This window comes from Engystomops pustulosus, chromosome 3 (assembly GCF_040894005.1).
Source record: "Engystomops pustulosus chromosome 3, aEngPut4.maternal, whole genome shotgun sequence".
Classification (NCBI taxonomy): domain Eukaryota; kingdom Metazoa; phylum Chordata; class Amphibia; order Anura; family Leptodactylidae; genus Engystomops; species Engystomops pustulosus.
The window spans coordinates 16,881,405-17,025,583 of NC_092413.1; the positions used below are offsets into that span (position 1 = coordinate 16,881,405).

Consider the following 144,179-nt stretch of genomic DNA (forward strand, 5'->3'; position numbering starts at 1 on the left):
AGGATTGTGGTACAAGGAAAGTAAGGGGGGAGGGGATTCTAACAAAAAAAACAAAATTTCTGAGTATATAAAACCAGAAAATGTATATAATACAATGCATGTATAAAATGTAGAATAATGCAAATCATACAAATATTGTGGGAGGGGTGTGTTTCATATGCCGGTGCATCCCGACACTCATCGGATCTATTAGGTGGCTCCATCCGTCGGCATGGACACAATGGGGCTCATTTGCTAAGCGTCTGAATCGCGCATTTTCATCGGGTTTCCCGAATATTTCCGATTGGCGCACGGACCTTAGTGAATCGCAGCAAGCTCCGAATCAACGTCGGACAACGTGCTGCGGGATCGCGAATAGACCGGATAAGTAAATGACCCCCAATTTCTGGTGAATCGTGTTTCCGGCTCCGTTCTATGCCAGGTCCAGCCTGGTGTACAAGTGGGCTATAGCCTGCACTCGAATCTAGCACAGGCTGTAGTGAGTGTTCAACACCACCCTCAAGTGATGATGGCATAGAAGCCATGATAACCTCCGCCCCCCCCCCCCAAAAAAAAATCTATCTTTTATCTCATCAACCAGACATTCCTGCCCATAAAATGGCCATAGATAGAGGGTCACGTGATATCGCCCTGCCAGGACCTTATTCTGATATTTATGAATACAATCATAAAGTCCTGGAAAGGTGATATGTCCAACTATATTCTCCATCTGACATGCCACCTTCAACTCATTACTGTGTATGCGCAGCACACTGCACCATTTTCCTATGCATAAGGAGATGCCGGTACTCCCTACTTCCGCCCATCCGCATTACCTTGAGCGTCTGTGTCCTATATGCTGGGTTGGCTATATATTCCTGTCAGTCGGCGAGCAGCTGTTACACATGGGATGCGGCCGACTCAAGGATCAGCTACAGTCAGTACTACTGGGCAACAGCTTCCTGGATGTTACCGGAGTGCCGAATGCTAGTATTACTGGTGTGCCGATCACAGATATTACCGGTGTGCCAATCATAGGTGTTACCGGTGTGCCGATCACAGATATTACCTGTGTGCCAATCATAGGTGTTACCGGTGTGCCGATCGCAGGTGTCATTAGTGTGCTGATCGCAGGTGTCATTAGTGTGCTGATCGCAGGTGTCATTAGTGTGCTGATCGCAGGTGTTATTAGTGTGCTGATCGCAGGTGTTCCCGTTGTCCTGATTGCAGGTGTTACCAGTGTGCCGATTGCTGGTGTTACCGATGTGTGCTGATTGCAGGTATTACCGGTGTACCAATCGCAGGTGTTATTAGTGTGCCCATTGCTGGTGTTACCGATGTGCTGATTGCAGGTATTACCGGTGTACCAATCGCAGGTGTTATTAGTGTGCCGATTGCTGGTGTTACCTGTGCCCTGATTACAGGTGTTATTAGTGTGCCGATTGCTGGTGTTACCTGTGCCCTGATTGCTGGTGTTACCACTGTGCCGATCACAGGTATTACTAGTGTGCCGATCACTGGTGTTACCGGTGTGCCGATTGCAGGTATTACTGGTGTGCCAACTGAAGGTGTTACCAGTGTGCCGACTGCAGATATTACCGGCAGGGGTGAGCCCGAACTTTAGTCTGAAGTTCAGGTTCTGGAACCCAAACCTAAGCCTAACCTATTTCTAACTCCTTCCTAGGGCACATTTGCCTTAGTCACCTGGCACCATTCCAAACCACTGGGGTCCTCTGGTAATGAACTCTATCTCCAAAGGTCTCTATACACAAACAGTCCTGTCTGACTTTCACTATTCATCCCCAAACCTCTAACCTCCCCCCCCCCCCCCTACATACAGATTTCAGAAGTAGTCAATTCCGGAGAAAGAAAGGAGCTTGGTTAGTACCGAAAGTAGCACTTTCCTATGATAAGATCTATTACAAAGTATCTTGTAGCCACTTGTATTATTGATTTTGACTAAATTTGTTGGAAAGTTTATGACCATTTAAAGATTATTTGGGTTTAAAATGTGTTCCAATAATAATAGTCTCTTCCATCAATAGGTTTCCATAAAGCTTGAAGACTCGTTATAGTCCAAACCTTCGCCATTGCTTCGAGATCATTGGGATAGACGAAGCTTCTAGAAAAAAAAGCTAGGAGAGCCCTACCGAATCCTAATCCCATTGACCTTCACCCATTAACAAGTGAGAAGTTGGTGTTGACTGGACAGGAGACCTCTCTGAGTAGCAGGTGATTTGGAGGTCCTTGGAGGGCGCCCCGCTCCTGGTTGTGTAATTGTATATCACCTACAGCCCTGGATCTGACAGCACCACATGTGACGGTCATCTGTGTTTGCAAATAACTTCACATTGCAGTTGTTTCAGTTTTAACAAACTAAATGCAGACAGATGGCGCGGAGCGTCCATTATTATCTGGCAGAAATACGCTCCCTACTTAACCGGCCTCATGGAGGCAGCGGGATGAGGCACGAGGCTCTGCGAGGTCACCGCCAGGAAGGTGAAAGCTTATTATCTGCTGAAAAAGTCACAGAAAGATGTCAAATATTAGAAATCTGACAAGATAAGAGCAGTAACTGGGAAGACACCTGCTCTATCTATCTATCTATCTCATATCTATCTATCTATCTCATATCTATCTCATATCTATCTATCTATCTATCTATCTCATATCTATCTCCTATCTATCTATCTATCTATCTATCTATCTATCTATCTATCTCATATCTATCTATCTATCTCATATCTATCTATCTATCTCATATCTATCTATCTATCTATCTATCTCATATCTATCTATCTCATATCTATCTATCTATCTATCTATCTATCTATCTCATATCTATCTCATATCTATCTATCTATCTATCTCATATCTATCTATCTATCTCATATCTATCTATCTATCTATCTATCTATCTATCTATCTCATATCTATCTATCTATCTATCTATCTCATATCTATCTATCTCATATCTATCTATCTATCTATCTATCTCATATCTATCTATCTATCTCCTATCTATCTCCTATCTATCTATCTCATATCTATCTATCTATCTATCTATCTATCTATCTATCTCATATCTATCTATCTATCTCATATCTATCTATCTCATATCTATCTATCTATCTATCTATCTATCTATCTATCCCATATCTATCTATCTATCCCATATCTATCTATCTATCTATCTATCTATCTATCTATCTATCTATCTATCTCATATCTATCTATCTCATATCTATCTATCTATCTATCTATCTCATATCTATCTCATATCTATCTATCTATCTATCTCATATCTATCTATCCCATATCTATCTATCTCATATCTATCTATCTATCTATCTATCTATCTATCTATCTATCTATCTCATATCTATCTCATATCTTTCTATCCCATATCTATCTATCTCATATCTATCTATCTATCTATCATCTATCTATCTCATATCTATCTATCTCATATCTATCTATCTCATATCTATCTATCTATCTATCTATCTCATATATGTCTATTATGATTTGTAAAGCGCTACGGAATTTGATGGCGCTATATAAATAAAGATTATTATTATAATTATTATTATTATCTATCATGTCACAAAAATGACCCCCATGGTCTGGTGTGAGCCTCCTTAGATTGGCCCACTAAATATACCGGGGGGGATTTATCATGGTGCTTTGTGCACAAGCGTATAATGCTATTCCCGTCTCCCAGCACTCGCCACTTGAAGGTGGCATAAGGGTGGATATAGGCGCAATTTCTGGCCATAAGCAATTTCTGGCCAAAGCTTGTACACCAGATTTCCGGTGCACAAGCTCTGATAAATCCTCCACACCATTACAACCTCCCTAACCAGGGGTTATTGATAAATGATTACAAAATGGGGAGCAGGAGGAGGACGAGCGTTCCCTTAGGTGAGGCGGTGACTGTAAGGAACCCCCCTGCTGCAACTGCTGGTAGGAACGTGGTGGGGACCCCGGCAGGAACCTATAGCACCAATCCCGACCCAACATAGAACCAGACCCGACATAGAACCTGCCCAGCAGTGCAAACCCTGCCAGATATATCAGGCTGGAGCCACCTGTCTCTGTCTACTTCCTTCCTTCCACCATCTTTGTTTGGGAAAACCAGCTGCACCACTCTCAGGCCATACAAGTTCAAACTTTGTATCATTCAAGAAACTTTTACCTCTAGGAATTACGCTTCTATAAAATAACTCCACATCCCCAGTCCCTTTGGGTCAAATAATGACTTTTCTCTACCACTATCATAGTCAACGAGATAAAACATTGTATGTCTCAAAATTCCATCAAATTCCGTATTCTCAGCACAGTCATTGTTAGACATTCTTTCCATATGCTCTTAATTATATTTGTTATTGACCCATCACTTACTTTGGCCTTCATCCTTAATGAGGCCGCTTGAGGATAGTGGATGGATATCAAGGAGACCTACAAGTAGATGCTTAATATACAATGCCATGCAGATGCATTCACACCATTGACATACTCACATTTTACTAAATTATTTTTTATTAGAATACAATAGTGTATAACAAAAGCTAAAAATTCCATACCGGAATGTTTTATTGAGTAGAATGTGGACAGATGGGGGGGGGGGGGGTCAAGGGTATAAATACTTCTGCAAGGCAATGCAATTATCGCCCAACCCTGAAATATAAGATACTTATAGAGGGAGACGCGCTAGACGCTTCTGGGCACTCGTAGAGACTATTTAGTTCACTCCAAGAAAAGGTGGCATCAAAATATCATGGCAAAGCAATTGTTATATACAATAAATTTACACATATAGGGGGTCATTTACTAAGGGCCCGATTCGCGTTTTCCCGACGTGTTACCCGAATATTTCCGATTTGCGCCAATTGTACCTGAATTGCCCCGGGTTTTTGCCGCACGAGATCGGAATCTGGCGCATCGGCGACGGAAATCGGGGGGCGTGGCGAAACGAAAACCCGACGTATTCGGAAAAACCGCCGCATTTAAAAAAAAATTGTGTCGCGAAAATTTCACTCACCTTCATCCTGGATAGGCCGGTGTATTTCGAGGCATTCCAGCGGACTTCAGTGCAGCAGCGCCACCTGGTGGACGGCGGAGGAACTGCTTTGATGAATCCCAGCCGGACCCGAATCCAGCGCAGAGAACGCGCCGCTGGATCGCGAACGGACCGGGTAAGTAAATCTGCCCCATATTGTTTTATTTTGATGTTTACGTTTATTTTTGGGGGGTTATAGGGGAGGCTTGTCCCCAGATCCCCTCTATGAGTTAGAACAGAAAGTTGTTCTGTAAAATTGGACACATAAGTCTTCTCATCCATGACCTCAGCCGGGTCTACGGCTTGTGGACGGAGGTGGTGTTGATACATTAGTTCTACTCACGGCCCATAGGTTGACTTTGGAGACCAAAACATCATGAATATCTGCTCTTCTTGATGTCTTCTGTGTTACGTGGAAGCGTGAAATAAGATGATATCAAGCCACGGTATCTGCAAACCCTTCCAAACCACAAGCTTTCCGAACAGTGCACCAGCCTATCTTTCTGGTGTGAGCAGTTGCTGCTGTCTCTAAGCCATTGATTTGTCGTGATCACCGATGAGTAGACACATGGGAGGAGAAGAAGCCTCCCAAAGAGACCAAAGAGGGGTTTTGTCCAAAGAGTTTAGAGGGAACGTTATAGAAGAGTTGTATGTGCCATATGTGCAATCCCTATCTGCCACTTTTTTTGGACGCAGTTTGGAGAAGTTGTCAATACCAGCTACCAAGGGAGTGGAACTCAATGGGGCTCATTTACTAAGGGTCTGAACGCCGCACTTTCGTCGGGTTTCCTGAATATTTCCGTTTTGCGCCGAATTGCCCCGGGATTTTGGCGCACGTGATCGGATTTTGCCGCATCGGCGCCGGCTTGCACGCGACAGAAATCGAGTGGCCTGGCCGACAGATTCGAACAACCCGCGGAATTTAAAAAATGTTTTGTGTCGCAAGATCAAGCACTCACATGCACCAGGAAGAAGGTGAACTCCGGCGGGCCTCGGCGCAGCAGCGACACAGGAAGGAACTCGACGCACGGTCTAAGTGAATCATGCCGGTAAGTAAATCTGCCCCAATGTGTTAGACACCATAGATCACAAGAGTCCCATATCAATTGTCCCTGCATTAAGGGATTGTGAAAATTGGCCATGATCGACCCTGGCCATAGAGCCTTGAAACAAATCAAGGCATGGGTCAGTGATTGTCTTACATTATATCTACCCATAGGTGACACTGTAAAGAAAGTTTTCTTCTTTTTGAGGGAGAAAACATTTTAGAGCATACATTACCATACCATACAGAACCACCCGATAAGGTCATGGAATGAGAAGTTAAGTCACTGGAGTGCTTTAGTTGGCTCGTAACCTGAAAAAAATAAAGTGCATATAAATAAAAATCTGTTTGACCAAGAATGTCTGAAAAGGGAAGTAAATAAAGGAACTTCCTTAAAGTCCCCCAGTTCTCCTTTTACAACATAATCACTTTATTGTCCTATGTCAAGTGTCACAACAGCCTGTTCTCTTATAGAAGACAAGTTTTCACAATGGATACCTTTCTTGGCATGAAAGCATCTCACTTCTGGATCACTTCTGTCTTATATTGGCCACATTACAACCAATCATCTAGACATAGGGTTTGGCTACTTATGTTTAGCTTAGTAAAATGCAACATATTTAATCATTCACGTATATAATGGTCTTTAAACTTACAGTAAGTATTTTGGTAAAATAAGAAAAGCAGCTTTGCTGACCTACTCGATCCACTACTGATTACAACACCAGGACTCTGGTCCACCAACCTGGCTTCATCTACTCTACCACAATGAACATGTGTCCATCACATGCCACGAACCTGTGACGTGGTATATATTATACTAAGTAAACAGAGCCTATTGGGGAGGACCAGAGCAAAGGTCCTGAAACGGATGAGAAGTTTGAAGAGTTGAAATTTATCTTATTTTCTGGCAACGGGAAATTTAAGAATGTATATTATTCTCTCCTACAGGTTAAAACCTAATAGTGAAGATAAGACTGGATAAAGATCTAAAGGTCAAGATCAGATTGGGTCGCGGGCTCACCCGTGCTCCTCCGTGTGCCCACACGCCCCGCAGTTCCAACTCACCTGTGACTCAGTCGGTGGCTGTGCGCGTGTGTCCCCCTCTCTTAGGCCGGCTTTAGAAAATTTAAAGGGCAAGCACACCGCTGATTGCTCTGACCCCAGACCTGTTCCTGTTTATGCTCCTCCACTGCCAGCCCAGACCTTCTGCTCTGCCTCTGACCCTGAACCTTTGCCACCTGTCTTGTCCTCCTGTCCCCGACCACGAACCTGCATTCCGTTTCTGTACCTCACCTTGGTTGCCACCGCAGACAAAGTCGTACCTGTGGAACGACCTGGTGGTACCACACTGCAGCAAGTCCAACCAACTTTGCGGCAGGCTCTGGTAAAAACTGTGCCCCAATTAGACTCCGGTCCCAGGTGTCGGCTTACGTCATCGTCCGCGGTGGTCCAGTGGGTCCATTACCTCTGGAGCCTGACACTGGGCTAAGATCCAGTAGTCAAGATCCAATAACCAAGATCCATAATAAGCCAAGATCATAAATCCAAGATCAGACTGAGTCTTTGAGTTCAAAGTTTCAATAGCCAAGATCAGACTTGACCATCCATTCTTTGTCTTTCTTGGGCTAATTTCCAGTTCCTCTAGAGATGGGAGTCCTTTGTAGGTTTTTGCCATTTAACAGACCAACAAATGCTGGACCCCAAATATCTAAGGGACCCCCAGTAACCTTGGTATGTGTCTACACTGCCTGACTTCTCTCATTTGGAAATTCATTCTATACATTCAGTAAAATTTTGACTAAGGATCCAACATTCTTGCCCATAAGTTGACTCTGATCCAGATTACTCCATCCATCTCCATTACCCACACGCTGAATAGAGATCAATTCATTTTTAATTGAATTAAATTGCTCACAAAGCACAGGTAAGATATCTTCATCAAAGATTCATTGCTTCATGTGGTAAGCAAAGTCGACCTTGCAGCCTCCTTATCTCTGAGCTTCCAGTTAACATGACAGCGCCGCTACCTTCTCCGGCTTTTTACTCTTCTCTAATGCTATCTAGAAAGGGAAGCTGTTTGTTCTCCATTATCTTTGTCTGCCTGGAGAACAGAGGCCAGGGATCTAGAATTACCAATAAGTGAGATTTTGGCTTTGATTTACAAATCCCACAATCTTATTATGTTTAAAGTGGCTTGAAACACCAACATTTATGTAAAAACCTTGGCTCAAAGTGAACTACCCATGCAGAAAGGTAATGGATACCAACAAGGATAGAAAATAGACATGGACAATTGCTCTCCAATACAGCCTCTTACCATGCCAAGGGCCATTGGGGCCCTGTATCACAACTTATAATGGGGCCCGATTCCACTATCCATATAGATCATGCTTATGATTATTTTATTATACTCTGTACTATGTTCTCTCAAGGGACTTACACCTCTAAAAATGTATATGTCTTATTTTTTTGAAGAACCTATAGCATCTCCATCCATCTGCTACCATTGCAACATAGCCTATATGTATCTACAGTATGTGCTGCTTGTTGGGTTCACCCAAACCATCATCCTTAAACCAATTCCCTGATTTTATTTGACCACATTTTTCAAATAGGTCCCGTGAAGTATAAAATCAAGGGTTTAAATATAAATTTTATTGGGCTTATTCTGGGACAATATTCCTCACATTTTGGCCAGTTTCAACCAACCCAGATCATAACTGAGTTGACCTATTCCAGATCATGGCAAGTCTTACCCCCCCCCCCCCAGATCATAACCAGATGGATCCCCCCTCCCATATTTTGGACAGTCTTAACCACCCCAGATCATACACTCTCAAGCAACCTCCCCCCGAGATTATGGCAAATCTCAACCACCCCAGATCATAACCAATCTTAAAAATCTCAACCACCTTCGATCACAATTGGTCTAAGCCCGCCAAATCATGGCCATTCTTAAACCCCAAAGATTATGGCTATCCTCAACCACCTCAAATCATAACCAGTTTGAAACTTTCCCAGATCATGGCCAGTCTCAACCATCTCAATTACGCCCAATCTCAAGAATGAACTGGATGGAAGAGTGTCAGTAGCATTAAATTGTAGGTTGTCCGAGATCTATTTGTAGACTTATGATAAGTTTTGAGTAGATCTCCAATGCCTTCAGGCCACAGGCTAATAATGTTGATCAAAACCACCATAAATGACTCAGATGGAACCCACAAAAGCTTTGATCATGCTACTATGGATATGGTAAAAGAGAGTCCTTTCCCTTGACCAAGCAAGATCATAGTGGCCAGGACCACAGTTTCCCCCAATCTCAAACACAAAACCAAGTAATGGCCAACGATCCTGAGTATAGGGACCTTCTACCAGCCCTGAACAATGACTACTAGAAGACATATAGAAAACCCGAAAGTTACACTTACAGTAATAAGAGTCCTGTGCTCCCATGCCATCACATGACCAGAACATTTTATTCACATTGATTGACAGCAAGCAGAGATCCTTAGGAAAACCAAAACAATTGATACAGCAAGTATATTGCAAAGGTATATTTTTTTGTACTATTTAAAGGATAACTTTCACTTGTTGAAACTTGAACACCCCTTTAAGACCATAACTAATGTATTGTGGTTCCCTTTGGGTATAAAGGGATATCGTATGTCCAAGAATGGCCCTGAGTGACAGGCGACTAACAAGCAGAACATGCCGGAGACATAAATCTTGTGTCTTTTACGGCTTGGTATTCTCTCTTTATATTACGAGGCTGGATCTCATCTGACGGAGGCGATTCTTTTTTTTTTTTTTCCTCCTACCGCAGACAACTTGAAACAAATGTGACCTTTGAGCGAAAGCCTTCTATTCATGAACTTATCAACACAGATATATTTAAGGTACAATAGATCAGGCATCCATTGTAGTCTAAAGACTCATTAAGAATAAGATCTTGTAGACACAGTTGTCGTAGGAGAGCGAGCCAATGAATGGTGGATGGAATGCTAAGAGATTTGTCATCATACCAGGAATTCCCAGTGTGCCCCGTCCACCACTCGTAGGAAGGAATGGTCAGCCCCGTGGGGAATAGTACTTGTGCCATGCATATGCTTCTCGTTAAGACAGAAGGATAGTACAAGATATTACAAGTATGTCATCGAGAAGTGGCTCTTTGTGCTAACAATGGACTCATTTGCGAGGAACGAGGGGGCAAAAGGTCTATCTCCCCATTGTTCCATGACCTCTCGTAGACATATGAGCTGCTAAAATAACACACAGCTCAATGACCCATCTAACGCCTGCCATTATTGGCTCAGTAACCTTTCACTTACACTTCACCCTTTACTGGGAGGTTTTACAATGCCATGGGTTTTGGAATTTATAAAAAAAAAAAAATTTAATTCAACTTTCTCAATTAAAAGGAATACAGGCGGTCCCCTACTTAAGGACACCCGACTTACAGACGACCCCTAGTTACAGACAGACCCCTCTGACCTCTGGTGAAGCTCTCTGGATGTTACTATAGTCCCAGGCTGCAATGATCAGCTGTAAGGTGTCTGTAATGAAGCTTTATTGATAATCCTTGGTCCCATTACAGCAAAAAAATTTGAAATTCCAATTGTCACTGGGGCAAAAAAAAAAATTGTCTAGAACTTCAATTATAAAATATACAGTTCCGACTTACATACAAATTCAACTAAAGAACAAACCTCCGGACCCTATCTTGTACGTAACCTGGGGACCCCCTGTACAGCGAATCCCCAAGAACACTAAAGTAAAAGTATTATATCAATATCTTGGCAATCTGAAAAATTAATTTCCATCTTTATGCAAATGAGCTTCTAAGTGTAATGGAGGCGGAGCCGTGCATGCCACCCGACTTGCTTTTGTCTGCCTGCCCGTTCCCTCTGTCGGCCGAACAGCCGAGCTGAAACTGTACACCCGACACCCAACTTATAGACGACCCCTAGTTACAGACGGACCCCTCTGCTCCCTGTGACCTCTGGTGACCTCTCTGGATGTTACTATAGTCCCAGGCTGCAATGATCAGCTGTAAGGTGTCTGTAATGAAGCTTTATTGGTAATCCTTCTTCCCATTACAGCAAAAAATTTTGATACTCCAATTGTCACCGGCTTTGATTTGCTTACATTTCTTATGGGCTTTTCTGTGATCTGATCCCAACAAAGTGGTAGATTTCTCCAGCTCTTGCAGCTGGTGACAGAGCTGCTGTGCTGCCTCAATGGATCTGAAGACTTCACTAGAATTAACAAAATTTCCTAGTGATAGAAATATAACTTTTCCTTTCTTAACTACCAGAACATGTCTACCTATTAGAAAACATCCAGTTAGGTCTGGACTTAAAGGGAACCTGTCAGCAGAAATTAACCACATAAACCACTACCAGTATGTTGTCAAGCAGCTGAGCAGCTTCTAGATGATGTTTCTTTCATGGCCTAGTGTGGTGGCATCATCCAGAAAATCATCTTTGAAGTGAGATGTAAATTGGTTGTATAAAGTCACGGAGGCAGAGATTTTAACATTGAAGTCAAGCTCTTCCTGCCTCACAACACCCCTTTCCCTGTAATTGATAGTCCTGCATCCAGAGACATCACTAACCAGATCTCCTGAAGTCAGAAGCATGATGTCAATCACAGAGGAGGAGGCGTTCTGAGATGGAGAGATCTTGACTTCAGTACTAAACTCTCCGCCTCCATGACTTCAATCAAAAATGATTTTCTGGATGATGCCACCACACTGAGCCGTGAAAGGAACATCATCTGGAAGGTATTGAGCTGCTTCCCAACAAACTGGTATTGGTTTCTTAGACCAATTTCTGATGACAGGTTCCCTTTAAAGAGATTGTGAATCACAACTACCAATAGCAAATATAGAAGTCAAAAAACCATTACCTCGCGGTGCCGCTAGTAGATTAATCCACAGATAGGGGTAAAACAGCTTATTTTCCAAGAAGTATATGTGTTTCGGGCATACAGCCCTTCTTCAAGTGAAAATGGAAAGGAAGGCTCCTTTGCAGTGTTCTGAGAAAGACAATGGGGCAGATTTACTTACCCGGTCCAGTCACGATCCAGCGGCGGGTTCTCTGACGCTGATTCGGGTCCGGCTGGGATTCACTAAGGTAGTGCGCTTGATGTCCACCAGGTGTCGCTGCTGCGCTGAGGTCTGCTGGAGTTCACTGGGGTTCACCATCCTATGCTGGATGCAGGTAAGAGCGTGTCAAGCGACACGTTTTTAAAAAAAATTCCACGTTTTTTTCCGAATCCATTGGGTTTTCCGACGGCCACGCCCCCCCATTTCCGTTGCATGCATGCCGGCGCCGATGCACCACAATCCGATCGCGTGCGCCAAAAACCCGGGGCAATTCAGGGAAAAACGGTGCAAAACGGTAATATTCGGGAAACCCTACGAAAAATAGCGATTCAGGCCCTTGGTAAATGACTCCCAATGCTTCAGCGTGGATTATTCTACTAGCAGCACCGTGCAAGTTATTTTATGGTTTTCTTAACCTTTATATTTGCTGTATATACCGAGTCTTCACCTTCCCCTGAGGGATCACGCCGGCCAGCTGATTCCATTTGATTACCATCCTTATACACTCATATTGAGTTATTCAAGGTGAGCGTGTTTCTTGGGGGGGGCAACATTTTTTTCCCCCTATACATATCTCCTTGGTATCACCTCTCTTTTGCATTTGCATAATAAACATACGTATGCATAAAATCTTACACTTCAGTAAGACCTATTATCTTACCTACACTTAGTATGTTGGTAAGAGCTGATCTATGCTCTGTCTGATCCTGTACCACCATACTATAGGTAACAACTCCTTCTTCAGGAGTATCTGTTGTCCAATAAAAGTCCAATAACAGCCGTCATGGCCTCTCATACACTCAATTTAGGAGATTTATCATACACCGGCGCTTCGTGCAATGGTGTATGATGAAAGCCCCGCCCCTTCCAGCACCGGTTACACCCCCTCCAGAATCAGTGCCGGATACATCAGGAGGCTCCGACCTCTTGATATATATGTGGCCTTGCACTGTGCTAGCTTACAAGTCTATGCCTTGAGAGACTTCCTGCGCTATTGCCAACAACCGATCGGGGTTGAACGGTCACAGGCTACGCCCCGTTCCAGCCCACTGCACCGAGGCCACACCCCTTCCACGCCCACTTGGTGTCGAGGTGACGTTAATGGCAAAATAATCACTAGGCATTATTTCAGGGCTCGTACGCCACAAAACTAGTGCAAAAGCCCCGATAAATCTCCAACAATGTATCAACGAGAGTCAAATTTTCTATCCATATTCATATGTTACATTCATTTTACATTGCTGAACGTTCCACTTCTTGTGAAAGACAATCACTGACCCCCCCCCTCCTCCTCCTCCCGAAAAAAAAAAATCCCTGGAAACAATGGCCTGTGTTCCAATTAACGCTATGAGGTAAATGAGTCCCGGATAATTATATGTGCATAATGTTTCATAATGACTCGGAGAAAACACACAATACTCAGCGACCTTTCAGTGCAATGTAAAGATTGACCCTTTGTTACTCCCGAGCCTGAGATTGGGGGGTCGACGAGGCCCCTGCTTCATCATGCACCCTCTTCATCATCCGAGTTTTATACCTTTTTGACCTCGGCGGCACCGAAGAGGTTAATACCGTTTTTTTTTGTTTTTTTTAATAGGCCTTTAATGAAATTTTTTTCCTAATTGGGGACAATTTATTATGACCAATAATCGTGCGGCTGAACTTTGGGAAGTTAAGTGAGTAGTTTAAATTAATGGTAGAGGTAAGTGTCACCGCATCCACAGTTCAATAATCATAGACGTTCTGATTAGGATGTGCTTAATTATGATAACTAACGGGCCTAGTGATGAGGGCAAAACTGCTGCTGCCTCCATATAATGTGCTAGTTATTTTATAATTAACTTCTACCAGGGAGATCCTGGCTCAAGCAATCTTACAATCAAATTGCTCAGTAGGCAGTTTCTCCGGCTGTAATTTTCCATAAACCTCTTTTTTTTTTTCTCCGCAATGTTTTTGTCTGCGATACAATTGGTTCTAAATCGGCCATAGAGAAAATACCTAAGTATAGCCATAAACTAGCTGTCCACGTAGCGGTCAGTGGCATTTAGACTCTAATATTTATCTCAATGAGCCTAAATGATAGAGAACGAAACGCAAATTGCACATTCCGATTGCTCCATCACGATAACAAGTAATAATATTATTGCCTAAAAAGTACGGAAAAGGCTCAGTAATTATCAATATCATTTTTTCTTATTGCGGATGGGAAATATTCCGTTTTGGGGAAAATGTTCATTTGCAAGAATTCTCCTTTTGTATAGTGATGGAAATTGAGTTTTTAAAAAAAGCCTCAAAAAATTAAATAACGTAATGAAATAACGTAAATATTAAAAGTTTCGGAGAAATAATCGAATTGAAAAAATTATCGTGAAGATGAAAAAACATGATGATAATATCATAAAATATGATGATAATATACCGTAATAATAAAAAGAAATATAGATTTAGGGGGAAAATTGGAAAATAATAAAATAATACAGTGAAACCTCTCTGAGCAGATGGACCAATTTTGCACAGAAAATTGGTATTTTAATGGGGTGGTCTGCTCATAGGGGGCAGCTTCCATAGAGAATAGTAGGGGTAAAAAAATCACTGAAAAGAAGACGATATTTTAGGGAGGGGTCTTTTCTCAAAGGGGCGGTCTTTGGTGAGGTTACATTGTATACATTTAAAATAATCTTGATTTTTGGAAAGCACTTTTTTAAAAGTTTTTTTTTCTTTATTTTTTGTGACTTTTTTCCCCCTTTTTATGCCATAAAGCTAAGCACCTATAATAAACGCCTCCCCCTTGGTTATAACATTCAAGGTGTGTAATAGAAAATGTATGAATGTAATACTATAATGTAAAGTGTAGAAAAGTAAGTGATGCAACGGCGCTGGGTGAATAGGATTCCCGACCTCCAAAGAACCAAAGCATGAAGCAAATAATAATAATAATAATTCTTTATTTATATAGCGCACACAGGTTACGCAGCGCTGCACAAAGCTTCCCAAATCAGTCCCTGTCCCCAATGGGGCTCACAATCTAATCACCCTACCAGTATGTTTTGGAGTGTGGGAGGAAACCGGAGGAGCCGGAGGAAACCCACGCAAACACAGAGAGAACATACAAAATCTTTGCAGATGTTGACCCTAGGACACAAAGTCAATGGAAGTAGCAGTCCTTGAAAAAGTGAAGTTTTCTTTATTCACCCATAGTCAATGTACAAAAACACTGTGTAATGTAATGTAAAGTGTAAAAGTAATAAAATATAAAAATATTGTAGTTTAAAAAAAGTAAAGAATGAAAATAATAAAATAATGCAAAGGAGCAAATAATCATATAAGTATTAAAATAATAGAACGTCATACAAAGAATAAAATAGCGTACATCATAAAAAGTATAAGGAAGAGATATAGGCAGTCTGCGGGTTACGTACACGATAGGGTCCATAGGTTTCTTCCTAAGTTGAATTCGTATGTAAGTCAAAACTGTATATTTTATCATTGTAGATCCAGACAAAAAATTTTTTTGCCCCAGTGACAATTGGAGATTCAAAATGTTTTGCTGTAATGGAACCAGGGATTATCAATAAAGCTTCATTACAGACACCTTACAGCTGATTATTGCAATCTGGGAATATAGTAACATCCAGAGTGGTCACCAGAGGTCACAGTGGGTCCGTCTGTAACTAGGGGTCATCTGTAAGTCGGGTGTCCTTAAGTAGGGGACCGCCTGTAGTTTAAAAAAATAAAGCATGAAAATAATACAAATAGTAAAGTAAAGTAATAAAAAGGAATAAAATAAGTATAGTAGAAAAATATAAATAATCATAGTATCATAGTTTATACGGTTGAAAAAAAGACACATGTCCATCAAGTTCAACCAAGGAAGGGAAGGGATTAATAAAAATGATAAAATAATATAACGCATAAAAATAGTAAAATAATGTAACGCATAAAAATAGTAAAATAATGTAACGCATAAAAATAGTAAAATAAACAAAAAATGTGTAAAATATGTAAAATAATATAAAGTATAAAAAAGGGTGTAAATAATAAAATAAGCATAAAAGTACTAAAACAATAAAACATTTATAAAATTCATAAAAAAATGTTGTGTTGAAAAATGTAAAAAAGTTATGTAAAGTGTAAAAATAATACATATTGCCAATCCTTTACACATTGCACTTCTTATTTGCTGCCAGATGTTAGATCTCTATCCCTAGACCCTTTGATATCACCCCCGTTTCTCACTGCTCTATTAAAAAAAAACAAAAACCAACAATGTCTCGACTGATCAAAATACACATAAAACAGTTGAGTTGAACGGCGAGAGTCCCAACAAGTAAATATGCTGATGTATAAATGCCGGTATTACATATCTGCTCCGCTCCTTTTGATATGGTTCTCGGGCATAAAGAGACAGTAACGCGATGATGTCACTTTGATCTGCCAAACCGTGATCAATACAAATAAAGTTGGTTGTCTATTGGATGTTGACCCTATTTTATGTGAACATGAATGAAGCCTTCAAAGAATAGAAACATCAATGGCTTTAATAACAAACACACATTTTAACGGACATCAAATAACTCGCGAGAATAAAGGCGACTCAAACTAGTGCTGAACTCAGAAACCGGGAGAGAGAGAGAAAAAAAAACGAGAGGGAAAAAAACGAGAGAGAAAAAAAAACAACAAAGAATTAAAATGAAAAAAAAAAAAATTGTAATCTAAGCTCTGCTGGAAAATGTAAAAGTTATCGCCGTACAAAGAACCTCTGGAACGGCCTCCCTTCCAAAATTTCTATTGCGCTCTCTCTGCTGTTACTTGTGCATGGCAGTGGCAGCATCTTTGTATTATACGAACAGTCTGCTTCATAATCAAATACCATCTGTCGCTACATCTGAACTTGTTTTCAACATCTGTGCGTTCTGGTCTTAACAAAGCTTTAAAAACCAATTCAAAAACTTTCACAGATCACTGACTAAATATGTACGTTTACCATTTTTCATGTTAGCTTCAAAATATTCCTTCGGTAGGAACATATCGCCCAACCACCCGAGTACGACCAACGCCAAACGACCCCCCCCCCTCCGTTCCTCTTCTTGACTGGGGACTCCGAAAGATATGTGTGCACTAGTTGCTTTAATAAAGCTTATTTCCTAATGGCCTTAGGCAGCCAAGTGTGAAAGAGGGACACTTGCTTCCGACACCAAAAGGACCAATCACACTATTTTCTTCGGTGCCAACAGAGTCCCTATTCGCCAATGAGGATGCTGAAAGTTGATAAGCAACCCTACCCCAATTACTCAAAATGACACAATGGATAAAAAAAAACTACAACCAAGGGGAGAATCATCTCTACAGCTTGTCCGCTGCTTAAGTGTGTTTGAGCAAATGGTGAAGTAAAATTATAAAAAGCCCCTCCCTCCCTCGGGAGAGAACTGGCGTCGTAGTCACGTTGAACTGGCTTCGGTGCGTCTTTTGTTAAAAAAAAAAAAAACTTGTAACCAGCCTACCGGCAGATGTTGTTGACTGGTTCTACTTATGCGTAGACGTCGGAATAAAGAACGATAAAAAAAAAAATTTAAATTAAAAAACGAGAGAACAACATTTTTTTTTAATTTAGTCAAGGCAGTTGGGCTAAAACGATCGCTTTTTTCGCTAAAAACCATTAAACCGGCCTGCCTAATGAAGTAGACGACTGGAACACTGGATGCTGATGAGATGTCGACGGTTCCAAGTTTACAGGACGGCGGGTGAAGGCAAGCATGGCATCGAAACCCTCCCTCCGTAGTTGTATAATGGATCCAGGATGGCAGAGAGAGGGGAAAGTCATATTCTACAAATACTTCTCCGTACAGGAGCCCAGGCGCCTGGAATTCATTCTCCCTCTCTCCAATCTCGATTTTGGAATGCAAATTTTTCAGTTGCCTATGTTTTTGAAATGTAGTTTTTTGCACCGAAAAAAGCCTCATACTGATAACAAATGTCTCCCGTAAGGGTTACAACGTTCAAGGCGTGAACAGGGGGGGGGGGGGGGGGCGTAATCGCTAATTGAATCTACTGATAGATTCTAGTACAAACATTGTTCTATTTATACGATTGCTCAAGGTACGGCGGCTCTTAAAGGTGCACAGCCTATCATTTCCCCTTCCTTAAGGTCACTGCCTAGCAGAGGGAAAATCACCTAGAGGTCAATGTAATAATACCCTTCGGGTTACTTAATGGATGACTTGTTAGAGGCGCCGCCCTACGGGAGAATAATTACTTTTTTTTTTGCTATACAAGGGACAGAAATGCAAAAATAATTTCTTTCTAATAACAGATTAAAACCCGACTGTGGAAAATGTCAATAAGTGCCATTAATAAGTAAGGAAGGAAAGATCAAGGGAAAAAAGGCAAAGGCAAACGACTTTATGTGGACTGGAATGTAATACCGGATAAATGCATTACAGAATAAGATTTGCTTAGAATTTTAAAAAATGTCCAACTTTATTATATAACTTCAGACCAACAGGTAGGTACACTTTGGATATTAGAAAGAGGACACCAATAACCCTTACCCTACTTCTTTCATCTTGGCCCTATACCCAATGGCGGATCCTCATACAGGCGGCATGGGCGGGCGCCCGGGGCCTTTGGCTTGAGCACATACCCTATATGAAGACCCGCCATCTCATGTGCACATGTCATTAAACGGGAGCATCTGCTGTGGACATTTCATTAAAGGGGGCATCTGCTGTGGACATTTCTGTAAAGGGGGCATCTGCTGTGGACATTTCTGTAAAGGGGGCATCTGCTGTGGACATTTCTGTAGAGGGGGCATCTGCTGTGGACATTTCTGTAAAGGGGGCATCTGCTGTGGACATTTCATTAAAGGGGGCATCTGCTGTGGACATTTCTGTAAAGGGGGCATCTGCTGTGGACATTTCTGTAAAGGGGGCATCTGCTGTGGACATTTCTGTAAAGGGGGCATCTGCTGTGGACATTTCTGTAAAGGGGGCATCTGCCATAGACATTTAATTGTAGACATTACATTAAACGGGGTATCTGATGTGTACATTACATTAAAGGGGGCACTGCTGTGGACATTACATTATAGGGGGGCACTGCTGTGGACATTTCATTAATGAGGTGTGGCTGCAGCTAGCATTTAATTAGAGTAGCGTCTGCATTATCCTCCCTAGGGCATATTCTCCGGTCAATAACTTTTCCCACTTTTTGGGCTGTTTTTTTTTGTGGTGAAATTAGGAGCCTTGGCTTATACATGAGTATTTACAGTATTAGGAAGGGTTCAGTTGCAGAGAGCTCAGAGGCCCACATCTCCTATATAGTTATTCCATGGGGAGTGAGGGGGGCCTAGGCTTCATATAGGGATGGAGGGGGTGCGTATAATCCATGGGAGAGGGGGAGTGGATATAATTAATCCATGGGGGCTGCAGGTAATCCATTGGGGTAGGCCCTAATATAATCAATGGGGGCAGGGCTGTATATAATTATTCCATGGGGGTCAAGGGGGCTGTATATAATGAATCCATGTTGCTACGTGAGTTTACTGCAAAAGGGGTCCACTGAGCCTCTGTCGCCCAAGGGCCTACTGAAACCTGGAGCCGGCTCTACCAACAGGGTCACTTGGATCAATGCTGCAACCATAATCACCTGTGCAATAAAAAGCCAGAATTAGTTTCTTGTCAAACCTGTCAATAAAGAGAAAAAAAAATTATATTGTCAGAACCTGCTGAATGCTGCAGTGTTCTGATGGCTGTGGAAAGCTGGGTGGTTTAATCTTGTCTCTGTGCTGGGAGTTTGTGTGAGGAGTAGTTTCAGTGATGGACGGCCGAAGCAATCAGTGGCCGTGGGGACGGTCAGAAACTCCACAAATACCTGCTTCTCACCACACTCAGCTGCTGGTTATATTACTATGCTGCTACTTGTGTTAGTTCATTCTCTATTGTGCTATTGCTTTGTAATCTGACCCTTTTTATGTTCTTGACTATTCTTTGCCTCACAATTCAGTACCTCGCTGTCTTTTTGGATTTGAACTGGTTATACTGACTAGGCTTGTGTCTGCCTGACTCTCTGTTTTCTTTGTCATCTGTTCTGAGCACATACATAGGGAATGTCGATGATTTGTCACCCGTAAGTTAGTACAGGGCCTGGCAAGTATAAAGAAAAACGCATTTGCTAGCATATGGTAGGTATTGAGCCTACACTATCTTTCCTTAGTCAAGAGTGGGCAGAGGTTATGGGTTAGTTGAGGGATTGCAGCTATTTCGTGACATATATTGTACAAGTAAAAAAACTAAAAAACAATATAATTTTGGTGTAATTTTTTTGGTTCTGATTACAGAATAAAGGGTTCAGCAGGTCCTGTGGCCTGCAACACTTCCGTGCTGGTTGGAACACACAGGCATCGCAACACTAATCGGGAGACAGAGCCGGGTAAGTAATCATTGTTGTCAGGATTCAGGGGTGGTGGACCCATTGTACCACCGCAGACAATGGCGTAATCTGTCACCTGGGAGCGGAGTCTAAGTGGTACCCGGTTTTCACCAGAGCCCATTGCAAAGCAGGATGGACTTGTTGCGGCGGGGTGCCACCAGGTTGCTCCACAGGGTCCACTTTGTCCGCTGGCAACCAATGCGAGGTACAGAGTCGTGGCCCAGAATCGTGGTCGGGGACCAGCAGGAGGTCGAGACAGGCAGCACAGGTTCAAGGTCAGAGGCAGAGCAGAAGGTCAGTGCAGGCAGCAGAGAAGCGAGGAACATAACGCAGCTTTCTCAATGGCATGGAAGCACAAAGATCCAGCGGGGCATGAGGGAAGAGGCTGGCTATTTTTTAGATTGCCAGTTGGTCAACACCAATTAGTGGCGTGCTGGCCCTTTAAATCTCAAGAAGCCGGCTCGGGGGCCCTAGGAGGCGGGGGCACGTGACGGTCTCTCGGGAGACATCACTGACAGGTAAGTGAGCTTGCCGCAAAGCTGAGGATGCATCTGCCACCCGAGAGGAGGGTCGTAGGAGCACCTGTGTCAATTGTGCTTTGTGTTACCTCTGCCTCCGAGAGGTTTTTTCGAGGTTCTGCCAAGAACATATTATTTATACCGGAAGAATTAATACTGTAAAACCAGTCATAAATAATCTTTTATTTCCCATTATACTTCAGTATGAACCTTGAAATGGTGGATTTAGAAAGAAAAATATGGTTTTTGGAATGCGGAGATAAAAAATTAAACTGAGCTCTGGCTCCTTAAGACCCAAACTAGGCTGCGCCCTTAAGTGGTTAATGCTTTGGTAAAGGAATAAAGACCTTTTAATCCTACAAGTTGCTATGGTTATAAAGTGGCTGTTTTCTAAGGCTGGATGCATCTCAAATGTGTTCTTATTCATTGGATAGAAATATTACCTGAGAGAATGTGAAAATGGACATTTAAATGGAGCTGAATTACTTGGGGTCATTCCGACAATAGGTTTTTATGGCCTACTTAGTCATGGCTCCCTTGCCCATCAAATATTTTCGTAAATACTATTTCATATCCCTTTCAAGCATTAGGTTTTGTTTTTTTTCCCCATAAAACATGGTAAAGTATTAACTATTCTTTGTGCCTAGCTGAGAGCTTAGTGTTAGGCAAGAGAGGGGGCACCAGATAGGGGTCAAACACGGTCATTGCAGATTGTGTGGATGCAGTTACTTGACATTGCGCCATGTAGGAAATAATTAAAAGGGATTTCCAGACATATAAAATCCTATATATAAGTCATCAGTAGTTGATTGGTGGGAGTGTGACTACCAACACCCCCTCCAATCACCTCTGTGCAGTGGTGCCCTCTTACTGCTACACTAGGGATGGAGCTGTCTTCTTCCTGTTTCACCTCTATTGAAGCACCTGAGAGACCGCTACATGGAGGTCATTGAGGATGGCGGCTGTCGCACCTCAACTATCATTCCATGGATTGGTCAACTGATCGATTATGATCGGTTGGAGTGGGACACCTGGCATCATGTAGTGGTCCCCTTCGACCACTACACTAGAGATTGAGTTGTCTTCTTCGTGCACCACGCCTATTGTATTGACTGGACGAAACCACTGCATGGAAGTGATTATTGGGGTTGCCGGCAGTTGCATCTCAATCATCATTCTATGGATTAGTCAACTGATCGATTATGATCGGTTGGAGTGGGACACCTGGCATCATGTAGTGGTCCCCTTCGACCACTACACTAGAGATTGAGTTGTCTTCTTCCTGCACCACGCCTATTGTATCGACTGGACAAAACCACTGCATGGAAGTGATCATCGGGGTTGCCGGCAGTTGCATCTCAATCATCATTCTATGGGTAGGCCATAAGTAGTTGGTTGGACCGTGACAGTTCACATCTTCTCTGATCACCTCAAATTTATTGTTTACATAATTATAACAAAGTCATTAGTACTGCAGGATAAAGCAGACAATATCATGCTGTTCTAAATATTTTAGTCCACTTGCCATATCCACGTTTCCATTATTAAGTATTTTAACCAATATGAATTGTCTCGACAACTACTAGTTGTAACTGACACATTAGACCTTCTGTCTGTTTATGGCTCCACACACCACGCTGCCACCAACTGGGGTGGACCTTCTCCAGTCATAGTTCTGATTTGCACCAATTGACTGTCCAAATCGAAAATAACGGATAGGACCTGTCCACAGTTGGCAAGTGCAGAATTGCATACTAGTGATGGGTCTTTCCGTGAGCCGTTTAATTCTGATTATTCTAAAGAAGGGAGGACCAGGCAGAGGGACGGTACAGGTGACCTTTACTTTGGACTTTCCTCCTGACCTGTCCCTCTGTTGATTTCTTACATGATCATCCTACGCTAGCTATCTCCAGGCAGTCAGCTGATTAAACCCCGTCCCTTTACGGCTGACTCCACCTCCTGAACAGAGACTCCCTATAATATCTAATAGCAATTCAGGGGCCAAAAGAGACGGCTCTTTTTAGTGAGCGGAGCCTATTGAGCCAGCTCAATAAAAAGAGCCGGACTTCCCATCACTACCACTTACTGTGTGGATCTCCCAGACTCGTAGAACAGTACTTTTTGGTGACTATAATTACAGTCAGTACAGGGGGTACATCTCTGTTTGAGGAGACATCCTTTGCAGGTGTCACAGTCTGAGGCCCTTTGACCTATATATATATATATTGCAAGCTTGTTTGATTTGACTAATGGGTGAGAATGAATGGGGTTTTAGATTCTGGAATACCAATAAACCGAGCAATGGAATCCGGTATGACTGGTTGGAAAGCGCTTGAGTCAACCACTCATAATTCAATTGCCATTTGATGTAATAGAATACGCGAAGAGGCTCAGACATAGTCATGCTTCATGCTCTCCATTTAAGTTTTAGTAAAGACTAATTACTTCTACTGGCTCTTGCCCATGGCCATGGATTCCACAAGTTGGTCCAGTTTGCTGTGCCACAGTATTGAGTTTTCTGGCACATGGGTTATTTCCTGTGAGTCTACGAAGACTACAGTATTCTGGTGTAGACAATTAGATACAACTCAGTCTGTTTTTAGCTGGTCTCTTCTACTAGGCCTATTATGGCCTAGTCCTGTGGCACAGTTATAGTTATGTCCAGTTATGGCCCACTTACTATGGCCCAGTTATAGTAAGAAGAACAAAACCCATGCAGGGTACTACATGAGTGCTACAAAAAGTAGTACCATAGAGGAAGACTGCACACAGCAAAGGCAGAGTTGTGACTAAACCAATCTGAAGGTGATACATACAAGGCATTGAGGGCTTGTAGTAAACTGCCATCAGATGTGAATCCATTAGACCCTCCCACTTCCTCTACTGTTAGTCCCTGCATAGTAAAAAGGAAATAGCTTAGTATCTGTAAAAAAAGAGGTACAGTGACCCAATAATGTTCATTGTTAATCCTTCCCATGAACATTACCAACATTTAGGGAGATTTTAGGAGGAAAGGTGGTTCACCTACTCTTACTCATAGGTGATGTGTGGTATTGCTGTTTTGTCCCATTTACCTACTGATTGAAAGTGAACTACTATACCAGAGGTGGCGAACCTATGGCACGGGTGCCAGAGGTGGTACTCGGAGCACTCTCTGTGGGCACCCAGGCCATCACACCAGCAGAGTTTCCAGCCAGGACTAAAAACCTCGTCCTGCAGTCCCTGGCCACCCAGGATGTGCTGTGATCAGTGCAATTTTAAAGCTACACATCCTTAGCAGTCTGGGTCTGCAGGAGGAGCAAGGAAGTGCAGACAAGGCTGCGTTATTATTGGAGCGCCTGCTATGGGCCCCACAGTTCTTTCAGTTCAGGGGACCCTGTAGGGAAGCTACAATGATAATCTGAATTTCTCCTCTTTCTTTCAACTGTATTGGCGTCCTCAAGCTGTGACAAAAACAGGTAGCGACATGTTACCGCTTAAAATGCTACGTTGGCACTTTGCATTTAAATAAGTGGGGTTTGGTTGAAGTTTGGGCACTCAGTCTCTGAAAGGTTCGCCATCACTGTACTATACCATATACATTTCGCTAGTGTAACTCGTTACTCAGTTGCCGATTCCTCAATCGGTCTCGGAATACAAAGAAGAAAAACAACATTTTTCCATATTGTTATATTTGTTTTTCTTCTGTTACAGATGAGAGTCATGTGGCTGCCATGTTTTCATCAATGTCTTTATAGCAGCGAGTGAACAGCGTCTCCTTCAATAGGCCACCTGTACGGTCCATTAATCCCGGCCTGTCCCCGTCCATTACAGACACACAAAAAAAAGTACATAAAACCAGAAATAAATCTAAAGAACGGCGATGAGCTTGTAATTTATATTTTATTTTGCACAAGCTTGCATATATACTGCACATACATTCAGTTCAGAGAAGATGGAAGGCACACAAGGCAATTGAACTACTGAATTTTTTTTTTTAAAGTGGTACAAAGCGAAAAGGTTAAAGTCTGGAGAGTATACAAAAAAAGCTTAAAACACACTCAATAAAATACCCTGCCCCCTCCCACCCGCATCATCACCACCATCATATCACATCCTCGTCTGCATCTCATTTCAATAATTTCATAGCTGCCAAGTACGAAACTTGGAAATCAATTGTCTACCACAACATATTTTTTTTTAATTATTTTTTTTAATTTTTTTTTACTTTTTTTTTTTGTATATCTTCCTTGAAATGGAATGGGCATTTTTTATTTCGTCATAGCGTCATCGGAAAATATCATTACAGTACATCCTTGGCAATACAAAAAATGTACACCCTTCATCAAAATAAATTAGGATAAATTAAACCAATAAATTATGCAAAGTTTTCAGAACATTTGAACAAAAAAAAAAAATTCCACAAAATTGCCTCTAACTAGTAAAGAGCGAAAACGAAAAAAAAAAAATCGTTCATTTTTTTTTAAACCTTCTTAAATTTATATGATCTTCGTTACAAAAAAGAGCATAATAATGCTATATACAACATATTGCTAAATAATATAAAGGCAGTGTTTCATCACAATTTTATCATTATTTACACACACAAAGACTCAGATTTTTTTTTTTTTCCATGTAATAACCTTTCACACGTCCGAGTCGTTCCGGTCATTTCGTAAATTTTTTTGTTTTTCAATATCAAAACAGCAAGAGCAAGCGATTGATATCAAGAATCGGTGTAAAATACACAGTACTTATAAACAATTAATAGAATTTTTTTTTTTAAGTTTTGGCTGAAATATAAGGGACTAGTGAAATGACCTTAAAGCCCCTCCCCCCCCCAAAATAAATCCTCATTAGTATAACAATTAAGGGTTAAATTCAAAAAGTTCTAATTTTTACACCCCCTATACAGTCAAAGTTTATATTCCTAAGATATCATATAAAAGAGATTGTGCTAAGTGCAATAAAACCAATTTATTCACATAATGCAGTTTTATTTATATTTTTCCAAGGGGGGGGGGGGGAAATCCTACATCATCTCGAAGTTAAATACACAGAAATAAAAAAGAGCAATAGATACACCATGAATTTTATATACTGTCATGTAATATATTATACAATTAGCAAAAAAAAAAAAAAAAGTTTTTTTCTCTTTTACTGGACTTTTTTCAGAAATAATAATGTCATCTGAGGTTTTTTCCATTTTTTTTTTGCTTTTTCTTTTAAACTCATTTTTATTTTACAACGCTGCTGGTGAAAATCGATTTTTTTTTTGTTATTTATTTTTTCAGAATTTTTCTAGAAACAAATGACTACTTTCTGAAACCTTTCTGATATATACACCGTGCTTTAGGCATACTGAAAGATAGTGCTGCTTTTAAAATGTAAACTTTTTTTTTTTTTTACATTTCTTACCTTTTTTTCTATAGAAATTGAATGTTGAATTTTTAATTTTTTCTAATTATTCAAATATATACAAGGTCTTAAAATCTATAAAAGCCCCCCTCCCCCCTCGCTACGCTATAGAGTATGCGCACCCACAAGGTAAAACAGTAAAATATTCCACAAAACAGAATCAGAGGCACCAATTTTGGGAGGGTTATAATTTATGAGACTGGAAAATATCAGGAATTTTAGATTCACAGAGCAGAAGGGGGGAAAGGGTTAAGACTAGAATCATAAAATATACATTTATAGACCTTCTCATTAGAGTGTCTTACACTTTTGAAGGTCCTGTGCACTATACTAACAGTCCACTGATTTCAATGGAGACCTGTAATGCTTCATTTTACCAGTGGGGGCACTGCAGGGAATTGAAACACTCACTACCAGGTTTCTGTCACCAACACAACCTATAGGTATCAAACAAAGATTGTCAAAAAATACCCAGGACATAAAACTTATTTTGAAAAGGATCCAAAAAAACGCTTGAGAAATTCATACTTCTCCGATCCCCCCACTCATGTTCCAAAATTACGCTCAGTCGATCACCGCCTGAGGCAGATGAGTGCTGTGACCAATGAGAAGATGAAAGTTTAGTGTTTTTCCTGTTCTGTGTCTTGAGAGGGACCAGAAAGTAGAGAAGAAAGAAATGGTCAACTGGTAGGAATTAGTATAAGAACCACGGGGGATCGGTAAGAAGTTAGATTTTTAATTTTTTTTTTTTTTAAGCATTTTGAAATCAGTTTACCACTAGATTCTAGAATATTTTCATAATTACAGATCTAATTTCGGAATAGATTTACTTTTGGCGAGATCTGGGATTCAACAAAAGCAGATGTGACTTAGAAGCCCTTGAAGGACCAATGAGGCTTCTGCAACACGATGGAACGTGGTAGCTCTAACGTCCTACTATGGGCAAGGCGTATAGATCAACAATTATTGGAATTGCAGTTATAATGAACTCAACACAAAACACACAAGCCCGTAGTAGCCATTTGAAGCGTCCATCGAGAAAGTCACATGACCCGGACTCTCCTGTTGTATTTCGAGAGTCCTCCGTTGCCCATAAGGGTCATATAAGCAAAAAAAAAATTAAGTACAGAGGAACAAAGATGAATCTCATTGCAAGTTGTGAAAACTATAACTTTTTAGAGCTAAAAGTCACAAAAAAATTCTAAATTTGTCAATAAATGGGCAAAAAATAATTACCATACAATTTTTTTCCTAAAATTGTTTTCGTCCAAAATTCAACTACCCCTCCCATCCCCTTTATACAACACATAAAATATGCATAGGTAATAAACAGACGTAAGATATAGAACTTATTGCAGCCGTGGACACGTTTAGCAGGTTATGAAAATTACAAAAACTCCAGTGATTGTGGGGACTGTTAGTCCCTGAATGCCCCGCCCCCTAGTTGTGGGATTGGAACCTCCTCCAAATGACGGGAAGGGCTCTATCTCCACTAAGCCAATGGTATTCAAGTCGCGACTCTAGTTGTAAAACTAGAACTTCCACCATGCCGGATGTCAGGACTTGCTGGGGGCTGTAGCTTTGCCCCCGGCTCGGGGACCACTGTTAAGCTGTGCAAGGCACAAGATTAGTTGCAGTAGGAAGGGACACGGGTGTTCAGTAAAATCTATATTTGCTGGTGAGTTCAAGTTTTATAGGCACATCACTATATTATCACTCATGAAGGAATATATACTGTAATGAACAATGCAAGGACTGGAATCATCCGCCATGACCTTGAGAATCGTGTTTTATCTCTCGTGTTTAACCCTTGTGCCCGGAGTCTTAATATCTCATATCCATTCAGCGCCTGATAAGTACACACACAGGCAAAACAGCCATAATTCAGTCGTAAATCACCTTAGTTACTGAAAGACCTAAATTATCTGAATAGAGATTTATGACACATCAGCCTTCAAATATTCATCTATTCTTAGGCAGCGAGATGAGCGCCAATAGAGAATCTTCACAAGAGAAGGATTCGCTGTAAAGGGAATGTGTGTAACCGGGAAAAAAGGGAATCACGTGCTAAAAACAAGTTGTAACTTTTTTTGTAACATTTTTGGAAAAAAAATTTTTCCTATTTGAAAATCTAGAAATCCTGCATCTTACAAATAGTCTTAGACACTTTTTTTTTTAGTCTCATCCCTTTTTTCCATAAGATTTTAATGATAGTTAATACTATTCTGTATGTAGATAACACAGGATCATCTATTTCCAATAGGCTTGCAACTTCCCTCTCCCTGCACAACGACCTCTGCAAAGGTCACAGAGCAAGGTCGTAGATCCTTCACAGAAGTCATCCCTTTATCATAAGATTATAATGATAGCGAATACCTATACGGTTTATAGATAACACAGGATCCTCCATTTCCAATAGGTTAGATTCACTACTTGTCTACTCACCCACCCTGCACAATGAGCTCTGCAGAGGCCCCATAGATCCTTCACAGAAGTCATCCCTTTATCATAAGAGTATAATGATAGCGGATACCTATACTGTTTATAGATAACACAGGATCCTCCATTTCAAATAGGTTAGATTCACTATTTTATCTACTCACCCTCCCTGCACAATGAGCTCTGCAAAGGCCCCATAGATCCTTCACAGAAGTCATCCCTTTATCATAAGAGTATAATGATAGCGAATACCTATACTGTTTATAGATAACACAGAATCATCCATTTCCAATAGGTTAGATTCGCGGCTTGTCTACTCACCCCCCCTGCACAATGAGCTCTGCAAAGGCCCCATAGATCCTTCACAGAAGTCAATCTGTAGACATCATGTTTCCATAACCCATGTGGTTGCTGTAAAGCAAACCTCTGAATGCTGTTAATGGCAGCTTAGACAAGACGGCCACTCCCATAGTCAGGTACAGAAAATAGAATGAAATAATCAACCACTAAAAGATAAAAAAAATTCTGAAAAAAAGATTGAGATGATGTATTCCCTTTAAAGATCAAAATAGTAAATCAGAAACCTATGTTTTGGATATAAATCTATCCTAGTGGAGCTTAAGGGAAGCCCAAAAAGTCTGTATAGCCTATAACCGGTACAGTAATGTCTTATAAAATATTCTGCATTAGGGTGACTTAGGTATCTGGCTGTCTAGCCATAAGTTGGGGAACCCAACCCAAAAAAATGGTGCTCATCGTGTTTCTATTGACTTATAAGTAGACCCCATTACTTTGAGGTTTAGCACCTACACTCATCTACCTTTATATCACCAGGTAGAGTAATAATCAGGAGACGGGATGTACCGACCCAGAGCTATGCAAACAAAACTTGTCTAAAAATGCCACAGATAGGCGCAATGGCTGCCTGTGCTGTAGTGTTTTGTGCCAATAATGACAAGGCGTTGTACAATTGTCCTCCCGGATCTGAAGTCAGCTGAATTTTTTTTGTTATGGTTTTTTTTTTTTTGTGCTGACAATAATTACTTTGATGCATTTCAATCTCTCAGCAGATTTTGCTGTGAATGAAGTGAAATTGCAGATATCAGGTTCGCCATGTAATCAAACGGATATATTTTCACGCCTCAAAGTCAAAACGGGAAAACTGAAAAGATTCTGGTAAGTAAGCGGCTATTTTTTGGGTTGGGCCAATCGTTTATTAATTTAGTCCCTGAGGGGACAATAAACTGTCGCTTCCCCAGTCTGCAAACAGACAACAAGATACAAATTGCTAACAACAATAATGTTAAAGTGCTCAAATTCCGGAATCTCACAATTTACCGATATTCTATCCTATAAAACGTTTAAAAACGTTACAACCTGTATCAACATTTCTCAATTTTGTGACTAATTTTTGCCCAGTAACGTTTGTCGATAGATGGCCTTCCCTCCATAAAGCCCCTACACTTGGCTTGACCAATGAGGTTGTATGTTCTGAATGGGGAAAGGGCATCAGGTATCAAATTCAACAACCTAACATAGTAGAGAATCGGGAGACCATCTCCAAAATTGCTGCATTCAGCCAACATTAGAACCTAAGTTCTATGGGAAGCTTAAGGAAGATACTACAGGGAAGGTCTGTGCTGATTTGAGTCAGTCTTATAATACAGGCTCCAGATTTCCATCATCGAAATCTGCAAAAAGATGAAAAATTTTAGTTGCATCCCTGAATCCAGACGGAAGGGTCCAAAAAGTTCCATATGAGACTAGTACTATACATTATATTTACTCATTGGGGGTCCATGGCAAGATTTTCCATTGTGCCTTAGGAGATTTTTTATTCTAAAACCAAATTTGGACAAATGAAAGGGATGTTTTTTGTTTTTTTTTTTACATTACATGTACTTTTTTTATTACAATTATTGTCCAACCAATATAATATTTAGAAATGTACAATATAAAAAAAGGAATATATCAAGTGCCATGGTGTGTGGATTCGATAACACAGTCTTTGTGATCTGCAGTGGGAGACTTGAGTGCAGGCCTTGCAGAATAGGTTAATTATTACACCAAAGTCCAAAGTGTTTAAGGACGTGACCTAATAAGTGCCGAAAACAGGGGCCCCTGGAGGACAGTCTTGTGCAAGGACATCTTCTACAGTCCCAAGCAGATAAGCAGCTTGACACATACTGACTAAACCAATAGAGGTTCATGTAATCCTTCGGTTTTTGCTTTCTGTCCAAAAAACTTTCCTGGGACAGAAATTTTGTCTGACGATATATTACATTTCCATTTCCAAAATATTGAACAGTGAGATGATCCGTCAGAACGGTGTCCTGTCATCTAAGCTAAAATATCAAATTAAAAGATCTAAATGGAAGTTTTACCCCTGCTCTACTTACAAAACCCTCCGTAGACTATATTAAGACTTAAAGGGGTTACCTGATGTATTTTGTAATGCGGGGTGACTGCCTATTGGATTACAGATCCAGAATAAGCAGTCTCAAAAAAAAAATTCTTATATAATGATTTTTTCCTAACACAAAAAATCTGTGCAACCCCTTTAAAGTCATCATTGCACCAGTCATGTGAAATAACCGAGTCGCGGTACAGCTACCTACCTCACAAAATTAACCCTACACTCAATAACACTCAAAGACAGTCACTGCAAATGAGGTCAGTCATCCCGTCCCTTAGGCTTACTAAAAATTACTAAACCTATTAAAGAATGTGCAGCTTTTTGCTTTTTTATTCCTAAAAAGAAAATCAGGTAAAATACTTATGACTTATTTTTATGAAAAATTTGTTTTTAAGCCCCCGAAATCCTACACGGGGGATAGCAGCATCATCTTTGAAGTTTCCAGTGATGACCACAATTTTTTTTTCACATAGTTCACAGTGCTATGACTTTCCACGGGCCCTGAAAGGGTTTCGGGTTGGTTTTTGTGCAGTAGTCATTAACATGCCCGACCCTTACATGAGATGAGGGTGATGCAAAAAGACACGGCTGTACAGGCACTAAATATTCAGAGAGAGATGATTAGGTATAGGAGACGGGGCCCAAAACAATCGGTGCCCCTCTAATAGGCCTGTGCAGAGCCCAAGCCTTGTGTAGATTTACATCACCCATAAGAACCACGTCAACCCAAGCAGGACCCCTCTCCGCACCAGCATTCTCCATCCACTGTGTAGCTATAACTTCCAATATCACAACTATTCAACCCGTGAACTGAAGAATGAGTCCCGCATTGTGCTGAGATGAGGACAATTGTGCCACAAGGTGAATTCCCTGCCAACAGGTGGTAGGCCCTTTAAACTATACAAGACAAAGGCACCCACCTTCCAGTAGACAAGATGGCAGCTTCCCTGCCAACGTAGTAGCTCAAGTATCAGAAGAACAGTAACCATTCTTATATGTGCCATGTTATTTCTTTGAAATCTACTCCGACATCGCATGAGTAATATTCCCTCGGGAGATGAAACGGTTAAACTTCCAGCGGGAAAGTTACTCGGCAATGTTTTAGAATTAAATTTAAAGGCATCACTTTTGTATAGTAGTTGCAGTCATGTTATATATCCAGGGCTGGCACCTCCGGAGATACAAGATGGCTACACCGACTAACGCAGAGATGACCGATACAGTTTACCGCGAACGTATACATAAATACAGTTTACTAACTAGTGGATTTTTTCATGAAATTAACAAAAAAAAAAAGCAGATTATAAATCAACAGAATGACAAAAGTAACAGTAAGTACATAGACTTCTCTTAAATGCCCTAATAAACTATTTACACGTCAGACTCGTCGTCCTTATTGTGCTCGGTAATAATTACAGGGAGCGCAATAAAACGTTTAGTCGAGAAGGATCGGTCGTAACTACTCACTTGTTATAAAGGGGAGGGGGATATAAATAAAATATGTTACAGAATTTATAAGCCTGTGTATGTCAAGTACACACGGCTGTACGGATGCAATCACACTCACACACACAAACTTGAAGAGGGGAGCAGAGGGGAGGGTAGAGGGGGGCAGGCGGCAAAAATAAAAAGTCAATTTTGTACATTCAGAACTAGAAGGGAATCATCACTCGTGAAGAAGTTCTTGTAGGCAGTTTGGGGAACGAAAGATGTCAGGGACTTCGCTGTCCAACTTGCAGATAACCTTGTATATGGCCTTCTTCCAGGAAGGATCAACGTCTTTGCCGGCTATAATGGCATTGAAAAACTCTCGTAACGTGATCTGCGCCACTTCCAGGAATCTCTCCGGAACCTGCTGATACAAGGAGACAATGGTATTAATAAAGTTTTTAGTTTCGAGCCCCCTGATTCTTCAAAGGGGATTGAGACAGTTCTTCCTAGCGAGGAGAGGGCTTACCAGGCACCTGCACATTCTAATTATGGCAGACATCTATTGTCATCTGCATTTAAAGGCGGCTATTTATAGAAGGACTTTAATGACAAATGTTCATCTTTGGAAAAAGAATAGGGAAGAAAGTTAAGCTTGTGAAGGCCGGAGATCTTTATAAGATTTCTCTTGGAGTGTGTCATGCCAAGATGGCTGCAGGAGGTCGTCTGACATGTACAAAGGACAGGATAATACAATACAGTAAGACAATATCTGACAGAGATCCATAGCCAGGAAGATTTATAGAGGAGGACTGAGACGGTCTAAACTAAATAAAAATGTCATTGTTCTTCACACCAGATTGTAGAAATGTTTTGTATAATCCATGCTAGCTAGGATGGTCCTATGTCAATAAAATGGACAAGTTGTGTCTCCCATTCCTCAGCTAAAATAAGAGGGGAGACCTAGCAGCTAGACCTAGCTCAGTTTCCCTGCAGCACCCCCCTACACATAACCCACTTAATAATTAATAAAGGCTCTATACAGATTCATATACAGCCCCAGTCAGCATAAACATCCCTCTGTATGTGTATTATAGTTATTTTTTTCATGTTAGTGCAGAAGATTTGCTCCATTCCTGACAAGCAGGGCAAGAAGCTATTTCTACTGGCTGACCAGCAACTATGGACACAGCTGTCCCTGGCTGTGGGGAGGGTGACTGAGCATGTGTGTTCATCATTGGAAAGACGTGCATATTGCTATGTACTATGAACACATAATAATAATAATAATAATAATTCTTTATTTATATAGTGCACACAGATTATGCAGCGCTGCACAGAGCTTCCCAAATCAGTCCCTGTCCCCATGGGGCTCACAATCTAATCAACCTACCAGTATGTTTTGGAGTGTGGGAGGAAACCGGGAGGACCTGGAGGAAACCCACGCAAACAAGGAGAGAACATACTCTCTGCAGATGTTGACCTGGATGGAACTTACACCCAGGACCCCGGCGCTGCAAGGCTGTAGTGCTACTACGAATGCCATGCAAGAGTAGAGAATTTGCCCCTACCCTGACAAGCAGGGCAAGAAGCGATTTCTAATGGCTTGCATGCAGCGGGAAGAAGAACCCTTGGCAGTGGGAAGTGCAACAAAGCATGTGCGTCCATCATTGGAAAGACGTGCACAGTGCTATGTATTGTGGACAAAGGGTGGCGCAGTACGATGTATGGAAATGTCAACTCTTCACTTGATCACTTGGATCATTCTAAAAATCATGTTAATAGCAAATGCTATAAAACTTCTTTGATCTATAAAATGAATGTGATATGAATCCCCGGCTGTTGGCTGGATGGGGATGTATAATATAGAATCTTTATCTAAAAGTTTGTGTCGGGGCAACCCCATCTGGCCACAGTAACACCAGGATGTGCAAATAGGTCTACAGTGTATTATGGATCCTTACTCTAAACCCTACACACATGATATATTTGTGTTTATACTGCACTGCGGGTGTCGGGCAGCAAAGTCTTTGATGTTTGGTATCATTGGCCGAGGACACAGGGTTTAGGAAGTGTATGGGCTACCAGGAGACTTCTTGTAGACGACTATTACATCTAAATATTTTACGCTCTTACAGCTAATTGGCAGTACAGGTCCGAGGGACAAGGCCTCAGACAACAAATGATAATAGAAAGCAAAACTCCCGAGTGAAGGAATACGGATTATTGCGGCCATTTAAGCTCTGGTCTGCGATTTAGCACAAAATGTATACACTTCCATTCCTCCCACAGATGCGGCAGGGCTGAGAGTGTTACTTGGCGTAGGACATCGGTATCAAATCTGCTGAGGCCTCTAGGCAAAACATGTGTGTGATGCTGTAATGTAATACAGACAGTGGTCTGATACCAGCGCCATACGGTGCCCAGATAGCAATGTTACCGTATATCGTGTCCTAGTAATACCAGAGGTTCCAAGTAGCGAAGGCCTTGGAGCAAAGGCAGTCCCAGGTCATGTCCCTGATCTTTGGAGTTTGATCCGGGTCACAGTTGGAGATATATGTTGATGTATATTGAGGTGGAGGCTTCCAATGTATATGGATTTGGTATCAAACGTTGGTCTATTTGTGCTTTCAGATTCCTGTGGACCTATAGTTTCCTAAATAGTAATAAAAGTGTACAATGACCCCATCCAAACCAAAAAGAACCTAACTCTTACCCCATAAGGCATTGGGGCCTGTGGATACTTATGATTTGTATTTAAAGGGCTGGTAAAACTAAATATGGATGGAGTTTATATGTGCCTGTATGGGAACCTACTGTGTTGACCTAATCTACAAAAAACACAGACCCTTATGGGTTAAAGTTTCGGACCTACTATAGTAGGTCTGAAAAAAAGATTTACTAAAAATCTATCCCCGTTAATATGTGACACATATATTCCAAAAACAGCTACATTGTCACCAGAGATGAATTCGTAAACTCGGTATGAATCTAAAGATTTTCAGGCACTGAATCAAATCCAAATATTTTCTGATTCGTTTTGGACGAATCTTGTATAAATCAGTTAAAATGTTGATAATTATAAATCGGTTAATATTTTTAAAAATAATTATTTTGACAATTATTAGTTAAAATCTCATTTGACTTCAACCGACGTGGTTGTCGTTAGTGTCCGTTTCTCCGTTATTATCGTTTTACAGAAAACTAAAAGATTTGAAATTTTTAAAAATCTAACGAATCGAGATAGGACTTTTATTTATGAAAAAAGGTTTTTTTTTTAGTGGACTAAAGCGGTTATACACCAATTTCCTGGTAACATCGGTACCCAAATTGAATCCTACAGAAAAACTAAAATTCTGTGAATAATTCACTCATCTATGTGACTCCATTCTATGATGACCACAACGTTTTCCGGAATAACTTTTTTCTTCGTTTTTGGACAAAAACGTTGAAGAAACGGCGTGACACTTGCAGGACGACCCATAGTGAGCAGAGGGGGGGGGGGTTTATTTTTCATGGGAGACTTTGCATCATTTCAATCATGCAGCACAAGATTCTCCTCTCTCCTCCTCCTTCTCAGTTGCTTTACCTTCAAGGCTGATTTGTTTTATTAAACTGACTGTCCCCAGCATCTGCAGTCCATAATAAAAGCCTGACATAGCAGCCTGCCTGCCTTCTGTGTCCTGCAGATACACATCATAAGTGTCAGGACATACCAAGGTTAGCGGTCACTGGAACGTGTGCACTGCCCCAGCCTTGCCAAGCGCTCTTGGCAGCTGAATGAATGTCAGAGAGAATAGACGGGGAATTACAAAGGTTAAACGGAAGACGGCCTCTCCTATTTTCTGAAGAAGCCACCGCTCGCTCTGAACACTTGTAAAATAAACGCCGGCTTGTTTGCAGTCATCTCCCTACACTCTGCCATGATCAAATGACACGGGCATTGTCTGACTGGAGTCCATGTTATCTCGTAGATCCACCACCAACTCCATGGAAAGAGGAGGCCGTGGCTGTGGACCAGGCTCCAACATGGAGAACAATTTAACCCTTAGCCACTACCAAAGTGCATCACTATGCTAAACCTCCGAATCCGACCTGATCACAGGTGATTATACCTGCTGCAACTAAAGAAAAGTACAACGTGACATCCAAGTGACGCTAGAGCGATGAGAGAGGATTATTATACATCACAGAAGTCTTCCCTCTAGTTGTGTTCACAACTTTTTGGATCCCATGTGTACAGGAATGTTACATAGGAATAATTTAGATACAGATGTAATCTGTCCAGATGTAATGTGTCCAAAATAAAGCCGATATCTTGTTTATACATATCACTTATGTGTCTATCCATCTTATATCTATTATCTATCTATCTATCTCATATCTATCTCTCATATTTATCTATCTATCACATAGCTACAATATCTATCTATCTCATACCTATCTATCTATCTCATATCTATCTATCTATCTATCTATCTATCTATCACATAGCTACAATATCTATCTAACAAATCTAATGTATGTGTCTATCCATCCTTCCATTTTGTATCCATCTTATATCTATCAAGAGTATCTGCATATCTATTTATCGTATCTATCTATTGTATCCATTTAGTTCTATCTAGATACAATATCTATCTTTGTCTATCATATTTATCTACAGTATCTATCTAATACATATCCATCCACTCATCTTACATATGTCGATCTACCCATAATCACCTATCTTTGCACCTTTAACTTACAGTACATCCATCTCATAGCTACAATATTGATCTCTATATATCTCTATATCTATCTATCTATCTCATATCTATCTATCTATCTCATATCTATCTATCTATCTATCTATCTATCTCATATCTATCTATCTCATATCTATCTATCTATCTATCTATCTAATATCTATCTCATATCTATCTATCTATCTATCTAATATCTATCTATCTATCTATCTATCTATCTATCTCATATCTATCTACCTATCTATCTCCTATCTATCTATCTCCTATCTATCTCATATCTATCTATCTATCTATCATCTATCTATCTCATATCTATCTATCTCATATCTATCTATCTCCTATCTATCTCATATCTATCTATCTCATATCTATCACATATCTATCTATCTCCTATCTATCTATCTATCTATCTATCTCATATCTATCTATCACCCTTAACCCTCTTATACAATATCTATTTATAGTGTCTTTCTATCTGATGCATATCCATCCACCCATCATTTCAACATTAACTTATAGTATCTATTCATCTCATACATACGATCTGTCTCCATCCACCCATCTCATAGCTACAGTATCCATTATCTATCTATCTATTTCTTATCTATCTATCAATGTATCAATCTCATATCTGTCCTCTCTTTCCATCTCATAGATGCAGTATCCATTATCTATCTATCTATTTCTTATCTATCTATCAATGTATCAATCTCATATCTGTCCTCTCTTTCCATCTCATAGATGCAGTATCTATCCATTGTCTATTATCTAGCTATCTATTCATGAATCCATCTCATAGCTACTGTATCAATCCATTATCTATATATCTATCCATCCATTCATTCATCCCATTGCTACTGTATCAATCCATTATCTATTAATCTATCCATCCCATAGCTACTGTATCAATCCATTATCTATATATCCATCGACCCATCTCATAGCTACAGTATCTATCATCCATCCACCCATCTCATAGCTTTGGTATCTATCCATTATCTATATATTCATTATACACCTACAATTAGACATTTTGGGTCTAGTGAGTTTTCCCAGAATATGGAGAAAGTCTTGCGTCTGAGGATAAATGTTGAGTTCTAGGTTTCTTGCCTATAAAAGGACAATACAATGCTGACAGTAAGAAGAAGACAATGTCAAGGAGAAAAGGGTATTGGTATTTTGGATACTCTTGACTGCTCAAGTTATTCTTGTCACAAATCCTTTTGTCTGCATCTGCTGACTGCTTGCCTGTAGCCAGAGCATACTTTAACTGTTTTGTCACCTCCTAACATCACATGCATCAGCTGTCGAGCTTTTGTTACGGGTATTGTAGAACTAATCCACTGAGGCTGTTCTCCTGTGCAGTAAATAAAACACAAACTGCTTCTCAGACAATTCTGCATGAATATTTCAGATGGGTTTTACAATCATGAAACGCTAAAAAAAAAATAAAAATCTAAACAAATAAAATAATAAAGCCCCTCCCCTCCCCCGCCAGACTCGATAAGTGGATAGCCTGGAGCATAGAACGTTCACTGACTTTGCCAATTCTTTTTTCCAATTCAGTATTTTATTTATTTATTTATTAATATCTATTCTATTTTTAAAAAAATAAAATAAAAAATTTAAAAACATTTTTTCTGTATACATTTTTTATTCTGATCTTTATTTATTGACTTTTTTTAAATAATTTTTTTAAGTATAATTTTTCCCCAGTGCTACGCTTTTTCCCCCCTCTGGTTTTTATTAATTTCCTTTTTTTTTTTTAGTATAATTTTTTCCCCCTCTGCTACATGTTTTTTTCCTGGATTTTATTAATTTCCTTTTTTTAATTTTTTTTATTCCTGGTGCTTCTTTTTTTTTTCTCTCTTTGATATCAGATTGTTATTAAAATTTTTATTTTGTATTTTCGAGCATGCATGTCAATATCCGGCCACTAGGGGCAGTGTTTTATTACGTCTTGTGGCTTATGTTTGCACTCTCTACTGTGTTCACACTTGCACGTTTTGCTTTACAAATAATAATTATAATAGAATTTTTTTTAGGAAACATCATTTTTGGAGAATGAATCATTACATTTCACCACTAAAGGTGCATTGCTATAAAATAAAGGCTATTTTTGCAGTCTATCAATGTGTAAGGCCCTGTTCACACACTTTGTACCTTTTATTAGCCATTTTTGCATTTTTGGTGAAAAGTTCATTTTCAGACATGAATCACAATATTTCACACATATATATATATATATATATATATATATATATATATATATATATATTTCCACACTGTTATAAAAAATCTATGGCTGTTTTTGCACTCTTTCAATGCGTTTGGCTCTGTTCACACTTGTGTTGTATTCTTCAATTAACCAGTTCTGAAAATTTCGTGATAAGTGTGAATCATTTGAAGCAGAAATGACAACATCTGGCCACTGGAGGCGCTGTTTCACTGAATAGTATTGCAAATATTTGATTTAAATGAGTCTTTGCTATGTTTTTTTTTACTGTTATATTCCAAATCTCTGATTGATGGTTTTAGTTTTTGGTGCCAAGTGTCCGGCAACCTGGATCCAGTTATTGCTCATTAAAGACCCAGTTCACAAATAAAAGTACAGTACCCGCACCACATAGACCATAGTTAGAGATGAAAATGCTGATAAAAACTTTAGGTGACTCATCAGAGCTTGTGCACCCGAATCCTGTCGTACAAGCTCTGAAATAGGCGCAGCTCCTGGCACATGGCCTGGAACTGCACTTATTTCCCCCCCTATGCCACCTCCATGCCACGGTGCGGCCAGCGGCACAGTAGTCTACTGCAGGGTGTTCCTGTTTTGCATCTGTGCACTGGCCATAATCTGTGCCAGTTTCTGGACTGGTCTGGAGGCGCAACCTTGGTCAGATTTATCTGCCTCCAGATAAATCCGGTGGGTATAGGGTGGGTGTAGATTGCATCATAAACTGGTACATCGCGCCCCAGCATATGATTAATCTCACGGTTTCTTCTTTATTTAGCAGTGGAACAATTGACATGATTCGACTTATACACAGTCAAACTCTCCTATAGTTCCCACCTATGCCTGGGCTTTCTGTTACACTCTTAAAGGGCATCTACCACCATGCTGAAGGACTGCATGCAAAAGAGCCTGAGGGGCTCCAGGCTCCCTAGGTGTTAATAGAACCCCTCGGGCTCATTTGCATACAGTCTTTCATCCTGGTGGTAAATGTCCTTTAAGGATAGTACAATGGAAACTAATTTATCTGTACACCTTTCGTTTCCCATTGAATTTCATGGACCTTTGTTACCCGTCCGCTATTAATTGAGTAAAAAAGTACAGGTGAGATCTTAGCCTAAGGTTATCATCCAAAGTATGTTTTCATTACTGGAGGCCTCTGTATAGTGCAGGGCAGTCTACTGTGTTACTCCATACAGTCATTTTATGTAATTGTTGGATACCAAGGACTCGGTGAATTGATCCATGTCGCGGGAGCTTTCCCGTTGTATACAGACATAGTGTGAAAAGAGCCTTAGCTGTCATGGCTCACACACAAATATCAATCACGTTGCACAGCAGGCGGTCAGTCCTCAGTGCATATCATCATCTGCTGAGGAAACCCAAATACAAAAAGGTTGAAAGAGTAAAAAACATAAGATCAAATGATACCTGAGGAAATGAGACAAACAGTTCGAGCGCTCTACCGAGGATTCATTCACCCTTCTGTGCACATGATTCCCTTGAGCAAACTCTGCTACCCCCGGCTGTTTGTCCTGTAAATATTGACTGAGGAGAAACCTTTCCTCCTAACAGCCCGGTACATGATGTCTTCTCCTGGACTTGGGGAGGACTGGGATGGTCTACAAAGAAGGTTAATTGCAATAATAGGCCGGCTAGAAAAATGGATTTAGTGAATTTCTTATAAATTAGATTAAAAAGTTAACACTCCGATAAGACTTGTGAAGAAACGACTTTGTACAAGAAGATTAAGGATTACTTGCTCGATACGGCGATCTGGTGGGGACATTGTTGTCTGGATGACACCTTTCTTCCTAAAGAAGACATCTACGTCCACTAGAGTGCATTGCCAACATTAGATTAGGGGTTATGGTCTTCATACTCAAAACACTTACATTCACTCGTGAAGTTACCAACAACCCCTTTAAATAAGATAACGTAAAAGTTCTGGATCGTAAGACATATAAGGATGGCGGAATCTCCTAAGAATTCCGGCTCATCTATTTAGAACTGGTCACATATGGGAAGGATATGATATTTTTTTTCCAAAAGGAAAGATAATCAGACTTTGGGTTATCAGCTATTTTTCTATACGACGACAGGAGAACTGAAACATAAAATCGTGTGCAGAAAAGTCAATGGCCTTTCCATGTGAGGCAATAGTCCTCCAGAAATAGAGGTGAGCTGTACTTCTGCAATAGCGATTGGTGTTTGTCCTGTACAAGGGGTTCCCTTCTGTTAACTCCTATAAGCCCCTAAAATGTCAATTTCTACTCTATCCCTTGGTCTTTTACAGACTCTTGAGTTAAATGGTTGTCTATCTTGGAGAACCCATTGGGGATTATTTACTAAGGGTCCGCGGATTACATTTCCATTGGACTGTTCATGGTTTTCGGGATTTGCGCCACTGTGACAGGGATTTAGAAGGGGATTGTGTCGCACGTGATTGGATTTTAGTGCAGCTGCACTGGCTTTCATGTGACAGAAATCGGGGGGCGTACCATTGGATCATCATCTGACTGATTCAGAATTTAATATTCAAATTCAAAGATGGTGAACCCCGGGGACCTGAGCGGGGAAGCGACACATGCCGGATATTGGGCGCACTATCTTAGTGAATCGCGGCACATTGCATTGGAGTCGGACGATGCACTTTTGGGGATCTCCAGTGGCCGGGTAAGTAAATCTCCCACATTGTGATTTACCCTATAAGGAGATTCTGGGTTAATAGATGGAGTCCTCATCTCTTGGTTTCAGTGGAAAGCAGTTACAAAGAGGACCTGACATGTCATATATTACATAGACAACCCAAGAATTTGAATGGACTCTCTGTAATACCTTATTTCTCCATTGGCAATGCTATAGAGAAATCCAACACTTAGCATCATGACAAGGGGTCGAAGCAGAGGGACACGGTGATAGGTTTATTGCCAGGATATCCTTAGACCAAGTAGTGAAACCACTTTATTTTCCACAACAATCTTGTTCGCGTATTTGCCCTAAGATTAACCTGTTGTGAACACAACACCTGGCGACGTTATACATTAAGAGGACACGGTAGAAGGTGTTTTGACTAATGAACACGACCATATGGTTCATTGGAACTAGGAGCATTCTTTGGAAGTTAAATTCACCCCCCCCCCCCCCAAAAAAAAACCCAAAAATCAATAGTGAGATTTCAGCTTCTAGATAAATCCTGGCACGGTAGACAATTTGTTAAACAGAATTGAGTTTTCTCATCCAGATAAAGTTGGTTTCTAAAGAGGTCAGTATGTTGCAACCAAGGTTTGAAAGCTATGCGGCCTTCAAACGTTCTGCTAACATCCACTACAAAGCTGGGCAAACAAACTTTAATATGATAAGGGCCGTTCTGGAGAGAGTTCTCCTGTATTTTTCTTTTTAGGTCGGTGACAAACAAAAAAAAAAACTCCCCACATGAGAGAAAAATCAATACAACTTCTCCTTGTACGAAGCCAGAAAAATAACTGTGTTTTTTTTTTCAAAAAAACTTTGTCGAGACGGTGAAAAATGATTGTTTTTTAGCTTTTTTTTTTTTTTCTAGGGGTAAAACCCAGGCTAAAGGTCACTTTCGGTCAGCGTGATCCCACAGGGGTTAAGGAGTCACTTTTCTTCTCCCGATGCGACTCAGGAGATATGGGAGAAGGGGGGCCCAGACATCTGCTCTTTAGAAATACAAGGAGATAAAAAAAAAAAAAAAAGGCACAAGAAACGCAAAGATGAATAAATGAACAAGCATACACAAAAGAAGCTCAGATTTGGGCATTCTTGTCTGGCAAGAAGGCAGTCACTAAGGCTAATGAAGCATTGGTGATATGGGACGTATGCCAGCGTAACAAAGGAGATGTACATCAGTTCTGCAGATGTGCCAGAGACCCCCAGAGTAAAATAATGACATAATCACCATCAGTGTCACAGACCAGACTGTACACAAGGTGAAATGGGGGAAAATAAATACAAGTCTTTAACGTCCCTCATGCATCTATACGCCGAGAGGAGAATCACAATTTCTCATTTGTCGCGGCCCTAAAAAACAACAGGAAGAGGCAGAGAATTGCCAGGATTTAATAAGACGGAGGCTGTAGGCTGGGTAGAGGATTATTAGACGGGCGCAGTCACTTGCTGCAGACATATTATCACTTTATTACTTTTATATAATGCTTTAGTCATGTATATGATTATAATATTAGCTCTTATATAAGGGAACACAAGGAAGCAGCAGAGGGGGTTATTGTCTTTGTCATCCAGGCTACGGAGAAATGCGGCATCCCTGCTCTGTCCTATTACCATCCTGATTCTCCCTGGGATATTCAGACAAGGAACTAAATTTTACTATGAGGCCATCTATAGGGAGGTATCATAGAGGTTGCGTCGCAAAATCTGTGGAGTTGAGCAAAAACTACTCTGGATTTATTACATGTATCCAGATGATAATGTGAAACTTCTTCAGGTGCAAAGCCACTCAGATCCATTACGTAGTGGGGTAAGAAACAAGCCATGAGAAAACAGGAAGTCAAGTGTTCCAACAGTTGTCTCAGCCACTGTGGTAGGAGAAGGGTGGGAGGGCTACTGGACCTCATTGGGAGTCAAAAAGTTCCAGTGTGACAGCCAAATGAGGTCACGTGTCTGCTCTAGGCCAAGAAGGATTTGTGAGAGCTTGGGAGAGGACTACCTCTACTCAACTCTGTAGATGGGTAAGATGTTACACCAGTCCAAGTTACTGAATTAATTTTCAAGCTATGGGCTGAAACTGCACAGTGAACAAGGGCAAGGTTTTTTTCCTTCTACATGATATCCGAGTGCCACGTCTATGTGTTCCCTGTAGTGTCAGATGAGACATCTTAATATTTGTTGGCCATGAAGTCAATGTGCTTCTAACTGCCTACAGTTTTATGCCATGTAAGTACTCGAGTCTACAAAGTCATGAAGGCTATGTGTCATCCCATCCGGCCTTGGCCTCTCTTTTGCAGAGTGGTGTAAGCAGCGGAAAAGTTGAGCTAAAATTTTTCTACAAAAAAAATGAAAAAGCACCAAAATAAAATAATCATATTTAATGCCAGATTGGCTTTCACGGATGTGCCTATATCTGACTATCTATCCATCTATCTATCATATATATCATCTACCTTTCTATCTGTCTTATTTCATTTTAAATCTATATATCTCTAAATTCATATCACTCTATTCTAAGTTCTATCAAATCTGTACTGCCTTCTTTTACATCCAAACTATCTATTTATTTTATCTCCTATCTATCTCATATCCATCCATGTATCTTTCTTTATATCATATCTATCTATCTCATATCTATCTATCTCATATCTATCTATCTATCTCATATCTATCTATATATCTATCTATCTATCTCATATCTATCTCTCTATCTATCTATCTATCTCATATCTATCTATCTCATATCTATCTATCTATCTCATATCTATCTATCTCATATCTATCTATCTATCTCATATCTATCTCTCTATCTATCTCTCTATCTATCTACCTTTCTTTATATCATATCTATCTATCTCATATCTATCTATCTATCTATCTATCTCATATCTATCTATCTATCTATCTATCTATCTCATATCAATCTATCTATCTCATATCTATCTATCTATCTATCTCATATCTATCTATCTATCTATCTATCTATCTCATATCTATCTATCTATCTCCTATCTATCTATCTCTCATATATATCTATCTATCTCCTATCTATCTGTCTTATATCTATCTATCTCATATCTATCTATCTATTATCTATCTCCTATCTATCTCCTATCTATCTATCTCATATCTATCCATCTCCTATCTATCTTTCTGTACATCATATCTATATATCCATCTATCTCATATCTATCTATCTATCTCTTATCTATCTATCTTTATCTATTATCTATCTATCTCACATCTATCTATCTATCTATCTACATCATATCTATTTATCTATCTATCTATCTGTTTCATATTAAACCTGCAGTCTACAAGGCTCTTGGGATTTGTCCAGCAGTGTAAGTGCATTTGTTTCGATGGAATAGTTAATGTCCCGATGCTTGGTCCTGCTGGAAGATGTAAGCGTTGCCTGCAGGAAACATTATTTAGTTGTGATGGAAATAAGCGTCGGGTCTGGAAAGTGCTAAAAGGCCCCCGTCACCTGACAGCGGCTTTCACTGAATACGTTAGGTGTTTGCGTGGAGGCAGCTGCCTGTCTGCTCAGAAGTGACTTATGTCAGTTTGTAAAGTGAATGTCGGCTTGAGAAAGTGAAGACACAATAGCGAGCAAACCCTGAAGAGAATCTGGAAACAAAACACTTGGCTTCGCCAGTGTCCCTTTTCATCGCTTCCAATTAAAGATTCATAAGGGCGGCTTTAATTTTTGATGAGACTTTTTTTATGCATTACTGTATGAGCTGTGTCTACGTCTGATAGTATCTACGGTTTCTTCTTAAGTACAGACAACCTGTTGCATGAATGATTTGCCGTGTTTGCTGTTTAGCCGAGCAGAAGGCATATTCCGGAGTTCTGCTAACAATGATCCCGCTCTAGTCAGGCCATGCAAGAATCTCTATAAATTGGATATTCCTCATGGTTTTCTCAAGCCGTCTGACAAGTCGGGGTCACGGGCTAAAGACTGACACCAGTGACAGGGAGGTCAAATTGCTAAGAGTATCAAGAGCCGGCGTGGTCCTGTGTCAAGGAACACAACTCACTCCCAAGATTCAACTTACTGAACAAACATTGATGTGAATATTCCTAAGAAAGGTTTTCCCCTGTATATAAAGTCACTGCAATACCAGAAGTTATAGACTGACTCTAGACTGGAATATTTTACTTTAGATTATGCAAATTATTTGTAAGTTAACTAAGTATGAGTATGACAAGTCTGACTGCATTTATTCCCCCCGAAATGATAATTTTTAGGTTGGTTCCAAAATGTTGCCCATACAAAGTTTTGGGTCCCCCCCCCCCAAAAAAACTTTAATATTACTTTTAAGAGTCTATAGCAAATTACAGAAAAGTTTACCAAATGTTTTTGATGTCTTTAGAGTTTAATGCAGTTTTTTAAAAATGAATAGACACTCAAGTGTTTTTTTTTAATTCTGCAGGTTTTTGTATGGGTCTTAAAAAAATACAGAAACATATAAATAAAGTGAAATGCAATGATATATAATGAATACATTTCTATACTATAGTAACAATGACACTGTGTCCAGGCCTTACAATTTGTCGATTTTTATTATGCTTTAATTATTTCTTAATTTTACTTTTATTATACTTCATTTACTTTTATTATTACTTTTATTATACTTCATTTATACTTCATTCCAGGTAAGACTTCTACCTGGATCACAAATTCAATGTTTTTAATTTTGTTATCCTCTTAACTAACGCGTCGATCCGCAAAATGGATTTTTATGCAGAACATTTTGTCAAAGATCTATTGAACATTTTTCATTCACGTGGTGAAAATCTTGAGGATTTTACAAGATTTTTGCAAAATCTTTAGCCAAATCTGCTTGAAAATATGCCGTAATTTCATGTGTTACATGTTAGTTCAATGAAGATTAGTTAGATAATTTGGTTAAAGATGGACTCTGTCCACTATGACCTCTGGTGACCTCTCTGGATGCTTTTCTTTAGGCCCAGACTGCAATGATCAGCTGTAAGATGTCTGTCATGAAGTTTTTTTTGATAATCTTTGGTCCCATTTCAGCTAAAATTTTGAAAATCCAATTGTCACTGTGGCAAAATTTTTTTTAGTTTGGAGCTACAATTATAAAATATACAGTTCCGACTTACATACAAATTCAACTTCAGAACAAACCGATGGACCCTATCTTGTACGTAACCCGGGGACTGCCTGTACATTGAGCGATCGGCACAGTATCCACTACTAGAGAGACTCCTACAACGTTAGCTTTCAAGTGGTGATCCTACAAGACTTAGGGTTGTCCCAAGTTACATGGGTGCATAGGGACTCCTGTTGTTATAGCAGATCACTCACTAAACCCTTTCCTAACAGGGTCTGACTTCTTTAAACACGACTTAACTCATAACTTCTATGATTAAGACTCTGTAAGACTCGTCAGAGGTACAGATTTCCATTCCTCTGTACCAAGTCGGTCGTATAACACTTAATCAAGAATGTTCTTTTAATGTCATATCCATGGACTTTCTGGTCTAATCTTCTCTTGTGAACAGCTTCATTCCACGTAACTTCTTCATCGTAAGATGCATAATTACAACGAACACCGAAAAACATCTCCACTGCTTCAACCCCTTTTATAGAAGTCGGAGAAACTGATTGATTTCCGGGCTGGACGCCTAATGAATCACTCGCAGCTGTTAGGATTGGGCCTATTGATAACCTTCCTCTGTGTAATGAAGGAGATGTGAATGTCAGACAATAGACATCGCCGGCGCACACTGTCTTTGAACTTTCCTCATCTCTAAAGGACAATTAATTATAAGGGCCTTAAGGGTAGGTCACAGCAAGACAAACGCTACGTCCCGTCCGGGTTCAGTCGACCACATATCACAATTTATTATAGGGGTTTTTGGGTCATCAAGGGAAGAGCCGATGTTGCCGGTGCACCAGATAGAGGTGGGAAGGCGGAAAACGGTATAAAAAGGTTTGTTTTGTATGGGACTGTTATTGCATAATTGCCTTGTGAATGCGAAATCATCCGTAGACAAGACACAAGGCCGCACTTTTTTTTTCCTTCTCCCCCCCCCCCTCCTCCTTCTCAGTCTTTTCCAAAAGATCCACAGGGTAGGTTACAGCCAGAAATGGCTTCTCTGTGGTGTATTAAAAAGGATGGTCTTTTCACCAAATCATTTCACAGATGCAAAACAGACCTACACAAAGAGTTTAGACTTTTTCTCCTACATTAAATAGAGTAACTGATAAGGTCAGACATATGATACCTAAAGACATGAATCTGTGAACTCTTGAAGTCAAAGGACTGCTCTGTGCACAATCTTTCAAAGGAAAGAGATCACAGAGCTCCACTGAATCCCCTTTAAACTTTATGAAGCAGGAGGAGAGAAAGCTCTAAGTAGGGAAGCTTGACAGAAGAGCCTTGAACTATTTTCTGAAGGAAAGATGAGACCCTCCCTAGGCTGCCACAAAACATCTTTTTTTTCCAAAGCCTCTTCTGAACTTTGATATGTGCCAAGACACTGCTATTGAAAGCTGTATAATTATGTGCTATAGCCACTGTAGAAAATGCTTTGTTCATCTCAACAAAGAACAATAAGGAAAGTAAAGCAACATTACACTGTATCTTTTTCTTTAAGATTGTCGGGTGGGGGGGGGAAAGGTTGTGATACGGTAGAACTAATAGAGACATTGAGGAAGGAGGTTTAAAGTTGATCTGACAGGGGTTTCGAATTGGAGCCAATGACAAGAGGGAGACACCGGGGGTAATGAATGACGCTAAAAACAAAGGCGGCGGACCTCTTTACCCGATTCGTTTCAGCAATCGGTGAACATCGGAGGGGAGAAAGAGGAAGTGGCATGAGGGGAAAAAAAAACAATTATTGGACGGGAAAGCAATCTCGCTGACAAAGTGGTGACTCGGATGCGGGTTCTTTGTCTGACTCGAATGCGCTACAGGTGAGATTACAAAGGAGTAATCTGAGGTTGATGAGGATATTCTATCAAAGTTTGGATGCCTGTGAGTAGGGGACAGCAGGGCAAACTAAAGGCAAAGCTGGGAGTAAAGAGGAGAATTGTTATAGAACTGTGTGAATAGAAATTCCCTTTAGTAGTTTTAGCAATGGTTTCCTGCATCACTATAAACACAGAAAACATGTCCAGAAGAACCGGCTCTATTCTCCATGTAGTTACCGAGCCAAGTCCCATTCACTTGATGTAGATACCTGACCTGGCCACTAAGCAGAGTCTGCAGTTGTTCCCCCGACACCGTTCCTTATGTCCCTTGCTAGAGGCAGACTGAATGAGCTCATCCATGGTGGTCATGGGTGTCACCCATTGATATGATACTGATAACTAGGGATGAGCGTACCAGAACCGCAATGTTTGGGTCCTCACCAAACATTGTGGGTTTAGGTCCCCAAACTCGGACTACAACCAGCAGGTTTGATGTTCGGGATCCCCCTGCTGATAACACATGGGTTCAGTGTTATCGACACTGATCGTGAGCGTTCCCTCTTTTAAAGGAAACCTACCATCACGGATCTACCTAATAAGGCAGATCCTGTGGCAGGTTCATTTATTGGATTGCAGCCCAATCTTTTTTTTTTAACCTAATACTTTAGTGTTCCAGAACGTTGTAAAACTTTTATCTGATAGATATGTTAATTATCTGAAGAGGCTGCTGGGGCGTGGAGTAGCCAGAACGTGGAGAAGGGAGCTACGGCTACTCCACGCCCCAGTAGCCTCTTAGAATCCCCCCACCCTCCTACTGCGCATGCGCAGAACTCCGGCTTCTCAGACAAGTGCGTGAAGCTGCTGCACTCTGAAGATGGGAGGGTAGGAGGGATTCAACGAGGCTACTGTGGCGTGGAGTACCCGTAGCTCTCGCTTCATGGTGCGGCTACTGCATGCCCCAGTAGCTGCTTCAGATAATTTGCATATTTATCAGATAAAAGTGTTACAAAGTTCTTGGGCACTAAAGTATTAGGTAAAACAAGGATTGGGCTGCAATCCAATGGATGAACCTGCCACAGAATCTACCTTATTAGGTAGGTCTGTGATGGTAGATTTCCTTAAATGTCGTCGAAAGTGTCCCCGGCAATTAAAGAGTTAACACAGACAATGGCTGCCAGCTCCAATTGCAAGTGTTAACAATCAGTTCGGATGCCCAAACTCAACTTTTTTCGAGATTTGTCCAAATCTGCCAAAGCACAACTGGTCAACTCATCCCTATTGATGACCTACCCTATGAATTACATAACTACACTGGAAATCCCCTCTAAATGCACCCTCTCCTAGGCCAGGCTGAGCATAAATGTGTTCTGAATGTTGAAAACACAGTAAGCCACTTTGATTCCATTTAGAACCCTCTTTTTCCCTAAAATCTGTAACTACATGGTCATCGTTCTACTATATTGAGTTCTGAGACTTATTTAATTTTAGATATTACTGGATCCCCAATATTACGATCTAGATCCATTTGACATTGGTGACGGGCATGTTAGAGAAGGTGTATATCAACCCCTTTCCATCCTTCACATTGTAAGCACTACAGTCCATCCTTCATATCCAACCCTGTAATTTCATTTGCTGCCCCTTAACATTTTATATGGAAGACATACATTCAATCTTAATTATTCCCCCAATGAATTCTGCATCGCTTCCGGCGGGTGTCAAAAAAGTGAGTACGAGCAAGGAGCAGCGCTCTGAAATATTGGTCATCAACAAAGAATAATGCGAGCCATTGTATTCTTGTGCTGTAAGCACCTCTGGGCATTGGCCATAAGGCTACAGCTAAAAATGACAAGGCCAAAATCTTCTCCTGCATCTAATGTGACTTTGCTTTTAAGTGCCTGACGCAGGGCGAACTACAGGGAATGGCAAGTCAGCGGCACAGTTTATGATGGGACAAGTTCACTGCTTAATCATCGCCAGTACTTAACCTATATCACAAGTGTAAGTGAAAGTCAAGTAGATTTGAAAAGCACGCTGGGGTACGAGAGCCGTATAAGGGGCACGCTGGTGATTTCAGAGGAAACAGCCTCATATCAGAGGCTTCATCACAGCCAAGGATCAGCAAATTGTGTCTGGAAGGAGCGGACGAGGCTAAATATGGCAAATGCTCTGTTTGCGAAAAATTACACTGTATCCAATTTCATCGCTAGCTGCCGAATTTTGTTCTTTACCGCCGAAGGAAGGTTAGTGTCACATTCAGCGAACCCATTGATGGCATCGTTGGTATCACAAACAGTTAACACGCAGGAAGCACAGTGATGTGTAAAGAGCATAATATCCTAGTGTGACTACATCCTAAACAATGAATTGGGCCTATATGTATAATTTTCATCATTTCCTATTAGAAATTGAAGAAAATACTGCAGTTACTTAATCCTAGTCTCTATTTGTTACCAATTTTGTAACTATGCGTAAAGCTTCAGGCCAGAGTCATATGTCTCCATTGATGCAGACTACAAATAAGCTAAATGTAGTCTGGCCCTGTAGTCACATTCCCTTCCATCCACTATAAACTTTGTATTATTCTTCCTTCTGCAGGTTCAGATTATATACATGTTTCTTGTATACATTACACCATGTAAAATGTATAGGAGCTCTGAAAACAAAACAGTACTTGGATTTGATAGAAAACTTAGTATTAGCTGCAGCATGCCTCTGCTGCAGTTAATAGTAAGTGGTCTATAAATTATGTGCCTCTGCTTCCCTTTAGCCTTTCATACCTTCTACACAGACTTCACTGAGCTCACAGTCTGTTTTGGGAGAGCAAGATGAACTCAGTAGAGATTTCAGAGTGAAAAGAGAAGAAAAGTAAAGGGAAAACTATGGATCATGATCTCTTAAAGGTATTTATGGAAATGCATAAATAACAATTTCTAGAGTAATTACAACTAGGCATTACTTCCTTAAAGTAATATATCATATAAAAATCCTTCCGGATGCTTCCATAGAGGTTGATTAGTAACCAAAAGACACAAGAATAATCCAAATAACAATAGAAATGTAAGAGAGTAAGATGAATGTACCTCAAAGTCATTGGCTTTGTTGTAGTGCATGTTTAGGGCCCGGTATAGCTCACAGTCCCGGGTGATGGACAGCTCTTCTGTGCTGGTTACACCATCATTAATGGCCTGCCTTGCATACTTCTCCATTTGGATGTAGTAGAATTCCCGGAAGTTGCTGAACCACTTGATGAGTTGCGAGGTAATGCATCTATTGAACTGCAATACAGACCAAAAAAGGATGGATTATTACGAAAAATAAACATTTTCTGTATATACAAGACTGGTTACAATGCATTGGCACTAAGAAAGCTTCTATATCCAATAAATCATATGAATTATTGTATTGCAATGCGTTTCGATCCTGCACTAGGATCTTCGTCAGGGATTAAGAAGATACATCACCTTTTTGTTACTGTATGGAGTTGCTTAATCTGAAGTAGGTAAAATAAATACTTCACTGTACAAGTAATTTTTTTTTTCAATTTGGGATCCTTAGAGCGATTTTCAAACTAGCTTCATTGCTTCTTAAATTTTTATGACTGATACTCATGGGATCACTCGATGACTCTGTTTAAATTCAGGTAATTTTGTAGCACGGAAATTGGGCATTTACAGAGGGGTCCAGTAGGCAAGGAGGTCCACTGTCACCCTAAGGGCTCATGCAGACTACCATGTGCTTAACCCGGGCCAGAACCTGGGCAAAGCACATGGTAGGGGTGAGCAGGTAGTTATTACACCATGACCAGGTATAATAGAGCTCTATGGAGGTCTGCAGTTTGTGCGGCCTGCTCATGCCGTCTACACAGTCGTGTACATGAGACCTTAAGATGCTTCCAATATTTAGTACCTTGCATTAAAACATCTGCACTTCAAGTAATAAGAAAACATATGACAGACATATGGATGGTGCTCGTATGATAAGATCCAAAGGCCTCATATACTGTTCCTACAATGGATCCCCTACTGTCTGTGTCTAGGGGTGGTTCATTGTAGAGAGTAGAAGACATAATCTGATGGACTTGAAATATAAAAATGTGACCCAGCTACTCCCCATCTTGACCACTGGACCTTTCCTGTTCATATAGGGCAGTGATGGCAAACCTTTTAGACGCTGAGTGCCCAAACTATATCCAAAACCCACATATTTTTTGAAAAGTGCCGATGCGACAATTAAAACAGTAACTTATTACTCCCTGCTCTTTCATATGTTTAAATTGTTTAGGCACCTGAGGACACCAATACAGTAGAAATAAGGAGAAAAAGCTTTGGTTATTATTGTAGCTTCCTTCTGGGGTCCTGGGCTGCCTGGGACTGCAAGAGGTCTTGTGTTCTGTCTGGCGGAGTCTGCGGTGTGGGTGCCCATAAAGAGGGCTCTGAGTGCCACCTCTGGCATCCGTGCCATAGGTTCGCCATCACTGATATAGGGAGTTAAGTACAATAAGTAATCGGCCTAAACTAAAAGATCATGAAATGGAAAGCTGAACTTTGAGTAATTTCATATAAGAAAGGTCTAGATAGAAGCTCAGTAAGTAGATGACAGAAGCTAAAGTCAGTAAAAACTTCTGGCTTCACTCGGCTCGGGCTTAAGCTAACAGAAGACTAATGGAAAACAATGCTCAACTATAACATTTATACGTGGGGTATCCGTGACAAAGGCGAGCACATGTGGCATTGTTCGAGCTATTAATAAAGCTTAGATCCCTCTGAAGTCAAGTCAACTATAATAAGAGTGTCATGCAGCCCCCCCTCTGTTACTGGAGATAATACAAAGGTACAGCTGAGGCTTTGGAGAGCGTCGAAGGAGAAGCAAGGTTGGCCGCTCAGTCTTGTGCTCTAAAAAGGCAGTCATGTTTATCCTCTTCAGGTCTCTCGAGATACACTTTATATAGAAGGTAATCTCCAATGCACAATGAAAACATTTGGTAACACGAGCCTCCGTTACATCTGTGTGTTGGGATGGCACTGCTGGCACAGATAATAATCTCAATTGAACTTTAGTGGAATCTGGGCTAAGATGTCATTTGTTGCCCTGTTTTCTCATTATGCTTTTCCCATAAACTTCGGTAAGTTATTAGGTTGTTAGAGGTCCCCCCTCCCCCCCCCCCCCCCGCCATCTACGAGGTCATTTTCACAGCTCATTGGTAACAGAGATCTTGATTGGTTAAAAATTAGGGGAAATAAAATAAAGCAAAAATTAAGATTTTAGGGCTTCTATTAAATAGTTGAAAGTTCATAATCTTGCTTGCCGATTCTCTCGGGAGGTACATTGTCTATTAAAGGGGGATGTCCTTCATGACACAAACCTGTTCCTACATCTGAAGCTTCGACATCAGTTATGGCCGAGGAGAGCGTGAATTTATCTCTTCAATGACCTGTAGGTCATGTAAATGGACAAAGCGACTGAATATCATTATCTTATTTGAGCTACCATACGCTTTTTTTTTTCAAGATCATCTATTCTTTGCGATATTGACGACTAATAGTTTTATATAATATAATAGAAAATAAAAAACACACTTCACCTCTCCTGTACCGGAACATGTGAGCAGCTTCCTTTATATCCTTATTTTGTCCTTAAATACAGATGGTCTTAGCTTCCTGTTATGTCAATACACCTGCAACCACTAGTTTCCTTCATGTTCCTCCTACACTCTAGATATATACTAATAGGTTCTGAGAGACAGAACACCTTAGTTCAGCCCAACGAAAAACAATGACACCTTTATTTGCTTCCCCCATCCCCCTTTACCAAGTAAGGCCCTCATACAGTTTCATCGATAGTAATTGTTAAAATATATGTTCAGTCTTTAAGGCTTAAAATTTGCCAGTTCTTGAAGGCAAAATTAGGTCCTGGGCCTACTTTACCAGGGAAAATACAAGACCTAATATTGGGTCGGACATATGCAAGTGCAAAAGACATCCAATCAAACATTAGGGCTCTTGCACTTACCCTGGTAAGGTTTCTTATTAGTCCATACGGTAATGACTGGTGCAATGACTTCACAGCCCCCTCCCACACCGGAAGCCAGCAGGACACAGAGCATAACAGGAAGTCTTGAGTCCTGCTGCAGGCAGGTCACGTAACTGGTAGTTCTCACTGGAAAAGGAGAGCTTTACTAGGGTAAATACAATGGGGTACATCTACTAAGGACCTTGTGCCAGTTTTTGTCAGACTTTGCGCTTTCTTTCTAGTGTTCTTGCACATGCATTTAAGCCCCATATGTGTTGCACGGCTGCAGTAATCTACGCGCAACACAAATTTTGTCACTGAAAGGGGCGTTTCGGTGCACAGATGCCCAAGATTTAAGATGCAAAGTCCAACAGAAGTGTGTTGCACAACCTATTTTAAAGGTGCACCAAGTTGGAGGAGCCCAGTGGGCGCCAGGTTCATGAAGAATGGACAGCACAAATCATAAATCTGGCGCCCCCTGCACACTGCAAAGGCATAGTACAGTTTGCACAGTTTTTAGTAAATGTGTGGCCCTATAAGGGTCTTGTAATTAAAATGGTAAAGTTTCATATTAGTGGCCATCCCCTTTAAAAGATTCTCCGTTTTTGGGTTACTTATGACTAATACATAGGATAGACCATCAATATGTAACACGAGTTACAAATCGGTACTTGAACCCCCATAAATCGGATTAATCCAGTGGCCTCCAGTAGTAAAATGAGCCTTCAGTCCAGCTCTGTTTTCCATATAGTAGTTGACCCTAAAAACTTGAGGGAGCATGGGTGCAGGTCTTGGGGCCAGCCAGTGCTTGAAAAACCCAGAATATTTTTTTTTCTTATTTTGACATAATTTTTTATTATAGTTTTATTAAGTTTTATAGGTTTTTGTTATGGAGCCTGTGGCCAGAAGACTGCAAAAAATTACTAGATTATACATTTATACTAGCTTTGGAGATAGACCCTACATGCTTCAGCCTCCCATGGAAATCTAAAAACTGGACGTTAAATTTCCAAACTTTTTCTTAGTGGCAAATGCTATAATAGGGGGACATTCATAGCCCTTGTCACTGCAACTGTTGTGAGATATTCTTTAGGAGCGGGGTGACTTGAAGTTTAGCTTGAATTTCCCTTTAAACAACAGATGAGACCCTCGCTTGCCAAGCCAAAGCCAATAAAGCCATAGCTTTAAATCATGCAAGCTGATATGTAAACCCCCCCCCTGCCTTTTGTCATCGCAAGCATTCACTTTCCCCTAAGCTCCAGGAAGACGTGTACATTAATCAAAAATCAACAAAGAACACTTATCCGACACCGCCATGAGGACATCCAGGCCTCCATCAAGATGACAGCTAAAGTGTGCATTGGGGCTGTAATTACTGCACAGAAAGTTGTTTCTATGTTAACAGAGATAATGAAGTGAATGAAAATTCGTGGCAGGGAATCTGAGGAAACAGAAGCAGGGAGACTGGTGTTCGTCCCAAAAGGCCATCTTGCATCATAATTGCCGTGCAGTTGCAAGGGTCCTTGCAGATAATTGACCAGAAAATGATTAAGTCATCATCAAATCGCTTCTGCTTGCGAGAGTTCAAACATGTACTTAACCTATCCAAGAATTATATTTTCGCTGTGTGTGTCTGTTCTGTCTCTATTCAGCCTTGCGGGGAACCTGATTAGAAAGACAACTGAAGGACCCCGGTTATCTGATCTTCTGGTGGACGATCTCAATAGGACTTAAACCCATTACGATTCGCTGAACTTGGGAGTTCTTTCCGTTTTATCGACGCCGTAAAATACACCGTCCAAAATTTCCAGACACTGAGATAAGGACGACAGGGCCCCCGTGACGGCTTACTGTTTCTTTTTTTTTTAAATTCTTTTAAAAGAAGAAACAAAACATTACAAAATGATAGCGCTCTGTGCACCAGGGGAATGAAAATTGCTTTGACATGGAGATTAAGCCTCCGCTATTGTTATAAGACATTGTTGTCTCACATGGACTGGAGAACTGTAGAGAAGAGGGGGGATAAAAAATTTTTTTTTTTCCCCTAGAATGGCCATGAATGACCTAATGAGGGCGAGAAAAAAGTGAGCACGCACGCCATCATTTAGCAACGGGGCATGCGGGGAGATTTAGAGGCTTTTTTTGTGTGTGTCGGATTGGGGAATGCCAGGGAAAAGAATGAACAAAAACAACCGGACGCCAAAAAAACATGGAGGCCGGGGGCGGCAAGAAAAGAGAACAGCTGAGAGGGGAGTGGCGGCCTCCCGCGGGAGGGGTCATTTTCTCTTTAGACACAGACTTTGGAAACTGTTTAAGGTTGTGATGACCTGAAAAGCCCCCATGATGCAGACATAACTTCCAGGCCAGAGGGTTGGGTGGTATCTGGAATAGGAATGTGTAAATTAGGAGGGGTGTGGGACAAACATAAAGAATCCACAGGATAAAGTAGAGTAGAGTTGAGTAACGTCAACTAAATCCACCAATTTTAGTGGAACTGACTGATCATGTCCATGGTGGTAGGAGAAAGGAGGAACGGCTATGGATCCCAGAGCCCATCAGGTTCATTCCCATAATTCTTAAAGCCTTTTTAAGTAAAACAAGGGTATAAAAAGCTAAAAGAAGAGTGGAACCTTTCAGAGGAAGGAACACACCAAAAGGTACGTGTGCTTGGTTTACAATCCTTCATCCGGGTGAGGAAATTTCCTTTAAATAGAACAACTGTCTAAGATGTGTGAGAACCTCAAGATTTTCTGATGTGATCTCAAGGAAGGCTTGAAAAATGTCAGAATAGACTTCTGAAAATTGTACAATGGATGGACATATCCTTGCAATGATGTCACCCTGGTCACATGACATTACTGTTGCATGCAGAGAATGCATGGGGAGGAGCTTCTGGCTCAGCCCGAGGAGGTCACGGCCACTTTGACTCACTATAGACATGCTTGGACACCAGATAAAATTATAAAGTTGAATATATTGGAATCTGAGGGGAACAATTTTTAGCTAAAAAAAAAGGGTGTCAGTTATTTACTAGGGCTCTATGGGAACCTGCCACTAGCTGTATTTCTGAAAGGTTTAGAGTCAACATCGAAACCCTATCAGTGGGGACTAACACGTTTACATCATGGGTGTAAAAATCTCCTATTCTATCGTAAACTGCCCTCAAATAAATGAGGACCTTTGCTGTCTAAATAGTATAAGGGGACTCCAATTTGAAAGAAGTCTGGTGCCATGACTAAGATTCTAAACATGAAGCAATTTATCTATGGGTTTTTAATAAAAGTTGCTTTAATCATCTTTTTGGACTATCATTATACTATTTGGATAATTATTTTTGACCCTGACCAATCGCCCACTGTGCACAATGGCCCAAGTCTTTTCAGTGACCTTTGGCATTGACTTTTGTGACCATGGCTAATCAATACCCACTGCCCGGTTTCAGATACTATGGATACAAGTCCTGGCCTGACCATCCATGCTATAATCGGAGCTGACACCATCATATGGATCTTTTATGATGTCAGTCTGGGTTGTCGGAGCAGCGGTTACTTTACTTGTGTCCCTGGACACTAATGCGCTAGTGATTCCTAGCAGAAGGAAATGTTCCCAGAAAGAACATCGTAGAGTTTCCTTGTGTTTATGGCCTCCTATCAGGTTACTAATATTAGCACAGTTACGATATTGCAGGCATCTAGTTATCTAGTTTACTTCATAAAAGTAGAGCAAACATATGACTCGTTGGTGTAGAATACAAAGCAACAATATATTTTATACATCCCTAAATCTTCCCGCTAGGCTGTCCACTCCATAATATGACCACACGATCGCTTTATAATATTTTCTATAGTAAAGGATAGAACAATGCAACATTTTCCTTTTCATTTTGCTAATTGTTTGTTATTCTCCCTTTTGTCTTCTGCAAAAAGAAGGGAGAAGAAGGATCAATTGTTCTGACAAGACAAGCAAAGACATCTGTAGTACGCTAATGCGCTAGTGTTAAAATGAATCGCAATTAATAAGGCTCTGTGTTTTCTACTCGGAAGGATCGCTGAGGCTGATGAATGGTTCCCACGGGATGAGGCAACTACACTGTAAGGAATAACTTCCTAATTCCAAAGAGATCCACAAGAGGATACAGTATATGGCGGAAGAAAGATGGTAGCTCCCTCCAGGAAAAAGTAGAGTCATGCGGTGTATGTGGTGGAGCAGTGGTTTCCAACCTGTTGCAGAAGTACAGTCTTAGACTGTGTCTCTGTCACGTCTTGCTGGGATGTGTCCTCCTTAGTTGGGTTTTCTGTAACTGACTACTACTTTTCACCAAATTCTGTGTTCTTAAACAAATTATCTGTTTTTTTTTTTAATTTTGGGACTTGATGACCTATTCCAAGGTTAGCTCCGAGCCCTAGAATGCCCACAAATCAGCTCCGTACACTGAACAGTAGACTAGAGCTGCAGTACCCCTTCCGACCACTACTCAATGTACAATTCTGTGATCGGGGAGGGAGACAGACTCCCACTGATCCAATATTGGTGACATGTCAGCACTATTATAGTCTCCTAAGCTTCTTGAACTACAGTAAACAAGTAATTTGATCATATTTTGGCTGATTTCGGTTACACTAGGGGTCTACACTAATCAAGTGCTCAGTTTTCCTACAGCGCCCCCACAGGTAAAATACAACATAACATCGTTCGGTCTCTCGATCTAGAAGAAACATTATTTTGCAAAAATAAGACCTGAAAACATTTATATGTATCTCGTATTCATCTTAGAGAGTATACATACCGCAAACCCTATCTGATTCAGAAAACAGGGAAGTTTCAATCCACTATTGATCTTCCATTCTCCTATTTTTCTGCCATCAACATTGGAGCCTCGACATCTTAAAATATTATAATCTACACCACACATAACACCTTCAAAAGTAAGTTTTCAAGCTCAAATTGAGCCTCAGCTTTGTGATTTGAGCAGTCTAGGCCTTATTTAATCTCCTCTACAAGAGACTGGTAAAAAGAAGAGAGCTAAGGCACTCATGGTAAACATCTAGTGGGACTAGTAGTCTACAGATGGAAAATATGCAAATACATTTTCAGGCCTTAATTGGCAAAGTCTCGATAAGTAGAGCTCTTACTTCCTGACCCTAGTCTACAGATAACCTGCTCACTCCACCCCCTTGTTCTGCACAGTTCGCCGCCTGGATAATTGAGGAGAGCGGAAAAAAGTTTAAGACAATAGTCAAGATGCTGAGAGATACAGGATAAAGGGATTCTTTATGCTTGACCCCTCGCTGGCTGTCTATCAGGATCTAATGAGGTCGGAGAGAGCTATTCCCACTGGGGCATGACTGAAAGACTTGTCAAAATATGTACAAACAATTGCTCTATGTCTTCAAAAAAAAGATCGTAATTGATTTAAAGTATAACCAGATTACAAGCCGGGTGGTTACAAGCTACGGTGAGCATCAGCATTAAAACCCGTCATAAAGACCAGATCCTTGCCTTAAGTAAAAAAAAATAAAATAATTTCAGTGAATTGTTATATATTTTACAGCTGTAATCTCCGACCTCACTAATAACCCAAACTAAGAACTAAGAAGTATGTGATGTGCTCGTCTTACCCTCATTTAAAATCGGACTGGTTTCAGACGGACGCTTTCGATTGGGGAAATTCAGACCGCGTGTCAGCTGGGAAGCAGGACTCATAGGATTGTAGTCATATACGATGCTGAAAGTCATGGCCTCCCCGCAGGACTATTGTCCCTTATTACAAACAGAATAACAGTACATGACAGGAGTCCTGCTGAGAGGCTGTGACCTCCGTCACCAGAAATAGCTAGAGAGGACTGGGAGGCCACCTACCTCCACAACTGCGTCATATATACTTCAGTGTTACAGAATGGTCCAAAAACACTGTGGCCTGATGTTACTTTAAAGCGCACAGTAAAATATTGTAATCTCAGGCGGTTTTCACATAGAGCGTGCTGATCCTTAATTTACTAAGAGGTTTTTGCATGAATGTTTTTTACTGACTTGTGATCCACTGGAAAAAAAATGCAGCATGTACAATTTTTTTTTTTCGTGTGCGAAACAGGGACTTCATAGAAGCTAATGGGTCTCTAAAACAAATTTTTAAAAAAAATGTACGCCACATAGATGATATAGATGAAGAGGCAAATTTTTTGGCATCAGATTTTTGTAAATCATCTGCTTTTTATCCCTGCAGATATGAACTTAATGGATCGACAGACACCAGGCGGATACACGGAAACTACACCGACGCTCCTGTCTGAATGTGCCCGACAAATGCTGCCTTTTTCTTTTTAGTATTTTTTCCTTACGTTTCTTTTACCCCATAGCTTCTCTATAGAACGCAAATAACCCACCAACTCATTTAAATAACATAATAAAAAAAAAAAAACTGCAACTTGGTTTCCCTCTGGCGATCTAACACTGCAGATTCATTGCGTCCCCCAGTGTCTGTCATGAAACGGGTGGCACGTGACCGATGCGACGGTCATTTTAGAGCTAGTCAAAACAAACTGCGAAAAAAACCCTGAAAAAACCCCAGAAAAACAAATATGTAACAAAATTAAATTGGCACCAAAATTTAAACTAAAAACGTATATTTGAAGTAATTAATTTTTTTTTGTTACAAGTTTTTGTGCCAAGCCTCAGGCTTCTTAGAGGAAGAAGGGTCCAGTGTTTGGCTCTCCCACCTGCCCCAGCACCACTCAGGCCTTGTTAAACCATCACAAGCATAATAATCACTCCCAGCGAGTGCCCTCTTTTTCTCCTGGTCTTGACAGCAGTGAAAAGGCAACATTTGTCTTCCTCTCTAAATCTTTTCTAAACCGCCCTGAACCCTTGAGGTGATAACACCTGCAGAGAGAGCTCACATCAGACGAGGGTAAGAGCAATGTGCCCTAAAGACCTGCATCATTCATGAAACACCAGGGTGAAATCAATTCTGTTATCTGGGCTCCGACACGACCTCTCACAAAGGCTTCTCTCTCAGCACAAGGCATAAAACCTCTTTGGCACGACAGCCTGCTCCAAATGGTCTCACTGGTGACACTGAGCGAGTCAGGCCTCGAGACGTCTGGGGCAAAATTCATTTTAAGTGTCTTATCTTCCAGGTGGAACCGCTTGAAAAGAGAAAACTGTAATTTGGGCTCCGGAGCTTGGCAACGCAATGTCGTTCTACAATCTTTCCCTGGGATTACACACTTCAGTGTACAGGACAATCATGTAGAGCGAAGATGCATTCGAGGTACAGCCAATCTGCTCAATACATGAGAAGTAGTATTAGGACATAACTGGTGAGGGTATGGGTGAGAGCAATTAAAATAAACAGCACTACTCTTACCCACAGGCGGTGTCAGGTACTACATTTTACACCTATTAACATGAATACTGTAATACCACACACAACCCATAAAAAAAAGTAGCAATACACTTGTAACCCCCAAAAAACCTATGTAAGGTTTCAGTTTATGCGTAATATTGGGATTATGTAGACATTGGGACTTATTTACTAAGGGTCCCGTGGCCGCATTTCCGTCGGGTTTTCCAACTTTACGGGGATCGTGCCGCCGTGATAGGGATTTAGAAGGGGATTGTGTCGCACGCCATCAAATTTTTGCGCATTTGCCCCGATGTTGTGGGCCCTGAGCTGCATGCGAATTATGTGCCCCCCACCAAGTCCAAATTTTTGATAATGGTTTGACATTCAGTAGCTGGATATTCTCCTCGTTGCCTGGGTATTGTATACATGTTTCTCAAGAACCGAAACAGATGTATGAGGATTTCATGGCTAAATGGTCATCTCTTTATTATCTCTACAGGAAGGTATTAATTTGGTAGGTGGTTTGAGTGTCCATGGACCTCCTAGGTGCCCCAGGCTGCTGCCAAAACCGCCCATCCAATGCCACAATAGTAGAGCAAATCTTCCCCAACTACAAAAGAATACAATGAAGTAGAGACCTCAAATACAATCCCAGTCTCAGTCTACAACCTTTAATAGTGGAGCAAAGAGAAACCTTGTGAAAATATTACTTCACAGAGAAAGCCTGTTGCAGAATAAAGCGTGAATAACCTATCCCACCAATGACAGGATCTTATCTTCATATGTTAGGCAAATCCAGACGACGGGCAGCCTCATTGAGGACTTCCCCTGCTCCTCACAAGGACCTCCAGGGCACGTGCTAAGCACCAATGGAGAAGATGCTGATATAAAATTAGTGGTCGCGGCTGATGGGAAGGACAGGTGGCCATGTCCCTATCAAATCTGCTAAGCTGCACACAAACTTAATAAAGCTTTTAGAGTAGACATCTGCTTTAAGTTTTAAAGTGCCTTGTATAATTTTATCATAGCATCGCCATGGAGCGGCCTGATAAACGGATGAGGCTCCATAATAACATCCTGCTACAGTATCTCCGACTTATAACATTACAGCCTATAATTTGTAAAAAATCAGACACGTGCAATATATTACAATTGTTTTTATAGATTTATGTGCAGCTATAGCTAAAGGGATTGTCAGGGGATGAGGGGATAACGTTACTCACATCACCAATCCCTGATGGACGCTGTCCTCACTAATAACAGGTCCATGGTGGATTGTACTTTCCAGTCAGTTTTGAGTAATGTCCACTCAGCCAATCATTGGTTGTGTTAGGGATCTGCCGAGGACAGTGATTGGCTGTGCAGGCATTTCCTGTAAATTCAGGAAGTAAAGACCAGCGGGGGACTTATTATGTATCTGGAAGGCAGCAGAGGACAAGGAGTCTTGTATTCATCCATCAATCTCATGTCTAGCTATCTGTCTGAAAAGAATCTGGTTTATCTGTTTATGGACAACACCTTTGAGGTCATCATGCTAGGCCAAATACGTATAACTAGGGATAAACAGACACGTCCAAGTTCTGACCGGGTTCAAGTCTGGTATCCGAACACTCACCCCCACTGGTAACTCCTGTGATTGGCAAGTGCCGGTATTTTTCGGAGTAATGACGCTCCCCGTAACATCATTGGGGAGCAATGATCATAGAGTAAGGGATGCCACGTGTCCACATGTGTTGCTCGCATTTAAAAAGTTAGCACCCACAATCGGTGTCAGCACTAATCAGGGGGCGAGCCAAACACTGAGCCCAAACTTCTTTCTGAAAACTGGGTTAAGGGACCTGCATCACTACTTTTAACCCCATCTTTATCCATATACCCAGTCTGTGTTATGTGGTTACCATTAACTGACAATGAAGTGAAAGTCGGAGTGAGCCACGTGGTAGGGACTGTGTGTATGAGCTCATAAAAATACATGGGGAGGTGTTCTAGTCATTGATACAACAGCTAGAACACAATCCCGCAACAACGTTTCAGTGCATAAGGCTACGTGTGCTTATAATGAGCCCAAAACAGGGGAAAATTTGTGCACGTTTCAGCGGGTGGGACCAGCTGAATATGGGGAGGAATAGCTCCATAACATGCAGCACAGTTTTCCATGTTTTGTCACGGTGCAGTGAGACACTGTGATCTCACCGCACCATGAGCACAAATAATAGAAGTCAATGGTGGCCATGAGCTAGCTACCCTTTTGCAGTTGTGTGCATGTAGCCTTAGTCAGAGATTTATGTCTACAATGTATATCGTTGTACGTTACAGTAGCATGTACAAAATAATTGTGTAACCTAAGTATACTTAGATGGTGATAGGAAAGGGAGCCTGGATGTGAATGATCCATAGGCTCAGTTCACACTTGCATTGGGATTTTCGTTACATTCTCTGGAAACTGAAATCAGAAGATAAACGGAAAGTTTTCTGTTCACCTTCCCTCCTGATTGACCTCAATATATGGATGATTATCTTCAATTCATCTTCCGTTATTAATAGTGGAAAAACGACGTTGGCCGCTGCGCTATTTTTCCAGTGATTTCATAACGGGAGGTGGATCGGAACATTCCGAAACGCAGGTGTGAACTGAGACCTGTACGTCAGGAGGGAAAACACCAATAATCAAACCAACTCAATGTTACTGTGGCTATAAGATAACATTGTGTCAATCTATGGACCCAATTCAAAAATTATTAACGCAATTTCGAGTCAATGCGAGTAGATAATTCCCTGTGTTAAGATTTCCTAAAAAACAAAACAAAACAAAAAAAAAAAAAAAGCAAGTAAATAGGCGGGTCTAATATTGTGTAGATGGAGGCAGCTGGGAGTCATCGCCTCATTTGAATAATGTGCCCTGAATCTGTCACTTTGTTCATCTTCCTTATGCTTCTGTGTAGACGACATCAACAACAAATTAAGTTGTAAATAAGAGACAATCAACACTTTTGTTTTTTTTCCCCGGCAAGTGCAAGGGGGGGGGGGGATGTCAATGTAGTGTTTTCTTTAGAAAGGGAGAGTGACACGCAGCAGTTTGCTTATGTAAGCAGAAGTATGGGAAAGCAGCGCAGACGAGACAATTAGACGAGCCGTTCCCGCTGTAATCTGTGCGGGCCGCCCTCGGATTTTATCACATGATTATCACTTAGGAGGGTAACAATGTCTTTTTTGATACGTTGAAGATGAAACTGCGCCCGACTCGTAAAACATATGCCGTAACAATGTATAAGGCGCATGGGAAAGAGGAAACTAAACTGGAAGCGAACGGGACTTCTGTTTACAATTAATGACTCTGGGAGAATATTAATGGGAGGCAAAGAGGGTCTTATAATTAAAAGGATGTAAAATTATAATAAGAAATATATAAATATTAAAACATTTTATTGTAATGTTTATCCATCTCATATATTGAATAAATATAAAATCTGTATTATTTATTATTCTATAACTTAAATAATGGACTAAATAAAAAAATAAATAAAAATTGAAGTATTATATAAAGTTTCAACATAGTTCTACTTTCTGGTAACAGTAATGTATACATCATATGTTTGATGTATATCAGTTTGCAATGCACCCACCACCCATATACACTGCACCCAGGAACACTGTATACACTAAGAAGACATTAATGGGCGTGGGAAATGTGTTGAAGTATTCTCATCCCTCTCTACTTATCACTAAATATTAATCTTTGTCTTATTATATTGTTGCCATATAGTTTTAACGTTAATAACATACTGAGGACAGGTTTTAGATAGAATCTGCTCCTTCCCCCTCCCCAAATGCATTGACTTCCAATAGAAATAGATATTTGCCCTGCTTGTCAGGAAAGGAGCACAGCTTCTGCAGTACTAGGATGTATAAGAGAGAAGACTATTTTAGTACGACGAATAAGTATTAAGTATTATTAGCCTTATTACTTCCCCTTCTAAATGATTCTTCTTAGTTATAGATCAATGTACTGCAGAGGCTGTGCTCCTGTCCTGACAAGCAGGGCAAATATTTATTTACAGTAATTAAGCTGTGGGAGAATGACTGAGAATGTGTGTCCACCACAAGTCTGAGCACATGGCCATACTCTGTGAACACCAGGTGGCGCCACAGTATGTAAATCCATGGAAATGGCAAACATTATGACATTTTTATAATGTATACAACAAATACATGTAATCCGTTTACAGAAAAAAACTTATTCCTTACTACACTAGGAAAATACTACACAGGTCCAACAAATAACTCCGCTCCAATTGAATAAGAAACATCTAGATAGTTTTAATATGGTAAAATTAATACTTTCAGAAACGGCGCCACTCTTATCTGAGGCCTAAATCGAGCATGACCCATCCTATACAGGTATCATATGTCTTATTTTCTCGTATCATGCCACATGGAATATGATGCACTTACCTACGTGTTGAGATATCAGATCAGATAGTAAAGTCATACATAATATGATAAACGAGGGGGGGGGGGGGGGGATAGTACAGGATTAATATAGAGATGCAGGACTGTTTTATAAATCTGGGTCAAAATGTTAACCAATTGTGGATTTGGCCTGTAAGCTCGGAAAAGCCTTCAGTGATTGCAAATGGGTTTAGTATAAAATCATATTGGCACAAACCAGAATTCAGTGTTAAAACAGTATTAAAAGATAATAACTTCTTGCCCTATATTCCCCAGGCAGTAACCAAATCTCTCCAATTACAATATATTTTATTATTTCATAACTTATATAAAGCCCCCCCCCCCCCCATACATCTGCCCTTGGACACGTTCCCCAGCATAGACAGACATTGATGTATATATATATATATATATATATATATATATATATATATATATATATACCGGTATATGTATATAGAGAGAGAAGACTTACCTTTACATCGGAGAAGTAGGTCTTCAGCATGTTGGAGCTTGGGTAACGCGTGTAAAAAAACATGAGTTTGGCTTTTTTCAAGTGATTTGGAGACAGGCCTTCCTGCATGTAGAATTGTGCTAGTCAAGGAAAAAGTGTAAAATACACAACAAAGACAGAAAAACATGATAGAGCGATATATACAGAAGCACTAGGGGCTGGTATCTGTGTGCTAGATACATGACAAGGTTTAATCAGGTATTATACAATATTTCTTGGTTGTACATTATATACATATCACAGAGGATAGAAGATGTGAGATCCGGAAATGCCCCATTCAACACACAATATAGTAGTAAAAAAACCTTATGTTCCACAAGAAAACACTAATGACACTGGGAATAATACAAACAATATAAGGTACAAGTTACTTGACGGAGCACTGTGGACCCCTCCGTAGGCTGATCCTTATCCTTCAATCTTATGGATTCACCTGTATCTATCTCATATATATCTATCTATCTCATATCTATCTATCTATCTCCTATCTATCTCATATCTATCTATCTATCTATCTCATATCTATCTATCTATATCATATCTATCTATCTCATATCTATCTCATATCTATATCATATCATATCTATCTATCTCATATCTATCTATCTATCTCCTATCTATCTCATATCTATCTATCTATCTATCTCATATCTATCTATCTATATCATATCTATCTATCTCATATCTATCTCATATCTATATCATATCATATCTATCTATCTCATATCTATCTATCTATCTCATATCTATCTATCTATCTCATATCTATCTATCTCATATCTATCTCCTATCTATCTATCTATCTCATATCTATCTATCTCATATCTATCTATCTCATATCTATCTATCTCATATCTATCTCATATCTATATCATATCTATCTATCTCATATCTATCTATCTATCTCATATCTATCTATCTATCTCATATCTATCTATCTATCTATCTCATATCTATCTCCTATCTATCTATCTATCTATCTATCTCATATCTATCTATCTCATATCTATCTATCTATCTCATATATATCTATCTCTCTATCTAAAAAAAATCATTGAACCATAATATATGTAAAATATATGTATCTGTTATCTATTTAAATATCTAATATCTGTCTAAAAAATATCTCTCGTTTATCTATCTTTCTATTTGTCTATATTTCCATCTGTCCGTCCATCCATATGTATAGTAGATGGCCACCTGCTTAATAGTTCAGAAACCCTACAATCTATATAATTGCCACATAAAAGCAACCAAAACAGTTCCCGGAGGAGGGTGGGATAACCATAACACTTTAGGCCTACTAATTTTCCTCCAGCACTTCTTGGCATTACTGTGAGCGCTGTAAGCCTGTCTGCTTAGGACACATCTGTGCCGCAGGCTGGGCCCTGCCATTTCCTCTGCAAATTAATGGCTTTATAATTTATCAGAAATGAAGATGCATGTGGAGAAAATCAATGTGGCCCCCCCAAGGTCAATTAAGTCTTCATCCCCAGCGCAATCACTGCTTCCTTGTAAGAACTTAAAGAAGATGCAAGGAAAAAGAAATGATCTCTTAACTCCGAGGAGAAAGTGAAGATGTCAGATCTCTGTAAGATGTATATGATGATGTGGAGACTTGTATCAGGACCTTATTACACAACAGAGCAAACTATCTACCCCATATCTATCCATCTCTGATACATATCTATCTCTTATCTATCTCTATATCTATTTTATTTCCTATCTATCCATTCATCTCATTTCTATCCATCCCATATCTACCAATCTATCCCATATCTATCCACCTCTGATACATATCTATCTCTTATCTAACAATCTCATCCCTCTCTATTATATCTCTCCTCTATCTATCTCTGTCATATCTATCTCATATCTATCTATCTATCTCATATCTATCTATCTATCTATCTATCATCTATCATATTTACGTGTTTCTGATATCTCTCTTATCTATCTCTTATATCTATCCTCTATTCATCTATGTCATATCTATCCCTCTCTCCCCTCTCTATCTCCTATCTATCACATCTACCTATACTACAATGCACAATTACTATATCACACAAATAGTATAAATACGTAGCCCCTGAGATAAACTTCTAGCAGTTTTGCCTCGGAGGTTTAATCATTACAGAGAGCGGTAATTTCGCTGACATACTTCTTGTGCCAAGAGAAGAATTGCGAGAACCTTCAGTTACCTCCATTAGACTGATAGAGAAGTCTAAAAGTGCATTAGACTCTCCAGTGCCATCTGTCAAAATGCATAAATGAAATAACTGCAGCAAGCTGTCACCTAACGCAGCAGATAAGACTTTCAGGAAAGTCAAAACTTCTGGATGAATTACATCTTGTGTCTGCATGTATCAGTGTGCGGAGAAACCAGATGAGAAAACTGTTGTGTTAAAGTCTACAATAGCGGAGAAGGTTTTATCATACAGAAGTAGCTAAGTGTGTATCATGTCGTGACCAGTGTGATGGGAACATTGATCATGATACCTAACAATATCTACTTCTGTTTATCAAATTATTTATTTTATTTTTTAGTTTCAAAGTACCCCCCCCCCATCCAGAGCAGCTTTTCTGTGACAAACTTTCATTTCCCTCCATCCTACGTTTATTGTTTTTCCTTTTGGAACACCACTAACTGGAAGGGGGACTTAAACAAGAACTATCTATCTACTAATCTAATATCTGTCTATTTGTTATATCAAATCTATGTATCTATCTTTCTTCCTATCTTTGTAATATCTATCTTATATCTATGTAATATCTATCTCTCGTGTCTATCTATCTATCTATCTATCTCCTTCATATTTATCTATCTATCTCATATCTATCTATCTATCTCATATCTATCTATCTATCTATCTCATATCTATCTATCTCATATCTATCTATCTCATATCTATCTATCATCTATGTATCTCACATCTATCTATCTATCTCATATCTATCTATCTATCTATCTATGTATCTCACATCTATCTATCATCTATGTATCTCACATCTATCTATCATCTATATATCTCACATCTATCTATCTATCTATCTATCTCATATCTATCTATCTATCTATGTATCTCACATCTATCTATCATCTATGTATCTCACATCTATCTATCTATCTATCTATCTATCTATCTCATATCTATCTATCTATCTATCTCATAACTATCTATCTATCTATGTATCTCACATCTATCTATCTATCTATCTATCTCATAACTATCTATCTATCTATGTATCTCACATCTATCTATCTATCTATCTATCATCTATGTATCTCATATCTATCTATCTATCTATCTCATATCTATCTATCTATCTATCTCATATCTATCTATCTCATATCTATCTATCTATCTACAAAATATCAAAAATTGAGGCAGCACTCCCAAATAAAGTGAAAAAATGGAAGGGTTTATTCACAAACCGGCGACGTTTCGGTGTTTATCACCTTTTTCAAAAAGGTGATAAACACCGAAACGTCGCCGGTTTGTGAATAAACCCTTCCATTTTTTCACTTTATTTGGGAGTGCTGCCTCAATTTTTGATATTTTGTACATGCGAGTCTCCTACCAGGACTGGTGAGTCTTTGCACCCCCCCCTTCTCAGGGGTTTTTATGTGACACTGTGCTGCTGTGGACTTTCTTTTTTTATCTATCTATCTATCTCATATCTATCATCTATGTATCTCACATCTATCTATCTATTATCTATCTCACATCTATCTATCGCACATCTATCTATCTATCTATTATCTATCTCCTATCTATCTCCTATCTATCTATCTATCTATCTATCTATCTATCTATCTATCTATCTATCATCTATCTATCTATCTATCTATCTATCTTCCTTTCTATCTATGTAGCAATTTATCTCATATATATCTTTCTTATATGTATTTATCTATCCCATAGCTATCTATATTTTCCCTTAGCTATCTCTATCATGTATATTTATCAATATCATATCTATTATCTAATAATTATCTATCTCATATCTACCTATGGCAAGGATTTATCACAGCCATGATTTAGTCACAATTACTGGCGCAGAAGTGGGAATTGTAACTACCCTGCCCTTTTTGCCGTTAGGCCAGAGAGGGGGGTGCTGGGCCATGCAATGTGTGTTGCCACCCGTGCACTCGCTATAGTCTGCGCCATATTTGGGGGTAGTCTACAGCACAGTTCTTTGGCAGACCCATGCCGCTTGATATTGCGCCCACGGAGGGGGGTATTTATGGATCCGGAAAGTGCCAGGGGGTGAGGTTTGCATTATATGGGGTTTACATCAGGTGATACACCCCCTTTTATGTATCTATCTCTAACAATTATGGGCCACAATTATCAGGGCTTGTACACCTGAAAACTGGCACACAGCCTGGATTTGTGCCCATTTGCCCCCTTTGCCATCTCCACACAAGGTTGGTGTGGCTCGTGGCAGATTGGGCAGACACAGGCATAGAACAGCGTTTGATAAATGTGCCCTCATATATAATAACCATTACAATAGTAGAAGTTTTTTGAGCCACAAAACGAAACCATAAATAACGTCAGACCTTTTACTACACCAGGGACTGCCAAACATTACCAGTGCGGGTGTCACAATAATAATTCAATTACCATACATCCTAAACTAACATCAGCCCTTACACATTACACGGTTATAAAATATCACATAACATATTACAGTTATAATATTATAGAATTATACCACATTCTATAATACAGTTAAAGTGTTTAGTAAAACTGCATTAAAAAAGTATTTAGTTTTGATACAGTTTTTGATATTGCAAGTAAAAAGCAACTCAATATCACATCTATTTATCTCGTATATTTCTATTTTATATAATCTATTTACAACATTCTACATCTGATAAGATCTATCTATGTATCTTCCCAACTATCTAGTATATATCTATGTATCTATGTATGTAGCTATCTTCTATCTATCTCATATCTCTCTTCTACCTATCTATTATCCATCTCATCTCTATTATCTATCGTCTACCTATATAATTATATATCTATGTATATTCTATCTTATAGCTATCTTCCTGCCTGTCTAATATCTATCTATCCATCATTGCAAAGAAACATTCGACATATGATATATGTATCTTCCTATCTATCTAATATCTATGTATGTCACGTCTATCTATCTATCTAATATCTATCTATCATCTTCTACCTAAATTATACATCTATGTATATTCCTATCAATCTAAAATCATCCTTCAATCCATAACATATCCATAATCCATCTATCTGTCCATTATCTATCTCATTATCTATCTATCTAATATCTATCTTTCTCATATCTATCTCTCTATCTCATATTTATCTATCTATCTATCTCATATATATCTATCTATCTATCTCATATCTATCTATCTATCTCATATCTATCTATCTTCTTCTTCTTCTGTAGAATGTTTCATTCCCGTCTGATAATCCTGTGACCTGTTGCCTTCTCTCTTTCTCATCTCTTTAATGCACTTCTGGTGTATTTCCTACTGACTTGCCAATAAAATCCAGCGCGATGCCTTCTTACGGAGCAAGACGCTGTTTAGTAAATATTGTATAAGTGACCAATTGGTGAGCTTCCCTTTTAAGTGACTTGCACTGAAAACCCAACTGTTCTTCCAAGAAAGCCCTGGCTGTTTCCAGGATACTTACACACGCACAATGAGTCATGATGGAATAGATTCAGTAAACATACAGCTGTACCGAACACGAGCTAAGCCCCATTCAAGGCCAGGAAAGAAAATGAGCACAAATAAATATTAAGGAGATGGGGGGGGGGGGGGGTAAGTGCACTAGATGTTCAAACAATCTCCAGCCCAGAAGTTCACACTGTCTGCTGCCTGGATTCTCGGCGTAGCCTTAGCTTTGTGAAGACAGATGATATTCAATTCTATGTGCAATGCAAAATAGACAATAACTGCTGAAACTTGAGCCAGCTGCCAGGTGTAAAAAAAAAAAAAAAAAGCAAAAGATGATAAATCCATAAATTAATGAAAGACATCTGCTCAGGAACATAAAAGATCAGAGAAACGGTGTACTGCAGCTGAACCTAAGGCAGTGTTCAAACAACCCGAGTCTTGTGTTGTGTGTTTACAAAGTACAATGTAGCCTTAACTAAACAACAGCAACACAAAGGTGGATGGAAGACGCTGGGCGAGGACGGACAGATGCCGGGCCTTTATCTGGCCCACGGGTGTAATGCATGACTGTAAATATTAGTGGCTATTATCGTGTATGCCCTCTGCGGGCAGGGTGTGCCAGGCTGGGCTCACATAACCCGGCACCGGGCTGACCACACAGGTTCAGACTTCTATAGAGATATAGAGGATGAATCTGAGGGTTAGTAATTGAAACCACAAAGTCTGACAATCAAACATCAGGTAATTGCTACATGCACACAAACCCGCTCTGCTACACACAAATGCACACGCACAGTCCTGCTACATACACATGCACACACATATAGTTCTGCTACATACACTCACACAGCCCTGATACATATACATGCACACAATTCCACTAGTAACATGCACACACACACAATTCTGCTACATACAAACACATACAGTTCTGCTACATACACATGCACACACATATAGTTCTGCTACACACACACACACAGCCCTGCTACATATACATGCACACACATACAGTCCTGCTACATACACATGCACACACATACAGTCCTGCTACATACACATGCACACACATACAGTCCTGCTACATACACATGCACACACATACAGTCCTGCTACATACACATGCACACACATATAGTTCTGCTACACACACACAGCCCTGCTACATATACATGCACACAATTCCACTACTAACATGCACACATACACAGTTCTGCTACATACACAGACATACAGTCCTGCTACATACACGTACAGTTCTGCTACATACACAAACATACAGTCCTGCTACATACACACACACAGCCCTACTATATACACATGCACACAGTTCCACTACTAACACACACAGTTCTGCTACACATAAATGCACACACAGTTCTGCTACACACATGTAAGTTTCTGCACTGAGCCATTCCAAAGTTATCCCTCCTGAACATGTGTAAATAAATTGACAACTGGGAGTTACCATTCTATACTGCCTACACACTGTGATACCGTCAGTACTGGTTAGATGGTAACTGAGGACATGTGGGAACATCTACAAAAACAATTTCTATGAAAAATAACTGTGGAACGACACCATGTAATGTTTTAAGATATGATCATTGTTATTTCAGCTCCCTGCAATGGACCAGTCTAAAGGTTACACTAAGTTTGTTGGGCCCTTTGGAAACAATTGGAATACTGAACATAGCTAGATACTTTGTATACTTATAGTGGCAGATTTCTTAGGGCTTGTACCCCTGAAATAGGTGAAATTTCTGGTGCCACCCAAGTGGGTGTGGAGGGAAGTGGAGGGGGCGTGATCTGCAGCAGAGTTGGCACACAGAGTTGGCACAGGTTATAGCGTAATTCTATCCCAAGCCGGACCATGACCTACGCTGGCGTACATATATCCCTCCCATAGAATTTCATCATCTCTCACCCGCTACAGCAGCAGTTGAATGCTGTATAGGGTCTGTCGATGTGATGTCACAGCTGAGTCTCTGTGTAGACACATCAGCCAGACTTGAAGGACACCATCACGCGGAACTGAAACATAGGAAAGGGGGAGTATAGGCACTTTGTTATTTTTATACCCTCTTAATCCTGTACAACCCCTTTAAGTCAGATTTTAGAGTCTGGGGCAGAGAATAATAAGGTCATCTTGATATTGACAATATGATAATAATATACCAAATTTAATCTTAGGATTTATCCATAAGCCTGTTTTCACACCACAAAGTATGTACTGAGTGGCGTACATGTTGCATGTACTGAATACGGTTCGTATAGCTTGACTGATGTAATAATGTGTGTATATCATACATGTATCATACAAGGGGTTAATGTGTGCCTTCAGATGTCCCCCACACGTCTGTGTACACACTGTTTGTACTAATGACATTGTGTGGTAAGTCTTTTGTGCGGGAGCTTCTCCGCTGCCCACACTAATCTGCACCTGTACGCCTGCCCCCGGGTTATGAAGGCGCTGGCTATCTTTGCAAATGAATATGTTTAATCAAATATTAAGTTTTATTCAAATGCAAAAAAAAAAAAAAGAAGCAGCAGCCGCCGTTGTTGTTCTCTCACTGATTTCCTTGTCGTGCATCTTTTTTGCATCTTAAGAAAAGCAGCTCCTGCCCCAATCCCCAATATTTGCATTTCACCAAACTGAAGTAGTGTGTGTAGAAGGGACATCTGCACAGGTGGAAACACATCTCCTGTTCAGATAAGAAAGCTGTCGGGGGCTTGGCAAGGCTCCTGCCACCCAGTGCCGAGCCTCGTGTTTACAACACCCATTGGTATCAGGTGTTAGACAGATTCTCCCTTAAAAAAACAGGGTTTTATGTAAATGGCGCTCACACCCAAACATCTAAAGTTCCCCTCAAGTCATTGTGCAGACAATACTACAGATCTATATCATTTCATTGGTCAAGAATTGCACAAAACATGAATCGGCAAGGAGGTGGCACAGCACGTTTTTAAAGCGATTGTTGCAAAATTGCTGCAAAATGTATAATTTTCACATGCGTTTTTGTCCGTTTTTCCGAAATTGCGCAATGAAAAACGGACAAAACGCATGCGTTTTTAAAAAACGGATGCGTTTTTTAACGCATGCGTTTTTAACGATCTGAAAACGCACTTAGTAAAAACGGCCCAAAAACGCCATGTGTGTCTTCACCCTAAGGCTCCCACTGGATGTACTCGCAGCAGATTAGCCGCCATAGATGGTTGTCCCATGTGCTGTGCTCGGCTATTTCGGTCACTAACGCTATTGAGAACGGGATCCCCTTTCTTTGGAGAGCTAGGAGCTCCAGAAGTCAAACCCACACTAATCCCTTACCCAGTGAATGGGGGATACTTTTAGATACTTAAAACAACCCCTTTAAGGGCTTTGAGAGACTGCTATAGTCAGTGTGTAAATCATGGACTGTGCAATGTCTTGTTTCAGAGACTGACCACAGTCATTAATAATGCACAGAGCCCTGACCTATGCACTGTGCTCAGTACAGTTTGTGATTCACGCACCGACCAGAGCTGTGTGACACTCCCACAACTTGAAAGGTGCTGGTGATAATTCAGTCTTTCTATTCTGCATCTTTTTAGCCATGGTGGGCCTGTTCTGTATATCCCCGTAAAATGTGGGTACCACCTTACACTGCACCTCTAAAGACCAGCTTTATAAATGTTAAAATTTTCCACCAGGGGCATAACTATACCAACAGTAGCCGTAGCAGCTCCTATGAGGCCCGCAGTGTCAGGGGGCCCCGGTACCAGGGTAATGGGTGTGCATTGGGTGTGCTGTGTATATACTGTATATGGTATCATATGTATGTATGTGTGTATACAAATGTGGTAGAAATGATGCATGGATTTATATAATACTGTATGTATGTGTGTATATGCTGTATGTATATATGTTGTGTATATCGGTTGCACATATTTCAGCTTAATCCACCATTTTCATTGAATGAGGTGAAATCTGCACTGAAAATCCAAATTAACAGCTAAGATGCTGCGGATTTTAAAAATTCAGTGCAGAAACATGAGTGTTAAAAAAACCACATAAATGGTCCTGTAAGACACAGCTAATTTTCCGCACAAAAATGGGGGAGATGTGCAACTGATATGTATAAAAGGAAACTTCATGATAAAATAGATGACATCTTCTTAATTTATATTATCCGTGTAAATCATCATCCCTAGCACCTAAACATCACCCACGCACACACAAATCCCACCCCGAATATCCAAGTGTCAGATGCCATCTCTATACCCTAATCTCCAAGAAGACAGGTGTGCGCCCTAGTCCTAAGTTTTTCACCTGCTCCCAGATGTTGGCACTTGAGTTATTATTGAAATGCACCAAAAAAAGGTCACAAAAAAAGCACAAAAATAAACGCATCAGAAGCACAGCACAAAAATACACCCAACCGAGCATAAGTAACACATAGGTGCGGGTTGCGCAAAAAAATTACACCATTAAAAAAAAATGTGGCTAAAAAGCTGCAAGATTTATCTAGATGCAATTCCACCTATGATAAATCAATTTTGCACAAAATTTAATACTAACATTTTTTTTTTGACAAATGCGATTTATGTGCTGCAGTGTAAACGGGCCTTTCTGTGTGGGCTTTAAAGGGAATTTACCACCAGGATGAAGTATTGTAAACCAAGTACACTGACATATTGATGTAGGGCCCCTCTGGCAGAATCCGCTCTTATTTTAGCTTCCTATGCCCTTGTTTGTACTAAAAAGTCGCTTTAAAAATTATGCAAATGAGTCTGAGGGGCTCCAATTTCTATTAACTGCTATGGAGCCTTAATATAAATTAAGAGTAGATCCTCCCAGAGCGGGTACTCACCTGCATGTAAGTGTGCTTGGTTTACAATCTTGATCCTGCTTTTTAGATGGTGTGACTTTTACTAGGGGGATTGTCTAAGCTGTTCTGTAGGGTGCTGCCTTACAAGATAGCTAAGAGGCAATGCTTTCCTTATTCACAAATTTGCATATTTCCCAGAATACCCTAGTGGTGTGTCAATGGCTGTAAGTCTCCAAGGAGGTCTTGAGTGACTAAGTATCTGTAAGGAAAGCTCTTACTTTCTGTAGTAGACTTTCACAAAGTGTAAAACCCTAAATAACCCCCCGAATACACAGGTAATCATCCTGAAAGTGCCCTCTGTGGGCAGACTGCAACTACTCAGCCGAGCTATGTTACTGAAATGACACTGAGGAGTCAGTGAGGGGAAACCACTTTACCTGAACACTACAATTTGTCTTGCTTTTCAGACGGGAATATGAGTTGCTTTGCTTCTATCTGATGTATTGTGTCTTAATAAGACTAATCTCTACAAAACAAAATACCTACAAAATTAGGCAAAATGTGCACGTCATTACAAAAAGAGGCCCGAGTCACACAGGGTCACACTTGCTGTAGTTAATCAGATAAAAGCAAAGCCTAAAAGGCCGCACACATAAGGTTCTGTGTTACAGTACTGTAGGCACTCGATGCTTCCAGTGACCACGTCCTCTGTAAGGGAATTGGGTTTGTTGCCGTTTTTGTTTAACAAATACCAGTTAAAAAATAAAAAAAAACGGGCATCAATAAACTTTTGTAAAAAGTTACAGTTACATGCAAACCAGCTTACAACAAGCATGATGTGTGTGAATGTAAACACTCCCGCAGTGTCGGACTGGGTTTCCTTAGGCCCACCAGAGAAATCAATCTGGGGGCCCACTTATCATTATCCCCCAGGAAATATTCTCTATCAGACTTCAAATTATGTTTTCTGATGCACCTCTGGGGGCCCACCGGAGGATCCTCTGGTACTCTGGTGGGCCAGTCCGACACTGACTCCTGCTCATAAAGGGATGACATGACGTGTCCTCCCCCCCTCTGGTATAATGGATCGTGCTCATCTGCGCCATTTATAATTTTAAGGGTGATGGATAACAAGTATCCTTAAAGGGGTTGTCCACATTCAACAAATACTTGATATTATTTGTGTAATGAAAAGTGTGTAACTTTTCCAATATACTTTCTTTCTGTAGAAAGCTTCTATATTTACCTCCAGTGGATAGAGATCTGTCCATGGTCATGTGATGGTCACACAGGTGCACGGCTCGTTATTATCACAGAGTAATCACAGCTGTGTGTTGTAACGAGACGCGTATCTGTGTGACATCACATGACTAGTGATAGATATAACGAGCCGTGCACCTGTGTGACATCACATGACCAGTGATATATATAACGAGCTGTGCACCTGTGTGACATCACATGACCAGTGATATATATAACGAGCTGTGCACCTGCTTGACACCGCATGACCAGTGACATATATAACGAGCCGTGCACCTGTGTGACATCACATGACCAGTGATATATATAACGAGCCGTGCACATGTGTGACATCACATGAGCAGTGATATATATAACGAGCCGTGCACCTGTGTGACATCACATGAGCAGTGATATATATATAACGAGCCGTGCACCTGTGTGACATCACATGAGCAGTGATATATATAACGAGCCGTGCACCTGTGTGACATCACATGACCAGTGATATATATAACGAGCCGCGCACCTGTGTGACATCACATGACCAGTGATATATATAACGAGCTGTGCACCTGTGTGACATCACATGACCAGTGATATATATAACGAGCCATGCACCTGTGTGACATCACATGACCACATGATATATATAACGAGCCATGCACCTGTGTGACATCACATGACCAGGGATAGTTTTTTTTATCCACACAAAGTAAACAATTAAACTTCCTGGAAAATGACAGCAAGCAGAGATCTAGAAAACAGTAAGGACTTGAAACAGAAAGTATATTGGAAAATTGTATACGTTTTCTTTTACAAAAACAATATAATTTTTTTTGTTGAAAGTGGACAACCCCTTTGACAGGTTAGGTGGGAGGGGGAGTTTCGTACAGCAAACTCAACGCGGGGTTAAATATACAAATAAAACTAGCTGCGGGAAATGTCTTTCCTTACCTGTTAAATCCAGCGTCTCTACAACACCTATGATCTGGTAGTCCCTACATGTCTTTCCAGATGCAATGATAAGCAGTAGAGACATATATAAACTCCACGGCCAATCACTGTCCTCCTCTGCATCACATGACCGTGACTGGGGCAGCAATCATGTGGAATGACAGCGGATTTACAAGGATCAGAGGAGGAAACGCTGGAGCATTGGGAGATTTATCAGGTAATAAATGGTTCCTTTTATTACTTGATAACAATTCTCCGCAGTTTTATTTCATAAAACCGACCGCTTTAAGTAAAGTACTGGGTTGCGTTTTCTGTCCAAAACCCTCCCTCCCACCTTACTGCTGTGCGTTTCATGTAACCTACACTCACGTGTTATGGGCCTGGGTGAGTGTAAGTGCCTGCAGCTCTTAGTGTTATCTGGATGCGACTAATAATTACATCAGGAAGGAGCCGGGGGTTTAAAAAGTTACAGCAATGAAAACAGAACACGTTACTTAATGCAACAGGTTCGGGAACAAGCATTTGCATTCATTATGTTCTCAGGCGAGTGAATGAGTGTTGATGCTTATTAGGGCTGTTGTACGGTGATATAGGCCATTCCACTGAGCCGGTCAAAAGACTTCAACTAGAGATATAGCAGAGGCTGACATGCTAAGTGGACATGGTCCTACTGTGGTTATGGTAAGGGCTCATGTGCATGGCCGTATTAGCGTGCCCATAGCCTACTAGGGGTATCCGGTACATTCAAAAAGGCTCACCGCTGCCACTAGGTATGAAGATGTAATCAAGTTTACACATTGTAGGAGGAATTTGCCTTCAGAGGCAAATTCAACTCTACATACATATAATGATGCATGAACTACGCAAGAAAAACTACTCCAAACCAATCCCCTTAGTCTACCACCTCCCATGTGTCATCTCGAACACTGGGGCCTTCGGCTCCATCCAAACAATAGCTCTAGGGTGTGACTACTTTCTGTACTCCTCCTATTGCTTCAATATTGGATTCCTTGAAGATTCTACACAATTTTTCAAAAGATTCCGTTTGGGTCCAAATCGCAACAATTTAAACTGATTTTCCTGGTTTATAACCAGTTAATTTTCTACAATTTTTTTTGCATCATGGTTAGGGTTAGCATTAGGGTTAGGGTGAACCCTAACGCTTATTCTAACCCTAATTTAAAAAAAGAAAATTGTAGAAATTTAGCAAAATAATAATAATAATAATAATAATAATCTTTATTTATATAGCGCCATCAAATTACGTAGCGCTTTACAAATCATAGGGGACATATACAACTATATTACACTACAAAGAACAAACAGTCATATGGAACAATAGGAGTGAGGGCCCTGCTCACAAGAGCTTACAGACTATGAGGATGAGGGGGTGACACAAGAGGTTGTATAATGGTCCAGCCATTCTTTATAAGGGAACAATATAAAATAATTTAATAAATAATTTACTAAACAACGATGTTGCTGCTTGAACCAGCCATCAGCCGCCATCTTATTTACAGGGTCCTAGGTGAAAAAGACTGCAGAAATGACTAGGACTAGAGATGAGCGCAACGATGTTCAAGTTCAGCCCTTCTGACCTAGATATGTTGCTGTATTGGTGGCCGAAGAGCCAATCAGGCAAATGGACCCACTGAACAACTAGCCATGGCCATGATTGGCCAGGGGAACACCAAGTTGCTATTTCTAGTTGTTATCTCTACATAGGACCTTTCTTTAAAAAAAAATCTATGTTTTCGAGGACTAGAGTGGGTTAAATACCAATTGTAAGGACAATTTCACCAACATCCCTTCGACGGAAGCAAATCGGAAAAGAAATTGGATTAGATCTGGTGCTGGAAAATGAGAATACTTCTACCTAATCTATAAATGGATGGATAGTTCCATTATTTAATCAGTATAAATCTAAAAAATAAGCTATAATTCCTGACCAAGAAACCAATAAATCAACTAAGTTGGAGTTTGAGGAGGATCTGCAACCAAGAACCTCAGGAGACACAATGGTGGCTGTGTAGGCCACTATTTGGTTGTCCCCCAATCCAGCTGAATTTTGTCTTTAATTGTGCTTAGTGGCTTTCTAAAATAATTTGCTTTGTGTACGTAAGGACAAAAGATTTCTGTGTAAAGCTGAGCAGAGGTTAATCATGCATAGCAGGCAGCTGCACCGAGCCTGCACAGCAGACTTCTGGCTGCACAAGGGAACTTTATGGAGTGCTAACAAATCACTACCTGCATCCTGAGAACACAAACATGGCATCGCTTTCTTCTGTAATTATTAACCTCCTGAAGATGATGAGAGTCATCTGTGGATTTGACTCATACTTCCTCTATACTGGAAGATTTTATTCTCCTTTTTTGAGCAAAATCTGTTTGACGCTGCCTACAAGGAGCACACGACTGCCGCCAGCCTACTGAGCACAGCGGCTCCATGCTTCCTTCTGTTATGGGGTTTGTAAGATGTAATATTTAGGATTGATGACAGAGATGCTGACTAAATAGAGGCAGGAGAACACAGAGCCGCTTCAGTGTGAGGTCCAAGCCCTCGAGGCGCTGGTATCTTCAGTGTATTGTCTCTCTATGGGCCTTATTGGCATCGCTAGCTGCAAATCATTCTACGGAGACGCTACTAGACTTTCCACGCTAAAGAGTTACAAATTTGTTCATGAGAATATTCACAATGGAGACAAGACAGACTGTCATGACAATACACGCTCTGTCACCATACAGAAACCAGCCAAACAGAAGGTAGATTTATACATGGACATGCACATATACAACTACAGTGGTAATAGGGGGATTGTAAAGAAAGAAACCCTAAAGGCCATCTGAATTCTGAGCCAAAGGAAGAAGTGGAATACAAGTATCATATTTCCGCTTCCTTCTCAATCCACTGTTGACCCTTAGGATACACTCACACGTCAAAGTAAGGGAATAGTCACGCGTCGTAGAATAATTTTTGATTGCCCCATTGAACTAAAAAGGTTCACATAAAACCTTTTCAGATGATTGGAACAGATAAAAGTGGACTTTGTGGTTGACCTGGGCCAAAACTTCCACATTCTAAGGTTTGGAATTGATTCCGGGGGCAACAACCCACCAGTCATTTATGTAGTCTACTAAAATAAAAATTATACTTTGTGAAATCCCTGTAAATATTAGGAACATGTCTAATTTATAATTCTTGTAACTTTTATCCTTCATATACCTAGAGTTTCTTCTTCTTTTAGATTGTGCCGTAACCATATATATTTAACTACCCCGAGGCACAGAGTCTTAGTGGCACCCAATACCCTGCACCCAGACACATGTTCTGGTTTCCTGCCCCTGCCATGCTGCCCCCTATTGCTCATTCTGAGAAGTAAATCAAGGAACCCAAATATCTCAAAATACTGAATGTCCATGGTGCCTCGTAAAGGAGACTGTAGAGAACTATGTAAAGCTACAGCATAGATCCAGACATCTGGACATCGTCCCTTCTGTTTTGGGTCTTGCATTATTTTCTATGTTGAAAATGTAAAAAACTACTTCTGCCGGTCCAAACCAGTCATTCAACTACATGTGTATCACATAGATATATTTTTACAACCATCTAATTGCAATGAAATCCTCCAATAAATTTTTTTTTTATAAACGTTCTCCATTATAATTAGGTTACACATGAGATTTTCTACAGGGCTTGTCTGCAGGTTTTGTAGTATTTTCTGAATTTATTTCTGTCTTTGGCTGGCCAGCCATACTGAGTCCATAGTGGACGGTCTTTCCATACAGCTTCTCCATCCTGCCAACATGGGTGGTTTAGATCAAAGGAGAATTTGCAAAAAAAAATTATAATAACTATTAAAAATGACTTGAGGAGTGAAGTCATTGAAGAGTAGACAGGACCGGTCATCGACCAAGGACACCCAGCCAGCCACCCGAAGAAGAAATCTAAAGATAGATGTATGGTATGTCAAGTGCACAAGATAATATATGACATGTAAACCAGATAAGCTTTATACATGATCAGCTCACACCTTTTTTGCTGTGTTTTTGATGGACCCAGATTATCCAACGATCTGCTTCGAAATGGAACAAAAAAATCCCCAAAAATAACAATGAAATGTTCTCACCGTTTTTTGCTAGTTGGATCTGCGCAGTTATTACGCCCTCTCCCTCACTCTGTGAAACTATTGGCATGTAAGGTTATCACAAAAAAATCATCATGTGAAATTCCTGACCGATATCAGTCTGGCCTCAAGTGTGAAGGTTTTGGGCAAAAAAACAAAAACAAAACTAAACATTAAAATCTAAATTGCATATAATAAATATTTAAAAAGTGTAAAGGTAAAGCATTATTAGCTGGGGGTAGTCATAATGTGTCCTATTAACACAAACAATCATGATGGGAAATCTCAATATCTGGAATAATAAAATATGTTTCATTTTACGAGTGAATGGAATACATTGTACGTTAAAAGTTTCTCGAAGAAAAGATTATGGGACATTCGGCTGCAGACAGAATCAGGGTTTTCACTGATCCCTATTGTCCTGTCTCCATATACACTGCTATGGAGATGTCTGGAGTTTCAGTGAACAGGATTTGACATATACTATATGCTAAAAATCTGGTTACTTGCTGTTTATAGACTGATGTGCAAAGTCAATCAAGACAATAATAACAAAAGGCTATAAAATTATTCATAATTCTCTCTAATACATATATAGTAACACATTAAATTCAAAATTGCATGTCATAAAGAAAATAAGCTTAAACTTAAAGGGGTTGTCCAAGTTAAACGCTCTACAGTTTTACAAGTTTTACTCACCTGCAACATTTTCTGCCACGTTTGTGCCAAGGCTCTGATGGTCCATGCCAACCTCTGCATGGTGTGTGGTACATTCATGTGACCACTGCAGCCAATCACTGTCCTCAAGCTGCAGCATGTATGGCATGTGACCACTGAGGTTTGTGATTGGCTATAGTGGTCACGTGATGCATGGAGAGTCATTGCTCCAGGTCATGACTGGTAAGGACTATCGGAGCATTGGCAACAGAGCAATAAGAGGCAAAATAATTTATTTTAATAGTTCATAATATTTCCAGCTTAATTTCTTAAACTCTAGGACAACACCTTTAAATTATCTGGATAAAAAAAGCAAAAAGGATATAATAGTACTGAATAGTGTAAAAAAATAACCAAGTCAAAATCTATACGACCTTCTTATAAAATGCTTTAAAAAGGATATTGCACTTCCAGAGTAGGGTGAAATGTCAGACATATCTTGCATGTCTCCACACTCCGACTTGATGAAAGACAGTGACAGACCCTCCGTTGAGCTTGGTGGGTGGGCTGGAGAGCATGGATGATGGTTCATATGGTGGGTTGACATCTTGGTCCTCAAACTGGTGGTCTCCCTAGTTAAGTCTAGAGATTCTGGGGATGACCTGTCTTTTGCTTGAAAGGCTGATGATGGGGCACCCAATGGGTTTTGAAATGGGTATGCCATGAGTGGAAGAGGGAATGGGTGTCGGAAAGAAGAGGATGAGAAGCTGGCAGCTGCAGAGAGAGGAGACGGATGTAGTGATGGGTGGTGGCTACCAGGTGGAGGCCCAGGAGCAGGCTGGTCATTAGAATTTTTTCGTACAACTAAGGGCAGCGCTTCAGTTTGGTCTGTGGAACTAGGCATCTGAACACCACCAAACGTGTCCAAGGGATTTGGAATGATGACGTCGCCAAAGCACTGCAGACGTGGGTTGGTGGTGTGGAAGTTATGGTTTTCTCCACTGATTGCAAATCTTGCCTGAGGAATCTGGAGGGGTGGGAAGACCTGAGGAAGTTGACGTATGGGTTTGGCAGAAAAGACCTTTACCACCGTGTCCACTACCTGGGACATAGCGGTGTTCAGTTCTTGTTTTAGTGTTTCTGCCAGGTGTTTGCCTTCTGGGTGGAAAATGCTATGTAAATGATCTTTGTCTTTAGGTCCTTCTCTTTTCTGATGATTATCTGGTGCCATGTCTTGCTCCCTGATAAGGGCTCGTGCACGGTCAATGAACTGGCCAGGATCTATGTCAAACATTTCATTGTCTGACCTGCCCACAGAATCCTGGGCTCTAGCATCTATCATCTCAGAGTGCATACTGTCCTCGGAGAGGTTGCCATCTTCATTATTCTCAGAATCAGTACTATCATAGATCTGGTAGAACTTTTCCTGCAGCTGGCGCAGCTGTTTCTGCATGTCCTCCAGCTGCTGTTTCAGCTGTCTACGTTCCTCTCGCTTCTGCTCTTTCCTTGCCGAAACCAGCTGCTGGAAACTCTGCTGCTGCTGTTGCGGCAGTTTTTGCTTGCGCTTGTTCTCTCTATAGCTTTCTCGGGGACTGATGGACCGAGGGGCTCCGTCTCTTTCATTTTCATTGCCCCTCATTGACACATTTGGGGAATGGCTCATACCTCTGATTATATTTTCAACCCGGGCACGCTTTGCTCTCAGGTGTTCATCACACAACCGATCTATTTCGTACTCTCTCATCGAGGGCCTGCCAAAAGGGGAAAGACACTCTTGGGGGCTGTCTCTTGAAGAGTTGCTGCACACATCCTCATGATGTATCTCTGAGCCCGTGCTAGAGAGCCCACTGGCTTGGAAACTGGGCTCGTTGCCACCATTTTTGTTCATGTTATTTTTCAACAGCTGGGAAATGATGGTTGCTCCTGGAAAAGGCATCATTGCATCTTCATAGGAGTTCGCCCTCTTTAGCAGCTTGCGGAGTACATTCGACTTTTCCCCATCTGCATGCTGCACCACTGAATACTCAACATCCTGCTCTCCACCTTGGGGATTCATGGCACTGAAAAACGATGCTCTTGCTCTAGCTAAAAATGCAGATGCTGTCCCTACAGTCCTTTTCACTCCAATGTCAACTCTTCTTCTCTTGGTCTGCCTGCTTAAGAGGGCTGCGCTGTCATGGTCAGGCATCACTGGACTGTTATTGTGCCATCTTCAAAAGCTTGTCAGCTGGGCACAGCTCGAGAATCCTGGGACCCTGGCCAACAGAACAAAAGGACTGATGAATCATTTTCTTTAAATTTCTCCAAATTTCCTGACCTCAATACTGAATAAAATGCAAAATGCATAGGCTTTGGGATTTATGGCACATTACAATTATTGCAATTTATTATGCACTCAGCTTGAAATGAAACATTTTTAAATATTTCTGCTTCACTGCTTTAAGATGGATTAAGATTTAAGAAAAAAAAATGCACAAATGCAAAATAATAATAATAATAATATATAAAAAAAAAACTGCTTAGGCACCAGTAATACGATTCTTGCAGACAAATGCTTAAATGGATACAGAATTATGATCCTAAAAGAAAGAGTAGTTTATAAGAATCCGCCCGCAGACATCCGATTGATTACATTTAGATATTACAAAGAAGATGGGAGAATAGACGTAAGCCTTTTAGGAGGATGGAAATAACTAGAGATGTCCAACGCATTTCGGTGTCCACTAAAGAAATTGTGACTGTACAGAAGGATTTAGATATTGGGTTGTTTACCAGATATTGGTGCCTGAGCAAGTTTTTTTTAAATTTCCTTGTAAAATTTTTACCGTAATCAAAGAATTAGAAATGAATAAACTTTAAACTTCCGATTAGAGTTTATCCTACACACAACACCAAAATAATCAAAGTGTAACAAAGAACTAGTACATGCAAGCCAGTAGTGTTAAGATAACATCTCCAATTCACAGCAAGGTATTAGCATAAGTGTTAACTGCGTATATTTCCTGTCGTTAATATAAAACCCCCTTTAACAGCCTCCTAGACCTTGGGCTTAGGTTTATGGGAAAGACTATTCTTCTATCATTCCCTAATCGTGCTACAGATGCTACAAGTGACCTCATCTTTGTCCATCATTTTGTTGTAGATCGCATAATTCCTGGAAACTGTAAAAAATCTACATGCAATAGACATAGTGTGTGAGAAAGGAAGATGCTCTGACTTCTTCCAAAGAGCCACAGTTTCCCTTCGGAATAAAGTTTTAAGAAAGATAACACACGAGACAAGACTAAAGTAACTTGAGGACATGATGAACCCTGGACGTTGCACCAGAAGACATCCTTGGCTCTGTGTTCTCTTTCTCTCTCTTTTTCCTTGGGAGATAAAATTAAGCTAAGCACAAAAAAAACCCTAAAAAAAAATTAAGAATTTTTTTTTTTTATGGCACGTTTTTCTAATATTAAACTATGCATTTGCTTAACAGAGCACATCTTAGCAATTATAGGGTATCTTGCCAAAGGCGGCCTGCAGACTTTTTGGAATTGGTCCCATCTCTTTCGGTTCACCTGTAAAAACATCTACGTGCTCCCTAGGACTGCATCTGTGGCTAGTTTTAAAGGATGACTATTCATGCAAATGAGCATAATTTCAGCATGACAAAACCATCCCTATCCAGACAGTCGTCAGAAAGAGCCTACAGAATATGGTTCACAATGCAGGTTGAGTTAAAGGTGCCTATTGGGTGTCATGGGGGTCTAATATCTGGCTAACTAAACTTGTTATTCGTAAACTATAGATGTTACCTGGTCAGTATAAAATATAACTTATGTTAAACTACAATCAAAATTCCCATTTTATCTATTTTTATCTCTTAGGCCGAAAGTGAGATCTGTATACTAAGTGCATATGTGTGTACAATGTATAATATAGGCAAATATTAACTTTAATGTAGTTCTCTTCTATAACCGTTCAACTAATAATAACCATTTCTTATCCCAAAATAACTATAATGGTTGACGAGTGATAAGTGAGCACAGCAGACATAGACATATATACATAGATACAAATATGTGCAACAGTATAGCTCATGCAAGACTGACATGCAATATTGGCAAACGATCACGACATTCAACGTGCCTAGAGGAACCCAGGTAGGAAAAACTAATGAAAGCAATAATTAATAAAATTGTTTCAAAAGGGAGAGATGGTTTAACTGCTTGTTTTTGTTCAGAATTTGCAGCTGCTGGCCAGAGATAAATTGTACAATTTTAACTACCAGTCATTTGTCAGTGTCCCCTAAATTTTTTTTTTATTATTTTGATATTAAGAGAATCTGTGATACAATTAAATATATTAAAAAAAAATTATGAATTCCCAAAAGCGGGCAAGGAAATTAATTATTGTGTTGATTTTATAAAAGTGTAATAGTTGACAATTTTTTTAAAATATATTTGTTTTATTTTAAATGTTTAGAATAGTTTGTGTTGTTGAAAAAGTTACTTCTTTTGGTGAATTATCCGTTCCCGAAATCTAATCACGCAAGTTAAAAAAAAAAAGTCAAGTAAGAGGTGATGACAGGACGATAATGAATAAGACAACGCCTTAAGATTCAGAATATAATATTAATTTTTTTTTTTTGAAGTCTCTTAAATTGTCAATTTATATTATCGATATTATTAATTATTAAACTTTTTTTTTTCACTTGGCTGTTCCTGGATTGTGGCGTTTTTTGAAGTTGCCGAAAAGTATTTTGCGAACTTCGCTGTTCCATGCAAATGTTACCATAACACAAGCCGTGGAATGAAAATTGATGTTGCAAATTTTTAACGCAGGTTAAAATAATTTATCCCTGCACCTTGCTCCCTGCGCCGTATACAGTTTACCTGTCTCTGACTAGGTGCAATAGTTACATATCCAGTTCCATAGGTCACTTTTTACCAACATTTTACCGAAGCTGGTGTAAAAAAATAAAAAATCGAGATATGTTTATATCTTTATTTAATATATTTTTGAATGAGATTTTCTTTATCCTATGGAACGTTCTGGCTACGGGAAAGGCAGGACTTAGATGAAACATTTTTCCATCTCCACCTGCATTTAAACTTTTTTAAAAATTTCAAAAAGTAGCCGACTAAATAAAAAATACATGAGCACTACATTGTGATCATGTCGGTGATAAGTTACAGCTATAGAGAGATTAGTGAAGGTTCTGGGAAATGGTCGTTACATAATTTCGTCCCTTCCGTGTGTCACCTCGTCAAATAGCTAAGGTAAAAGGGATAAAGGCTCTTTTCATGGACCTGAGTATTAAATCAGATTCCGTAAGAAGTTCTAGAATATTAGAAAAGCCAAGATGTTACACAAGTTCTAGGTTCCCAAGTTCCTTATTTCGGGCACTACTATGTGTTAGCTGAGGCGTATTGGGGAAAAAATACATCTTATTAGGTCACCGAGGGCAAAGAAAAGGGTAACTTCCCTGAAACTTGTAACTTCTAGTGTCAGGTGGAATATAGAGCTGCCATAAAATGAAGTGTCTGCCTGTTCTGCTTCACCATATTTTACACCTTTATATCTAAAGTTCCTCCATGGATGATTAATAAAAAGCAGAAGTATTAGATGCACAAAGGGACACAGAACTCAAAGGTGGAACTGGTACAGATAAGCTGCCGTCGTGTCAAAAGATCCAATGCAACCAACATTTAAAGGGGAAACTTAGAAAACAACCAAACCTTCTCCTTAGTCAGGAGCTCGGAGACACCATGTGCGGAGCTGAGCAGCAGGCAGCGTCAACACATGTTATGTTTACGTGCACATAAAGGAGGTAAATAAATACTGCAAATTAATAAACACCTACTAAGAATAAAAAACAAAGCATTCGCAGCGACAGCAAAGTGTAGGATACATTAATTATCCAACAATGGGGTCTCCGGGGTAACAAACTGAGATGCAGTAAATATTGTCAGATAAACAATGACAAAAGGTACAATAATAAGAGCAACTATAATACGAATAGGAAACAGTATAACACATCAGCTTTCTAGATACACATACAACAGTCTAGTAAATCATTCTAATAACCTCAAATATATATCTAAACTTTCTGAGAAAAGGCTACTTTCACATGACATCAGCTTCCCAGCGCAGAACATATGGTTTGACGTTACAAACTGCGACCAATAGAAAAATAACATTTTCTGACCATTAATAATGCAGCCCCAGTACTTAGTATGCAAATACAAGACTGACACCAAATATCTCACCAGGTCTAATTTGAAAGTCCCCAAAGTCCTTGTCGTTGTTTTTTTTTTTTTTCTCCTTATCTCGGACTCATAAATTCATAAACCACTCAACAATAATAGTCGCCTGCTAAAGATTCTGCTGAACGAAAAGTTGCACCTGTCTCTCTTGACACAGCGCACCTGTCTTGTGTTGCCCATGCGCATTTTGTTATGGTTTTTACAATAGCTTTCCAGACAGAGAAAGAGGGAGAGGAGAAAGAGGGAAGGAAAGGGGGGGGGGGGGTCGGGTGCTGGGGTGGAGGGGTTAAAAAAAAAAAATTCTATCAAAGCAAATTAGTCATCAGCTGCATTGAAGTGAATTTTATCCTCACTATGAAAACAAATTTTAAAAAGAGTGTGAGAAAACCAAATAAGTAGATTTGCAAGGGGAATAGATGGGAATAGGAGAAGAGAGGGGGCGCACAGGCTCACACATGGCAGATGACAAGTGAGAGTGCAGGAGAAACTTCCAAAAAGAAAGCAGTTGTAGGACCACAGGTTCAGCACTGAGCAGTTCCCTAGTGTGGAGCCTGGGATTCTAGAGCGTCCCCCACGAGAGCCAGCTCTCCCACCACAGAGCGGACCAGTGCAGCCTCCAGCATACGCTACTCTGCCACAGCATCCCTAGTCGTCTCTATACACGTGAAATTCATTCCTAGAACAATGCTAAGAACTTAAAAAAGCAGCTCCTCACCCCACCGCACAGGCCACCGCTTTCCCACCAAGCAGCAATCCCTACGACAATATCATCCCCTCAACCAAAACAATCCACAAAGCGAAACATATGAGGATGAAGAACAAGCAAACACCAATCAATAAAACTACATTGTTACATTGCTAAACTCTAAGAAAATTCACAACGTGATCTCCGGTAGCTTTAAGTTTGGGAAAGAAATAAAAAGGGGAAGTAGAGTCGGAAGACATGCAAATAAGAAGCAAATTATAAAATGAGTAGGATAAAATCTATATAAAAAATAAGACAAAAGCATAAATGAGATGAAAACATAAAAGCAGGAATCGCACTTACTCCAGTCACTGAGTTAATTTCTGTAAAGTTGCCATTCCGGAAAAAAAATTATTCCTTAAGTTAATTTTGGGATAAGCCATTGGTAGAACGGTTGTATACTTACTCAGTGATGGCGAGGAAACTGATCCTGTGTTTGCCGGAGAAAAGCAAGGAGCCGGAGCTGATCTGCTGATGAATAGTACAATTTGACAAGGGAGGGAGAATGTTTGTGTGTGTGTGAATGAGTAAAGGACAGAGTGTCTGAGTACGTATGTGTGTGAGTGAGTGTGCGCGCGTGTGTGTGAATCTGACACACAGGAGGCTGAGTGTAGAGAGGCAGCGAGGAGAGCGAGCGAGGAGAGGTCTTTTGTGCTGCTCTCTCCTTTGCCTGGCTGTAATTGTATTAGTTCTGCAGGCACAGCTCAGCTGAGGCTCGGCGCTACGACAAGATTTACTTTAAGACACAGCTGGAGGAAACAGGAAGACTCGACGTCACATTCTGAGTGACGTAAGGGAGGGGGCGCACACCAATCAGGAGACAACTTCAGAAGCAAGGTGGGACAGTCAACTTGGAGAAGGAGAGGAAAAAAAAAAAAAAGGGGAATTCAGATGGGGACAGAAGAGGAGGATGAGTCCAAGCCCAATGCCTTGTTGTCTGCAGAAAGGATTGTGTATTTTTTTTTCCGTAATAAATCACGCTTTTAGGATATCGCCGTATCGAGGGAAAAGTGATGGCGATTTCTTTCTTTTTAATTTTATCGAGGAAAAAACTTCCGCCTCGACAACGCAACTTTTTTTGTAGCCTCTTTCTTGGGTCACATAACCAAAAAAAAAAAAAATTATAATATGTTACGCTCACCTTTAGCATAACACTACACGTTATTATATAGATATAATAATTGTATCCTCTTTGTATCCGCTCGCTTCTATTGTATCCGCTCACCCTGATTTATTGGGAACACAGAGGTGGACGGTGAATAACACATTGTCACCTGCTTCCCTTATCTCAGGGGTAGTTACTAAGGTTTATAGCTTATTTTTGCACTTGTATCCATCAGCGGGGCATAGAAGTAAAGTAGTACTGTCTATACAACCAGTGCTACACTGTCATCTCTCCAGCCGCTCATTGCTTAACCACAATTGACATCTCTCATTCTGCTTCACAGGACCCGGCAGACAGTCGCTGCTCGTGATCTAGCAATTACTGAGTAATATCTGATATATTGAGTTACTGGAGGAATGTGAAGGGAAAAAATGGTATATAGAATGATGCTGATATGTAGAATATGACAAGCGTCTTCTCTTGTATCAGTGATACTGCCGTCTGGGGCTTTGAGTGAAAGAGGTTACACGGTAATCACAAGTCTGTGTTTCACGTCAGATATGTCAACGCTTAGATATCCGGCTGTAGAATTTTACGGTGGTGGTGGGGGAGACTGTAAATAACTAGGCTTTTCGGAGAAAGATCGTAATCTCACATCGGAGACGTTCTTTACTTTACGAAGCTTAAACGTTTTTTGATAAAACTGCAGGACATAGAAGAAATGAAAGGCTGTCTAGTTATATAAGGGATGTGGATGTGATCATGGCACTTCTCTTCTGTACATAAGACTGTTCTTTGTAGTTCCCTAGTTCCCTTTATCTGGGTCCTTTTATAGGGTTAAACTGAAGTTCATCTGTCTGCATAATGTAAAGGTTCCCGACGTATAATAGTGTCACGAAGCTTCGCATAAGGCAACTCCGAGCTGAAATGATACTTGGCGTTCCCCAAGTTTTGAATAAAATCGGTGAAGCTCACAGTGTCAATATGTGACGAGAAAAGGATCATCTGATAATGATGTTATGTGTCTGGGAAATGCATATTATTTGGCAAGGCCAAGGGAACAGCAAATATATTTGTATACATTAATTCGGGGACAGCAGGGGAGGGCTGCAGTAGTCTTACACCCACTGTATATATAAATATATACAACACTGTGTCCCTTGTACTGATGGGATGGAGTTACGAAGAGTTAACCGAGAACCTGTCACATGATCCATTAACTCCTAACGGTATGGAAACGTGTGACTTTAATAAAACATCATTACGCAGAGCAAAGTCCTCCGTTTCACCCTCCAAATTAACCGCAGCCTTTTGACCGGTGTCATTATTTTCATTAAATCATTGTCTGACATCATTAAATACGGTTCAAATCATGGAACCAATGAGTCGTGACAAAGAAAAAAAAAACTTTCGATTTCGGATGTCTGACGGCTACCTCAGGGGAGAGTCTTTTTGGAAATCCTATTTCTGATCTGGGTAGAAGGCGAGTTTCTGAAGGAAGATACAATAGCTGATCTGTATGCAAAATATCCTAATAAACAGTGAGACGTGGACGCTGGTCGGGGGAGACTGTGTCGTAATATTGTCCCAGGACCAGTCACAAAGGTTTTCATACTCGCTGTATCCAGGTTTTCAGATGTTATCTGTCGTACTATGTTGATAAACGGAACTGGAATCTATTACTTGTTTTGTAAACAATTCTAAAATCAAAAGATGTGAAAAGTTATTCGGCAACTATTTTCTTTTACATTTTCATATATTTACAGATAGTTCTCTATAACTACATGGCAAGTTTCAACAGGAGAGGTACCCGGTCTAAAAATAGCCATATATACTCCTCATATCTATCTATCTATCTATCTATCTATCTATCTATCTATCTATCTATCTCATATCTATCTATCTCATATCTATCTACCAATCAACTATCTATAGTATCTATATGTATCTAATATGTATCTATTTCATATCTATACATCTCATATCTATTTATCTATCTATCAATCATCTATCTATCTCATATCTATCTAATATCTATCTTCCTCATATGTATCTATCTCTATCTCACATATCTATGTATTTATATACTTATCTCATATGTATCTATCTATCTCGAGTCTATCTATCTATGTATGTATCTCATAACTGTGTATCCTTCTTCTACCTTCTATGTATCTATCTAATATCTATGTATCCACCTATCTCAGATCTATCATCCACCTCCGACTATCTATTACCCACTGATGTGTCCAGTATGTATCTCCTCATATCTCTCTGTATACATGTAGCCATATATGATAAAATTATCCTTTAAAAACTGATCCATAAGGAAAGAAAAAAAGGAAGTAGCTAAAACAGAACAGTTCAGATTGTTTGTAATACTTCACCTTTATTATAAATGACTTCCCTCTGTTGGCTGGCAATCATTGTTTAATATTTCTCTGCTAACAAACGCAGCACTTCAGGTTATTAGCTATTTTATTAATTCATTATTAGGCCCAGTTTTGCATCAGTTATTTGGGTGAGGACTATAATCACTTACCCCGGATCACAGAGCTGCTCCAGTACATACAATACATGGACACATGACGCCTATACCAGAGGGTCCATACAGTATGAATGTTACAGAATCTTCCTGCTCATTCTGTGGCAGATTTCACTACCATTGTTAAAGAACACCACACCTTTAATCAAAATCCATCATGATAAACCAGGGACACTTACTCATAGATCCAGGAACCGGGACTGTGGTAATCTTCTTATATGTGTTATCCATGGCCTCCTTCCTTCTAAAATCAACTTATGATTATTAAGATGTGACAGAAGTGCTATGGGAGTGTTACCAGAGCCCCTCCATGGTGCAGCTTCACAGGCTGTTGCACAGTCTCCCCCTCCCCTTTGCTCCCTTAGCACTATTCCCTCTGCCTGATGTAATTTCACACAGTAGGAGGAGCTTCTCCTGCACAGTGTAACAGAATGAAGCTACAGCATGGAGAGGCTCTGGTAACGCCCCCAGAGCACTCCTGACTCATAAGCCTTTAAAATGAATGAGGCCATGGATAACAAATATAAGAAGATTACCACATTCAAGGTGCCAGGATCTCTGAGTAATGTTCCTGAATTTAGTTGATTTCCTTTAATAAACTTTGCAGAAAGAAATAGTCTAGCATGTGAACATGACGATTAAAACACTGGTATTGTGTGACAAATTTGCAGGCCTCTCTGTGCTGGTTAGTGAAAACCTAGCGGCTGCGACTCATTGCTCCCCCTCCCTCTCCATAGACTACAGACACCTCAGTAATCTTCTGTCCGTCTTGCTAACAAGATGGAATTCAGAAGATTTTAGAGTGAAAATTAAGGCTGGAAGGAAGATGATAAGAACCAAAAGTAAATGGAGAAAGAAGCATTTTCCCCCGTTAAGATATTTTACAAAGTTTCTTGTATTCACTTCTACTTTTCATTTTCGCAAAATTTGTTAAAAAGTTACTGATCATATAAGAATGATGTGCTTCAGAATCTTATTCTCTCCTATCCACAAAGTTAGCATTTTTCTTTAGTTCGATTCATATCTTGATAATAAAGGATCATATGAAAACTTTAAAGGAAATGTACCACCAGGATGAAGGACTGTAAGGATGAAGGCACATTGACATACTAGTGTGTGCCGCCACTGGCAGGATCTGCTCTTCTTTAAGCTCTGTGTACCCTTGTTTTCAGAAAAAACAGCCTTACAAATAAAGCAAATGAGCTTGATTGGGTTGCAGGAGCCCCTCAGCCTCATTTGCATAATGTGTAATGCTTTTTTTTTAAACAAAAAAAAACAAGGACATAAGAAGCTAAAAGATCCCTGAGGCAGATTTCCTATTATTTTACCTATTTTTTTTTATTCAAAAACATATTCACGTGGCCTATTTGGAAATAAAAATGGATCAAAACAGAGGAAACTTCATCAAAATCTCCCTAAATAGTTAACTCAGAGTAAGAAAACAAGCCCGAATATCAACCGCACCTACTGTACATGTTTTTATGTTGCGGAAAAACTTTTCACGGAGAAAAATCTTTTTGGAGAAGTGACCAATAGGATCTTCTCTATTAGAAATGACTCCCCCCATGTGAGTATAATGTATTCTGAATAGTAGGTGCATTTTATTAGGACGTCACCTCTGATCATTGACAGAATCGCTTGTACGGAGTAGGTGAGCTGCAAAATAAAGGTGCAGACAAAATCAGCACAAAAACAACACAAGACAGACAATGGACAGCAGGCAGTCAGGCCCGGAGCTGTCACACTACATACTATTTCATTTCTCACACAGGAAGCCGCTTCTTTTAGTCTCTAACCTCCCATCCAGAAAGGGCAAGTGGGTAATGTCATTCTGATGTGTTTCCTGCTTTATCTAAGTAAATAATCCCACCGGTCCAGAAGAACAATTCAATTGCAGTTTAGGTTTTGTAACAGTAGAGAGCTCTCTACTATAGAGAAGACACAATGTCGGCTGATATCCCGGCTATCCTGGTGGAGGGCTACTGTATCCAGGATCTTATTCTCTGCTCTGTTATCTTAGTTCTGCAATGGAATTGTTACTATATGAATGAGAGATTTATAATCATAGGCCTTCGCCATGTTGTAAGGGAATTTCCATCTTATTATAGGAGTGGCATGTCCCCAAGTTATATCATCACTATATGATCAGTGAGGGTCCCAGAGGTCACATCGCTAACGATGAAAAGTCCAAGGGATCCCAAAAATGCGGAATACCCCTCTGGACAGTCCACTGATTTTATTAGGCAAGTAATGCAAAGGTGTAGTCCATGATTATTTAGACAGTCCCAGACAGTCCATCAATATCTGATAGGTGGGTGGTGGGGGGAGTTGATGGTGACACTTAGCCCTTGCACTGATCCTGAGGATAAGCAATAAATAAAAAATCATGGGCAGCAATAAGTGATTAAAACAAATCCATCATGACAGGGACACTCACTATTAGATCCAGACACCGTGACAGTGGTCATCTTCATATATTTGTTATCCATGGCCTCCTTCCTTTTAAAAATTATGTTAATGAGTCAGATGGGCGTTACCATAATCCCTTCACAGGCTGTTACACTTTCTCCCCCTCCCCCTGCTTCCTCAGCATTTCTCCCATCCCTGCTATATTCTTAGCATACAATGGGAGCGGAGAAGTGCTGATGAAGCAGGGGGAGTATGAGACAGTGTAATAGCCTGTGAAGCACCAAGGGGCTATGGTAATGCCCTTAGGGTCCTTCTGAAGGTGTAAAAGCCTGTGAAGCTGCAGAACGGAGGGGCTGGTTTGGATGGAGCGAGGTGGTGCTGGGCTGTAGAGTGGGCTGGCTCCGGCGTAGGATATAGCACAGTTCTTAGAACTGAGCCCGGTGAACTATGTGCCTGGTAATAATAATAATAATCTTTATTTATATAGCGCCATCATATTACGTAGCGCTTTACAAATCATAGGAAACAAATACAAATATAATATAACAGAGCACAACATTTGTATGGAACAACAGGAGTGAGGTCCCTGCTCGCCAGAGCTTACGGTTTATGAAGATGATGGGGTACCACGAGGTAAAAGAATATTTAATGGTCAAGCCATTCTTCTTAGGGAATAGAACAAAATATAATAAATGGAATTGCTGTCGCTTGAACCAATCAGCCGTCATCTTATATACCAGGTCCAGGGTGAATGGGACTGTAGAGAAGTCTGGTGCCTGTTGGTTGCTGGATAACACATGGGAGGACGACACAGGACGGGTTAGTAGAAGAATTGCGCCCTCTCTGCCGCTGGATATCCCACGACTGCTGGTGGCAGGGTTTTGCATCATGACAATACATACCCCTCTCTGCTTATACGCAAGCGTACGATAAATGTGCCTTCATGTGTCTCCTCACCTTGACCAAATTATAGAGAAGGCGAGGTCGGCCGCTTCTCTCCCAGTGAGGATGGGAGGGGTGAGCAGCGCACACTTACACCCGACCAAAACCTTCTGTGCCCGTCTGTGCACTTGGCCATGTGTGCGTATTCTAACTCTGCTTGAAAAGGCGCTGATAGAGGCTTATTATAGGTTCGTATCTGCTGACAGGTTTCCTTTAAGAAGAAAAGACAATTTACTCCTCATTCATTCTCCTCTCCACTATCTGCCTCGCCAGGTTGGTGGACCTCTTTATTAACCCTTATGCACAAGTCGGGCAAGCAACGTTGCATCTCGACTACCCATGGCTGCTACATCACCCAACTGTGCGGCTTGTAATGTTTTGACTGCAGATGATCTTTTGCTATGGACACAACACTAAAAGAGCGTCTGTCACAGTAATCTCCACGACAGCTGAATATTTCATTCAGCTCAGAAGCAATTTACCTGCGGTGCTCCCACTAAAGTCACTGTTATTTTATAGGCCATATTAGTGTAGGATCACGCTACTGGCTTTCGGAGCTGTTTACCACAGCAGTTTGTCATAAACTCTACACAACTATGAGTATTTTCCGCTTATGTCGAGATGCGGCAGGTCCTATCTGCTTTGTATGTAGCGCATGGAACCAAATAGCGAGACAAAGGGGTTTTCGTAAATATAATGCAGGATTGTTTCTATAAGAACTCATGCACAGGACATGGTTGAGCGCAGACAACCTGCGCCATAACATAGAGTCCCTACAAGGCTATACAACAGATTGCAGGGTTATATTTGTTTTTTGGTGACTTTGTGTAAGTGCAGAAACAAAAAAGATGACCACAGTATGAAAATGCATAATGTGAACAGGCATCTGAGAAGTTGTCTCCAGACAAGGCCTCCAGACCTTCTTTTGGCTCGCGAAATTCTGAGTAAATCTGAATATTATTGTGTCCTGCAAAAGAAGGACTGGTTTAACCACAGGTGCTCTTCAGAGTCTACATCTGCACAGGCTTTGCAGAAAATTTAAAGGGGCTTTCCCACATATCAAGTTAGACTCTATCAGTGCTGGGACCCCCACAGATAATGAGATGAGGGGTCCAATGTACCCCAGTCGGATCTCTTGTCGCTCCCTGAAATGAGCGGAGCGGCTGGTAGCGCATGACCAGGCTGCCCTGTTTATCTCTATGGAGTTGATGGAGAGTACCTAGCGCCGTACTTGGCAATTCCCGTCAGCTCCATAGAGATGAACAGGACAGCCCGGACATGCGCGTCCTGCTGCTCTGCTCATCTCAGAGAGCAATGAGGGGTCTGACTGGGGTACATTGGACCCCTCATTCTAGTGATCTGTGGGGGTCCCATCACTGAGACCCACACCAAACAGGAAGTTTGGCACTATCAGGTGGGATGTGATCAGAATCCATCATGAAAAACCAGGGACACTTACTCATAGATCCACTCACCGTGACTGTGTTAATGTTCTTATATTTGTTCTATGGCCTCCTTCCTTCTAAAATCAAAAACTTTTAAAAAATATATACTAAGCCAAATTGCTCTGGTAGGTGTTACCAAAGCCTCTCCATGCTGTAGTTGCACAGGCTGCTACACTGTGTAAGGAGCACTTCCCCTCCCACTGTGTGAGATTACAGCAGAAAGATGGTGAGGGCAAGTGCTGAGGTAACAGGGAGGAGGGAGAAACAGTGTAACAGCCTGTGAAGCCACAGCACAGGCACTCTGGTAACGGCCCCCAGAGTCCTTCATGCTCATTAGAATAATTGATTTTCGAAGGAAGCAGGCCATGGTTAACAAATATAACAAGATTACCACAGTACAGTGCCCTTAGTTTATCCATGTTTCAGTTTGATAGTAGATATAAGTATGACCTTAGTTTTCTAACACCTAGTAGATTTCCACAATGAAATTGGCTCACAAATCTGCAAAGTTGGGTTTTTTTTTTTCATACCTGAATTTTTCAGTGTGACTGTAACTAACAAGGTGCAGACGAGGCGTCGGGGAGATCACGTATCTTCCTTCACACGATAACAAAAACTTTCCCAATGTTCGGTAAGATCTGATGTTTGAGTCACTTCACAGGGAGGTAAGGGTTAAGCTCCTGATCATTTTGCTCCTGTGAAGTTTAATTGAAAACATATGTAAGATAAATAAATGTCACACACACACACACAATACACGTGGAAGAGGTTTTCTGTGTGTTTTCCCTTAACGATCCTGATCCTAGTTGCTGCCTTTAGGGCATATTTACACACACCCCTTTGATTTATGTAAAATCATGGTAAAAGTGCTACTTGCTATTTATACCCTCTCACCCATCTTAATAACCCCTTTAAATGAAACAGTCGAAGGTAATTCCTGAGGTTTTTTGTGACTGTTGATGTGATTTGTGCCTCAATAACAACTCATTTCTGGCCCTCTGTACAGAATCTTTTGTCACTTCATTTGGCCACTAGTTTTGTGATCTCAGTAATGTTTAGTGTTGAAGCAATGACAAAAATCGACCTCCGAAATGGCAAACATTATTTTTTTTTTTTTATAAAAAAGGTCCTTTTGTAAATATATTCTAACCATGTTCAGATGTGTTATATTTACAACCAAGTGCAGTACAAGTAGATGGATATATTAGAACCAACAGAGAATTCCAAGCATGCAGCAACATTTGTAATGTCGTAGGCCCCCAGACCTGGCAGAGGTGGGCGCCGCAGGGGGTTTGGGTGGTTAACGGTGTCTTTACTTACATTTAATTTTTGAAAATTGTATTTATTTATTTTCTTTAATTTAACTAGGGCACCAGTCAGCACATTGTACCGTATATACAATATTTTTCACACTATAAGGCTGCATTCACACACATGTATGGAGGACGTATATACGGTAGTCGTATGTACGGCCGATATACGTCCTTCAAACACTTCTATGGGCTCACAGTGCCCTACGGGAGCAGTACGGTGCAGCACACGTGCGGCACCGTACTGCTCCGTACCCGGTAAAAAGATAGGACTTGTCCTATCTTTTCCCGTAATACGGCACCGTGTGCCATGTATCCCTATGTAGAGGGGCGGGGGTGAGCAGCGCTCTCCCCCTCCTCCTCTCCCCACGTGTGCCCGCTGTACTACAGTGCGGCGGGCAACGGCAGTGTGCATGTAGCCTAAGGCACGCCGGATTATAAGCCGCACCTTCAATAAATGCCTGATAAAACATCTAGGTTTATATATAAGGCGCACTGGATTATAAGGCGCACCTGATTATAAGGATGAATGACCAGCAGGTGGCAGACCTGTGCACAGCTCAAGGAAGTTGTTGTCTGTAAGTACAGTTCGGAGAAAATCAAAGGTTTTTTGGTGCACCTTATAGTCCGAAAAATACGGTACATAAAACAGCCCATTACATCACTAGTGAGCTATTCAAGCAGACATGCAGAGAAGATGCATATGACATCTTCCATGAATGCCTAATACCCCCTCTGCCCTAGGAATCCTGGTATGGAGGAGTGGGTTGGGTACTGTCAGTTGTGGCGCACACAACGGTTCGGAATAACTCATCAAATAGGATAAGGGCAAACGTTTACTACTTGTCTCAGAACACAACGCGTTTCGGAGTGTCAAAAACTCCTTTCTCAAGTGATGTGAGACTAAAACAGGATATGCATAAAGAGCTAAGTGTAAATAAAAAACAATAATAAACAATAAAAACAAGGGCAATAAACTGCGATAAGGCAGATGGACTCAGGGATTGACAGTTGAACGTTAATACATTGGTAATGGTGAAAAAACATATTCCATTAAGTGGATATATTACCCAAAAGGTGATAGAACATCATTAAATACATGATAGGGTCGAAAGAATGCATAGATAATAAAATAGACAAATAGGTGAATAAATAGGGACTAGTTGATAACTGTGCATGAAAGGTATAAAGCTTATTGGCATGATGAGTGTATGGCTACGGGAAGGGGGGCTAAAGATAGATAATGAGGTATAAAGACTTCAGTACATGGACGCTAAATGGTGAAACATTTGTAAAAATAATTCATTAAAAAGTAATTTTTATGTACATCCTGTTTTAGTCTCACATCACTTGAGAAAGGAGTTTTAGACACTCCGAAACGCGTTGTGTTCCGAGACAATTAATAAACGTTTGCCCTTATCCTATTTGACGATTTATTCCGGACCTTAGTGTGCGCCGCAACTGACAGTATCCAACCCACTCCTCCATACCACGATCCTGACCGTCCTGGCAACCGTGTCTCGATGTCCACTGTCTAAAGGCAGCACCCTCAACAGTCCTCACCAATATACCACTAAGTGTTAACTAGCGTTGTGCCTAATACAGCACAACCACATCTGGTGAGCCTCTTTCCAATTGTCTACTTCAACATCACCAACCGTGTTTGTACGATAATACTACTCTATGAACGCTGTCCGGTCATCCCCTGTCTGCCTTCCTATCTTATAGGAATCTTGGTGACACCTTCACCGACGTCACTGGATGCCCAGGCATGATTGGCACTGTGACTGAGGACTGATTGCCCTGATGCTGGGGCCCAGAGCTGCTGGGGGGGCCCACATAAGGCTGTACATAAGGAATCCATGGGGATGAGGGGGGCTGTATCTAATGAATCCATAGGGGATAAAGGGGCAGTATATAAAATAACCAGGGGGGACTGTATATAAAATAACCAGGGGGGGCTGTATTTCTGGTACTACACAACTCCAGTAACATAACAAGACTTCAGTGGGCCCCGATAAGAACTTATGACCCCTAATACCAAATCTATCTCACAGAAAATTATATTTATCACATTTAAACAAAAAAAAAATGTACGAACCCCAAATGTCTACAAATAAAATCTACAGGCCTTTTCACAAAAAAAACAAGCCCTCCCAAAGCAACACTGACAAAAAATGTCCAAAGTTATTGCACTTGGGTGGTGATACCAAAGTTTTTTTTGCCCCCAAACAATTATGCAAAAGGAAGGTTACTTAAAATAAAAAAAAACCTATACATTTGTTAATGCTGCGTGTATATTGACCCAGAGAAAAAAAAGGCTTTTATGTTATTTATGTTTGACAAGAAAGGCAGAAAAAATTTCATTAGAAAAAAACCCATCAGATTTCCATTCTTTTTTTAAATATACTACACAGAAAAGAGTAATAAAAGTTCACCAGAAGGACATACGAAACCCAAAATTATAATATTAAGACCTACATTTCATTCAGAAAAAAACCCCTCTGTACTGCTATAGTGACAGAAAAAAAACTTATAGCTTGTAAAATGGACAAAATTAAAAATGGCCTTGTCACTAACAGAGAAAAACCAGGTGCGAATAAAGGGTTAACAAACTAAAAAAAAAATTAAAGGCTTCAAATAATGCAAATCCTGTCATAAATTTGGCAAAACAAATAACAAAAAAACTAAATTGTAATTAAAAAAAAATCCCTCTCATTAAATGTTCTCTATAGATTTTAACTCCTTGGTTGTAATAATTGAAAAAAAACATAATGTAAATTAGACTTCACTGAGAGGAAGAGAAGGAACTTTCCAGAAGATCCTCTGAGGCGCTGCTTACCTCACACAATCCTTTGGCGCCTTTAATTAAGGCACGCCCACACACCAACTCTCGGCCAATGAAATTCTAGGAAAAAAGTGTTACTAAGGAAGGTTTCTGCTACTTCGGTGATCTTCCCGCCCACGCAGCAAAGTCCAGCCAATCTGTACTAGAATGTGACACGGAGAGACCCGCCCTCGTGACTGCAGCCTGCCAATCACAATACCGCTGAGAATCGCCACTTGTTGCTGGGAGGATAAGCTGTGCAAAAGATCGCTACTTCGGGAATGCCCGCCCACGTGGTAATGGGTATCCAGATTACTCTCTATACTCAGATCATCGGCAAGTTGTGGCGCATGAAGAAGACCCGCCCACTAGCCTCATCTAGCCAATCAGTATCACTCTTGGAAAATCAGTCACTCGGAGGTTTTGACTAATGGCCGCAATGCGGAGCAACTGGGAATTATGGGTAAATTTTTACCACAATGGAAAAATACAGATTTTATACATTTTTGTTGTAGTATTTCATTATTGATTATTATTGGATAGAACCAGAATGGAATATTATACTTTATGATAATTTTGTGGATTGGTCTGTTTATTAGGCTATGACCGTAGTCATGTGACAGAATACATTTTTCCATATTAGTCACTGGATCATTTAGGTTATGGAGTCTTAGGCTATGTTCACACATTGCACTGAAATTGTGTTTTCAAATGCATTTCTAGCACATCAGAATGGAGATGTCCTACTACTGGGACCGGGACCTAGCAACTCGTGTTTGGCATCGGTAAAAAACTTGTTGTAAACACAAAACACTAATTTGTACCAGTTCACCACCATTTCCACAGGAAAAGTCCAGGACATCAGTCACACCAAGGCCAATAGGATGCAAATAATGTGTAAGAAATGGATCAAGACTTAGGCCGTGTTCACAAGGTGCGTTTTGAGACGCAATCCAAAGGCTCCAACGGTGATCACATGCAGAGGCTACGTTGTGTTTCCAACGTTTTTGCTAAAAAAGCCTTCGGATCGCGTCTCAAAATTAACCATGTGAACGTGGACTCCGGCTACACTGAGCCGAAACGTGTCAATCCACTGCTATATTTTTTGTTGTCAGATGCCGAATAATGTCGCCTCCTTATGCCTGATGCAAGCGGTTTTATCCACACATGGTTTTTTTTCTCCCAGTGTGGTCACATGTGCTAGTTATCGATCACATGGTTAACGATCACATGCGAGCCCCGACCACCACGTTTGCATTGCGTTTATAAACGCAATACTAAAGCCAAGTGTGTCTACACCCTCAGTGTGCTTGGATTTTCATGGATAGCACTTGGATGATCTGTGGTCCTTTGAAAAAAGTTTTGAAGTCTGTCCTATGGCGAACATTTGTCTTACGGCAGTGCATCATGCACAGGCTTATAATGAAAGCCCCTCCACTACGGATACATCAGGATCCCCTCTTCTCATGTAACTGGCGACCGGTCACACTGGTGTACAATTCTTCGCCAGGCCCTTTATTTTGTGCACACAATAAAATCCGAAAAACGAATGCTGTGCGAATGTGATTAAAAATTGATGCGGATACAAAAAGAATGTGCAATGGACGAGCCTGTGTGACTAAGCCCCAGCTCTTTTCTTCTTTTAGTTCTGACATAAGTTGGAAGTAGAAGGCACTGAGCTGAATTGGTCAGTATAGAGATTAGGAAGGAGACATACGGCAATCATATCGGTCTATAGTACTGGTTTAGTATCCACAACTAAGGCCGTAGACTCCCTTTAAATTATAAAGTGGTAGATTCCTACTGTAGTTAGCGGTATTAATTGCTGACTTGTCCTGTCCTGAAGGCCCAGCTACTATGCAGCTCTCTGCACCTGTACCTTCTCAGTCTTCTTTGTATCCTCCCTGTTCATTACGCATTTTATGGAAAGGTTGTCATTAGTATAAAAACCCCTAAAGTGGTTGTCAGGCCCTCTTTCCCAGGTAGGGTCATCAGATTGGTGGCATCTTCTCTGCACTAGAACCTTTATACTGTTGGAGCTGAAAGAGGAAAGAGGTCCACAAAATGTAAGGTCCATGCCATGATATTGTATCTTCAAGTTCAATCAAGAATTATGGTACACAGCACTCCTTTAATTGAAAGTGATCGGTGCCATATTGTATCTGACCTCCCACTATAAAATAGACCATACCCTGGATGGAAACTCTTCTTCTGTCTTTGTCCAGTAGGTTTAATGCTTGCGTTTCGGAACCCCACCAGTCTCGTACTATTGACCCTGTCCGTAGATAACTTTATGTTATCAAAAAGTGGAGAGTATCTACCCCTATTGAGGATCAAAGTCCGTAGCTTGTACCATGTAATACTCCATTTCGCCAGTGGGGGTGCTGCAGGGCAATTGAACATCTATTACTGATCTTCTCCACCGATCACAACTGATCATCGGGCTCTTCGTATCTTCCTTATCCTATTTTTGACATCTGACATTAAAATTATTTTGCGTAATGATAACACATTTTACCACCTTACCATCCACAAATCTATGGGGTTTTTTAAAAACTTTTTTAGCTAAGTATGAGGCCCACAGAAGGATACAGAATCTGTGATGGTCAGTAATAACTTACAGAGAATAGATCACTTTACATCATCGGGTTACAGAAAAGACTTTTGCTACAAAGGGGTTTTAGTGATGGATTCTTCTCTCATTTTCTCTCTTTAGACAGGACCCAGCTGATTTTAGGAGAGTTGACAATTCACATCCTGGATAAATCTCTCCTTTTCTTCTCCCGCATCTGATGTGCTGACAAGCCGCATCAGGTACTGTGTGCAAGCGTGATGAGATAATGCTGTGTTAGGGAGGTGAGGGTTACAGAGGGTCAGCCGGGTTCCTTTGCTTCGCTTTGCATTCGGACACTTCTAGAAGGGCTCGATGTGAGACAAACACAAATAGCGCGGCGTCAGCGCCTGCTTATCCTCAAAATCCAGTTCTCTGCATATAAAGCCGCTTCTTTATGGCCATCGATTCAAGCCGTTTCTACCTGAAATATTTGCAACTTCTTGCAAATTGCAATTTAGGAAAACAAAAACAGACCTAATGAGGCAAAATTATGTGTAGGAGTAATCCGAAATGAAAATTCTCTAAATAGTTATCAGTGTCTCCAGAAGCAGGAGGCATCGGCTATAAACAATACCTAGTGGTGGCCAATGTTCAAAATAGCCCTACACTTCATATAGATTTTGGAGAGAAGGTTATTCAGGTAAGATTTGTTTTGGTCCTCCTCCCTACAAACACATCCGTGCCTCGAAGCACTGGCATTGGTAAAGGGGAATCAGCACCTGGCAGTGGTATTTCTTACAAGTACCCTGGAAATTCCGATAAGTATCCCTACTTTCTCTATTGGATCGGATCAATAGGGGGCCAACAACCTGCACCCCACAGATCAGCTGTTCATGGCTGCAGCACACAGATAACCGAGACTTCTCCGTTTTCTGTTTAGTGGCTGAGTTGGGTAATAGCCATTCAAGTAAACTCATCTTACCCTCTACATAGATGGAACTACTTGCTTGGTTCTATGTGTATGGTCTCATGCACACAGACTTTTAACCAAAAACTGGTAATTTGCTGCCTGGGTGAAGATGGGAGGTGTCAGTGCTCCTCATTCTTCCTACTCCACCAGTGAGACGTGGTGTGGGCACCATACCATGACCATACACAAAAGACCTCAATGGCGGGCGTGAGCTAGCTTCTGTTTTTACGGCCAGCTCATGGCCACCATAAATGGTCATGGGGTCAGGCTGAAGATACACAAACATGCAAATCCCAGACCATGTGGTGGCCAATTACCATTCTTGTATATGATGCAAGAAATCCCTACTTCCCAACAGAACAACAAACCCCAACAGTAGTCAAGATTGCAGTACAGCATTGTTGTTCTGTTGGGAAGCAGGGACGTCTTACATCATATAACGCTGTGATGCTTGGAGTCCCTTCCATGGAACAGTGTTGGTTTGTAAAATCCAGCCATCACACAGATCAAGCACGTTCATGTGTAGTCTTAGTTCTGCAAGCAACTGAGAACAATAGTATATTGGTGTCTTTGGTGGGTGTCAAACTTCCACTGTTCTGATATTGATGTTCTGGTGGTGGCACTTGGTGAGTACTAGGATACAAAAATATGATGAGCAAGTCTTTGACTCGTTAGCAGCTTCTTTATGAGCTTGTGTCTTATTATCTTCACTATGGGTTTGCCTTTTTCCCCTCAACTCCACTTTCTTTAAGTCTTTACTAGCTGCTCCGACCTTTGACTTTTAATTGGCATTTTCTCCAAGCTTGCTTTCTAATCCCTATCCCTTTGACCTCAGTCACCTCTTGACCCTCAGCCACAACTTTGCCCATTCATGTAAAAAGTAATGTGCATAATGAACATGTCCAACAGTGCATCATGTTCTGCATGTGGCACATTTATTGGAGGTTACACCAGCCAGCCGAATGGCAGCAAAACTGTAATCTTAGACATATTAATAGTTTTTCTAAAAATCTGATTAATAGTTCTGCATGAGTTGCAGGTTGCATTATCCCTCCGCTGTCAGCACCATCAAAATCAATCTTTGAGTGGAATACTGAAGTTATAGGAAATAGAGGAGTGAGTCTTGTCAATGGGGGTTAAGCCCACCCTTAATAATGTAGTCAAACATTATGGAATTCTTCTGTTGCAGAGAGACTTCATATTGAAGGCAAATAAGGGGCACAGGGCCATACTATAATAATAATAATAATAATAATAATAATAATAATAATAATAATAATAATAATAATTCCTTTATTTATATAGCGCACACAGATTACGCAGCGCAGCACAGAGTTTTGCCAAATCGGTCCCCGTCCCCAATGGGGCTCACAATCTAAACAACCTACCAGTATGTTTTTGGAGTGTGGGAGAAAACCGGAGGACCCGGAGGAAACCCACGCAAACACGGTATAAGATGTTGGCCCTGGGACTTGAACCCAGGTCCCCAGCGCTGCAAGGCTAAAATGCTAACCACTAAGCCACCGTGCTGCCCCATGATGTCATTTAAAGGAACCTTTCATGAGGACTTAGGCTCACAAGCCTTCACCATCCTGGAAAATGTGCATATTTCCCAGAATCCTCAAGTGGAGCATCAATTGTTGCGAGTCTCCACATGCCTGCAAAGCGGCCTCGATTGGCAATGTTTCCGCAAGGAGAGCTCTGACCCAAGCCGTCACCAGTACAATCACAAGATGACGTTCTTCTGTATTCTGGAAGACTCAGAAAAAGATCTTTGAATGCAGACTTACTTTACCGGTAAGGGGCCATGGGGACGGAGAAAAGTCACATTGAAGATTGTCCCTGGTCATAGCTGTAGTCAGCAGCTGCCACCACTACAATGAAACCAAGTCAGGAGGCAACATCTCAGTGTGACTCTTATCTGCCCCCTTCACTCCTTACAGGTGATTTGAATAAAAAAAAATCTAAGTTGTTTTCTGCATCATACTGAATCTTCCAGAATACAGGCGGTCCCCTACCTAAGAACACCTGACTTACATACGACCCCTAGTTACAAAGGGACCTCTGGATGTTGGTAATTTACTGTACTTTAGCCTTAGGCTGCAATAATCAGCTGTAACAGTTATCACCGGTGTCTGTAATGAAGATTTATTGTTACTCCTGGTTCTTATGACAATCCAACATTTTTAAAAACCAATTGACACAGAGACCAAATAATTTGGCTGGGTGTTACAATGATTAAGTATACAGTTCCGACTTACATACAAACTCAACTTAAGAACAAACCCACAGAACCTATCTTGTATGTAACCCGGGGACTGCCTGTATTGTGAACTTGTGACTGTGTTGATAGCAGTTTGGTGGCATTTGGGCCTAAATTCTCGCGACAGTTTTGAGTGCGGATTATCCATTTCTTATAAAGACTTTTCTTTAAGTTGGGTAAAGAGACTGTTCACTGTCAAACATTGGGGAATATTTATCAAGGCTTGTATGCCAGTTTTCTGAACCACTGCGGAGGGGGGACATAGGGGGGGGGGGGGCTGCAGCAGGCTGGGATACAAGCCTTAGCTGTGTTCAGGAGGTGCTGAACCAGAGACCTTCTGTATGAGGCTAGGGAAACCTTGTGAGGATGTAAAAGCACCCACATGGGGTCATCACGTAGCGTCGTGAACTACCTCCAGTACAATATCCCAAAACGGGGCAAGCATCAGGTAGCTCCAGAAAATATGGAGGAGTGATTCCACCCCATCCCTGCATCGCCAGCAGGTCGGGAAAACCTCAGGGAACATTTTGTGTAGCACTTATGGCAACCTATTCCATCTGGTTAATAGTTGATAATTAGTTTCCTGGTACATGGTGCTCATTGCTGATTTATGGGCAAGCAGGAGACGTTCTGTAGAGAGGCATATAGGGAGGAATGTAATCCTGTAGGGCAGTGATGGCAAACCTTTTAGAGGCCGAGTGCCCAAACTACAACAAAGACCCGCTTATTTATCGCAAAGTGCCAACACAGAAATTTAATTTGTGATTTATACTCCCTTCTCTGTCACAGTTTTCATTGATACCAGCCCCTGAGGACACCAATAAAGCAGAAAATAGTCCCAGGTACAGCTGTCACTTTAAAATAGCTCTGTACACAGCAAGTCCTGGGCTGTCTGGGACTGTAGGAAGATACCCTGAGTCATCTCTGGTGATGGCCTGAGTGCCCACAGAAAGGGCTCTGAGTGCCACCTCTGGCACCAGTGCCATAGGTTAGCCATCACTGCTGTAGGGGGACTCATATGTCCTCAAACCCAGTCCTTGACCTGCAAAACAAGGAGGGGTCTGCTAGGGAGTTCAGGAAGTAATAGAGTTGGAGACCCTGCCAAGGAGCCGCCTGAGGAAGATCAGGAGGGTCAATCAGGGACTCTCCCATGTGCCACCCACCTTCCACTACAAAGGGACATCTGAGGTTGGTCTGAACACTGGTTATGAAAGCCCCTGGGGGAAGTCAGGATTACCCCCAGTAGCAGAGTAGAGAGAGGCCTGGTGACTTATCTTTAGAGTCTTTGGTACTTCATCCTAGTCATAAAGGGGAACCCCTCCATGCGATGTCCTAACTCAGTGATGGCAAACCTTTTGGAGTGCCCAAGCTACAACCAAAACCTACTTATATGGCACAAGTGCCAAAACGACAATTTAAGCAGTAACGTATGGATCCCTGCTGTATCACAGGTTTTAATCGTATTGGCGTCCTGAGTTCACCAATACAATAGAAAGATGATGGAGAAATTTGGATTATAGCTTCCCTCCAGGGTCCCCTGAAGAGGAAGAATCAGGGGACCCAGAGCAGAGAGTCCTGGGCTGGAGGAAACCTTGAGCCGTATCTGGAAAACTCTGTGTTGGTGTGAAGGCCTGGGTGCCCACAGAAAGGGATCTGAGTGCCACCTCTGGCACGCGTGCCATAGGTTCGCCACCACTGTCCTAACTGGTCAACCTCTTTAGTGCCCATTATCATCTCCATACATGATGTCACACTTGGAATTTTTTTTCCCCCCTACAAATAATTTTCTTGCCAAGTCGTAACGGCGAGAGATTTCCCTTCCCTCGGCCCTTATTATCACCCGTCTTCTGCCCATGATTCTTTTCCGTAACACATAACTACACGAAATAGATGCAGGGCATGGACTGTCGAAGAACTAATTAAGTGTGGTAAAACCCCGGGCTGCCGCGGAGAGTGTTGTGAGGCTCGATTTCAATGAGGTGGATGGTGACACAGCGGGAGCCGATTTTTTTTTTTTTTTCTACACATCTTGAATTGATGGAAATAGAATTGTATCAACAGAAGAAAAAAAAAAGGGAAAGTGAAGTAAAGTAATCCTATTAAAGACGGTAGCACGTTTCTGCGAGGCGCAGGCGGAGATTAAACACAGGAAAGGGGATAAGTGCTGCTTCAGTTTCACTAAACTAATGTGACAAGTTGTCACGGGAAATCTTTACAGCTTGTTAGCAGATGACTAGCTGATGTAGAGACATGTTTACTACGATTTCCTCTCCGCATTACTTTCCATCACTGTCTTCCAGACCTAATCCTTTAACGTCTCCTCCGAGTGTTAACAAAACTATCTTAACGTGGCTGGTTTGTTCACTTGGCTGAATCACAATATAATCTGACTGATAGGGGGGGGGGGAGGTTTGTTCAGGAAAACAACTAAGTTTTCCGTCTATTGACACATAACGTGACAAGACAATAAGTACAATAACTAGTCAAGAACACAAAGGAAAACTAAAATTCTAAAACAGAAAATCATCGGAGTAAATTGAATCATAGCCTTAACTTTAGAAACCAATGTCAGGTAGCTTCAGCAAAGGCAACAAGAATATAGGATGAAAGGTACAGACACCCATGACAAGGTGACTTTTGGAACAGAGAAAGAGGGGCATAATGAGGCCCATCTCCTCCTCCACCCGATTATTTTGCCCCCTTTCCTCCTTCTATCCACATTGTGGCTGGATCCTCTCCTGCTCCCTTCACCTTGTGGCCCCTCTCCTCCTCCCCTATCATTGTGGCCCCTCTCCTCCTCCCCCTATCATTGTGGCCCCTCTTCTCCTTACTTCCATATTGTGGCCCCTCTTCTGCTCCCTTCACATTGTGTCCCCTCTCCTCCTGCTTCTCACATTGTGGCCCTTCTCCTTTTCCCCTCACATTGTGTCCCCTCTTCTCCTTACTTCCATATTGTGGCCCCTCTTCTGCTCCCCTCACATTGTGTCCCCTCTCCTCCTGCTTCTCACATTGTGGCCCTTCTCTTCCCCTCACATTGTGTCCCCTCTCCTCCTGCTTCTCACATTGTGGCCCTTCTCTTCCCCTCACATTGTGTCCCCTCTCCTCCTGCTTCTCACATTGTGGCCCTTCTCTTCCCCTCACATTGTGTCCCCTCTCCTCCTGCTTCTCACATTGTGGCCCTTCTCCACTTCCCCTCACATTGTGGCCCTTCTCTTCCTCACATTGTGACCCCTCTCCTACTCCTCACATTGTGACCCCTCTCCTCCTCCTTACAATGGGGACCCTCTCTTTCCCCTCACATTTGAGCAACTCTCTTCCTCCCACCTCATATTGTAGCCCCTCTCGTCCTCCCTTATATTGTGGCCCCATCCTTCTTCACACATTGTGGCCCCCCTCCTTTTTCTCAAATTGTGACCCTCTCATTCCCCTCACATTGTGACCTCTCTCATTCCCCTCACATTGGTGCCCTCTGTTCCTCCCACCTAGGAGCAGAGCATATGAGCTGGAGCTGCCCCCCAATTCAGGAGTTCTGGAAAAATGTGCCCCTAACCCTGGAGGGATGCCTTTGGGGCCTACTTCCTGAAGAAGATTGGCCTCTTTACCCAATTATATTCCTGCGGGAAACTTTATTTATGGCCCAAAAGCGCATTGCTCTACGATGGTACGCACCAAACACTCCAACGTTAAACATGTGGAAACTCCAAATTAACCAGATTTTACCATATGAGAAATTGGTGTATAAGCACAGGAAAAGACCAGATAAGTTTGAGAGGATATGGAATGTTTGGTGCAATTCAAGAGGTTAAGAGATGCAATACATAGGTGCTAGAAGCATGATTACCCCTGATAACCTGGGTGAGGGGAAGATGGAATGATTGACTTGCAACTGTAACTGGGAATAGGGTGAGATGGGAACATGAGGGTACAATACAAGGGAGCCCCACCTACTTAAGACACAATGTACTTTTATTTGAAGACTTGTTTATTAATAAAAACAGTAAAAACATGTTAAAAGGATAATGGGAGGGAAAAAAACTGTACAAACAGCAGAAACTTCTGTCCATGTGTTCACTTTTAGAAAAGTGTGCCTAAACATATGTTGGTTTCTAACAATATTTCTATGAAAATTTTTTAAGGACAGATGAAATAAAGTGGACACAGGTATTCCAAGTTTTACTTATATACTACTACAGCAATACTTGACAAAATGCCCATTGAATTGAATAAAATAAATTTCCTACTGAAATGATCCCAATTAATGAAAATCTACCATCAAAATCCATCATAATAAACCAGGGGCACTTAGTCATAGATACAGGCACCGGGACTGTGGTATCTTTATCTTCTTATATCTGTTATCCATCATGCTAATGTACCTGAAGGGCTGATCCCCATAGACTGTAAGCTCTTGTGTCACCCCTTCATCCTCATAGACTGTAAGCTCTTGTGTCACCCGCTCATCCTCATAGACTGTAATCTCTTGTGTCACCCCCTCATCCTCATAGACTGTAAGCTCTTGAGTCACCCCCTCATCCTCATAGACTGTAAGCTCTTGTGCCACCCCCTCATCCTCATAGACTGTAAGCTCTTGTGTCACCCCCTTTATCCTCATAGACTGTAAGCTCTTGTGTCACCCCCTCATCCTCATAGACTGTAAGCTCTTGTGCCACCCCCTCATCCTCATAGACTGTAAACTCTTGTGTCACCCCTCATCCTCATAGACTGTAAGCTCTTGTGTCACCCCCTCATCCTCATAGACTTTAAGCTCTTGTGTCACCCCCTCATCCTCATAGACTGTAAGCTCTTGTGTCACCCCCTTTATCCTCATAGACTGTAATCTCTTGTGTCACCCCCTCATCCTCATAGACTGTAAGCTCTTGTGTCTCCCCCTCATCCTCATAGACTGTTAGCTCTTGTGTCATCCCCTCATCCTCATAGACTGTAAGCTCTTGTGTCCCCCCTCATCCTCATAGACTGTAAGCTCGTGTGTCACCCCCTCATCCTCATAGACTGTAAGCTCTTGTGTCCCCCCTCATCCTCATAGACTGTAAGCTCTCGTGTCACCCCCTCATCCTCATTGTCTGTAAGTTCTTGTGTCATCCTCTCAACCTCAAAGACTTCAAGCTCTTGTGTTACCCCTCATCCTCCTAGACTGTAAGTTCTTGTGTCACCCCCTCATCCTCATAGACTGTAAGCTCTTGTGTCACCCCCTCATCCTCATAGACTGTAAGCTCTTGTGTCACCTCCTCATCCTCATAGACTGTAAGATCTTTGTCACCTCCTCATCCTCATAGACTGTAAGCTCTTGTGTCCCCTCATCCTCATAGACTGTAAGCTCTTGTGTCACCCCCTCATCCTCATAGACTGTAAGCTCTTGTGTCACTTCCTCATCCTCATAGACTGTAAGCTCTTGTGTCACCCCCTCATCCTCATAGACTGTAAGCTCTTGTGCCCCCCTATCCTCATAGACTGTAAGCTCTTGTGTCACCCCCTCATCCTCATAGACTGTAAGCTCTTGTGTCACCCCTCATCCTCATAGACTGTAAGCTTTTTTGTCACCTCCTCATCCTCATAGACTGTAAGCTCTTGTGTCCCCTCATCCTCATAGACTGTAAGCTCTTGTGTCACCCCCTCATCCTCATAGACTGTAAGCTCTTGTGTCACCTCCTCATCCTCATAGACTGTAAGCTCTTGTGTCACCCCCTCATCCTCATAGACTGTAAGCTCTTGTGTCACCCCCTCATCCTCATAGACTGTAAGCTCTTGTGTCACCCCTCATCCTCATAGACTGTAATCTCTTGTGTCACCCCCTCATCCTCATAGACTGTAAGCTCTTGTGTCACCCCCTCATCCTCATAGTCTGTAAGCTCTTGTATCACCCCCTCATCCTCATAGACTGTAAGCTCTTGTGTCATCCCCTCATCCTCATAGACTGTAAGCTCTTGTGTCCCCTCATCCTCATAGACTGTAAGCTCTTGTGTCACCCCCTCATCCTCATAGACTGTAAGCTCTTGTGTCACCTCCTCATCCTCATAGACTGTAAGCTCTTGTGTCACCCCCTCATCCTCATAGACTGTAAGCTCTTGTGTCACCCCCTCATCCTCATAGACTGTAAGCTCTTGTGTCACCCCTCATCCTCATAGACTGTAATCTCTTGTGTCACCCCCTCATCCTCATAGACTGTAAGCTCTTGTGTCACCCCCTCATCCTCATAGTCTGTAAGCTCTTGTATCACCCCCTCATCCTCATAGACTGTAAGCTCTTGTGTCATCCCCTCATCCTCATAGACTGTAAGCTCTTGTGTCCCCTCATCCTCATAGACTGTAAGCTCTTGTGTCCCCTCATCCTCATAGACTGTAAGCTCTTGTGTCACCTCCTCATCCTCATAGACTGTAAGCTCTTGTGTCACCTCCTCATCCTTATAGACTGTAAGCTCTTGTGTCACCCCCTCATCCTCATAGACTGTAAGCTCTTGTGTCACCCCTCATCCTCATAGACTATAATCTCTTGTGTCACCCCCTCATCCTCATAGACTGTAAGCTCTTGTGTCACCCCCTCATCCTCATAGTCTGTAAGCTCTTGTATCACCCCCTCATCCTCATAGACTGTAAGCTCTTGTGTCATCCCCTCATCCTCATAGACTGTAAGCTCTTGTGTTACCCCCTCATCCTCTTAGTCTGTAAGCTCTTGTGAGCAGGACCCTCACTCCTATTGTTCCATTTGACTGTTTGTACTGTTTGTGATCTACCGTCAAAACACATGTGTGGCACCGTACTGCTGCCGAGCCGCCATTGTTGTCTATGGGGACATATATGCGGCCGCAAATTTGACCCTTTAACAAAATTCATTTTAACTAGAGATGAGCGAGTATACTCGTCCGAGCTTGATGCTCGTTCGAGTATTAAGGTACTCGAAACGGCTTGTTGCTCGGACGGGTATTTCCCCTGCTCGAGATCGAGCATTTAATTAAAAAAACACAGTGAAGAACAGTGAAGAATAGAATAAAAACAGTGAACACAGGATCATTTAAGTGAAAAACACAGTGAAGAATAGATTACAGATGTTCGGCACATCTGCTTACTTGTTGGGAGATACGCGCGGAACGGTGCAAACAAAATAGTATGTGAAGAACAATATATATGTGTGAAGAACACATTGAAGAACACGGTGAGCAGCACAGAGACAACGGGGAGCAGCACAGAAACACCGGGGAGCAGCACAGAAACACCGGGGAGCAGCACAGAGACACCGGGGAGCAGCACAGAGACATCGGGGAACAGGACAGAGACATCGGGGAGCAGGACAGAGACACCGGGCAGCAGGACAGAGACATCGGGGAGCAGGACAGAGACATCGGGGAGCAGCACAGAGACATCGGGGAGCAGCACAGAGACATCGGGGGAACAGCAGCACGGAGACATCGGGGGGAACAGCAGCACGGAGACATCGGGGGGAACAGCAGCACGGAGACACCGGGGGAACAGCAGCACAGAGACACTGGGGGAACAGCACGGAGACACCGGGGCACCACGGAGACATCGGGGCAGCACAGAGACATCGGGACAACACGGAGACATCGGGGCATAGGCAGCACGGAGCCATCGGGGCAGGGGCAGCACGGGGACATCGGGGCAGGGGCAGCACGGGGACATCGGGGCAGCACGGAGACATCGGGGCAGCGGCAGCACGGAGACATCGGGGAGCGGCAGCACGGAGACACCGGGGAGCGGCAGCAATGACCCCCTCCTCCCCCTGCAGGCACATTGAACCCCCCTCCCCCTGTGGACACACTGACCACCCCTGCTGACACACTAAGCCCCCCCCCCCCCACTGACACACTAACCCAGCACCCCACCTCACGGACAGACTGACCCCCCCGCCGACACACTGACTCCCCTCCGGGAAAGAAAAAAAGAATTCACCTTTCCTGGTTCCCCCGGAGTAGCGCCTGCAGCTGTCTTCGGCCTGGGCCTCCCGTACGCGCCGACTCTGAAGCCGGCACACATGATCCGATGACGTCATCATGTGCGCCGGCTTCAGAGCCGTCGCATACCCTCCGGAGCGCCGCATCGTGGGAACCGGGACAGGTGAGTTTTAGATTCTGCCTCTATGCTGCGCTCCCGACCAGCGCAGCATAGAGGCAGAAAAGTGATCGATCCGGATGGTGATCAATTGTACCAGTGTCTTATAGCGACACTGGTACAATTGATCCGGGGGCCCAAATGGGCCCCGCCAGTACCCCGGGGCCCCGGCACTTGCCCGGGTTGGCCGGGTGCTGGCACCGGGCCTGAGTCTAAGATTCCAGGGGGTTGACGTGGACTCTCTACTGTAAGTAGACACGTTATGATCCCTCTAGTTATGTGAGCTTAGATTATCAGGGTACAAGGTTTATATACACTTTTATTTACCTTCTGAACATTGTACTAGTATCTGATACATAGAAAGAAAGATGAGATGGATCAGAGATGATGAGATCCATGAGATGCTTATTATACACAATGTCAGCTATCCGACATCTCTGCTGTTCCACAACACAATAGATCTGCTGTGCCTTCCTCCCCCGACAAATAAATAAATACATTGAGGGTATTTTCACATTTTTTTGCGCCTTTTCCCAGCAGTTCGCCGGATTTTGCCGTGTAGCAGTTTCCTGGTTTCCGCCTAATGGGGCTTATTTACTAAGGATCTGCGGCCGAACTTTGGATTTTCCGACATAGTTGGATTTTCCGACATTTTCAGGGATTGCATGGCTGTGACAGGTATTTATCAGGGGATTGTGTCGCACGCAATAGCATTTTGGCGCAGCTGCATCGGCTTTCATGCAACAGAAATCGGGGGGGGGGGGGGGCGTCGGACGATTGGACTGATTTTTACTGAGCGACACACGCACGATCTTAGTGAATCGCAGCACAGTGCATTCCGGTCAGACAATGCACTTTTTGGGGAACTCGAAGGAACGGTTAAGTAAATCTGCCCCAATTTGTCTTTGTATTTCTCCTGCTTCCAGAAGTTTGCACCTTATTAAACATTGATTTGCGCCTAAATGGGTGCAAACAATTGCGCATTAGCACGCCAGTCCTGATCATGCGACGAAATGGTGAAATTTGTAGTACAAAATTGCAGGTTTTTAAAATTTGCGCCTAATAAGGCTAAAAAAAAATTCCACCAAGAGCCAAAACGACAAAAGACAAATGAGGGGCAAAAAATAGTCTTACAAAAGGCGCAAAAAGAGAAGGGGGGAAATTAGATAAATGACCCCCATAAGATGTTAGTAATCTATAGAAGATCAAGAGGTTCTATATACTGTAGATTGATAGATCTAATAGGAAGATAATAGACATTAGATAGATGATCAAATCCATATTACACTTTTCTTGATAATAGAAGAATAACCCCCGATGTCCCGGGGTCGATGAACACGTTCAGATCAATTATTGAAGACGTAACGCTGGAAATCCTCCTCGGCCTCAAAAGGTTCAAAAGTCTTTTTATTGTTTTTCCCGCAGCTTTCCATAAGTCATAAAGCATTAATACATGGGGGGAATGGCGGCCTTTGAAGGAAGCCGTAACTAGATGGCGCGTTGGCTTTCTTTTCCAGGGCAGGTGTCCTGCTTTCTTTTGCATTGTGTTCTGTGCATCCAACGAATCCACCCCCCCCCCTCTCCCAAGGCAATGATGGTTGAGTTAATGGAAAAACAGTTCAGAAACATTAAAGGAAGCTTGTTTAGAAAAGGAAAGCGCTGCCGAGGTGTAGAGGAAGCCTGTTTATTAACACAGGACACCTCTTATCTCACTCTATTCCAGATGGATCAGCCTACAGTTATTCACATTCGATGCCAACAGGGGTTAAACTGTGTCACCACCTTGATGGAGGGGGGGAGGCGTACGACCACAAAGGGGAACGGGCTACTTACCCGTCTCTTATGTCTTGTTTTTGTTACACATAGATCTATTTTTTTTCTGTAAGTACCACTACATCGCTTAAAAAATAAAGGAAATGTATTACGAGAGAGGGAAGCGGGTGATGGGAAAGTGCGTCTTTCATTCAGCGGCCCCCGGCTTCAATGAGACAATCAGAAAGAAAGCAATTTGTAATAATAATGGAACATATAATAATTCATTAGAAGCAGAACCTAGGATTCATTAATTACGGAGCATTTTTTAATTGATTTTTATTATTTTTTTTAAAGGACTCTTCTTGGGTTTAGTTTTATTTTTTTATATTTTATTTTTCTATTTGCTTATTTTTTTCGGCTTTATTTCTCTAAATTTGTTTGTTGAGATTTTGTTTTTCGCTATTTTGATGCAATTTTTATGAGTAATTGTAAGGCTACGATGAACAGAGAGATATTTTTTAAATATATTTTTTATATATTGATGACCTTTCCATTGGAGGGGGTCATCAATATCAGAGCAGCGGGGTTCCGACATGCGTCACCTCTACCAATTAATTGTTTGCATATCCATTGGACAGGTCATCAATATCAGATCAGTGGGGGGTCCGACACGCGGAACATCTTCCAATTAACTGTCAATGTAAAACAGAGAAGAGAGACAAAAACATGGTACTTCTTGGTGTAGTGGTCAAGCCAGGTGAAAACTAGAAGCCAATGTATGGCACAAGAGGTGATTGGTAGTGTTTTGGTAGAGGTGTGACACCGGGAACCCTTTCCAATCAGCTGTCAGACACAATGGCCTAGTTTGAAGAACACCAAACTTCTATGAGGGCACTGTCAGAAGTGCGGTCACTCATAGAAGTGTTGTGTTCTCCTAGCACGGCCATTAACTCTAACAGCTGTTTGACGAGGGTTCCTGGTTTCACACCTTCACCAAAAAACTCCCAATGACCACTCCTAGGGGTGGTGATGGTAGTCTTCATGTTTTATCTCTAATAGGGTAACAAAGGTTTGTGTCAGTATTGCGACCACATGGTCATGAAGGAGCTATGTTCTTCAGGATGAGACCCCCTGATTGTCGAGGGGGGGGGGTGATTGGGTGTACACCCAACGGATCAACTACTTTAGACTTTTTACTCTGAAGCCCCCTAAAAAGAATAATCCATTAGACCTGTACATTGTGTACAAAACGTGCCTTCTGCCCAATGGTAAATACTCAACAGGTTAAAAATCCAGGGCAAGTTGAAGTGGTTTTCAAGACCAATGATATGAAATTGGTTGACTAATACCACCTATACCCTAATTACAGGATAGGAAATAATTTGAGGGGGACTCCCACCAATGGCAGTGGTCTGTGAAGAGGTCTCCATTCCATAATCCCATACAAGGGAGGAGGATGCTCCGATAGGAATCGGGTATTTTACCCTTATTCTGTCAACGCCGCATTATTTGTTGGACCATCCCATTAATAGCCTGTCACTTATCCATTATTGTTTACCACACACATCTCCATACATTTTCTAGTACCTGCACTTGACTAAGGTCCCAAATCACACTACCAAAAATTCCTTTATTTTTTTGCCTTAGATCTAACATTTTCAAGAGATTTCCATACTTTTTCAGGGCACTGGGGATGTAGTTGTGCCAGCTCCTTTTACACTTTGGAGCAGATTTATCTTAGTCTGATGCGCCTTTATTGGTTGTATTTAAGTGACTTTTTGAGCACGTTGGGATATTTGCACAAATATTTGTTCCTTTTCCCAGCAGTTCACCGCCAAGAAGCAGTGATCCTGGTTTGTGCTTAATTTTTCTTTGTATTTCTCCTGCTTCCAGATGTTTGAGCCTTATTTAATTATTTATAAATAACCCCCCCTTATTTTTACTCAATGGGGGACATTTATCAGGAACTGATAAAACCGGGCTTACAACCCCTAAAATTATCTTAATGTCTAACGGTTATTATTGCAATTATTGAATGGAACTACTCTATTGGTGTCCGGGAGCTTCTGGCTATTAAGCTTGCTTCGGAAGCATGGCGTTATATTCTGTAGGGTGTGCGTCATCCAGTCAGTGTCTATACTGATCATAAAAACCTCCTGTACCTCCAGACTGCCCAGCGTCAAAAACCAAGACAGGCTCGTTGGTCTCTCTTCTTCTCCCATTTCAACTTCCTGATACATTTTCGTCCTGCGGAGAAGAATGTTAAGGCCAATGCTCTCTCTCGTGCCACGGATGTTGTTGGGGAGGATCCTGCTCCTAGACATATTGGGGGTCATTTACTAACGGCCCGATTCGCGTTTTCCCGACGTGTTACCCGAATATTTCCTATTTGCGCCGCTTGTACATGAATTGCCCCGGGTTTTTGGCGCACGCGATCGGATTGTGGCGCATCGGGGCCGGCATGCGCGCGACAGAAATCGGGGGGGCGTGGCCGAACGAAAACCCGACGTATTCGGAAAAACCGCCGCATTTAAAAACCGAAATGTGTCGCTTGGGAAGCGCTCACCTTCACCTGCTATGGGATGGTGCATTCCGGGGCGTTAAGATTATTTTCGGCGCAGCAGCGCCACCTGGTGGACGGCGGAGGAACTACCTTCTTAAATCCCAGCCGGACCCGAATCCTGTGCAGAGAATGCGCCGCTGGATCGCGAATGGGCCGGGTAAGTAAATCTGCCCCACAGTTCCTCTGAATGGCTGGTTCTTGCTGCTCCTGTGGACCTTCCGCAACTTCCTCCTTGCAAGATACATGTCCAACCTGCCCTTCAGAGAAGGATACTGTCTTGGGGACATTGCCCTCATGTGGCTGGGCACCCTGGGGTGCAGCGCTCTGTCGCCTTCATTTCCCAACACTACTGGTGGCCAGATCTGGTCAAGGATGTACAGAATTTTGTGGGTTCCTGTACTTCCTGTGCCCAAAACAAGCCATCTCATCTTAACTCTGCTCGTGTTCTGTTGCTGTTACAATACCCAGCTGCCCGTGGACTCACATGGCAATGGACTTTATCACCGGTCTTCCATCTTCCTCGGGTAATACCGTCATCTGGGTGTTAACTGACCGCTTCTCCAAGATGTCCTGCTTCGTTCCTCTGCCAAGCCTGCCGTTGGCTCCACGTCTTGCCAGCCTGTTCTTCCAGTAAATCTTCCGGCTTCATGGACTTCCTCTGCACATTGTCTCAGACCGAGGGGTCCAGTTTGTTTCCTGTTTCTGGCGGCCCCTGTGCTTTCAACTACAAGTGAAGCAGGACTTCTCATCTGCCTACCATCCTCAGTCTAATGGACAAGTTGAGAGGGTTAATCAGACTCTAAGCTGCTATCTCCGCCATTTTGTCTCCGCCCGACAGGAAGACTGGTCCATCCTGCTCCCATGGGCAGAATTCTCCTGGACTCTGGACTCCCTGGACTCTGAGTCTGCGGTTTCCACCCCTTCCGTTGTTGTGTATGGGAGACATCCACCTCCACCTCTACCTTTCTCCGTGTCTGCTGATGTTCCTGCTGTGGAAGAGTTGGTAGAAGACCTTAAATCCCTCTGGGAACAGACTGGTCAGTCTCTGCTTCGGGCGTCCGCCCACACCAAAACTCAGGCTGATAAGAGACGCAGGTCTCTTCCCATCTTCTCTCCAGGAGATAAAGTGTGGCTGTCCTCCAGTTATGTTTGGTTGAAGATCCCCAGTTACAAACTGGGTCCACATTTTTGGGACCATTTGAGGTGTTATAGCGCATTAATCCAGTGGCATATATGATCCGCCTTCGTGCGCATCCCAAATTCTTTCCATGTCTCCCTGCTGAAACCTGTCGTCTTGAATCAATTCTCCAGGCAAGTACCTGCTCCTGAAGCTGATGCTTCTGATGTCTTCGAGGCAAAAGAGGTCCTTAAATTGAAGACTGTCAGAGGGAAACGATTCTATCTTGGAGGGGGTTCGGCCCAGAGGAGAGGTCTTGGGAACCCAAGGAGAACATCCTGGATCCTCCAGTCTAAGAATAAGTGGAGACCGAAGGGGGGGTACTGTCATGGGTGCTCCCATGCCCCTCTCCGCTGCTCTGGTCCCCCTGGGAGTCACTCACCTCGCCGCGATCCAACGCCGACTCTGGCAGCGCGTAAATTTCTTAAGCCTGCCTTTTCCTACACTCCTTGCTGGATATATGTGCCTATGCCTTAGAGAAATCTCCCCTGCGATATTCCTGCGTTCCTGTGTGTTCCTGCTCCTGAGTTCCCGTGTTCCTGCGTTCCAGTACCCGTGCTCCTGTGTGTTCCTGCGTTCCAGATCCTGTGCTCCTGTGTGTTCCTGCATTCCTGTTCCCGTGCTCCTTTGTGTTCTTGCGTTCCTGTTCCCGTGCTCCTGTGTGTTCCTGTGTTCCTGTTCCTGTGCTCCTGTGTGTTCCTGTCCATTCCTGTGTTCCCATTCCCATCTGCCTGGACCTCTTGTTGCTGACCTTGCATCTCTGCCGCCTGCTCTGACCCTGTGTCTGTATCTGACCACGACACTGTCTTCTGCCAAGGTACCTGGACCTCGGCTGCCACCACGGGCTAGTCGCACCTGTGAAACGACCTGGTGGCACCCCGCCGCAGCAAGACCATCCCACTTTGCAGCGGGCTCTGGTGAAGACCAGGTGCCACTTAGATTCCACTCCCAGGTGTCGGCTAGTACCACCTCCCGCGATGGTCCAGAGGGTCCACTGATTCCGAACCCTGACAATCACTAGAAAGATTATCTGCAAAACTTATAAACAATCACACCTTAGTTTTACTTGTAGGGTGATTTTACTTGTTGCTGGTTACCTGCTATGTCTGAAGGCAGTACTTATATATTATATTTATGACAATAAATGTGCACAGTATGAAGGATTTTCAATTGTATTATTCAAGTAAACCTTGTGAATTATCTGTATTGCCGCTCGAAAACAAAGGGCTCCTTAAAGCTACACCCGCGTCGCGTCTGGAAGTTTGGACCCGGCACTCGACATCAACCTTCTTTCGTCAAGATTTTCACCTGCCTTTTATTAAGTTGGTAGCACATTGAGACTTGAGAACAACACATCCAGTCTTTTAGCATGTACAGAACCCTGACATGAGTCTAATTGATTAACTATGTTGACTGTCTAGATTTAAGTGTCCTTGGACGTCTAGCTCAATGAAAAATTATCTTAAAGCGGCAACCTTGACGAAAAAAAAGTAGATTTCCCACATTATCATTGTTTCAACCTTCGTAGCGACGACCTCTTCGAGTGTCAAGATTCAGGAATAAAATATACTTTGTGGCCTCACCAGTTAAGAAAGAGCTTTTGTTTAATGGAAACGATAGAAAATGTTGGGGTTCAGCTTCCTCGTTGTCCTACATTGCACGATCCTGGTCATGCAGCCAGTACACACGTTCCTAAGGGATGGTATAGACTAGAATGTTTGTCACGTTGATGTCTAATTTATTTTCAAGGTCTAAGACCTTAAAGGAACACTTCAGTCACTGCCAATTCATTGAATTATACCCTGTGCAGGACCTGAAGGGAGGAGCAGGACTCTAGGTTCTAGTGGAGATGAGTCCTGCTCCTCCCTTCAGGCCCTGGGAGCTTTGACTGGAGTGTTCCTTTAATTTGTTTTAGGGGTCTGGTTTAGTACCGTATCTTGATATTGGAGAGGGTCTCATCTGGGATCTAAGTAAGTTAAGGGTCTGTTCTTTGGTCTGCATGGGTTTAGGGCCTGGGATCTAACTGAGTTTCACGGTCTAATGACTATTGGCTGCCTATTAGTGATGAGCAAACCTATTCAGGTTTGGGTTTGCCAAGTTTGGCCAACTTCGAGCAAACATTTATTTTGGGTACCTCAATGGAATCACAAACTATGCTGGCAGTGATCATGGGTGTTAGACCTTTAGATTGCCACAATTTTCCATAGGATTGTCGTTCCCCAATTATGTCTCCTTGCTATATTTTTCCCTAGGACTGTTGTTAACCGATTTGGTCTCGTTGCTGCCATTTTCCATAGGACTGTTGTTCCCCGATTATGTGTCATTGCCACCATTTTCCCTAGGATTGTTGTTCCCCGATTATGTCTCATTGCCACGATTTCCCTAGGATTGTTGTTCCCCGATTATGTCTCATTGCCACCATTTTCCCTTGGATTGTTGTTCCCCGATTATGTCTCATTGCCACCATTTTCCCTTGGATTGTTGTTCCCCGATTATGCCTCATTGCCGCCATTTTCCCTCAGATTGTTGTCCCCCAATCATGCCTCATTGCCGCCATTTTCCCTAGGATTGTTGTTCCCGATTATGTGTCATTGCCGCCATTTTCCCTAGATTTGTTGACCCCCCATTATGTCTCATTGTCGCCATTTTCCCTAGGATTGTTGTCCCCCAATTATGTCTCATTGACGCCATTTTCCCTAGATTTGTTGACCCCCCCATTATGTCTCATTGCCGGCATTTCCCTAGGATTGTTGTTCCCGATTATGTGTCATTGCCGCCATATCCCTAGGATTGTTGTTCCCTGATTATGTCTCATTGCCATCATTTTCCCTTGGATTGTTGTTCCCTGATTATGTCTCATTGTCGCCATTTTCCCTACAATTTTCACTCCATGTGACGCCTTGTGGTTCATTATCATAATTTTAAAAGTTGATTTTAGAAGGATAAAGGCCATAGATAACAAATATAAGAAGATTACCACAGTCCCGGTGCCTGGATCTATGAGTAATGTCCCTGGTTTATCTTGATGGATTTTGATGGTAGACTTTGCTGTTACTCCACCATTATGGTGACTTAAACATCAGACGAAGTGGAATATGTGAGACTAATTTCTGGAGTCAAACTGTGGCCCAAGGTCCCAAGGAACTGACAGAAGAATTCATGGCTGTCCCTCCCTCATCAGGGACTTTGGTTCACGTACAAGACAAATAATCTTTGTGTTAATCATTTTAACATTGACATGACAAGGTCTCAACTGAAGAGTGTCTTGTGAAAGACCAAGGTTTCTCCTGATAAAGTCTTCCAGAAATTCCTGCAAATATGGCATGCCGTAATATACAAACACAAGATATTCCAAGGTTCCGGAGCTGGATGTGTCACGCTTTCAAAGAAACTGTCAAATATAAGCACAAGACCTTGGAGCACAGTTACAAACATCAAGTCAATTGTGTCTCAGTATTTAGCCATTTATTCAACCATGTAAAATGTCAACAATACAAACCCAAAAATAGGAGGAAATCCAGATTCAGAGAGATCAGCTTCAACCAATGGTAGAGGAGGACCTCTAAGATATAACTCATGGGATGCACTATAAGTCTTACACCACCCCATGGAGTCCAAGTGTTTGCTAAAAGTTGTTTGCGGTGTCTATGAACTAAAATATATGCCCTATCCATCTATTAGCGTTGATCTCCAATTATGAGCTCTTGATCCTTTTCACGTGAGGACAGCCATGAATAAAATGCCATCTGCACTGCCCAAAAATAGAAATTGTTTTAAAGATGGTGACAATGCTGTGACAATGCTTTCCAGTCTGCAGGCAGCATGTTATAGAGCAAGAGGAGCTGAGCAGATTGTACATAGTGTCCTATTTGCAAGCAGCATGTTATAGAGCAGGAGGAGTTGAGAAGATTATATATGTAATATCTGCAGGCAGCATGATATAGAGCAGGAGGGTCTGAGCAGATTGTACATAGAGACCTATCTGCAGGCAGCATGTTAAAGAGCAGGAGGAGCTGAGCAGATTGTACATAGAGACCTATCTGCAGGCAGCATGTTATAGAGCAGGAGGGTCTGAGCAGATTGTATGTAGAGTCCTATCTCTAGGCAGCATGTTATAGAGCAGGAGGAGCTGAGCAGATTGTAGATAGCGTTCTATCTGCAGGCAGCATGTTATAGAGCAGGAGGGGCTGATAAGATTGTACATAGTGCCCTATCTGCAGGCAGCATGTTATAGAGCAGGAGGGTCTGAGCAGATTGTACATAGTGTCCTATCTGCAGGCAGCATGTTATAGAGATGGAGGAGCTGAGCAGATTGTACTTAGGGCCCTATCTGCAGGCAGAATGTTATAGAGTAGGAGGGGCTGAGCAGACTGTACATAGTGTCCTATCTGCAGGCAGCATGTTATAGAGATGGAGGAGCTGAGCAGATTGTAAATAGTGTCATATCTGCAGGCAGCATGTTATAGAGCAGGAGGAGCTGAGCAGATTGTACATAGTGTCCTATCTGCAGGCAGCATGTTATAGAGATGGAGGAGCTGAGCAGATTGTACATAGTGTCCTATCTGCAGGAGGAGCTGAGCACGTTGTAGAGAATCTTATCTGTGAGCAGCATGTTATAGAGCAGGAGGAGCTGAGGAGATTGTGGTAGCAGATTATAGAGCAGGATTAGCCAGGATTACTCCAGGAGTCCAGATAACGGACTTACTGGGGCTCATTTACTAAGGGTCAGCAGACCGCGATTCTGTCGGGTTTCATGAATATTTCCATTTTGCCCTGCATTGCCCCGGGATTTTGGTGCACGCAATCGGATTGTGGCGCAGCGGCGCCGGCTTGCATGCGACAGAAATCAGGGGGGCGTGATCTGACGGATTCCGACAAACCGCGGAATTCAAAAACGGGAAGAAGAAGGTGAACTCCGGCGGACCTTAGCGCAGCAGCGACACATGCAGGAAATTGGACACACGACCTTAGTGAATCGCGGCAGCTCCGAATCCTCGTCGGACAACGCACCGCAGGATTGCGACAGGACCGGGTAAGTAAATCTGCCCCACTGAATGATTGATAGCTGAGCTTACATAAATAATAATAGCTATAATTACTCCACTGGACTCATAAGTTTAATATTGAGAATAGTTATAAATAATATACATCATTCTACGCAATTCCCTCTGCCTTATATCATGATGATGGTAGAACATATTTTATTTCAATTTAATGAATTGAGAATTTTAGAGGCAGACATCACCGTTTTCTTACTCTCCTTGTGTTTTCTCTCGGAATAAACTGGGACTGTAATAACTTTTGGACCCCTTGGATGTTTATATGCAAATACCCCAAGGAGACAAGGGCAGAGAACATGAAAATGTTGACAATCTCTGTACTTTCGACACTTATGGTCCACAGTGTTAAAGGGAAGAACATCGGCGTTTTAATCTTGAACTTCCCTCCAAAAAAATTCATCCCCCCCCTCCTGTCACTGTTGATTAAATGATCATGTCATGTAATCCTTTGGTGTATATGTGGGGTAGGAGATTACCTCAGAGCTAATGTAAGTGACACTCCAAGGATTGGCCTACAGTAACGTCTGTAAGAGCATCAACCACCCAAACCCCCAAGTCCTAGTTTGTCATTTCGATTCAGCGCTTGATATCTGACGGCCAATCTTAAATTGTCCTTTTGCACTGCCCTACCACAAAAAGTAGAAGATGTGGGGGGAATGTAAAAGACCTTGCTGGAAACTAAATGTAGCACTTATGGAGTTTTCGAAAGTCAGATCTATTTTGCCTTTGTTTCAGAAGACAAAGTGGTTTTCCCGTATTCATACTCATTGGAGGCATGTTACAAAATTGTCACTACATAATAGTCCTGACATTTCAGATTTTGCAGATTCCAGGCATTGCCGGTATAAGATATAGAAAATCTCATGGAAAATACTAAATATTATGAACGTTCATGAAATAATAATTTGCCATTGTGATTTTGTACATTGTGAAATGAATGTAATTAATGTAAGAAGGTGTATAAGGTTATTAACATATGTATTTTGTACTTGATACCTTAATCAAATTGTAATATCATCAGTACATCGTACTATAAAACTGTGCATGAACATAAACCAGATCCAGGTTTTCAGAGTGTTTTTTGGTATCTTTGACGCTTTTGCCTGTATCTCGGACTATCCCTTTGTCTAGTGATTTTGTACTGTATTATCCTCCTGATTCTGACCCGTATTTGGTTTGAATTGTCTTTGTTTCTGTGTTTTGCGCTTTGGCGCAGGAAGAGTACATCGATGAGTTGTCTCCTACCTCTTAGGGTAGGTAGGCCAATTAGGCAGGGAACAGGTTCAGTCTCAGGGCTCATTGTCTTTGTCTGTCTCCTCCCAGATCCTGATAAGTTTCTGAAATGTTCAATTTGAGTGGCCCAGTCTGGGAAAATTATAAGGATATTGTCCAAATAAACCACAGCATACTGACAAGGAGATCACAAAAAAAATTCTAAATTCCTGAAAGACTGCAGGTGCCTTACACAATCTAGAAGGGCACCACCAGGTATTCTAAGTCCTGGGCATTGAATTCAGTCTTCTTCTAGTCTCCTTCTCTGATCCGGTTAAGATTCTAGGCCTAGTGGTGGAGATCAATCTTAGAGAACCAGCGGACACCCACTACCTCATTAAACAAATTGGGAATCAAGGAAAGTCGATACTGTTTTTTGACTGTAATATTATTAAGTTTAAGGCAGTCAATACATGGTCTGAGTGTAACCTATGCTTGACCATTTCTGGAACTCCCATTGACATTGAAAGGAGGAGCAGGTTATAGGCCCCACCTTCGCTCCATCAGTTTGTGAGTCTCTTGTGACTGGTTGGGTCCCATATATAAAATGTACTACTCCAGAACTTTTTGTTTTCTCTCTGCTATCAGCATGTGGACCTCCTGAATTTGGTTGGAAACTCACTCATTAAGAGAACGGGGTCCCGTTCCTTGTTATTGGAGGAGCAGCAGGTGGAGCACACACCCTGCCAATCTATATTGTTTGTTGGACCTACCATCCTCATGTATTACAGAGATGGTCAGTCATTTCATTAGCCAAAATGTAATACTATAGTAATTGCAAAAGGGCAAGTATACAGCTAGCTGGACCTTCCCCTGGTCAAAGGTATCTAAAGCTGACTGATCTATAGTAGCTATGAATACTAACATCTTTATACTACACACTATTCTATATACAGGAGGATTAGGAAAAGACTTTTGGGAGGAACTGCTTTTACATCTGTGCCTGCTTCATCCTCTATCTGTAAGGTTCATCGGAAGGTAAGCTGATTTTGTCAGCTAGTTATGTCTTTTGCTAGTCTGAACACTGGTGTATTTCATTCCTATCAGCCTTGGTTGATTTACACCACACCCACCTGCCTCCTGCAAACTCTTTTCTGGTCCATCAACAGTTGATCCACTCTGATTGACATCTCTCTCCCCACCCTCATTGCTTCCCTGTCTGATGTCAGATCCAATCATGTGCAAGACTGGGGCTCTGGCATGTCATACAAGGTTTTGTGGTTCGGCACTCTTTGCCTCTATAGTCTTGTACTTGGAGAGCTGTATTCACTCTATGGGGCAGATTTACTTACCATTCGTGATCCAGCGGTGCATTCTCCGACGCTGATTTGGGTCTTCTGGCGATTCACTAAGGTAGTGCGCCCGATGTCCACCAGGTGTCGCTGCTGCACTGAAGTCCATCGGAGTTCACTGGAGTTCACCAAGCTATTTCTGGATGCAGGTAAGTGTGTGTCGAGCGAAAAAAAAATACGGTGGTTTTTCCGAATCCATCGGGTTTTCCGACGGCACCCCACCCCCATTTCTGTTGTGTACAAGCCGACGCCGGTGCGCCAAAATCCGATCGCGTGCACCAAAATCCCGGGGCAATTCGGCGCAAAATGGAAGTATTCGGGAAACCCGACGAAAGTGCGACGTTCGGATCCTTATCAAATGAGCCCCATTGAATGAAATGAATGAACACAAGCTGGACCTGCTGCTCCAGTGATTAGTGGGTGATCAATGAGGTCCCAACCATCAGGTTATATGATCCCTTATCCTGGGAATAGGGGACAATCTCTTTGGATCACTAGTGAACAGCTCGTCCCTCAACCCGTTTCAAACCCAATTCTTTGACATTTGATCTCTTTGGCCATATTTGATCGGATTATATATGACACCTACTAATGAGTGTAAGCCTCGCGTCCAGCCACATCATAAATATGAGAGCGGAGCATTCACAAACAGGAGCGCGGCCACACATCAGCATCAGTATTATTCTTTACAAGTTGTTACATCGATAATGAAGGACTTTTGTAATTACTTCAGCCTTAGTCCAAGCAGCCTTGCAAATTACTCGGATAACAACGCTTGCTGTGGCATTTAATTGTACATATTAAGCACCAAATGGTTAGTCATGTTACATTACTGCTAATTATTGTGTTTTTATAATCTTCTCATTATGTACATGTAAGAACAGTAGAAATTACACTTTCGTTAACCAAAACATTTTAACTTGGACTTTTCTATCTATCTATCTATCTATCTATCTATCTATCTATCTATCTATCTATCTATCTATCTATCTATCTCATATCTATCTATCTATCTATCTATCTCATATCTATCTATCTATCTCATGTCTATCTATCTATCTATCTCCTATCTATCTATCTATCTATCTATCTATCTATCTATCTCCTATCTATCTATCTATCTATCTCATATCTATCTATCTATCTATCTATCTATCTATCTATCTCCTATCTATCTATCTATCTATCTATCTATTTATCCATCTATCTATCTATCTATCTCCTATCTATCTATCTATCTATCTATCTATCTATCTCCTATCTATCTATCTATCTATCTATCTCATATCTATCTATCTATCTATCTATCTATCTATCTCCTATCTATCTATCTATCTATTTATCCATCTATCTATCTATCTATCTATCTCCTATCTATCTATCTATCTATCTATCTATCTATCTATCTATCTCCTATCTATCTATCTATCTCATATCTATCTATCTATCTATCTATCTATCTATCTATCTATCTATCTATCTATCTATCTATCTCCTATCTATCTATCTATCTCATATCTATCTATCTATCTATCTATCTATCTATCTCCTATCTATCTATCTCATATCTATCTATCTATCTATCTATCTATCTCCTATCTATCTATCTCATATCTATCTATCTATCTATCTATCTATCTATCTCATATCTATCTATCTATTTCATATCCATCTATCTGTCTCATATCTATTATGTATCTATGAATTTATAATATATACTTTTAACATTAAATTATTTGATTGTTCTGCATCAAGAATAAATTTAATCGGGATTTCCATTCCAACTTTATAGAAATACCAAATAAAATACTACTTACCTTGATTGCTCTGCTGCCCCATTCCCAGCTCCTCTATATCCCCCAACAGTCGGCCCTGCCTGGTCCATTAAAGACATCTTGAAACTGGGACATGTCATCACTGACTGCAGAGAGGACCCTTTTTATCATGGGGTCCTCATCCTATCACACCTTTGACCTTATGTTCAGTATAACCTTTCAGGTCAGACTCAGTCTGTGATTTGCTATCATTTCCATGATGCCCCAGCCCAGTTGGAGCCTCTACCATCTCAGCCCCCAGTGGAAGATTGTGTAGTTATACTCTGTTCTATATTCTTCTTAAAGTAAATGGATGGTGTGGATTTAAACCAAGTAGTTGGCTTAGTTTTTCAGAAATACATCTTTTAGAATTATGCAAATGATCCTCAGGGGCTCCTAGTTAGGTCACATAAGCCCTCTCAAGGTCATCTCCTCATTAAACATCCAGCTGCAGATTGTGGGAGACCCAATCGTACATGCGCAGAAATTGACGAGAGTTGGCTGACATTAGTCAACTGTGTAGTTACATCCCGCAATTGCCTTCTCGTAATTTGCCAAGTCCAAAATGCCTCCCAAACTAATAATAGAGCACTGTAGGGTCTTCTAACAGGAGCAGATACATACTTAAACCAATGAAGAAATGCAGACATAATCATCTTTTCATAGATATGCATAAATATACCTGCAAGTGCACTGGGGGTGGAGCCTGATTTGCCCATGCAGTCAGCCACAAGAGCTCCAGCTCCTCAATGAAATCATTAAACTTTTACAACTGATTAAAATTTTATACTACACTCTATTTCGGCTATATGAAAATCTGGCAAACAAGCTCAAACCACCTGTCAAAGTCCCTACATAACCCTATTATTGGTTTGGGAGGTATTTTGGACTTTCCAGACTCCCTTTAAATGAATCCTTTCACTACATTTTTCACAAATACAGCTAGTGGCAGGTTCCCATAGAGCCCTAGCAACTAACTGACACCCTTCTTGTAGCTAAAAAATGTTCTCCCCAAATTCCCATATATTTAACTTTATAATTTTACCTGGTATCTAGGTATGTCTATAGCAAGTCGAGGTGGGCATGGCTGAATCCAGCAGCTCTTCTTGCAATGCAGCAGTAATGTCATGTGACCAGGGTGACATTATTGCAGGTCCTTTGGCCTTCTAATATTAGCAAACTGTACACCAAGCATGTATCTCATTAAATCACAGCAGCCTACATGGAGAGGAGTAGAGGTACATGCAGGTTTCTGTGATTTTTTATGTGGTCAAATATATGCATGGGGTACACTTTTCTAATGTTAAGAGGCTAAAGGACCTGTGATGATGTCACTCTGGTCACATGACATTAGGCCACGCCCCTCAACTTGCTCTATAGATACCAGGCAAGTTTATAACAATTTTTAGCTAAAATTAAGGGGTTAGTTAGTTACTAGGGCTCTATAGGAACCTGCCACTAGCTGTATTTGTTAAAAATGTGATAACAGGTTCCCTTTAAGTCTGGTTTTTACAATTTAGCAAAATTGTATCCATTTTATCGGGAACATTCCAATTCGGTTTTATGCTGCACATTTTTATAATGTAAAGACCTTGTAAAGACCTTGCAGCCAATAACTAAACAGCAAAGTTATAGCAATTCGCCGTAAAACGGGTGTGGTTTTTCCCATGACCCTAGCCTTAGGGTTTACAATTGAGAGATGACTACAAGGGACTCGTCCATCTCTCATCTCACTGTTCTTTTTAACAACCGCGTTAGTGTTCATAAGCAAAACGTAGCAGATTGCAGCGAGTTCCATATCAGTGCACCAGCGTCCTCCATATTCATGTCGCCTGTCGGCAGGCGTCTGCCTTTGGAAGTTACTGACAGCTTATTCTACATTACGAGGAGACGTATAAAGACCCCATAAAAACATGCGCCCATTGCCAGGGCTTCCAACCCCGGGAAAAAAAAACAAAAATACAAAGAACTATGGAAAACATGGAAGAAATCGTCTTTCCCCCAAATTGTTTATTTTGTTTTAATGCCGAGATTGTCATTGTAATGTTAATTAAAGTTAATGACATTGTTAATGATAATTATTAAACAAAGTTTTTAATTGCAACCGAAAATCTTGCAATTAAACGAGGAATCACTTTGCAATTAAACACAGATGCAAGAAAGTCACACATGTCTTCGTTCACTTGCCAGCTCGCGCGGATCTCTCTCCGGAGAGATGGGTCCATTCTTCGCAAGTAATTGACACAACGGCGGAATACAATTTTTTTTTTCCTCTCTTTTTTTTTTATATTTTCTCTTGTATTTTTCAGCCATGTATGTTTGCACTAAGTACCTCTTTTTATTTTGTCACGTGAACTTGTCGGTGTTGCCTTAGGCGCTGGAACGACAGGTTTCTTTTAAGATAGTAAAAAAAAAAAAGTTGATTTTAGATGCCAAAGTCCTGAATAGAGTTGGACTACCCATTGTTTTTATATGCGGCACCAGATGGCAGATGCCATTTTGTGTTTTGGACGATCTGTCTAAATTTGCCTGCTCTTTCTGCTTATCACAGAGCAAACTATTCTCTGCATTCACTGACAAAAAAATTGGTTGGCTCACTCATCGCCTGGAAAAGAATGTTTACTGGGAAGGGGGTTTGGAGACAAAACTTTGCAATTACTGTAGTTTTTTTTTTTTAACTCATTTTATACATTATAAGTTTTTGATGGCCAGTAGATTTTTTTTATAGAGTTTATTGGGTTTTTTATAGATAGTTTTTATAATAAAAAGTAGAAGTATTAGAGGGTAGGGGAGAGACAGAGGGCACTCCTGTAGCGTAGTATGTCCTTATCAGTGGGTGATTAGTAGTAATAACATGAGCCACTAACCTGGCAGGGTTGTGCAAGGAGGCACAACACCCTTTGGGTTTCGTTGTCCTGCTGCCACGCTCCTGTGATAGTTCCTTCCCCTGTTGGCAAACTGATCGCGAGCAAAGATTCCTGTATTCGTCCTATGGACTTGGGTGGTGAGCACTACGATCTGGCGCTGGATGACTATGATGTGCCCAACGCATTTCGCGCCTGTACCAAGCGCTTCATCTGCTTCTGCTGGAAACAGATGAAGCGCTTGGTCCATAGGACGAACACAAAAAAAGTAGAAGTGGTATGAAGCAGTGAAGCATAGGCTTTGGAGTCGCTGTCCTAGCCTTGTATCCAAACACCCTATAGGGATTTATTGTTGCCCCTTCCTCCTCGCATCCGAGATATGTGCCGTTCTTCCCTTAGCTATAACTCAGAATTACTTCAGACATGTTTCGGGCTCATTTTAGTATAACCCTAAAAGCTGTACTCCAAATTTTTACAGTAGGCCTATAGTTGGCCATCACTCGGCCCTAGCACCGACCGGCTGTGTGGGCCATCTTAAAGAAGGGGCAAAAAGCAGGAAGCCAGGAATGTAGGTTATCAATTTCAATTCTATAATGGAGTTATTGGCAAGAAATTCCACATAAGTACTGCGCATCTTCAAGCTTCAAAGTAATATTTATTGAATTAAAATGAACTACGCATTTCAACTCCGTACTGGAGTCTTCATCAGGTTCGGTAAAATAACAATAGATCAATAAATGAATAAAAACAGTTTGATACAGCCATGTGTGAGCGTCCATTTTTAAAAGAATGTCCCGGTACCAAAAGGTCAAGGGGATTGTGTTCGGGTCGTGCGATATACACTATCTGTCAAAACATATAGCTGACGAGTATAGTATGAGCTACTATCATACATACTACTATACTACTATCATACCATTAGTATTATTTGCTGTGACATTCCATGTATTAGTAATTCTATCATTGAAGTTCTAATTCATATATATGTGATTGACACCGCAACATTTCAATAAAGTTCACCTCTTCAATAAAGTTTCACCAGCACTTGAGCCCAGACTGTCGGGCAGCCAGATAGACTCTGTAAAAGAGTAAGACTCGATTTCATACCACCACTTCTTAGATTTTAGACTCCGCCTTCAACTGAGCCCCCAAACCATTACATAACATAGAAGTGTTACTATTTGACAATAATTAATCGAAATTTACCCAACCCAACTAGGGTGGCCTAAAGGGTTTAAATTAACCCAACAATTTTACCTTAGAGGGGCGCCATCTTGCACTTTTGGTTTCCCTGTAATTGACCAATCAGTGGCCTTCTTGTTGCTTGTGATGTCAGAAGAAAAGACTTATCTGTAGAAAACACCACTGATTGGCCAAGGAGATTGGCATATGCCCCTATGCACTGACAACCTACAAAATTCCCATAGACTCACTCCAAAATCTTCTCAAAAGTTTTTCCCGTAGAGTGGGGAAAATTTCCATATTAATGCCTGAGGATTCAGAATGGGATGCCACTAGTTGTCTGTAATCCTTGGTGTTGCTGAGCTGTACAGTGTTAATGATATAATGATGATGATGGCTGTAATGACATCACACCAGCAGGGGTCCGGCTCCACACGTCTTTGTTTTCGGCACACACCCGCCATAAAACGCCTCTATATTTAGTTGTTTTTCATACCTTTTTGGAGAAGCTTTATTTTATTAAGAGATAAATAGACCGAAGAGGAGACAGATAAAAGACTATGACTTTCCGTGATGTTTTATCTTCTCCAGATCATTCTATGTAAATGCTTCACTGCAAGGACACCAAATATTTTTTTCAAAGGTAGTTAAAACCTCAGACAGGAAGATATTAGCTGAGTAGTCTCCAAGAACAGGGAATAAAGTTTAAAGAGGTTTTCAAGATTAAAAAAAGGGACTTACCTTGCTATGGCTGCCTGTTTGTGTGCCTGACAGGGTTGGATCCAGGTTTCAGTAGGCCCCTGGGCGACAGAGCCTTAGTGGGCCCCTTTGCAGTGAACGCACGTTGCAGCATTCAAAATTCGGAAAATAAATATTCCCTAGTTTATCATCCCAAACAGCCCCCTCATGGTTATTTTATATAAGGCTGACTTCATACCCTATGAATTCATTACATACAGCCCCATTCACCCCCATGGACTACTTATCAACAGCCTATTGTGGGCCCCCTCCCATAAGTTCTGTGCCCTGGCACTTACCGAGGTCTGCCCAGTCCTTGCGCAAATCCTGGTGTCTGAGGCCAGCTGAAAATCCTGTTCCTTTGCCCGCTGGTTGGCCACAGCGGTCACTGGAGGATCTTGACTTGCAGCGGCGGATTAAGACTGCCATGGGCCCTGGGCTGTATGAATATTATTTCCCCTACAAGTCTGGAATCACTTCCTACATCTGGTGCTAGAATCAGCTTCTTGGGGAATCGAGGATGTGTCCCTTCTGCCTGCTTTCAATCTGCGCTTTCAGGACTTATGGAGGACCTTCAAAGATATGTATTGAGTATTTAGAGCCTTAGCAGATATTCAAGGATTTCATGGGTGAGGGTCCTTCTCAATATAAAATTGGGTGGGTGGTTTGAGTGGCCATGGGCCCCATAAAAGCCTTGGGCCCAAACCCCCGCCCAAACCGTCTATGTTACAATCCACTACTGGTGATTGGAATGTAAGTAGTAGCTGTTAACTACCCCGTTTACTACAGAATTCATTTTGATAACTAAAATTGCCCCAGAGTCTCCCATCTCTCTATTTGTACTAGAAAAAATAAAACTTTTTTTTACATGTGTTTAATTCCTATTTCTAATGATAAGGAATATTTTGAACAATTCAGAAGTGGTGAAGTCTAGAATGACAGAGGTTTGCTCCAGGTCTCAGTAGGCCCCTGGGTGACAGAGCCTCAGTGGGCCCCTTTGTAGTGAACTCACTTAGCGGCATTAAAAATTCAGAATCTAAAACAGTCTCCTGTTGCCTAAAATATTTCCTAGTTTATCATCCCAAACATGAATATTTTATATAAAGCCCCCCTCAACCCCTATAGATTCAGTATGTACAGCCTTATGTGGGCCCCTCCAGCAGCTCTGGGCCCACGGAATTTACCATGGTATGTCCAGCTGGCCTTGAGTCCAATGCAATATACTTGTAAAAAAGACAAATAACCATCAGAGGCAGGTCTGTAGAGAGGGAATCTTTATTGGTGTAGATCTGGTTTGAAAACAATGTGGGTGGGATCTTTCAATAGATCTGATCGGTTCTTGGCCAGTGGAATAAGGAAGAAAGACAGCAATGCTTGGCAAACACTCGTTGTGATGATACTGGGTGAATATAAGCTGGAGATTATTTCCACTCATAGAAGAAACACAGTGGAATCTGTACAATATCCATTTGCACATTCTCTGTTTTATACATCCTGATAATCCATGCAAGACTAAGATCTAAGAGATCCATGATGGATCCATCAGAACACAACAATTGCCTTGTAATCCCTACTTAGCATTGACCCGTGGAATTCGAGCTGGTTGATTTGGTGGATCTGTGTGGTTGTAATTAGGTCTTTTAGTTGTCCACCTAGTTGGAACTAAGACAGCAGTGGAGTGAGGAGGAAAGACGGCAATGCTTGACGAAGGCACATTGGTATCGAAATGTTGCTCCATGAGTATTTTCCATCTGGTAGTGATATCCTATGTGCCCTGTATTTCAGCATCAGGACTACCATAGTGCCTTCCATAGCACAACTTCTACGATTTAGCAGACTACCTACACATTGCTTTTCATCTTAATCCATAATGAGGATTTACCTAAGAGAAAGTGCAAACCAGATTGTCTAACTTTCTGTTGCATCACCTTGACCAATAGAAAGTATGACAAAAGGCTGGCCTTGTATTCCCTCAGTGTCACAAAACTCTCTGTTTACACATCCTGCTAATCCTAAAAAGACCAAGATCTAGGACAGTGGTGGCGAACCTATGGCACGGGTGCAAGAGGTGGCACTCTGAGCCCTTTCTGTGGGCACCCAGGCCATCACCCCAGAATGAAGTTCACCAGACAGAACTCAAAGAATCTTCCTACAATGATAGATGAATTTGCCCTCCTCCTCCAACTGGGTTGTTGTCTTTAGGAGGCTGAACGATTGAAAGTTATCAATGAACAAGGAGAAATACATTACTGCTTAAATTGCTGTGCTGGCAATAAATAAGTGGCTTTTGGTTGAAGTTTGGGCACTCGGGCTCTAAAAGGTTATCCATCACTGATCTAGGAGATCTTCCAATGGACCTTCCGGGACGCTAAAATTTCCTTAATCCCTTAATTAGCATTGCCATGTGGAATTTGAGCTGGTTGATTTGGTGAATCTTTGGGAATGCAATGATGTCTGTAAGTTGTCCACCCAGTTGTAGCTAAGACAATTTTAAGATTTTTTTTAAAGGTTTTTTCTCTCTTCTTCTTTCAGAGTCTCCATTGTATCCACAGCAAAGCCTCAACTTTGTCACTCCATGAATGTATGGCCTCCACTGACAACTTAAAAATGAACCCTACCTCTGATTTATTGCTAAAACTGAGGAGTGGGGAACTTGTTCCAACATCATGTTGGAATCCAGCCCTCACATACAATTTTAGACCACAATTCTAGTTTGTAGATGCAAGCTCCTTAGCTCTGCCGTACACCTTCCTCTTCTGTAACAGTAATGGAAAGTTTGATGGGTCTAAGAAGACTTATTCCCTATAGGAATATGTTTTTGAAAAAGTTTCCAGATTCTTAAAAGGGGGATCTGTGAGCCATCCTTGTGAAAAAAAAAAAACCATGCACATTTTTGTGACCGTTTTGAACACAAGTCCTCGTTCCCTGGTAGATACCATTGTTTTGAGATGTTTTAACATACTTATCACGTGGCTCAGCACTTTGTCTTTGTTGTAGTTCCAGAATACCTTGATAAATTACATGGCCCCTTCAAACGTTCTTTTCCGATTACTGGGAAGAATGACTTTTGGCAGATCCCATGTCTGAGAAATAACAAATGAATTCTAACAATTTATGGTCTCGGAAGGCTTGAATAATTCACTAAATAAACATGATAGTGGCCGCGAGACCTTCTGATGTAAGATGGACCATTCTTAACTGATTAAAACACGTCCTAGCTGGACACGGCCTCCACTTTTTTGCTAATATTTCCAACGAGCGGCGAGCTTGACCTTAACATTATAATGCGAGCAGATGAAAAGAACACTTGTTAGTCTATTGGTGTGACTCAAGACTGGGTCGATTGAGAAATTCCCATCCTGGAAGTGCGTGTTTTTTCTGGCTAAGCTTTTGGAATGCTGTTTGTGATTACTGCGTGAAATAACTGATCTCTTACGAGACTGTGTGACAGAATCCGATTCTCTGTCACACGGTCAAAGCTAACCTTGAGTTTTCTTGCCACTTAATCAGAAGTAATGTTTACTGACAAATCTTAAGCAAATGATTCTTTCATGATAGCTTTGAATGCCAAAGGCTATCTTCACAAGGTCTATCTGGGAAGTCTCTGGAGATAGGCAGCTGGTGGAGGCTCCCTGGGACTAAAAAAAAAGCTTATAGGACTACAACTTCAACATCTTCTCTGTGCCGAAGTTGTCATTTATTAAAATAATGTTTTTATTTCCAAAAATTTATTAAACGGGTTGGATGAAATAAATATTGTTCACCTGTCTACTTGATAGATGAGATATATACGATTGTGGGGAGTTTGACCATTGGGAATTAGATCAGTCACGACAATGAGTATCTTGAGGTCATATTTAAGATGTGGTGGTGGTGACAAATGCACAGTACCCTTCCAGTCAGTGTTTACGGGACTGAAAGAAATAGGTGAGTATGGTAATGGGCTATCTCTCTGCCCGTCTCGTAGACATGGACGGGTGGTATCATACTTGACCACAAGGGATGAGCGTACCTGCTCAATGGCTGAACCCAAACCAAAAAGCTACGTTAGGTACCAGAGAGCACATTCCCCTGCGATAGGTTTTACCAAAGGTGTTACCAGCGGAAGAGGATGTGGTAAACGCCAAATTTTTGATTTAAGTCCAGGATCGGGGGTCCCAAACTCGCAATTTTTGGCATGAACCAGCACATAGCAGTTCGAGTCCGCCCATCACTATTGACCACCACTCCATTCATTGGGGCTCATTTACTAAGGGGCCGACTCGCCGGGTTTCCCGAACATTACCGTTTTGCGCCGTTTGTCCCTGAATTTCCCCGGGTTTTTGACGCACGAGATCGGATGGTGTCGCATCGGCGCCGGCTTGCATGCGACGAAAATCGGGGGCGTGGCCGTCGTAAAAACCTGACGGATTCGGAAAAACCGCGATATTTAAAAAAGAATTTGTTTCGCTTGACACTCACTTACATGCACCGGGAAGAAGAAGGTGAACTCCGGCGGACCTTGGCGCAGCAGCAACACCTGCTGGATATCGGGCGCACGACCATAGTGAATCCCGGCAGAAGCAAATCCATGTCGGACAATGCGCCGCGGGATCGCGAATGGACCAGGTAAGTAAATGTGCCCCATTGTCTTTCAAAATGGGGCTTGGCAACCGATTCAACGTATTATTAGAAGCTCCAGTAGACTAACCTCCAGTGATGAGCATTTATCATGTTTTGCCCTCTTTGAATTATTAGCATGTTAGGTAAAAGCTTTGCCCACATGTAAAGGCTCCTGTAATCCCATTTGAAGATCACATTTCTGTAGCATCTTCCACTGAATGTTATAAAAGTTCCTTAATTCCAACAATTCCAAAAGTGTTCTTCTTTGACTTGTATATTGAGTGTGACCAGGTCAAATGACAAATTAGGATCACAGAACCCCCATTGTCACAGAAGGTCAAAGTCCCAGAGGACTCTAATAAACTCTGCCTTACGTGTTCAATGCCATTGGGTAGGGTATGAAATATTATTTTTAGTATTCTCTGTTTTTTATAAAATCTTGCACATTGACCTATAAGGACTCAACTCCAAAGTAATATGTAAATGAACTGAGAATGAGTCAATCTCAGAAGCTGAAAGAGAAGCAATATTTAACAAACTGCAATCTAGCACTCTATACTACACAGGACCATGGTAGTAAATTGAAGATGGGGGATCTCAAATTGTAGCAGGCTTGTAGCTCTATTTCTGCCTATTTCTTTAACTACTTACATGTCTTGTTCTGTTATAACCACAACATATGGTAAGAAAGATGGGATTTTTATATTAACCATGGCACAAAATGCTAAAGTTCTTGGTGTTATAGATCCCAAGATATGGGCATCCAAAGTGATGCTCTCTTCCAGCAGTGACTCCTCTCGGGCAAAAAGTGACTCTTAAAGCAGTTGGCCACTTTTCAATAAATCTGTTCCATTAGACATGTCTCTGCATGTATATGCACCTGTGTATTTGCCTCCTTAGATTCAGCCTTTCTCTGTTCTCACCATGTATATACAGCTTCCTTTCTCTCACTGCTCTAGGCCGTCCTTATGTCTCTCACTATTTTTTTTTTTTCATAGCCGTCCCGTCTCATTGACTGACTGTGTCCAGAAGGGGGGAGCAGAATAAGTCAAATCTGTGCTGCAGCTCTTCCTATTCATTAGTGCTCAGGCATGTAAACAAAGAATCATGGACAGTCTGCACACAGCACAAATGTCATTTCATGAACATTCAAGGATAATTATTAAGCCAGCACAGGCAATTTATGTAAAAGAGGG

At 41.3% G+C, this 144,179-nt stretch overlaps 1 protein-coding gene across 6 annotated transcripts; it reads right to left on the reverse strand.

Annotated features, from left to right (window-relative positions):
- Window positions 1-29,939: 29,939 nt before the first annotated feature.
- On the reverse strand, window positions 29,940-105,074 carry PROX1 (prospero homeobox 1). 6 transcript variants are annotated; one of them, XM_072140139.1, is made up of 6 exons: window positions 104,812-105,074; window positions 101,190-101,354; window positions 85,679-87,472; window positions 67,720-67,825; window positions 52,522-52,716; window positions 29,940-33,247 (listed from the first exon to the last, which is right to left on the reverse strand). In XM_072140139.1, the coding sequence occupies exons 3-6, from the start codon at window positions 87,403-87,405 to the stop codon at window positions 33,059-33,061; spliced, it is 2,217 nt and encodes a 738-aa protein (XP_071996240.1). In that variant the 5' UTR covers window positions 87,406-87,472; window positions 101,190-101,354; window positions 104,812-105,074; the 3' UTR covers window positions 29,940-33,058. The 6 variants fall into 6 exon arrangements, with proteins under 6 accessions (XP_071996240.1, XP_071996242.1, XP_071996241.1 ...); XM_072140141.1 differs by lacking the exon at window positions 104,812-105,074 and adding an exon at window positions 104,762-104,779; XM_072140140.1 differs by lacking the exon at window positions 104,812-105,074 and adding an exon at window positions 104,451-104,602.
- Window positions 105,075-144,179: the final 39,105 nt, after the last annotated feature.

Coding starts and splice junctions, on each gene's coding strand:
- PROX1 (XM_072140139.1), bottom strand. CDS start 87,405: ATGCCTGACCATGACAGCGCAGCCCTCTTAAGCAGGCAGACCAAGAGA. Junction 67,826..85,678: donor CCCTACTCTGGAAGTGCAAT/ATCCTTTTTAAA, acceptor ACAATTCTACAT/GCAGGAAGGCCTGTCTCCAA. Junction 52,717..67,719: donor CCTACTTCTCCGATGTAAAG/GTAAGTCTTCTC, acceptor TCTGTATTGCAG/TTCAATAGATGCATTACCTC.